This window comes from Leopardus geoffroyi, chromosome A3, assembly GCF_018350155.1.
Source record: "Leopardus geoffroyi isolate Oge1 chromosome A3, O.geoffroyi_Oge1_pat1.0, whole genome shotgun sequence".
NCBI lineage: Eukaryota > Metazoa > Chordata > Mammalia > Carnivora > Felidae > Leopardus > Leopardus geoffroyi.
Genome location: NC_059336.1, coordinates 110543788 through 110666786, shown reverse-complemented (window position 1 = coordinate 110666786; position 122999 = coordinate 110543788). Strand labels below are relative to the sequence as shown.

At 45.0% G+C, this 122999-nt stretch overlaps 1 protein-coding gene across 3 annotated transcripts; it reads left to right on the top strand.

The window, feature by feature from the left end:
- Window positions 1–16210: 16210 nt before the first annotated feature.
- On the top strand, window positions 16211–122485 carry VIT (vitrin). 3 transcript variants are annotated; one of them, XM_045447158.1, is made up of 15 exons: window positions 16211–16489; window positions 39341–39410; window positions 46594–46659; window positions 60162–60318; window positions 66779–66912; window positions 72219–72296; window positions 79215–79406; window positions 84185–84241; window positions 91523–91567; window positions 93045–93107; window positions 97604–97751; window positions 110790–110893; window positions 114248–114474; window positions 116958–117471; window positions 121166–122485. In XM_045447158.1, exons 2-15 carry the CDS (start codon window positions 39359–39361, stop codon window positions 121342–121344), a joined length of 2016 nt encoding a protein of 671 aa, XP_045303114.1. In that variant the 5' UTR covers window positions 16211–16489; window positions 39341–39358; the 3' UTR covers window positions 121345–122485. The 3 variants fall into 3 exon arrangements, with proteins under 3 accessions (XP_045303114.1, XP_045303112.1, XP_045303113.1); XM_045447156.1 differs by lacking the exon at window positions 16211–16489 and adding an exon at window positions 35809–35913; XM_045447157.1 differs by lacking the exons at window positions 16211–16489; window positions 91523–91567 and adding an exon at window positions 35809–35913.
- Window positions 122486–122999: the final 514 nt, after the last annotated feature.

Here is a 122999-nt window from a genome sequence, read left to right as displayed (position 1 = left end):
ACTCCATGCCTACCATGTGTCTGATGCGCTATCAGAAGTCTAGAGCTTGGGGTCAGAGACGTTCACATGCAGAAAAGAGGTTATTGGCATATGGGAGAAGAGAAAACCATGGGAACCAATGGTTCACCTAGGAGGGGTGTAAAATAGAGAAAAGGGCCCAGGACTGAGCCCTGGGGACACCAACAAATACAGGGAAAACAAAGAAGGAAATGCCAGCGAAGGAGTTGGAGAAGGAGTAGTCAGGTGGGACTGTGGTGAGGTGTAATAGTGAAGTGGAACAAAACCAGAAAGGACGCCACCATGCCATCAGGGTAGCTGCAAGAATAGGAATATTTCCCGAAGGAAGTCATGTCGAATACGCTGAAAGGTCAAGGAAGAGGTGGACCAGAAAGTGGTCATTGCAGTTGACCTTGTGGAGGTAACAGGTGGCCTTGGGAGGAGCAGTTTCAGAAGACTAGCAGGGACTACAGGGTGGGGGAGAGAATAAGAAAGTGGGCACGATAGGGGCACCTGGGTGGCTCAGTCGGTTAAGCGTCTGACTCTTGGTTTCAGCTCAGGTCATGATCTCACAGTTTTGTGAATTCAGGCCCCGCGCTGAAGTCAGGCCCTGCGCTGGCAACACGAAGCCTGCTTGGGATTCTCTCTCTCTTCCTCCCTCTCTACCCCTCCCTCACTCACGCTGTCTCTGTCTCTCAAAAGAAAACCTGTAAAAAAAAGAAAGTGGGCACTGTAAAGATGGACAACTTTCAAGAAGTTTGCATGTGAAGGGGAGCAAAGCTTTGAGGCAGTAGCTAGGTGGGAATATTGAGTCATGGGAGAAAGATTTCTTTTTTGGCTATTTTTCCAGATAGAAGTTTTAGAGCATGTTAGTATGCTGATGAGAATGTCTCAGAAAAAAGAGAAATTGATACAGTAAGACAGAGAGTACCATACAGAATAGTTTCACTGCCCTAAAAGTCTTCTGTGCTTCCCCTGTTCATCTTTCCTCCCTAACTCCTGACAACACTGATCTTTTTACCGTCTCCATAACTTCGCCTTCTCCAGAATGTCAGATTGTTGGAATTATAAAGCATGTTGACTTTCTCATTTCTTTTTAGCGCTGAATAACATTCCATTGTCTGGATGTACCAAAGTTTATTTATCCATTTACCTACTATAGGCCATCTTGGTTGCTTTCAAGTTTTGGCACTTATAAATAAATCTTCCATAAGTCTCTACGTGCAGACTTTTGTGTGGAGATAACTTTGCAGCTCAGCTGAGTGAATGCCAAGGAATACCACTGCTGAGTCATTTGTGAGAGTATTTTTGATTTTGTAAGAAACTATCAACCTGTTTACTAAGTGACCGTACCAATTTTCATTCCCACCGCGATGTGTAAGAGTTCCTGTTGCTCTACATTTTTACCAGCATTCGTTGTTGTCAGTGTTTTGGATTTTAGCCACGCTAACAGGTATGCAACAGTATCTCATTGTTGCTATAATGTGAGAACTCTTATGACATATGACGGGGAGCATCTTTTCATATGCTTATACGATACTCATATATCTTGTTTGGTGAAATGTCTGAAATGTCTTCTGCCCATTTGTTTTTTTAATCAGGTTGTCCACTTTCTTGTTAAGTTTTAAGTGTTCTCTCTATAGTTAGCATAGTAGTCCTTTATCAGGTATGTCTTCTGCAAACATACTCTCTCAGCCTGTGGCTAATCTCATTTTCCTGACACTGTCTCTCCAGAGTAGATGTTTTTAGTTTTAATGAAGTTCGGCTTATCAAGTCTTTCTTCCGTGAGTCATGCCTTGGGTTGTATTTCAAGGTCACTGCCTTACCCAAGGACATCCAGATTTTTTTCCCTGTGTTACCTCCTAGTTTTACAGTTTTGCATTTTACATTTAGATCTATGATTCCTTTTGAGTTGATTTTTGTGAAAGGTGTAAAGTCTGTGTTTAGATTTTTTTTTTTTTTTTTTTTTGCATGTGGATGTCCAATTGTAGCACCATTTGTTGAAAAGCCTTTTCTCCATTGTATTGCCCTTACTCTTTAGCCTAAGATCAAAGTTGGATCTTTATGTGGGTCTATTTCTGTTCCATTGATCTATTTGTCTATTCTTTTGCCAACAGCACACTGATTTGATTACTACAGTTTTATCCTAAATCTTGAAGTCAGGTAGTTGGTCCTCCAACCTTGTTCTTGAGAACACTGCTTCACTTAGACTTCTTATGCTCTGGCACACAAAGGCTATAATCTGCCTTTGAATGTTACATACCTGTGACTCTGTTTGCCAAGTCAATTAACTTTTTACAACTTCATCATCAACTGAGAATTCCGCAAGTACATTCTCATACTGTTGCTATGAATTAAAGAGAGCGAGAACTCTACACAACTGAAGTCTTTTTTAAATCCTCAAAAATACCAAACACAAACCAAGGAGTTAACTTCCGTAGCAGAACAACATGTGGTAGACTGCTGGTCGATTCAGTGAGTCCGTCGCTCACTTCACGAAATAGAAGAAATTCTAGTTTGGCTTCTTAGGTTTCGCACGTAGAAACAAATACCTACATTTAGTGATCACGCCTTCAGTTACTACAAGAATTTCACAATCAAAATCCATGGCTTATGGGTGAAAGGCCCTTTGCAGATTCAAATTCAAAAACCGATTCTACAAACTGGTTATTTACTGAGATCCTCGAGCTAATCGAGCTAATCGTGTCAGAGTAAAAGGAAGCGGTCAGCAATTATCTAGTGAATCTCTGATAAGTAAATTAAGCCATTCCCAGGCAATAAAATTTCTATTCTGTTTAATGGTAGCTTTGCTGTTGCTGCTGCTTCTTTTTCTTCTTCTTTCTGCACAACAGTCTGGTGTTTAGTAAACCCCATTTATTACACATGTGCTCAGACAAAAATATTAACGTTGTTTATTATTTGGTAAGCTACAAACAGGAACATTAAAATACGATATCTCTATCTCCAAGAATTTATTTATTTAACAAACATTTATCACTTTCTGCCTGTATTTCAGGCTCTGTACCAGGCCCCAAGATTAGAGAGAGGAGCAAAAGCTAACTCCTGGATTCAAGTTCATGATATTCACAAATAATTATAGCAAGGAACACATACCCTAATGTCTTCTAGAACCTATGGAAACACGAGCAGGAAATGATACAGAAATAGAGTAGGATGAGCAGGAGTGTGCTGGGCAGAGTCTGGGAGGAAGGACATTCCTGGCAGAAGGACTACACCTACAAACACAGGAAGGGGTCATCTCACACAAAACAAATGGAGTAGATAGTCCTGTCCAGGCTGCACCCAGGGAACAGGAGGAGAGGGTGGGAAACAAGCTGAGTAGGTCAGTGGAAGCATCCTAGAACTCACATGCCATGCCCAGGAGTTCAGGCCTCCTCAAGGAGTGGGGAGCCACCCAAAGATTTTAAACAGGACGTCATCAAATTTATGCTTACAGATTCCTCTGGAAACAATGCAGAGAATGGATGGGGGAGATGAATAAGACTGGAAGCAAAAGAACAAGTTAGGAATTTATGTAATTGTCCAGAGAAAAAATAATGGGCACAATGGAATATTCTTTAGCCCATAAAAAGAAACAAGAGTACCAGGATTTGCTACAACATGGGTGAGCCTCAAAAACATTATGGTAAATGACAGGAGCCGATCACAACAGGCCACATACTCCATAATTCCATTCATGAGAAATGTCCAGAACTGGCAAATACATAGAAGTAGAAAGTAGGTTCGGTGTCAGGAGGCGGAGGGATGGGGAGAAGGGTGAAGGGGTGCTCTTTGTGAGGTGGGATGATGAAAATGTTCTAGAATTGATTGTGGTAATAGATGCACAAGTCTGTAAATCTACTAAAAGCCATTGGATTTGTACACTTTGAAGGGTGAATTTATGACATGTGAATTGCACCTCAATAAAAAAAAAATGTGTATCTTTTTAGGAAAAAGAATGAGGCTGGAACGAGAGTGGTAACGATTTCCTGATTCTGTCCTGTGGAGCTGGGTGGATGGGGCCACCACAAATCAGGACAGGAGATTCAGAGGGATGACAAGCCCCTGTCTGGACATTTTGGCTTGAGGTTCCGGTGAAGTATCAAGATGGTGATGAACCATAGCTAGGGGAAGTCATGAGAGAGAGTCCAGAGATAAGGATTTGAAAGAATTCAGCCTACATTTTGTACTTAGATCTGTGGAAGTGGACACCACAACCTAAGATGGGCACATGGGCCGAGAGAGCAGAGGCTGGGGGTAGGCCTCTGAAGGGAAGTCGTGTTGAAGGAACGGACAGAAGAGGTGCCCTCCAAGGAGGGTGAGAAGAAGGTGTCAGAAAGAAAAAGGTAAATAGGTACCCTAACACCCACGGAGTCCAGTCATATCACTAACTCAAGTGTTTCCAAATACTGGGAGCATCTCTAAATACCCGACTTTGTTAAATGAGGGAATGTGGTGGTCAGGTGTGTCCGCCCCAGACTTGGGAAGACTGTGGTGGCCCTGGGGCTCAGAGCCTGAGCTGGACATGCCCCTCCCCCACTTCTGCCCGGTGCTTCCCCCTTCACCTGGTTGGGAACGTCATAACCTCTTCACCTCGCCATCTGCATTTTCCCTGTTCTGCTAATGAAGTGGTAATGTTCGACTTTCATCATAATGAGAATCCATTTAGTTCAAGTGCTTTGTAATTAATCTTTTATGCTAATTAATCCTTTCCTACACTGGTATCTCACAAAACATGGGAAAACAAAACATTTCTCTTACAAGTCCATCGAATTAAGCTTCTTCTATCTAAAAGGAGGGGGCGGAATACAGCCAGACAAATCAGGCCACAGAAAACTTCCCTTTGCTGAAAAACGGACTCTCCAGTCTGCATTAAATTTTGCATTCAGAAAATTGGAAAAGAAAGTTCCTCCGAACCCTACCTCCCCCCTCAGTTAGCAAGGGAACCCTTGTCAACTAGCTTACGGTCTAAGAAAATAAAAAGGGTTTTCAATACTCATTTTTATATCTAGTCGGGATTTCTTTATTTGAATTTTAAATGTGGAATTATCAGCAAATGCTGCCAAGGAAAGTGCTCCACAGTATCTCCTTTATTATTATCTTTCAGGCAGTAAATAGGCCTTACATGTAAGCCCTGCTTTATGATTTTAAACAATCTCTTTTACATATTTTTCTGTTCTGATCCTCACAGCAATGTAGGTAGAAACAGCACAGTCAGGGGAGAGGCTGCTCTCCCTGTTTCTTCATCTGTTTGGCCCTGGGTATGTCACTCTCTCTACCTGGGTTTTCTCATTTCAAAAATGATTGCTACTCACTGGGGTGGCTTGAAGATTAACCAAATTTGTATCTGCAAAGTGCTTAGAACTCTACCTGGTATTGGGGCACCTGGGTGGCTCAATCGGTTAAGCGTCCAACTTTAGCTCAGGTCATGATCTCACAGTCTGTTGAGTTTGAGCCCCGCATTGGGCTCTGTGCTGACAGCTCAGAGCCTGGAGCCTGCTTCAGATTCTGTGTCTCCCTCTCTCTCTGACCCTCCCCCATTCATGCTCTGTCTCTGTCTCAAAAATAAAAAAACATTAAAAAAAAAAAAAAAAGAACTCTACCTGGTATACAGTAAATGCTCACTAAATATTATTTTTTTCCAATATATGAAATTTATTGTCAGATTGGTTTTCATACAACACCCAGTGCTCATCCCAAAAGGTGCCCTCCTCAATACCCATCATCCACCCTCCCCACCCTCCCACCCCCCCATCAACCCTCAGTTTGTTCTGTTTTTAAGAGTCTCTTCTGCTTTGGCTCTCTCCCACTCTAACCTCTTTTTTTTTTCCTTCCCCTCCCCCATGGGTTTCTGTTAAGTTTCTCAGGATCCACATAAGAGTGAAAACATATGGTATCTGTCTTTCTCTGTATGGCTTATTTCACTTAGCATAACACTCTCCAGTTCCATCCACGTTGCTACAAAGGGCCATATTTCATTCTTTCTCATTGCCACGTAGTACTCCATTGTGTATATAAACCACAATTTCTTTATCCATTCATCAGTTGATGGACAAATATTATTAATATTGTAGTTACCATCATTATCAATGTTTCCCAAGACCAGAGGCACAGAAGGGCAAAGCTTCTCAAATAATACATAATAACTAGGATTAGAAGTTCTGATGCTTTGAGGCGCCTGGGTGGCTCAGTCGGTTGAGCGTCTGACTTCAGCTCAGGTCATGATCTCGTTGTCCATGAGTTCAAGCCCCTTGTTGGGCTCTGTGCTGACAGCTTGGAGCCTGGGGCCTGTTTAAGATTCTGTGTCTCCCTCTCTCTCTGCCCCTCCCCCATTCATTCTCCCTCTCTCTCTGTGTGTGTGTGTGTGTGTGTCAAAAATAAACATTTTAAAAAAATAAAAAAAAGAAGTTCTGAAACTTTCCACTGGGCCACTGAGCCAATACCAAACAAGGTTTGGGGCACAACCCAGGACCTTAGTGAACACTGGGGAGGATGCTGGGTGGTACCAAATCAAGAATGTGCTCTTTGCCAGGAGTGCTGGCAAAGCCCTGCCCATCTCCCTACCCGAGTGAGAGCCAAGTTCTTTGCAGGGAAAGCAGCTTCAGCAGCTCAGGGAAGCAGCATAAATTATGCTGTTTATTTGCCTTGCTCCTAGATATGACCAACACATCTCTAGTTTTCCCTTTAGGATACACTCATAGATGGGGAATTCTTGAGTCAAGGATTACAACCTTTTTTCCGCTTCATGGAACAGCTTGCCAAATCGCTTTCTGAAATTAGTACAACAAATTTGGTTGTACCAATTCTACTGCTTGCTCTGAGTAGCAACACCCATACGAACGTCGAATATTTAACACATCTGTGCCAAGTCGACAGGCTGAAAATGGTGTTTCGGTATCATTTTAATTTGTATTTATTGAATGTCCAGATAAGGTTAAATGGGTGTTTATTGTCCATTTACAGTGTGTGTGTGTGTGTGTGTGTGTGTGTGTGTGTGTGTGTCTTTATGTCATTGGCCTCTCTTTCCATTTGGTGGTTCTTTTGAGGTTTACTTAGTGATTTCAACTATTTTAAAATTTTTAACATTTATTTATTATTGAGAGACAAATAGAGACAGAGCATGAGCAGGGGAAGGGTAGAGAGAGGGGGAGACACAGAATGAGAAGCAGGCTCCAGGCTCTGAGCTGTCAGCACAGAGCCTGAGGTGGGGCTCAAACTCAGGAACTGTGAGACCATGACCTGAGCCAAAGTCGTACACTTAACCTACTGAGCCACCCAGGTGCCTCCAATTTTAAGTATTTTTATGTTTTATGAATATTAGCTATTTGTCGTATTTCTTACCAATATGTTCTCCCACCCATTTGGTCATTGGTCTTTTAATTCCTTCATAGCGTGCATGTGGATTTTTTAAAACCATATCATAGTTTTATTGGTAATGCTGTTAAACCTATCAATCTTTTCTTTTGTGATATCTTCCATGGCTTTCATGCCATTTCAGTCCCATCCTGTCACATCTCAGACTTGGCTCTTTCAAACAGAAGCTCTATTCCTTATACTGCTGATGGAAATGTCCGGGGCCACCTTCCCATAGCATGACTACCACCACTTGGGCCACCTCCATCCAGATGCAGATCACCTGTATGCGCTTTTCCAAGTGGTAACCTGCCATCTTTTTCTTCATTAAGACCCAAACATTACGACAAATACATTTTTAAAATATATTTATTTATTTGAGAGAGAGAGAGAGAGAGAGCACAAGCAGGGGAGAAGCTGTCAGCACAGAGCCTGATGCAGGGATCGAATGCACAAACCATGAGATCATGACCTGAGCTGAAGTTGGAGGCTTAACCAACTGAGCCACCTGAGCGCCCCATGACAAGCATATTGATCTATGTGACCTGGGCTTTGTGCAGGCATTCTTGGAGTCCCTTCCATAAAGAGACCCAGGTCCTTTTTCTCTACTGTTTTAAGGCACTCTGAGCCTGTCCTTTCTGCTTGTGGCAGGAGTTTGGTTCATCTCCAGGTGCTGCCCCTTGCATTGTGCCCCACCAAGGCCTGGCTTCCCCCTGCTTCACATCCACATCGATTCACAAGCTGGCACAATTGGGGGTCATTAGAAAACCTTAATGTTTGCTATGCACTTTTTCTCCAGAGCAGTTATAAATATTACTGAAAGGATCTGATTCCTGAATACTGTCTCTGATCTTGTCCAGAATAAGGCCATATCATCGTTATTATTAATAACAATTTGTGCAGCAATTCAGAGATTACGGGGTATTTTCTCAATCGACTTTACCCCCTTGATATAGTGATCATGCAAATTATCTTCCTCATTTTACAGAATGAAGAATCTGACTGCCCAAGTAACTCATTTGAGGATAAGGAGCCAAAAGATACAAATACGGATCTCCTGGCACAAATCTGATGTTATTTCTACTAAAACTTGTTATCCAATTTTAATCCAATTTTCCATTCATACGGTACCTTTTTTCCTCTTAAAAAATTTATCTCTTCATATTAAAATAATTCCAGATTTACAAAAATGTTGTAAAAATAGTACAAAGAATTTCTGTATACTCTCTACCCAGCTTCCCCAAATACTAATATTTCACATACTTACAATTATCCAAATCAAAAAATTAACATTAGTACAACATCATTAGCTAATCTTTGGACTTCGTTTAAATTCCACCAATTTTCCCATTAATATCCTTTTTCTGGTCCAAGAGCAAATCTGCACTCACACGTTGCTTTCACTGTCCCATCTTTTTCTCTTTTAATGACATTTCACAACTGTGACACTTTTGAGAAGTACTAGCCAGTTCGTTTGTAGACCGTTCCTCTATTTGGGTTTGTCTGATGCGTCCTCATGATTAATGTCAGTTACACATTTTTGGCAAGGATCCCACAGCAGTAACGTTGTGTTCTCAGGACATCCTGTTAGGAGCATGTAGTATCATTTGTCTAAACACTGATGATGTCGATTGGGATCACTGGGTTAAGTGGCATCTTCCAGGTTTCTCCACTGTAAAGATATTATTTCCCCCTACTTAATTAATAAATAGCTTCTGGGGAGATACTTTGAGGCTCTGCAAATATCCTGTTTCTCATCATCTTTTCACCGACTACTGTGCTATTTGCTGAATGGTTTTCTATTTCCATCGTTCTTCCTTTATTAGTTAGAATTCTTTTGTACAAAGAAGCTGTTCCTCTCCTGCATTTATTTTTTTTCAATTAATTATTTATGTTAGTACAAATCCCCAAATTGTGATTTTATTTAATGTGTTAATTCATTAATACCATTATTCGGTCTGTCGTCCAAATTGTCCCGGATCTGGCTATTGAGGGTTCCTCCAGTCAACTCCTGCATCCTTTGACATGTCGCCATCATTTTTCTCACTTACCGGCTCCCAAATGTTCCAGGCACATCTTGTACTTTCCCATCCTGAGCCCGAGAATCAAGTATTTTCTAAGGATATTTGATTCTGTTTATTGAAGAATTATATTTAGAAACCAAACATATGCTCATTGGTAATGAGGTTTTATTGCTTCTACGCATTCTCGGGAGGCAAAGATACTTGTGCACACACACCCACACTCTCTCTCTCTCTCTCACGTAAATTTCTATATTGGTAAATAGAGACAGTGCTACTCTTTCGTTGCTAGTTTTTCTTTCTTTCAATAGACTTCTCTGGTTGACTTGCATTAGCTAACATCTCTAGTACAGTGGAATAGTAGTAGAGATAGTAGGCATCCTTGCTGATCTTAGTGGGAATGCCTCTACAGTTTCCCCGTTAAATGAGAGAATGGATTCCAGGACTAAGGCAGATAGATTTTACCACGTTAAAGTCTCTACCAATTCTTCTTTTCTTCAAAACTTTTATCAGCAAGAAGAAACCTGAATCCAGAAAGAAGGCATGGGAAGAAAGACACAGAGGCAAACGTGGACACTGATAAAGTGTGCCAGTGTATCAACTATGAAAATCTCCACGCCTCTCTTCATTCACACCCTTGCCATAGCCTCTTTATGGGTAGAGTCTTGTATCCTGACCCCAGACTTTGGGCTGGCTCGTGAAACTTGTTCTGGCCAGTGGGATGGGCCAGACATGACAGTGTGCCAGTTCTGAGACCAGGCCTTAAGACTCCTCACACATTTCCTGTTGCCCTCTTATGACTCTGCCATTGCCGTGAGAAGCTCCTCCCCTGTATAGCTGCTGCCCTGCAGCATAGGCACCAAAATACATACCCGTAGAACGGAGGCCCCGCCAGCCAACCCCCAGACCTGCAGTGAGAAGAGAGCTACATAGCACACCGCGACCAGCTTAGATCAGCAGAGCCCCAGCTGGCCAGTGTTCAATGAACCAGTCCTTTATTTCAGACTCCATTTGCTTACGTGGCATAAAAGGGAGATATAAGGCCTATGATCTCCTGCCAAACATTTCGAGCCCTTGTTTTGAATAAGGTACTTTTGTATTTTGCAAATCTGCCAGGCCAGCAGCCTTTTTTAATGCTAGGATCTACATTACAGCCTCCTGTTCCAAATATCATCATGTAGGTCTTTGAATCTCTTTTCTGCTATTGCACACACAGTGATTTATCTGCATTTATTTTTCTGTCAATTTGGCCTAGAATATTGTGGGGGTTGTCCAATATTTGATACAGTGATTTCAGCTCGTTTCTTTCAGGGAAGCATTTGGGAGCAGTAATCTTTCTAACATCCTTAAACAAACAAACAAAAAAGGCTGAGGAAGATGAGTCCTATTGGTTCACTATCGCCTTTGCACCACTAAGTTTATCTTTTGTATCATAATCAATAACTCCTGTCCAATCTCTAATCAATTTTTCCCTCTGATATACTCCAAACAAACCTTCCTTCCAGTTTCAGAGGTGCTTTTATGTTCTGTGGCAAAATCTCTTTTGGCTACCCATAGTCTATAAGTTATTCACGCTCTCAGTTTGGTTCCTTCCATTTTTTAAAAGATATGTCTCTCTTGTAATAACCCCTTTGCTTCTGAAAGACAGCGGTAACATAAATTTAACACAAGTTAATTATGGTAGCAAATTGCCCATGTCGCACTGACAGTACACAGAACACGTGCACTTAAGCAGCAATGTTCAAAAGCGTCCAGGAAACAGAAATAACACCTGATCATTGCAGTAAGCTTCTACCAAAGGGGGGAAAAAGTCCCAAAACTACTGTAGAGGAGTTCAAGGCAAATCATATTTCTATGAAAAATTGATGGAGCATCAAACACGACATGGCCTTAGACGTTTCAGAGAGCTTGTGTTATAAAAGGTGTAACTCTTGCGTTTTATACCTGTTCACAGTAAAAGTATCAGGAGTGTCTGAAAAGGCTACCTCATTACTTACTCTTAAATTGCCACCCTGCATTTTTAAAAGTCACATAAAATAATGGACTTGTGGTATGAAGAGGGCATTGATTTCCCTGAGTTCTATCTCTGGAGTGGAAAAAAAAATGAGGTAGTATTTTTAAAGAGCCATCAAATTCAATGTTTACGACAATAATAAAAAACTTTTAATAGAAAATGTTCTAAAAGAGGTTTGAGTTTTTGTGCTGGGTACAGTAAAGACTGGTTGAAGTTTACGTAGTGACAAACAGTTATTTAGGAAAGAGCCGATGCTTTCAAGCAACCACAGGTGATTTATAAGCCAAACAGAATTTCAAGAAGTAATGCAGGAAAAAACTGAACGCCACAAATTTTGTTCTCAACTAGAAACAATCGAAAAGTTCAGTTTATGCCAAGTAGCAAGCTCAAGGCCACTTACCAGGAAGATGTGACCTTGTTTTTGTTGAAGTCAAAAGATTTCCCTGAGGCTCCCAGCTTGAGGGTTGAGCTGGTACTATTGCGGCCAGCCTTTAGGTGTGGAAGGTCCAGTCAATTCCCGGCACCCTCCTCACTGGTCCACACAAGACTCTGGGACCTTCTGCTATCATGTGTTTTATTCCACTTATCCCAATTCTCCACTCGCATTCCCTTTCCCTACAGGCAAGCATTCTAATGTGTTTGTAATCATGTAGTTAAGACTTACTGTATATCTGGGTGCCTGGATGGCTCACATGGTCAAGGGTCCAACTTTAGCTCAGGTCATGATCTCACAGTTCGTGAGTTCGAGCCCCGCATTGGCTTGCTGCTGTCAGCACAGAACCTGCTTGGGATCCTCTGCCTCCCTCCCTCCCTCCCTCTCTCTCTCTCTCTCTCTCTCTCTCTCTCTCTGCCCCTCCCCCAGAGAGTACGCTCACTCTCTCTCTCTGACCCCAAAATAAACAAACATTAAAAAAAAAAACTTTAAAAGGAAAGTCTTACTATATATCTATCATGTGTCAGTTCAAAGAACTAGGAATATGTCAGAGACCAGAACAGAGAAAGACCTCTGCCTTCCCAAAGCCTACATGCTAGTGGAGGACGCACAATGAAAAGACAAATAGTAAATATTAAAATGCAATAAGCACTATGAGGAAAACAGAGGGAGTGCTGGGGGGAGAGGCGAGTGCCATTTTAAATCAGGGTGTCCAAGCAGGGCCTCACTCACATCTTGATATTTGAGCAAAGAAGATGAGCATGTGATCCACACAGGGATCCAAGAGAAGCCATCAGCAACAGCAAGCACGAGGCTCAGAAGCACCAGGGGTCTGCTGAGTATATATTCATTGACTGATAAGTGTTCTTGCAAAATGAATATTGCAGTTTTATGTGCATCGTTTTAATCTTCATAATTGCATTTGTAGTCGTGGGGGCTCTCCAAAGCAGCAGAAGCAAAGGGAGAGAGAGAGAGATTTGCTGAGAAATTGGATCACATGGTGACTGAGAAATCTGGGGTCTGCAGTCAGCAAGCTAGACACATAGATTGACACAAACAATGAACCGTTCCACTGTTGTATTGTTTCTCATTCTGCTTCTTTCTTTCCCTCAAAGTAACGTTGTTGAGATGAATAGCAGCAGGTAGGCAGGCTTCTAAGATGATCTTTGCCCCTGGGGCATGATTATGTCACAGTTAAGCGGCAAAGCAACATTGCAGATGTAATTATAGTCACTAATCAGTCGACATTAAGATATTATCCCAGTGGGCCTAAACTAATCACAACAACCCTTTATAGACAGTTTTCTCTGGTTTGTTGTAGACGAGAAAGTCAGAATCCAAGCATGAAAAGGATGCAACATGTCATGGCTGGCTTAAAGATGGGGGGGGGGCATGTGGGGAGAAGTGGGGTGACCTCTAGAATTCAGAGCAGCCCGTAGTTGACAGCCAACAAGAAAATGGGCACCTGAGTGGCTCAGTCGGTTAAGTGTCTGACTCTTGATTTCCGCTCAGGTCATGAACTCACAGTTCGTGAGCTCAAGCCCTGCATCAGGCTCCGCACGGATAGGGATTCTCGCGCTCCCTGTCTCTCTGCCCCTCCCCTGCTCACACACACTCTCTCTCTCTCTCAAAATAAATAAACTGAAGGAAGGAAGGAAGGAAGGAAGGAAGGAAGGAAGGAAGGAAGGAAAGAAAGAAAGAAAGAAAGAAAGAAAGAAAGAAAGAAAGAAAGAAAGAAAGAAAGAAAGAAAAAAAGAAAGAAAAATAAATGAGGACTTCAATCCTACTACTACAAAGGACTGAATTCAGCCAACAACCTGAACAAACTTAAGGTAGATTCTTCCTCAGAGCGTCCAGATAAGAGCTCAGTCCAGCTGATACTTTGATTTCAGCCTTGTGAGACCCTGAGCAGAAAACCCAGTCATGCCCCACCTGGACTTCCAACCCACACAACTGGGAGACAGGAAACGGGCGTTGTTTTAAGACACTGACTGTGTGGTCATTTGTGACCCAGCAATAGAAAATGATCGCAGTAGTGCTGATGTACATTTTGCTCATTTTAAAAACACTAATATCATATTTGCCTCACATAGGTAAGGTTCCAAGAACTCTACGAATATTAATTTCCTTGTCATGATATTATTATATAGGTTTTATTATTTTTCCCAAAAGGGAATTTCTGTTTTATTATGAAACGTATATAACAAGACACTTGCTAGTCTAACCATTTTAAGTTCATTAATGCACTAGCATTAATTACATTCATAATGTACAACCATCAGTATCTACAGTAGTCTCCCTTACCTGTGGTTTCTCTTACCCATGGTCCACCTGGTCTAGAAACAGATGGTTCTTCCGACAAATTGCCAGAGGGTCAATAGTAGCCTAACGCTGTGTCACAATGTGCCTGTCTGTCACCTCACTCTGTTACATTATCTTGTGCCATCACAAGAATACAATACAATGAGATATTTTGAGAGAGTGATCACATTATATAACTTTTATTATAGTATATAGTTATAATTGTTCTATTTTATTATTAGTTATTGTTGCTAATCTCTTACTGTGCCTAATTTCTAAGTTGCACTTTATCGTAGGTAGGTATGCACGCAGAGGAAGAAACATAGTATAGATAAGGTTCAGAGGAAGAAACATAGTATAGATAAGGTTCGTACTATAGTCAGTGTTGGGCATCCAGTACAGGTCTTGGAATATGTCCTCCAAGGATATGGGGTGACCACAGTATTTTTCATCACCACAAATATAGTTGCTTTGAATTTGCATTTCTCTTTGAGCATCTCTTCACATGTTTCTCAGTACCTTTACATCTGATTCTGCCTTATTCACCAAGAGAAAACAAATTAGGGAAAGAGAAGAAGCTCCAGACTAACATTAGAAGCTAACACAGCACACTTGCCTCTGAATGAGATGGCCTTGAATTTGAATCCCAGTTCTTGCCTCTCTGTCTGGGTTACTTAATCTCTTTGAGCCTTAGTTCTCTTATCTGAGGAATGGGAATAATGCTACCGGCCTCTCTAGATTCTTTTAAGTTTTAAATGAGATGATCTATGATCTATGATCTATCTAATGGCTATCACCATTCCTAGTGAAAGTATTTGATAAACAGCAGTTATTCAGGTTGGAATGTCATTTATTTCTTTTTTTAAGTTTATTTATTTTGAGGGGGGTGGAGAGGGGTGGAGAAAAGGAGAGACAGAATCCCAAGCAGGCTCTGTGCTATCAGCATATAGCCTGATGCAGGGCTTGAACTCACAAACCATGCGCTCATGACCTGAGCCGAGATCAAGACTCAGATGCTTAACTGACTGAGCCACGCAGGTGCCCTGGGCAGCCATTTCATCTGAACCTCCCCTAACCCTGATGGTGGGACAAGCCATCCTTATGATGATGGCAGCCCCATTCTTACTACCAATGGTTTTGGCTCAGGGGTTGGTGGAAGAAGAAACAGGACTAAGAAATAACTTAAATGCAGAACCAAATGGAGGCGGGAAAAAGTTCAATAGCATTCCAACCGTAATCTTAAATAAGGGGCAACCTCAGAGCAACAGATAGGGTGGAAAGGCTGCTGGGGGGAGGACTGTCCTCCCAGGCTGCGTGAGTGCACATTCCCCAGCAGGAGGAGAAATGGTTCTGTGCTACCTCCTGCCCTGCTGGAGAGAAGATGCTCGTCATACTGACACACACTTGAATCTCAAGGAGTGCCAGATGGACTCACGGTGTGCTGTTGAAAATGCTGTGATATGCTAATGCCTGTGCATGTTTTGGATCTGAATTCCTTTCATGTAACTGATGACACCAATAATAACTAAAATCGGCAGATTTCACTGATGATGTGAGCTCGCCACCATCAGTTTTTCGAAACATGAGTCAGGTTTGGCTTCCCACTATTATTATCTTGTGTTCCGTTACTAGCAGCATAGACTACAGTCATTTCATTAAGCTTGCCAAAATGCAGAAAGGACCACAGTGAGCTAAAAAATAAAAATTAAAAAAAATAAATAAATACATAGCATTACCATGTAGGAAAAGTGCTTTTGACTCCAGGAGTGAGAGAGTCCTGTAGAATCAGGTTGGTCGTGTTGGCACAGTAGTCTTTCCTTATGCAGTTTAACCAGCTGTTTCGTAGCATTTGAAAAAGAAAGAGAAAATCTAATTGCCCCGTGTACAACCTTTTTAAAGGATACTTTTTGTTTCCCATTTTATCTAGCCTCCTCTCTTCTACTTTTTAGAATTTCTAATTATAGAATTTGCTTACTGAAAATGTGTGCTTTAGGCTAGAGAAGAATATTTAGAAATCCTTACCCCAAAGAAAAGCAAGTGGGAGTGGAAATTTGAAAGAGGACCGCCTAATTCAGCACTAAAACCAGTGTGAGAAGCAGTGTGTGAGGGTGTGTGTGTGTGTGTGTGCGTGAGCATGTACGTGTGTGGATGTGTGTGTGTGGCTAAAATGTGCTTTTCAAAGTGCTGAGAGGTTGATGGGAATGTTTGATTAGCTCCTCTGAGAAAAGAGGAAAGTTGCTTGGACCTCTCCTTGTTTCTTCTTTAGAATAATTTGGATGGGATTTGTGATGCAGAAAAGCTTAAAGAAAAAAGGATATCCATTCTGTGTGGTGGAAAATTTTTGAAAAAAAATTGCTTTCTTCAAACAAGGTATGTCTGATGAATTACTAAGCTATGTAGATAGTTTTCTTTCCATACCTTATTATAAAAATGTTAAAATGTATTTCTCATTAAGAAACTATAATACACACCCTGACCAAGTAATCAGTCTGGACAAATTTCAGTCTCAGGAGAATTGGGAGGGAGTGGGGGTAGTTGACATCCTTGTAAACGACTGATATTATGTATATCAACTATAAATAAATTGTGCTGAGATAAGATTAGAACAAGATTTTCACTGTATTTTTAAACCGATTTAATTATGGTTAAAAAAAAAGTTGAAAAGTAGGACATTTGTGTAGAACTTTGAAGTAGCCTTAAGTCTCTTTATTATCCTGCCTTTTTTAAACCTTGCTTCCTATACGGAATGTAACAGAATTGTAACAAGTTGCTTCCAACCATGTATGAAAAGCAGTATGAGAAATGGACACATTGATGCTAAATGAAGAGAAGTTTTTTAGTGCAGATCTATACTTCTCTCTGCTCACACAAATCTCGGTGAATGTGGCTAGATGTACAATTGTGTATCCTGTTTCCACTGGAAGCGTTTTCTTAGGCTGAATGCTTCTTTAACTGATAAGCCCAAGAAAGGGCTGGCATTGTTAAGTCTACTATTGTAGCCCAACTTCGCAGAGGGAGACAGAGTATGAAATCTCTTTTAAGCATGATTTGTGTCAAACTAGTATAAACATGAAATAAATGCCTCAAGCACAGGTTAAACAGAGAGGATAAGATCGAATAACTAGACTCAATGGTTTGCTCTGAAAAACCCAGGCATCTCTGCCATCCCCAAATTGAGAGTAGAATTCCAGATTTTCTTTGGGTGTATTGTAAAAATAAAACCAGGCATTCTTGGCCATGGTGGTTATTCAAAAAATCTGAGCGCTAAGAAAATAGCATTTTGCCATTACGTTGTGTTGCAATAAATTTGGAAGCTTTGGTGGTTAAAGTTCTGAGGTTGTTTTTCCCTCCGTCTTTTGAAAGATGAAAACGCCCTGCAGCAAAGCAAGATCAAATGCTATTTGTTTGTGTGTTTCCTCTGTTTTGTGTGTTAGTTGCAAGTGGTAGCTAAGCTTCCTCCTCCTCCTCCTCCTCCAGTAGGAAAGCTGGAAGTGCCTTTTATTTATTGAATTAAAATACCCTCTTTTGTAAAAGGGCTTTAGACAAAGAATTGCAAGACTAAAGGGCTGCATTTTTAATTGCAATGTGCTGGTTTCCCAGACTAAGCTTCATTTAAATATATCTTATACCTCACCACTGAAAGGAAACACCTAAGGAACACTGGAAACGCTTACTATCTATCTTCATAGCATTTACTGAATGAATATCGTTTAGAAGATCTAGTTATCTTTTTTGCCAGGTTACTGATTATATGAGGAATAGTTTCTTTCAGACAAAAATACACTGGGTTTAACATGGTTTATGAATAGCATCAGGAAAACAAAAATGCTTGTGCTCTCTCCTCTGTAATTCCTGTAGGACGTATCGCACGCAGAAAAGCAGAGGCGTGCAGCACAACGGTCTAAGCCAGGAGTCCTAAATTACAGTAACAGTTCTGCCACTACCTGGCTGTGTTACCTTGGGAGAGGTGTGCAACATTTCTTGACTTTTGTTTACCCATCTGAAAAACAGAAGTAGCAATGCCTGCGCACACACCCTCCCAGGGTGGTCACAAGGTCCACTGCTGATTCTCAGCTCCAAATGGGTTTTGAAATGTGCAAAGTCCCATGGAAATGTAATCTTTTTCCCCCCATATTCAAAAACAGATTACACTGGAGGGAGTCACTGGCCTCGAAAGAAATGTTACACAGCTTCCAGAATGTTACTTGTGCCCATATGCGTAACCTCTCCTTGCTTATTTGGAAGCATGAACCAGGTAGCAGCAGCTACAGCAGCAGCAGTGGGTGCAGGACAGAGCACACAGGTCCGTCAGTAGAAGGGCCTTCTAGCTGTGTAACCTTGGGGAGGTTACTCGACATCTCTGTGTCTCCATGTCCTCACGTATGAAATGAAAAGTTGGACAAGATAGTTAGTCTCTAAGTTTCCCTCCTAATGCTACGGTTCTGTGCACTGGGACCTCCCCCGTGTCAAGACATGGCCAGGCCTCTGTATATTACAAAGTGAAAAGAGGTATGGAACCTATGACATATTTAAAATATTTATGTTTACCTAAGACTTTAACACACACAAAAATGAAATGTACCGTAATTGCATATTACAGAAATGTAACACAACTGTGTATACATGTGTATGTGTATATACTATTATATATTACATAATTATATGTATGTAAACGTGTGTGTGTGTGTGTGTATATATATATATATATATATATAACATATAACAGTTTTATTATGAGGACAGTGTGGTCCAAATTGTATGCCAGACCTACTTCAGTTTTCTAGTGCATTTCTATGACTGTGTGACCTCATATGGAGATAATGTCAAATACCTAAATTTAAGGCCTTGCATGCAAGGCCAAGTTCAAGTGGCCCTCTTGTGCTGCATGGATCCTGTGGGAGTTTGTCTGGCAGGAGGATCTGCCTCTTTTTAAACGTGTTAACCTTGGCAAGTTACTTCAACTTTTTGGGCCTCGGTTTTCTCATCTGTAAAAGGCATCTATCATTAGTGTCTATTAGGATTGTGACAAAAAGCTTCCATTGGTGCTTGATATACCATCATCACCCAAATGTCAGCAAAAAATTTTTTTTAATTTCTTCTCACGTTCATTTATCTTCGAGAGACAGAGAGAGACACAGCGCAAGCCGGGGAGGGGCAGAGAGAGAGGGAGACACAGAATGCAAAGCAGGCTCCAGGCTCTGAGCTGTCAGCACAGAGCCCGACGTGGGGCTCAAACCCACGAACTGTGAGATCAAGGCCTGAGCTGCAGCCAGACACTTACCTGAGCCACCCAGATGCCCCCAAATTCTCTTTATTGCATGTGACTAGAACGAAGAAATCAGATCAACTGTGAGACACATTGATGGTGATACTCTTCAAACTTTTAGCCATTAACTCTTGTGGATGTCCTAAGTAATTAGACTTAGGAAATTATGTGATATGAGTATAATTATGAGAAATGTGTTGCCATTTCTTCATCCAGAGGATATGAGCTAATTAATCAGTCAGCAAATGATAAGCAAGAGAGGCAACTTCTGTGATGTCTGTAATTTGAGAAACCCCAAAGGCCCTCTCTCGTTGCCTAAGAATGTGTCCCTTTGGTTTGCAGAAGGGCATGGAATTCTTGGCCCTCTGAACATACATGGTGTGAGCTAGAGAGCTGCAAAGGGGGCCTGCGACATGTGACATATACGAAACGTCCTTGTACACATGGCAGTGAGCAGCTTACGTAGTTAGTGCAGAGAAGAGGGAAAGGAAGGAGCGACAGACCGGGGCGAATTTAGGTGAGGCATCAGAAATGACCGTTTGATATAGTGCTGGCTGTTAATTTTAAAATGTTCATTTATTTTGAGAGAGAGAGAGTGGAGACAGGGAGAGAGAATTCGAAGCAGGCTCCACACCGTAAGCACAGAGCCCGTCGACAGGGGTTCGATCCCACACACCATGAGATCATGACCTGATCTGAAATCAAGGGTCGGACGCTTAACCAACTGAGCCACCCGGCTGCTGCTGGTTGTTAATTTTTAATTAAGTGGCAGGAGAGCATGCCAACAGCCAGGGCCCGCACAGTAGCTTGTCAGCTCAGATCCAGCCCTAACTCCTATTACTTGCCTGCACCCCTGAGCTCACCTGCAGCTAAGCCACTCCAGTTGTGCACCTGTGCCCTGCTGGCCCAACTCCCATGACTGGCTCCACTCCTGTGCACAGCCCATGGTGAGACCCCGAGGCCACAAGAGAGCATAATGACAATCAGGGGCCAGGCACCTGCTAATGCACCAGCAGTTGGGCCTGCCCCCACTCCTGCCCCAGCCACTACAGGCGTGCCCGCAACCGGCCCCTGCCACCACACAGGCACCTGCAGCTGACCACGGCAGCCCCTGCATGCACGACGCCAGCTCCAGCCATCACCACTGCCTGCCCTCCCTGGTCTCTAGCCTCTGGACCCTGAGGCATCACTAAGGACCCAAAGAGCCCTTGCAGATACACCAAAGTTCTCACCAAGGACTACACGGTTGTCAATGTTATGGACCCCAGCAGCCTGAGCTGTCGAGACATTATACATCCTTGGACCCAGAGCCACCACAAGCCACTACACTTGGTTCCCTGTACCACTAGACCCAGGGTTGCAGTCTGCCCCATCATGCCTCGACCCACAGGTGAAGTCACCTTACCAAAGTCACCTTTCCTTACTGAAGTCAGGCCATGAAGTCCAAAAGAGGTAACTGGACACTGGACAAGGGTATAAGGATCATGAAGCAACAGGGAAACAACATCACCAAAGAAGCGCAGTGAATCTCCAAAAACTGACCCTCAAGAAATGGAGACACATGAACTACCTGACAAAGAATTCAAAATAATTGTTCTAAAGCTACAATGCAGCTAGATAATAACACCAGGAAAACAACACAAAAACAAAATAGGCTCAACAAAGACCTAGACGACATAAAACAGAACCAAAAAGAAATTCCACAATGAAGAATAAAATTTTAATTAACACACACACGCACACACACACACACACACACACACACACTTAAGTCAGTCTGTGATCATCTAGGTGAGTTCCTGTTTGCAGAACAGGAGAGGAAGGACCAAAATCCAGCAAGATTCCCAGAGCCCCACGTTCACAATGGAGCAAAGACTATTTCAGTTTTGTTTATTGCATTTTTCTACGGTTACCTCATCCGCTAAACAAACAGTCATGGATACTAGATTTAGAATTTGTTTTTAATCAGCTAGAAAACTTTCCGCTTCAACAGACTGCAAAGCTTGAAGAGATCCTTAGAGACTGCCCATGTGAAATGCTCGGGGCTGCCTGGGAAGTGTACAAAGCAGGTACCAGGTGATGCTCTGAGTTGAGACCTACAAACGCGGCACATCATGTGGCAACCTGCAAAAGGCAAACCCCCCATGCAGATGTTGTGACTCGGCTGAAATCCGCTGCCACATTCCAGTGCTAATATCCTGAGGGAGAAAGGTGAACTGAGATAGTGGATGCCAAAATCCTTTCCTCAAATCTACAAGCCATGGTCTTGGAACAAAAGAAACACTAGTTTGGTGTAGATCCAGTTTGGAGAATATTTTGGTGTTTGCGTTTTATTTTGGTGATACAGTTAAAAAAAAAAATGTTTAGGCTCACTTCTACTTCCCATTTCTCGACTAGAGGCTTTCTTCAATTCTTTTTAAAAAGCTAGGTATCATTCCTCAGCCATCTGATTGGTTCCATTGCCCTACAGTCATGTAGAAAATTTTCATGAGAATGGGGTGATGATCCTTATAAATCTGAGAGAGTAGGAAGGAACACAAGTGTAGAATCACTCCCTTTCTGGAGCCCTAGAAGAACAGAACTCAATGGGGGTCACAAACCCGTGTGGTTCCTTCACTAACAAGTCAAAAAAAATCAAGCCATGATTAATCTGAGCAGCATCTTGTTGAGAGAGATTCAGCTGGCTGCTTTTCCTCTCGTAAGTCCTCAACTAGAGTCTAAATGGACCCCATTTGAATGCAAACTGGTGCAGCCACTTTGGAAAACAGTATGGAGATTCCTCAAAACAAACTAAAAATAGAACTACCCTATGACCCAGCAATTGAACTACTAGGCATTTATCCATGGGATACAGGTGTGCTGTTTTGAAGGGACACATGCACCCCCATGTTTATAGCAGCACTATCAACAATAACCAAAGTACGGAAAGAGCCCAAATATCCATCGACGGATGAATGGATAAAGAAGATGTGGTATATATATACAATGGAGTATTACTCGGCAATCAAAAAGAGTGAAATCTTGCCATTCACAGCTACGTGGATGGAACTAGAGGGTATGATGCTAAGTGAAATTAGTCAGAGAAAGACAAAAATCACATGACTTCACTCATATGAGGACTTTAAGAGACAAAACAGATGAACATAAGGGAAGGGAAGCAAAAATAATATAAAAACAGGGAGGGGGACAAAACCTAAGAGACTCTTAAATATGGAGAACAGAGGGTTGCTGGAGCAGTTGTGGGAGAGGGGATGGGCTAAATGGGTAAGGGGAATTAAGGAATCTACTCCTGAATCATTGTTGCACTATATGCTAACTTAGATGTAAAATAAATAAATAAATAAATAAATGGGCCCCATTTGCAAGAGGATGGAGATAAAACAATGAGAATAATGACGATAATCACGATTGACCACCACTGAACAAAAATAATATTTGCCGACACCTACACAGCTATTCTTATGTGCCCAGACACTGTTCTAAGCCCTCCTCCTATATTCACTCATTTAATCCTAACAACAACCATATGTGGTAGGTTGTTACTATTCCTATTCTGCAGATGAGAAAACTGAGGCACTGAGAAGTAAATTGTCCGAGGTCACACGGCTAGTAAGTGATAGACCTCAACCTCAAACCCACGCGGTCTATTTCCAAAGCTCACATTCTTAATCCGCCAGGCAGCAAGTACACAGGGCCCTGGTTTCCCTGTCACTGCACCAAATTAATCTTTGCCATCCCTGAAAACATCATTTTCAAGCCAACTAAATTTCAGAGAAATTGCAGAGAAAATTCCTTCCTGCAAGTGTAGACACAGGGGTAATAATGATGGAGGGGAGCAGATGTAAGGATCTCACCGGAGAAGCTCTGTCAGGAAGGGAGGTTTTTATTTCTGTCATTCTTAGATGAGCTCCTGATTTAAGAACACTTGTCAGGTGTGCTGGGAAGACCTGATTCTCAGGGGGAAGGCCAAGGAGCAGACCTCATTATCAAGCCCTGTGAGTAGCCAGTCCCCAAAAGGAGTCCTTTATCTTCGCTCGAGGGCTAAGTTAGCTGTGAGTCAGAGAAAGAAACCTATTTCCTAATGACTCAGGCCACTTCAGAAAAATCACTTTCCCTGATAAGGGTCTCTACACGGACAAGACTCTAGTAAAAATTTCTCACATTCTTTCCTTCAGTGAGAGAAAGGCTAAAGTTTTGTGTGGACATGTGGTAAAAATTCATAAAAACCACCCTTCGGGCTATAGTGAGAAGGGACTCATTCTGCATTCTTTCTTCTCAGATTTAAAGAGAGAGAGAGAGAGAGAGAGAGAGAGACTATTCCTTCAGGGGAACCCAATGTATCGTTTCCAAGAGATCAGGTCACTGGCATTTCAATGCTAAGTGAATTCCCTCCTCCGGGTTCCTTTGCGTCCCAGACAGAGAAAACAGGCTTTGGAAGTAAAGGTGTGAGTCAGCTTGCCCAGACTAGCTTTGCTTGTATAATAGAGTGAATGAATCTACAGTCCGAAAGGTAAAAGGAATTTGGGGAAGCAGAGATAACACTGAACAACAGAAACAACAAATATGTATTGGGCCACAATCATGTGCTATCCATAATTCTATGCATTTGGGAAGAAGAGTGAAGGAAATAGTCTCTGTTCTCCTAGAGCTTGCTCTGGGGAGCACACAATAAACAGATCCACATGAGAGGTCTGGTGGTATTATGGGCTGTGGAAAACCTAAGAATGTATAATAAGGGGACTGGACAGAGCAGTGAGATGTGGATGACGATTTGCATTGCATGGTTAGATAAAATGTCTGATAAAGGGACATTTAAACAGAGAGAGAGGTGAAGAAAACCAGGGAGCAATCTATGTGGACACTTGGAGGAAGAACATTCCAGGCAGAGAAAAGAGCAAATGCAAAGGCCCTGAGGTAGCACCATGCCTGCAAGGACCACACGGTCTGGAGCCGAAGAGTGAGGGGGAAAAGTAATGTCGTGGCATTTGGACAAGCAGAATGGAGGGCACTATCCTAATGCTTCTCAAGCTCCCCTAGGTGCACCCCCCCACCCCACCCCTCCGCTGATTCACATACTCTGCCGCAGTTCTTGCCTCTGCCCTGGATGAAATCAGAGTAGGTCCCTTAATATCTCAGGCCACATGCAGAATTTTTAAAAAGATCTTACCCACGCTACACCTCCAGACAATCAGTTTAGTCATTAATATGGATGTAATATAATGCTTAAGTTTAAAGTTTCACCCCCACCACAGGCCTAACTGCTGCAACGGAGAAGGAGGCCTGACCAGATTCTCTCTTTCTCTGCCTTGTACCTCTACCCACCTTCCACTTAGCTGCCAATGACAGTACCTTCAGATCCAGAGTTGAAGTGGGTACAGAGAGGAAAGGTAAGAGGACAGAAGGGCCTTACAGCGGATTCTGTTGTAAGTTGGCATCCGGGTTCCTTGGGTTTGGCAGGCATGTGCAGGTGTTTCTTGTTTGCATGGGGCACTTCTGTGGGTTCTTGGGAGATGCTACCAGTTTGTTGGGAACGCCTCAGCCGTGGTTCCCCAGATGCCACTGCATACGGATCTGCTCTGGCCAGGGGCAGGCGGGGGAGGGGGGCTGTGTTACAGCTCCTTGCTCTGCCTCTGAAAAACCGGCAGTCTATCTCCTATGATTTCCACTGTGGCCTCCTCAGCCCTCCGCGCACCTGGCTTGGGCAGGACCTGAAGTGACCCCAGGCTGACTCTTGCACAGGGTCTGCTTTGCCACAAGCTATTCTCTCTCCAGTAGATGTAGATGTCTCGATCATGAGCCAGACACCCGTCCACTGCACCCCCAAGACCAGTCGGTCATTTTAAATGGGGCTACAGGACATCCAAGATGGACTTCCAAAGGAGGTGACCAAGAGCCGGGATGTGTGGCCGACTGCCTCCCTCCAGACTACTACCAGAGTTATAGGAGCTGAGTGGGAAGCTGGAGACCAGAGAGCAGGAACGGCTATAGGAAAAGTTATTGGCATTTCCTCCCCTCCTCCCCCTCTCCAGATGCAGGAGGGGAGCAGGGCGTGTCCCCACCCCCATCACTTCAGACAGCAGGAAGAGGACCGTCAGGGAGACCACTTTGGAACATGCAATGAGTTCTCATGTAGTCTCCAGTCTCCGCTGAAGCTAAGACAAAGGGTCATCCGATTTTAACATCTCATTACACAGTCAATTACAATACACTCAAATGTTTATTTAGATGGGTGTGTTATGCCTGGTTAAACTTAAAAATATGCCTGGTGCATCACTTTACCCTAAATAGCGTTTGTGAGAGAGAGAAAGCTCTGTGTGAGTTCAGGCCCAGATAGGACTCAAAAAAAAAAAAAAAAAAAAAAATCCCTTGACCTCACAACCAAGACAATTATATTACACAACGTATGCATTTTACAGTGTGCATCTTAACTACTGTCAACAGAATATTTCAAAAAACCTGGGACATACGTGTCAAGGTGAAGAGGAACGTGAAACCCTCCTGCAGGGGTAGAATGAGGCAGTAAGCGGGGATAAAGTGAGGCCTGGGGCGGAATTCTGGTGCTGCCACACATTCATTCCAACCTTGGACAGCTCCCTAAATTCTCTAAACCTCAATTTCCTACTCTAAAGAGTGGGCATAGTAGGACTTACCTCGTAGGACCGCCACGATAATTAAAGAAGATAGTATGTGTGCGGTGTGGAGATTCGGTAGGGATTCAACAAATGAAGTTGTTATGACCCCAGTGGGCTCTCAGGTTCGAAAACGTCCCATGAAGAACAACAAAGAAATGAATCCCATCTCAGGTAACAGGGCACTAGACAGCTGGGCCAAAATTGTCGGGATGGACACGAAGGACGGTTGGAAGGCTCCATCAGAGCTGAGAATGGTCTGGAGAGGGCCCCTGGAGCGGGACGCCACATGGCTTTGGAGACCTGGGTCTCCTGCTTCAGAATGCCTCCTTCTGCTGGTTCCGACGATGTCTGGGACTTAAGCCTCCATCACCTCAAATGCCCAGCCGCAGTGACTGCCCTCCTCCACGACCTGCCCTCCCCCCACCTCGAGGAGCCTCTGGTTGCTGGGATTCAAGAATGCGCTTTAACCCACAGCCCCGTGCTTGCCTCTCTGCAGCATGGCAAGACCCAGGACCCTGTTCATCTGAGAGGAACCCATGCGTTACCAGGAGGCCAACGGGAAGATGCTATGGATCTTACAGAATCACCCTCATCTTCCTTCCTACCCCAGCTGGGAGGCTAGGCAAGACCTGAAAACGTTTTTCTGTGCCTCAGAATTGAAGGCAGACCAAAAAGCACAGAGTGTTCAGGCCAGTCGAGGCTCCGGGGATCACAGCTGGACGGATCCAAGCACACAGCTCCACATTCACAGTGGACAGCCCTTGGCAACCACAAACCTCAGAGCCCAAAGGAGAAAACCCACTGGGAGGAGGCAGCGCTAATCCACAGTGTCAAACACATTAAGTAAAGAAGCTTCTGATGAGAGAAGCTCATCTTCCAAAGCTCCATGAGAATCTTTTAACCGCACACAGTTGCCAGAGTAACTGAAAGGAGCGGTCATGGTCCACCTCGCCTTTTACTGAGGTCCTCAGCCCTTCCCCCAGATTTACTGCCCTTCCATTACGGAAGATAAATAACTCTTGGAAGGAGTTCTTTAGAGCTCATTTGGGGGCATGCCTGCAAACTAGTATTTTTTTCCTACTGGCAATAGAAGATCTAAACTACCACTTTAGAAACGTAATTACTGTTTGCAACCTTACTAGAAATCACTATTGGTCGAAGCCTTTGTGGATGTGGTAAGCATTACCATATGTCAGGTTCTTAACGAGGTACAAAATGATGGTCCGAAACACGCACACCAAAAAAGGCTTTCCCTTTTTGCTTTTCTGACACACAGAAACATGCCACATGGATCAATGAGCCTAATGGCAGAGGCCTATCTCCATCATCGAACACAGGAATGACCTCTCTAGTCCCCCACTGCCCACCAGTAAATCCCTCTGCTTCGGGATTTGACCTGACTGTACGTGGTGATCAAAAGCGGTCCTGGGAAAAGTGAGCCTAAGTTGTCTACACCTTGGTTATAAAAAATATTTACCTATAATATTTATGGAAAATTCCTAGACTGGAACATCAGTAAACATAACCCTCTTATAAACACACTGGGGGAAAAAAAATCTCAGAAATCACAGTTACTCTACCCTGGCACTACTGGTATGTCAGGCTGGATAATTCACAGTTGTGAGGCTGTCCCATGTGCTATAGGGCATTCAGCAGCATCCCTCGCCCCCACCCTTCTACCCACTAGAAGCAGAGGCCCCACCCCAAGCTGTGACAACCAAAAATGTCTTCAAACACTACCATACCTTTTTGGGGAGGGGGCAAAATCCTCTTGGTTGTGAACCATGGTCTTTTTTTTTTTTTTAATATTTATTTATTTTTGAAGGAGAGAGAGAGACAGAACATGACCAGGGGAGGGATAGAGAGAGAGAGAGGGGGAGACACAGATCCGAAGCAGGCTCCAGGCTCCAAGCTGTCAGCACAGAGCCCGACGTGGGGCTCGAGCTCATGAGCCTTGAGATCATGACCTGAGCCAACGCTTAACTGACTGAGCTACCCAGTTGCCCCATGAACCATGGTCTTAAACATATCAGAAACTCCACGGTGACATTCTCACAGCATCAGCTCAAGGTCACCCACTCCCAGAGCACCCCAGGTGTGCAGGCTGTGTTCTTCCTCCTCAGGTGCTGCCACAGCTTGTGAGATTCTTTGTCACACTTGTTCCCAGAGCCTCCCTCCAGACCGGGATATAGCCTCTCAAACCCCTGCTTGAGGCTACCACAAGACTGGCACCAGGGCCCTTTTCATCTTAAGTGTTTTCATTTTTTACTACTAATCATGTCAGGGAAAGAGATAACTAAAATGAGATGAAAAGGGTTTGGGGGCGCCTAGGTGGCTCAGCTGGCTAAGCATCCAACTCCAGATTTCGGCTCAGGTCATGATTTCACAGTTTGGGAGATGGAGCCCCGCATCCGGCTCTGTGCTGACAGCGTAGAGCCTGCCTAGGGTCTCTCTCTCTCTCTCTCTCTCTCTCTCTCTCTCTCTCTGTGCCCCTCCCCACCTCTCTCTCTCCCTCTCTCAAAGTAAATAAACAAACTAAAGAAGGGGAGGTTCGAATCAAAGCTTCAAGAAATAGAAACCGACTCCAACTGGCTGGAGTAAAAGGGCCCAGAAACATCTATGTCACGAGCAGGAGACCCAGTCCAGCTGGACCTCCATCACACTGGAAATGGGACCTGGAAAGTGGCCAGAAACCAAGGTGTCTTCTCCCCCTGCTTCTCTCGGGGCCATAGGCTTTCTCTTCTCCTCTCTTTGGCCTTCATCTCTACATCTTATTCAGGGTCCCAACTCCAAATCCCAAGGGGGATCTTGATTGGCATAGGTTATCTTTTCCTGCCAGACGAGCTGCGTCACTTAATTTTAGCATGTATTATTTCTGTGTCTGACTGTAACATCTGAGACATTCATTTCAGGGGTCTTTTGAGATTAAAGCCCTAGATGTAACCAGGCATTTAAATGTGCAAAGAACTATACAAATGAGTGGAGTTTTTATTTTATAATAATATATAATAAATCATGGGATTTATTTACAGTTAGCAGTTACGTGAGAGGTTTGATACAGTCAAAAGAGCATGGGACTAAAATAGAGACCTGGCCTTAGACAAGTCACTTCACTGCTCTGAATTATAGGGATAATAATGGCCATTCTACATCAAGAGGTTCTTAGGTGATTCAGATGAGAGATTTGTTGAGAAAGCTTCTTACAGACTCTGTCATTGTTACAGTCTTCTGTAGTTACAAAGACAGGTACTTTGAGTTAGGAAAGAATCGGGAATCATTTCTCAGCTACAAGCCGAACTGAAAAGGAAACACAATATCTCACTTGTCAGGTGGTCCAGAGGTGGGCCCCACCTCCAGGCACAAGACAGAGTTCCAGCTCCATTTCTCTATGATTCACTTGGCTGTCCTCCTCCTTTTTTGTGTTGACTTTTTCCTCACACTGACTTGTCTCGTGGTCACAAGATGGCTGCCAGCAGACCAACAAGGGAGGCAACCTCTCTCCCTGAAAAACACAGACTTAAGTCTTTCCATTCTGTGTGTCTGACACAACTCAGGACACAGCCCGTCCTTGAACTAGGCTCTATCGCTTGGAGGGGGGCCCGTGTTGATAGGCTCAAGGCTGGGGTTCTGAAGCAATCGCCAGCAAGGGGGAGAAAGTATATATAACAATCCTTGGCTTAGACTTGGAATCAGGATCCACCCCAGGAGCAGGGATAGAGCAGCTTCCTCTAAGTCATCTGTGTGCATTTATTCTTTTTATCAAATTGGGGTTGTGTTAGGAAAGAGGAAGTGGAGAAGAGGTCCCTCTGCTTAGGCAACCATCAGCGTCCTGTCCGCAAAGCCTGCCTCAGAGCACATCTTCAAGTAGCCTGGTATATTCTTAGCAGCCAACATGGAGAAAAGGGAAACTCTCCCCTGCCTCCCTTGCCTATTTGGCTTGTACTTTTCTGTTGGTATTTCTTTAAGATAGAAGAAGGAATTGGAAAGAGAAGGAAAATAAGGAAAGGGAGAAAAACTACCATGCTTTCTGGCTCGCTCCTGTGTTCTCTCCCTCCCTCCCTCCCTCCCTCTCCCTCTCCTTCACAGAATCCTGGGGGATTGTAATAGTGACTGCTGGTGTCATGGCAACAGGAAATGCAGTGTTTCAGGCCCAGCCCAGAGGAATAGGATCTATGTAAAGGTTTATATGCAGATCGAGGCCACCTCCACATTGAAAAGACCCCTCCTAGGACCAGTCTTCCTTCTTCCAACCTCACTAGATCGACCCACATCCACTGACAAACAGCTGAGGCTCTACATCAGGCAGAGATGGGGAAAGCAAAAGGCTGCACATGTAGCCTCTCCCCATTCAGAGATGCCTGCCCTCGGGGGAGTTTTGGCATTTTGGAAATACAGCACAAGCCTCTCATAACTATTAAGCGTTTCCAGATGGACACTGGCTCTTTCTGCCTTGTGGACAAAGAGTACTGTTAGGTGCTCCCCCTTGTAGCATCATAGATCAGACAAGCACCAGCACTGCATAAATCTTACACGCCCACTAGGGCAGATTTTCTGCAAGTGAGGGGCTCCAGTAAGCCTCTAGGGGGCTTATTAAAAATGATGAATGCAAAAATAATTTTTAAGTCTTCCATGTCTCCCTATTGCCTAAAGGATCAATTGCACATTCTTTAGGCATGACATTCAAGGCCAACATGGCCCCTTCTTTCCTAACAGTCTGATCTCTCGCCCAGCCTCTCAGAGCAGCTCCCAGTTCCTGAAGCTACTCAGTCCCCTGTGTCCTGTCCTCCCCTCGTCACTCATTGTGTTCCGACCTGCCAGTTAAACAAGTTCAAGCCCCTTCCAATCCCCATGCCCCAGGCCTATGTGACCATCCACACTTTTTGCCATCACCGTATCCTTGACAGCAGAGATTCTCACTTCTGGCTGCACAGGGGAGTCACCGGGGGAGCTTTAAAACAATATTGATACCAACTCAGAGCAATTACATCAGAACAGATGAAGGAAGCATACTTATTACAAAACAGTGATTTGCAAATGCAGGGCTCTGGGCTCAGAATGCCTGCTGTGAATTCCAGCTCTTCTTCCGAAGCCTTGTGACCTTGGGCAGAGGACCTCTACAATTAAGGCAGGAAGGAGCCCCCACCTCATGGGGTTGTTGCAAAGATTAAATGAGCCATTGTTGACACTTAGTAGGTGCTCAGTCTGTGTTAGTTATGGTGAGGGCACATCAGTCTCCTTCTAGAAGACCCTAGGCAACTTGATGATGGGACCTGCATCTCGCTCCTCTCCGCCTAGCATGGAGCACACAATTTTTTTGGATGATTAAATGGATGCACGAATGAAGATGAATTTTGACTTGAGGAGGTCACAAAGATTTACAAGAAAGAGGTGGCCCATGAGCTGAACCTTGAGAGATGGAGAGGCTTGTGTAAGGCAGATGAGGAGCTAATCCAGACAGAGGAATCGCAAGCTCACGGGACGAGACGCTGAGGTGTCGCGTGTAGAGAAAAACCCTCCTCTGACTCCCAGGTGTGCTGGGGTCCGAGGAGAGGGTTACAGACAAGAACTGCAGTGTGATGGCTTGAAATCCCTCACTGAGGAAGCCAGGCTTTTATTCCACAGAGGATGAGTGGACTGTGAAGGAGGATTCTGAGAGGGTGAATGTACACTCGGACCCATGCTTCAGGAAGCTGATCCTCCCCAGCTGGGGGGAAGGATGACCCGGAGCAGAAAGCAGAGAGCAAGGAATGGGTTGGGAGATGACTGCAGCTTCTCGTTAAATATCAATGTTATCCATGCTCAATCTTCCAAACAGCCTGTTTCACTAATTTCTGACTTATTTACATAGGGGCACAGAGTAAGGATTTCAACAGAACAAAACTGTCACACTCACTTCTGTCTCTCATCACCACTTACCGGGTTTTCTTTCTCTGAGGTAATCAATGTTATTGAAATAAAAAATATATATAGGAACGTTCTATGGACAATTGTATGCCAACAAATTGGATAACTTAGCTGATGTGGACAAATTCTAGACACGCAAAGCCTACCAAGACTATGAAGAAATAGTAAATCTGAATAGACCTGTAACTAGTATAGAGATTTAATCAGTAATCAAAAATCGCCTGACAACAAAAAGCCCTGGGTCTGATGGCTTCTCTGGTGAATTCCACCAAACATTTAAAGAAGAACCAATATCAAACCTTCTCAAACTTTTCCCAAAAACTAAAGATAAGGGAATGCTTCTTAAATCATCCTGTAAGGCCAGCGTTACCCAGAGCCCAAATTAGACAAAGGCACCACAGGAAAAGAAAACTACAGTGTCGCCTAACAATACAATATCCCGTATAAATGTGGATGCAAAACTCTTCCACAGAATATTAGGAAATTGAATTCAGAAGCAGATTAAAAGTAATTATACAACATGACTAAGTGGGATTTACTCCTGGAATGGAAAAATGGTTGAACATGCAAAAATCGACTAATGTAATATACCATGTTAATAGAATAAAGGGAGGAAAAAACAAACATCATCTCAAGTGATGCAGAAAAATCATTTGGCAAAATTTAGCACCCTTTCATGATAAAAAATACTCAGCAAACTAGGAATAGAAGGAAACTACCTGAACATAATAAAAACCATATATGAAATCCTACAGCAAACCTCCTGCTCAATGGTGAAAGACTGAAAGTTTCTCCTTAGGGTCAGGAACAAGACAAGGATGCCCATCTGTTTTTACCACTTCTATTCAGCATAGCACTGGAAGTTATAGCCAGAGGAATTAGGCAAGGGAGGTAAATAAAATTCATCTAAAATGGAAGGAAGAAGTAAAATTATCTGTTTGCAGATGGTATGCTCTTATACGTAGAAAATCCTAAAGATTACACAACCAAATTGTTAGAATGAATAAATGAATTCAGCCAAATAGGATACAAAGTCAACAGGCAAAAATCACTTGCATCTTTATACATGAACAATGTACAGTCTAAAGAAGAAATTAAGAAAATAATTCCATTTACAATAGCATCAAAAAGAATAAAATACTTAGGAATTAATTTAATCAAGGAGGCTAAAGACTTATACAATGAAAACTACAGAATATTGCTGAAAGAAACTGAAGGAGGCATAAATAAGTAGAAATGTATTCCATATTGATAAACTGGAAGACTTAGTATTGTTTTTCATTTTATTATATATATATTATATATAATATATATATACACACACACATATATATATATACATATATATATAAGGGGGGGGTAGAGAGAGGGACAGAGAAAGAGAGAGAATCCCAAGGAGACTGCACACTTAGCACAGAGGCTGATACAGAGCTGGATCCCATGACCCTGGGTCATTACCTGAGCCGAAATCAAGAGTCAGATGCTCAACCGACTGAGCCACCCAGGTGCCTCTGGAAGACTTAATACTTTTACGATGTCAATACCAGGGCACCTGGGTGGCTCAGTCAGTTAAAAGTCAGACACTTGATTTCGGCTCAGGTCACGATCTCATGGTGGAGCCTGCTTAAGATTCTCTCTTTCCCTCTCTTTGCCCCTCCCCCACTTGCATGCATTCGCATGCTCACTCTCTCTCTCTCAAAAATAAGTAAAATAAAGTCTATTTTTAAAAAGATCTCAATACTACCTAAAGCAATCTATAGATTCAATACAATACCTATCAAAATTCCAATGACGTTCTTTGCAGAAATTGAAAAACGCATCCAAAAATTTATGTGAAATCTCAAGGGACACCAAATAGCCAAAACAGTCTTGAAAAAGAAGAGGAGAGCTGGAGGACACACAGTTCCTGATCTAAAAGTAAAAAAACAAATTACTACAAAACTATAGTAATCAAAATAGTGTGGAATTGGCAGAGAAACATACATCGACAGAAACATACATGGAACAGAATAGAGTGCCCAGAAATGAACCCTTACATATATGGTCAAATCATTTTTGACCACGGTGCCAAGACCATTCAGTAGGGAAAAGACAGACTCTTAAACAAATGGTGCTGGGAGAAGAGCATATCCACATGCAAAAGAACAAAGCTTTACCCTCACCTAACACCATAAACAAAATTTAACTCGAATGGACCCAAGATCTAAATGTGAGACCTAAAACTATAAAACTCTTAGGGGAAAACATACGACAAAAGCTGCATGACATTGGATTTGGCAATGATTTCTTGGATATGACACCTAAAGGCACAGACAACAGAAGAAAAATAGACAAATTAGTCTTCATGAATATTTAAAAATCTTGTGCATCAAAGGCACTGTCAACAAAGTACAAAAAAAATGGGATAAAATATTTGCAAATCATAGCTGATAAGAGATTAATATCCAGAAAGTATACATGACTCCAAGAATTCAACAAGAAAACCACCTGCTAAAAAACCAGGCAAAGGACTTGAATAGACATTTCTTCACAGAAGATCTCCAAGTGGCCAACAAGCACACAAACAGTTGGTCAACATCCCTAACCGTTAGGGAAACGCAAATCAAAGCTGCGACGAGATGCCACTTCACACCCATTAGAATGAGTACCATCGAAAGAAACTGAAAATAACAAGGTTGGTGACAACATGCAGATGCTAGACCCCTTGAGCGCTGTTAATGGCCACGTAAAATGGTGCAGCCATTCCAAAAACAGTATGGTGGTTCCTCAAAACACAAGAACATAAAACTACCATATGATCCAGTGATTTCCCTTTGAGGTATAAACAAAAGAACTGAAAGCAGGGTCTCTAAGAGATACTTGTACATCCACGATCACGGCAGCATTTTTCACGATAACCAAAGTGTAGAAGCAACCCAAGAGTTCATGAACAGGTGAAAGGATAAGTAAAATGTGGTTTATACATACAATGCAGTATCACCCAGCACCAAAAAGAAAGAAATTCTGAGACAGGCTACAACGTGGATGAACCCTGAAAACATCATACTATTTGAAATGGGCCGGTCACAAAAAGACAAATACCGTATGATTCACTTAAATGAAGTACTTAGTCAAAATCCTTGAGGCAGAATGCTGGTTGCCAGGGACTTGGGAGTAGGGGGAGATGGGGAGTTTTTCTTTAATGGGCGTAGAATTTCAGTTTTACAAGACAAAAAGAGTTCTGGAAATCGATGGCGGTGATGATTGTACGTTATGAATGTGTCAACATTAACCTCTTACAAAACGGTTAAGATAGTAAATTTTACATTTGTGCATTTTAGCACAATTTTTAAATTGGAGGAAAAAACCCTGGAGAACTGTATAAATATAAGGTGATGTTATTATTTATTACCAACTCGCTCTTTTCTAAATCCAGGCAACGAGAGGTCTAATTAAGTTGGCTGGCTACTCCACTTACGTTAGTGTGTATTTTTATTTCACAATCAGGCTTCATTTGCCTCACCAGAACTTCACGTTTAGGACTCCATATTCCATCTCATGGCGCAATCCATAAATTCATGAATCAGTAACATGTTCTTTTGGAAACTCCAGTTGTCTGGGTTTTGTTCAAACCCTGGTGAGCACATGAGGATTCAGGGCTCCAACGTTACTGTGCACCACACAGTTTCGTGGCACTGGACAGTCTACAAGTACTGCTTAACAGCGGTGGCAGCCATCCTCATTTCTGGCCTCTGGAATGGCTAAGAGAGGGTTAGAGATTTTTCAACACACATTTCAAAAAGGCACATTTATACTTTCAGTATATGAGTGAATGGGCCAAACAAGGAGAGAAATTGAAGTGGTAAGAAAGAGGCCTCAAAACATTGATTCCAAGAGACCAGAGTGATTCTAGTCCATGATGAATGAGTCAGCATTTGGGTGATAACTCCTACAGGATTAGAGTGTTTCCTGGAATCCTGTTTGTTTTTATCCACCCGTCCCAGCACGTAAAGGTCAGGTCCATCATGTCTCCTCAAGTTGTAAGACACAGATCTGAGAGCATTTCTCTCTGCAATCCATCTTCAGTTTGTTGACGATCAATAATGCTTATTGAGATATAAATCACATGCCATAAGATAACCCTTGAAAGTGTACAATTCACTAGTTTTTAGTGTATTCACAAGATTGTCGGTTTTCTTTTTTTTATTTCCCAGGGAAAGGAGAAAGCCCCAGCTACTCACTCATTAATCCAACATGTATTTATTGGGCACATAAAAAAAATATCGAGTAAAAAATCCTTGCCCTCATGGAGCTTGCATTCTAGTGGAGAACACAAATAGTAAACAAGTAAAATAAATAAAGTATGTCAGTGGCAATAGTAACATGAAAAAAAAAATAGTGGGAAAAGGATAGGGTGTACCAGTTGGTGGTGGGTGGCAGAGGTTATGTTGGGTGGTAAGGGGATGTCTCAAGAGAAGGTAACATTTAAGCAAAGACTTGAAAGAAATGAGGCAGTAAATCATGTTCTGATCTTGGGGGAGGGGCATCCAGGTAGAGGAAACAGACCATGAGATGAGAAGTGTGTGCTAGAAACAGCCAGGAGGCCATTGTACTCAGAGCTTAACAAGTAAGGGAGAAAATGGGGAGAAATGAGGTCAGGGGGGCCAATGGTGCAAAATCACATAGGGTTGTAAGCCACTTGTCAAGACTTGGGCTTTGATTCGGAGTAACATGGGGAGCCACTTCAGAGTTCTGATCGCTGTGAGGATTGTGGAGTCAGAGGAAGAAGGAACTAGCCCAGTAAGGAGGCTGATTGCGATAACCAGGTGACAGGAGGCATGGCCTGGAGCAGATGGCAGTAGTAAAGATGATAAGACATGGTCAGATTCTGGATACATTATGAATATAGAGCCAACAGCCTTGGCTGATAGGTAAGATGTGGAGAAAGCGAATCAGAAATCAAGGGTGACCTGATAAAATCTGCAAAGCTGAACAGTAACAGCCAACTGGTGGGGCTGGGTTAGGTCGGTACAGTAGGGTAGCTTGATATACTGCATTTATTCCATAAAAAGTTAACGGTTTCGTCCTGAAAACATGTTAAGTGGCTCCGGAGCTTCAAAATATTAAAAGACGAAAAAAATTTTTTAATTGCTATCACTCTATTTCCAAAACATAACCCAGCTATTTAAGCATCAAATTGCCAAACTGACTGTATGTATGATTTTATTTCTATTTTGAAGCTAAGAGCCGTTATTTGCCTATTATGTAAACAGTAGTCAACAACTTTTATTGGGAAATTTAACACATTGCAATTGTTGCTGGAAATTAGCAAAATAATCCGTTCTGTTTGAGGTTACTCTTGCTGCCTAATTTAATTGTCTGTAATAAAATCTTTCATATACTAAAGAGTTTTATTTAAGTTAATTGCATCAGGTACTTGTATTACTACCTCAATCATAATTTGATAATTGCTTTTTGTTAATAAAATCTGCATAGTACTGAATCTAAATATTGGGTATAAGCTTGCACTGGACCTAGCTAGTACTAGATGGTGTTTCCAATTCTCTACTTTGGTGGCTTCGTCATCAGCCATGGAATTTTTACACAGAAATCAACAAGCGCTACAAGTCAGGGGCTTTCCCTGTCTCCCTGCCCCAGAGAATAACACCACTGGGGATAGCAGAGTGCAGGGTATGAATGCCAGATTTAGGCCACACAGCAATGGCACTGGGCAGAGAGCCATGCACCCCAGAAGACAGGGGTGCTTTATCACTGACATTGCTTAGAATTGCTAGCTTATAAAGGTAATAAAAAGCAGAGCAACCTTAAGCCTTTAAATTCTTTCAATGTTCTTCCTCACTGCCTGTGCCCAGGGCAGATCCTTCCTACCTACTCCACCTCCATTCCGGTCCTACTGACCACCCTGGTCACCAGGGATGTGACATTTAACCTTTCTAAGCCTTACTTTCCTGAAGGCATCATAAAATCTGCCACACTGGCTTATCGTGAAGATTTGAGGCAACAGAGTATGTGCTCCATGTAATGAGTAATGGTAGTATGAACAAACCTTTTAGAGTTTCCTCATAGCCTCAAGAGCAGGAGGAAACCCCATACAGATCGATAGCATCTTCATATCCACTATGCTAACCTCTGAGCTCCTGTCAGTGCTGTTCCTCCCCCAAGAGACCTTGGGGTCACTTCTCCCTATTTCTGCATGTCCAAACTGTTTGTCTTTCAAAGTTGATCAAATGCTACCACCTCTAGGAGGCTTTCGCTTATCCCCATGGCTGTCATTATCTCTCCTTTCTCTAAAATTCCCTGGCCTCCTGGGGAATCTCTGACAGTATCCCAGACCTACTGGATTAGAATCTGCGTTTTAACAAAATCTCAGGTAATTCCTATGCATGTAAGATTTAGCAAGTCTTGCTCTAAACCACGGGTCCTCAAATTTGTCAGCACATTGAAATTACCTGGGGGAGTTCTTAAAAACACAATGCTAGATCCCACCTTAAGAGATCTTGATTCAATTAGTCTGAGGTGCAGCCCGGACATCAGGGCCTTTTAAAACTCGCAGACGATACTAATATGCAGCAAAGTTTGAGAACCACTGGTCTACACACGCCTCTTCTATTCCCTTATGGAGCCTGGCACACTTACTAATGTTATGGTTATTTGTATCTACACATGTCTTCCCACTTCTTTTAAAATATAAGTCTTTTGGGGCGCCTGGGTGGCGCAGTCAGTTAAAGCGTCCGACTTCAGCCAGGTCACGATCTCGCGGTCCGTGAGTTCGAGCCCCGCGTCAGGCTCTGGGCTGATGGCTCAGAGCCTGGAGCCTGTTTCTGATTCTGTGTCTCCCTCTCTCTCTGCCCCTCCCCCGTTCATGCTCTGTCTCTCTCTGTCCCAAAAATAAATAAACGTTGAAAAAAAAAAAATTAAAAAAAATAAAAAAATAAAAAAAATAAAAAAAAAAATATATAAGTCTTTTAAGAAACCTTTATTAGTTCCATTTCCATCACTTCCTCCCTAATAATACCTAGCCATATAATGGGAATTTAATCAATATTTATTGAATGAGGAATGCATTGTTTACTTGTAATCCAAAAATGTTCTCTGAATATCATAAGTGTAGCTTTTGTCCTAATTTAAAGGCTGGTTGAGCATCTTCCCGAAATTATGGAGTTACTTTGTCTTCGGTTCTAAGTAAAGACCAAACCTGTGAAGAATAGGGACTAGTGGCCAGCATGGGTTCTGGGTACCAGTGAGGCTGGCCACTGCCATCTCTGTGGGCTCCTTAGAGCAAGCTGCCACTTAGAATCCTGAGACTCCAGGGAGCGATGCAAAACGAGGCAGCCCTCCCCGCCCCGCCCCCCACTCCATGCGTCCAATTTCAGAACTCTTGGCTGAAATGTGACGGTGTTATTGTTTCTTCCTCTCCAGGGTGCCATTTTGATTTTTATGGGGATTGTTGTCCTCACTATGAAGGCATCTGTTATTGAAATGTTCCTTGGTAAGTACTTTTATATGTGTATCTGGATACACTTTTAACATTTTCCTAAAGTCCAAAGAATCTTGCCAAGAAAAGGTTTAAACCAAGACAGTGCATGTGAACAGCACAGTGTATCTTTTTATGATACATAGTTTGGAGGGACGTTTCAGTGAGAATGTTAACTGTGGATCGAATTCAGGATTAAGTGTGTATATATTTTTGTATAAGGCAAATGTATGTATTACATGTTTGTACATATTACACACATTTATATGCACATATCTGTGCATTCTTCAGCAACTAGCCAACATTGCAGATAGAGCACATTTACAGATTCTGAATTTGGGAACATTCTTGTTTCTTATTCCTCAAAAAAAAAAAAAAATAATTATTATCACTGACATGACCTTACTTGTAACCACCGGTGACCCATACTTTTAGAGATGAAACCCTTACCCATTATCAGCAGGGAACACAATTTTGGGTAGGCTCTGGAGGAGCAGCAGCTCGCCCAGAAGAGAGAAGAGGGTTGACGGGTTTAGCTTTAAGCCCAAGGGTAATCTTCTAGTAATTTCAACCCCACTGCACCCCAACCATGTTGGATAGAGTGACCCCACGGATGGCTGTGATACTAATGCCAGGGAAGTGTGCAAAGCCCTTTCAGGCAGTCTATCTGTTCACCAGGGCTGCCACAACACAATGCCACAAACCGGGGGTGGGGGTAGGGGGTGCTTCAAATGGCAAGATTTTATTCGCTCACTGTCCTGAAAGCTAGAAGTCCAAACTCAGAGTGTCAGCAGGCTTGGTTTCTTCAGAGAGCTGTGGTGGAGAGTCTGTTCCATGCCTCTCTCTCAGCTTCTGGTTGTTTGCGGGCCATCTTTGGCACTTCTTAACGTCACACCCCTCTATGTGTGCATCTGTGTGTGCGCCCAAATTTCCCCCTTCTTATAACACTTATAATCCAACATATTGGATTAGAGGCCCAACCTAGTCCAGTAGAACCGCATCAGAACTTAAATCATTACATCTGCAAGCAGCCTATTTCAAAATGAGGTCATATTCGGTATTGGGGGCTGGGACTTCAACATATGAATCTAGGATGGACAAAATTAAACCCATAACATAGTCTGAATGTTCAAGGTCTGTGCAGAGGGCGTCTACACAGCAGAGTTGGCAAATGGAAGAGAAAGAGGTAACACAGCTGAGAAGGCAAGAGGGCTTTCACCTGGTGGAAGGAGACTAGACTGGGAGTCGGAGGGTTCACATGGGTTCTGGTCCAGACTCCCCCACCAACCTGCTGAAGGATATTCACCTGGGAAACTCAGGCTCCTTCACTTGGACCTTGTCCTTTGAGAGGCTGCCCCCTCCCACAATCACTCGCCTGTTAGCAGGTTTCTTATTTAGGGCAGGTAGAGAGTCAGAAATAAGAAGGCTTTAGTGACTGTAAAACAAACAAAACAAGCAAACCCTGAGGCCATTTCATACTCAGCACGTCCCCTGCATCACAGAACCAAGAAGGAAGACTTGACTGTCCTTCCTGGTCCCAGCCTGACTCAGCCTGCCTTTCTGCAAAACTCTCTCCCCTCAGGGCTACTCATTCAGAAAGTGAGAAATCAAAGTAGACAAAGGAGACTCCTGTCACAAAATCCCCTCTCTGTGTCCTCACACGTCTGCCTCCCTGGCATCTCTCTTGTTCATCTGCTGGTCTCCATCCCAGGACCATTTCCCTGTCATGCTCCTTGGTACCCATGACAGCCTCCCTGCCCCAAATCCTGACCCCTCTAACTCCTTCTCTACCATACCCCAATCTCTCTAAAGCCCATGTCTGATCACCACTCTTGAGTTAAACTCCTCAGTATTTCCCTTTTGTCTTTGAGATGGGGTCCATATCAATTAAAGTGCCTTGCTTGTTGGGGAGGCCTTCCTGATATGGCCCTTGCTGTCTTCTGTGCTCCTTACTCCCCACGGAGTCCACTCTGGCTTCCAGGGACCTGAAAAGTACTGACTTTCTCATTCCCCTGAGACTCACATCATTTCTCCCCTCCAGGCCTTTGACCATGCTGTTCCCCTTCCTGGAATGTTCTTCCTCTTGCCTCCATACCTCCCCAAGCCCTACTGGTCCTCAAAAACCTTCCCTCAGCCCCTCATTTGATCAGGCCATCTTTCTAAGTGTCCCATTGCACCCTGTATTGATTTCCATCATAGCTGCATGGCATTTTGCCTTGCCACTAGCCCAGGTCCCCCAAAGCTGTGAACTCATTGAAGGCAAGAGCTGGTGCATTGCCAGTGCTTGACACATCCCACCGGCACTCAAGAATAATCGTGAAATAAATTGTCCTCCTTAGGGATGCTGGATTTCTAAGGTATCAGGGTCCAACTCTGTACCCAATTCTGATGTGTGGGTTTTTTAACCACACGAAGTGATTCCCCAACACCAGCTGAATGTCCTGTAATTTAACTCAATTCTGACTCTACCTACCTGAAGACGGTGTCAAATTCTACAACTGCACCTATGGGGAGCAAGTGGTATACATGGGCTAAGACAGTAGCCAGCAAACTTGCGTTCTGGTTCCAACTTCTGCCCCCAAATAACTGCCGCTTTAGCCAAGGTGTTAACCTTGAACTTTGTTTCTTTTTTATAAAATAAAAGGATAACCTGCAAAGCTCCTCCCAGCTTTAATATTCGTGATCTGAAGCATAACTGTATGATTTATATGATTGTAGAGAGTAAGTTGTCCTGTCTTTGCTATGAAGCTCTGATTTATTTAATGCCAGATGTTTCATTGAGAACATAATCCCAAATTAAAGCACGGGGGAAATTTGAACTGCTTTAAAATGACCTGCCTCGTAAATCAGTTTTCAGGAAGGCACTGTGGACACTTAAAGAGAACCAGAGCTGGACAGTGTTTAAAGAGGTAAAAACAGATTGTAATCAGGAACTATTGCAGTAGAGGAGATCGCACTGTAGAACTGGGCTCAAATCCAAATACAACAAGGAACATGGAGCTTTCTATCCAAGCAGCAAGTCGCATGGGTCAGTGGATGGAAATTACTGAGTGAAGACATCAAGGGTGGGGGGTTCTTGCTAAAGGCAGACCAGGACGATCAGGTATCAAGGGCGGAGGATTCTCTCTAAACAGGATTCTTGCTAAAACCGAGTGATGCAGAATCAACAAGGAGAGACAATGAAGCCCACGGTCAAAGGCCAGCTGGGAAGAGGGTCTGGAGGAGTTGAATTAAAGTTTGGTCAAGGAGAGAGTTTTTGTCAACACCACCTGAGTTAGTGTCTTCAGGGGTCCTGAAGGGATCTATCAAAAAGTTTATGGGCTAAAACGAGGCACTGCCATAAAAGTTCCGGGCACATAATAAGTTTTCGGTAAGTACTTCCTGATTTGGTCATTGATTAGATGTTCTGGCCCTTCACGTCTTTTCTTGAAAGTAAGTGAATTCTGATTATAATTCATTATTGATAGGGAGAACTGGGACACAAGTGCCTATTAATCATACCAATGATTTTGGAATGGACTTTGCATTATCATAAGCCTATATGATTTCAACATGACCCAATTATAAAACATTTTGTCTTTTTCTAATTGTAAAAGAAACATATTCTATATAAAATATGGAATACATATATGGAATACACTATAAAATGGGGAAAATATAGAAAATAGAAATGATAATTCCATCATTAACATTTTGCTATGTTATTTCTCTCTGCATATATTCTAACTTTGTCAGAATCATTCTTAAGTTTAGAACTGAGCACTTGCCGTTTAATATTCTTTAACACATCATTTGTAATAAATGCTCAGGATACCCCCAATGTTGGGATATTTCCAACATTTCATTATTTCCAGATTGCCATTATATATAATGCTGTAATGGACATTTGTTTACCTCACTTTTTATCTTTATCTCTAATTATAACTTGGGATATATTCCTAGGGGCATATTTTCTAGGACAAAGAATAGAAATATTTTTAAGGCTACTGACATATATTGCCAAATGGCTTTCCAGAATGACTGTACCTGCTTAGACTTCACCAGCAGTGTACCTAAATGCCATCATCTCAAACCCATGCCAAGATTAAGTATAATCTTGTCTTCAATATTTACTGACATGATGAGAGAAACTATCATGTTTGGCTTTACCTTGCATTTCTTGTCATTAATGAGACCGAACATCGTTTTAAGCCAACTCATTTGTATTTATCTATAAGCTATCTGGATGATAATTTATTTAAATTGAATTTTAAAACAATCACACCTCAGCCCTCTCAACTGTACTCATGGCTACTCTAAAGAGGAAGAGAGTGAGAAGTGGGGGGAAATCTTTTCTTTGAAAAAGTAATATCAACAGTTCGTTGGTTTGGTAACTTCAAGCACTACTATCAAAAGGTGAGAACCGTATTCCCTTTATTCAACGTTACTCAAAATTAGAATATTGAATTTTCAACAATTGAGAAGTATTGCAACAAATTTCATAAACCATGATTGCCTTGGAACTTTGGCCTCTAGATTTAACATCCTCAGGCCTTCTAGACACTAATGGCCTCCATAGCCTGGTGACTAGCTACTCCTACAGAAGGGATTGGCTTTCAGACCTGTGGTCCACTTTGTCCTCGGAAGTGAGTATTGGCCATCCATCCCTTATTAGTCATCCATCCCTGCGCTCTGCCTGACTTCCTAAGAAAGGCAACACAAGACTGATTTTTCTCTTTCCCAAATTCAACAGTCAATTCACCATTTCCAGTGCAGGGAGGGAGGCCTTATATATGAGGAATGAAGACTTGCTCCAGGGCACAAGCACATTTGCAGCCTTATTGACCAGCCCTCCCCTTAAGGAGTGGTTTCTGGAGAGTTTTAATTAACAAGCATCTAAGCCAAGGAGAGGGCCTCTGCGTTCCATTGAAAATAATGACTTTATTAACCACTGTGGTAAAACTGAGCCCAGTTATGCATGTTTTCAGCCTGGAGGGTCATGGGGGAGCAGATGCGAGTGATAGGGTGGTCTTACCGAAGTATTTATAGTCCTAATGATACAGAGACTTGTAAACCACTTGCCACAGGCACACAGACCTGGGAGGACAGTATTTGGTTTTCCACAAATATTGATACCCAAATGTATTACTTACTATTTCATTTACTCCTTCTACTTGCTTAATTTTCTTCTATATACTTATTTAGTACTTGCTTTTTTTTTTTTTTTTTTTTAATATTCTAGGGCTCGTTGTTTTCGTGGATAAAATGAAGATGTGTCTTTGCACAGAGTTAAATGACACAGAGACTACTATAAAAATTAGACCTCCAGGACACTCACACCCACCCAAACCCCAGGAGTAAATAACACGTAAAAAATGTCTGCCTTCATTCCACCTGGCTCGACTTCTGGGTCTCATTCAGTTCTCTTTCATGTGTCTGTTCTTGCAGGATATGGTATGTCAACTGTCCAGGCCTCCGCTTAACATTAAAGGTCGAAACTGGGGATAATTCAAGGGCTGTACCATTGGTGCAGACTAGCTAATCACAAGATAAATACAAAGTTTTCTTAACGAATGCTGGTGACATTTTCCTTTAAAGGTAGTTGCCAATTCAAGAATTCCTAAGTCCATGTATGCTTACATTGAGCATCTGAGTTGTGTTACGCACACACACACACACACACACACACACACACACACGGCAGGAAGTAGAATGCCTATTTTGATTACTCTATCTCTCCATGTTTACCTCTGGAGTCCCAACCCCATCCACAAAGCGAGCTTCTCAAAAACGTGGCTAAAATAGAGACACGTGAAACAGTACCAGCTTTGGGTGGGTAGAGTAGAAGGGAGGCCTAGAGAGGAAGGAAGGAGAATGGAGAATTGACCAGCCTTTTCAAGGGAAAACATTGCTTTTCTATCTGCAGGTAGAATTTGTATTGGTAGAGACATGAGCGTTTTCAGACATTGCTAGTAAAAAAAATGCTATGAGAAATATTCACAATACATATTGAAATTTTAAGTGGGCATGTCTCTCAGACAAGAAATCCTGTTTGGAAATTTATTTAAAGGAAATAACAAGGGATCCGTGTGGAGATGAAGCAATTTATATTAAATCAGATGTTAGCTAAATTCTGATACATCCATACAGTGCAATACCTTGCCCACACTTAAAATTATTGTGAGAGGCACACTTAATGACATGAAAAAGTGTTTGTATATATCCTCAAGTAGAAATAAGTTATAAAACATTGTAAACGGTGTGAGCATGATCAAGGGTTTGTTTGAGCACCTGCATGAATAAGTACACATATAGAAAAAAACCCAAAAATATTATACTCTTGTGTTCATCTATATTTATATTTTCCTTACTGTTCTTTGTGTTTTTTACATCCTTCAGTGAGGAACGTGTACTATTTTGGAAATAAGAAAAACTGGCCAAAGTTATTTTTTAAAAACACAAGGCTCAAACTGGTAACGTGACTTCGAATTAAAAAGGAGAGAGTTCCCCCTCCTTCCTCTGGTGTTACACCTCCTGAAGACAGCCGTCTCCAAAAGCTTTTCTATTCCTGTTTCTGAGGGGAAAGGTCACCTACCTGCAGTTGGCCTTGATGGGGCACAGAACCAGGTGCTGCACCAACAGGGGACACCCAGGTCACACCTAAGACCCTGCGACCAGTCCCCCTCTTCTCCCCAGCCCCCCCTCCTCCTAGTTTACCTTTCCCTGCCAGCCCTCCCTTTCTCACTCGCATGCACATGCGCAGACATGCACACAAGCACACAGGCATGCGTATGCGCATGGAGTTCTCCGACTAGCGGGGAATTAGCCATTTGGAAACTGAGTGTGGACCGGAGGAAAGAGCGCCAGAAGAGCTCGGTGCACATCCTTCCTCCATCATTTATTTCTGCGCCAAGCAAAGAGTAGGCTTTTCCAGGCCCACATTTCCTCCTTTGGAAATTGGAGAGAGGGGAGTTGATGTGGTGAAATGTGAAGAAAAGCAAAGGGCAGGTATCCAAGAGATGTTTTTGAAAGGCCTTGTTTCCGCGGAGGACAAAAACACAAACTAATCGTCTTATTTCCCCCACCTTCATTTAAGGGAAAATTAGTTACACCAATGAGAATATTTTAACATGGGATCGAAGCAAAGATAAGGGTCAAAGGAAAGTGTTTAGGTAAAATGATATTGATTAGGTTTTCTTCAATTTTTTTTTTCATGTAGTTTTGCTGGCGACTGGAATACACTCAAATAAAGACATGACAAAGAAGATTAAAAGGCCCAAGTTCAGTAAGTAAAACTGCAGTTCCTTACTAGCATAAGACTTGTATCTCCGGTGTATTGGGCTGTTATACTTGTTTCAGATAATTTGGAAGGTTTGGGGTTTCTTGGTCTTCCTTCAATTACTTTGCATTCAGACTAATTAGTAGTAATTATTATTTACCACCTACTTCATTCCCCAAAAGCATCTGAAATAGGAGCGCTGATTTTAGGGTAAAAGATATGTGGTCCCATCATATTGGAAAATTTCAAAATGTACATACAAAGGCCGGGCAACACTAAGTCTCTAAGGCTAAGCTGGAGTAGGTAGTTTCTTGCCATTGAAATGGTGTCTCAATTCTCCATACCAGAAAATTGAGTCTGGCTAATGCAAACATGTTCACCTTCCAGCATGCTCTGGGATAAGAAGGTAAATCTCACAGAAAAGCGCATAAGGTTTCACACCTAATCAGTGGAAAGAGGAAAAATAAATTTCATTTTTGGATAATAGATCAGTTAAAATTAGATGACAGAAAACCCAGAATAACAATTGCTTAAATAGGAGCAAAGCTTCTTTCTCCTGTAAACATAGTCAGTTTGGGCTTTTATGGAAGGTTTACAGTCTCCAGGGACCTGGACCCCTTCTGTCTTGTCATTCTGCTTTCCTCAACATGGCTCTCAACTCATTGCCCAGAATGGGTGCCCCAGCTCCATCCATCACATCCACATTCCTGTCAGCAGGAAGAGATGAAGAAGGACACATACCCACCCCTTTAAAGATAAGTCCAGCAAGTTAAATACACCACTTCTACTTAAATGTCATTGGCCAGCTTTAAGGAAGAATGGGAAATGTCTTCATTTCAAGCACCCACATGCCTAGCTAGAAGTAAGGGGTTGTATTACAGGAAAGAAGGAAGAATGGATATTGGGAAATCACTAGCAGGACAGGACATAGATGGAAAATCTCACACTCCAATACTGTAAACACGCTCAGATATCTGGATCTAAAGTTGTGCATTTGATGGAGGCCTAAGTGAAGGTATATTTATAAAGGACCATGAAAGAAATGCTGTAGATATAGTCAATGTTCTGTGCTTCCCACAACTGAAACTTCTTCATAGGCATTAAATTTAGATGCTGGCAATCAGCAACATTAATAATTTGAAATAAAAGAAAGATATTTGCTTCACACACCATTCTTTTTCCCTTCTGCTCCTTTAAACCCTCCATGTGGGATTTCCTGTTGAAATGAGACCAAAAGAGCAGCCATCCACAGCCTCCAAGCCTAAAATCCTAAAAAGGAATCAGTTGTTTATTTATTCCTGTCGGTACCAAGAGCCAAGAGAATCAGCCCAGGGGCAGATGTGTGTTCAAAACAATGATTGGGTTAATATGGAGACAAACGCACACCCAAGTATGAATTCCTTTGGGCTGTTTCCAGTATCTTCATTAACTCATCTACAAAAATCATGAAAGGCTCCATGATTACCATGACAACAGTTGTCAGTGACTATGAAAGCCTGTGCTAAATGACCCAAAGGCAAACCTCTTTGAGAGATCTCAAATGGATTAGATTTCTGATATGCTAAATTCTAACCTTATACTCGAAATCTCCCTGGTGATGCAGCACATTTGAATCAATACATGCAAGAGGCCTTTTCTCTAGTTGGAAACCCTGGCACAATGATGAAATAAGGGGGGTAGGGAGATGGGGATACAGTGAAGGTAATAGGATATTCCCAAACCATTGCAATGTCTGATTCTTTACCTCAGGAGTATTTCCAAATGACAGTCTCTATGGCTTGAGGCCAAAGTCATTTTCATGTTTTCTTTTCGCTGTTGTCAGTCTGCCACTGGGGTAGGTGACTGATGGCAAAGAGGCACTCCATTCATTTGATCAGTATTTACTGAGTGCCCACCAAGTACCGGTTTCTATGTTAGACACCCAGATACAACAGCGATTGAGACTCAGTCTTTGCCCTCACAGAGCTCAAAATCTAGGGAGAAAGAAAGGCAAGTCACCAGGCAGCTAAACGTACTCCAAGAATGTGGAGAAGAGCTGTATATCTGGGAGGGCTTCCTGGAGGAAGCACTACACCTACACTGATACGTGAAGACCGACTAGGTATAGACCAGGCAAAGGTGAGAAGAGAGGGATGCAAGCAGAGAGAAAACAGCACGCTTAAGGCCTGAAGAGTGGAAAGAGCTAAAAAGTAGTTTGATGTGACTGAAATATAGAGTAGGAAGTGAAGGTGTTGAGATAGGAGGTGAAGGACTAAACAGGCGTGGGATCGTGGAGAGCTTTGTTACCGTGCCCGGGAATCTGGACTTCCTTGTGAGGGCTATGGGAATATCTCAGCGCACATTATTTTGGTTGCAATCAGCATAACTCCAAAAGGGATTTTGGCAGGACGTGGGTGGGGGGTTGGTAGCTGGAACTCGCTGGAACCGCACCCCAGATGAAAAGGCCCCAAGAATGAGTACCTCTGCTTCTCTATGCATGTCTGCCTCACTGTCTCCCTCTCCCTCTCTCTCCCTGGTCCTCCCTCTCCCCCTCCCTTTACCCACTCTGTGCACAAGGTGTCTGTCAATACTGACTCCACATTCCTGGGAGAGAGAACCTAATTACATCATCCCAGGCGGCAGGGTGGTTCTCAGAGAAGAATAAAGTAGTTAGGGTTGTGCTGGGGAAATAAGACCATCCTGCCAAGAAAAAAAAATTTTTTTGAAAAAACAGAAAACTCTTTCTGCCGACAAATGGAGAGAGAGGAGAGAGCGTGCAGTTTGTTGGTGAGGGTACGGATTTACATGCATGTACAGGTACAGTGAAAGCATCTACTGAGTCTGCCCAGCACTTCACACGAAGGTCTACAGTGAAGTAGGAGGCACGACAATTACATCTTCTCTCATCTCCTTGAGAGATGAATGCATGGACTCCGTGGTTGTCTCCCCGATACCTGGACAGCCCCGAGCTCCTTCTAGAAGTAAGTATTTACGGACCCACAGGTCAGAAGGCTGAAGGCCTTGCATCATAAGATCAAAAGGTGGGCCTTTTTGGAGCCCGTATTCCCAGGAGACGCTCAAAAAGGAGGAGGTGGGGAGGAGGTGGTCTCCGTCCTCTTCCCCAAGGAAAATGTTGTTTCATTTCCAGCTCAGCTGACACCCCAAAATGTATCTTGTAGGGAGCTACTGAAGGATTTTAGGCAGAAAAGGGAAATCATAAAAGCAAGACTTTAAACCAAACACTTTGGCCTCGGTGTGAGAACGAACTGGGTCAGTGATGCTCACAGTGTGCTCCTGGACCAGCCGCACCAGCAGCACCAGCAGCAGCTGGGACCTTCTGCCCCACCCCGCCCAGGCTGCTGACATCAGACATGCGAGCGCCGGGTCCCAGCCATCCATGTTTGAGCAAGCCCTCCTGTGATCCCAATGCCTGGTGAAATTTGAGAACCCATGAAGTAGACAGACATCCCAGATCAGGGGTACTTTCAGATATGATTGTAAAACCATGGGTACTCATCAGTGCCCTCTGGCCCCTCTTCGGGCCAGCCCTCCGCTGGCACCAGTGCCCATTCAAGGCTAACAAGAAGAAAGTAATCTGAGAGTTTTGGTGAGTGGACACTGACCCCTACGACCCATGCAGCGCTGCTCTTGACTCAGTGCCCACGACTTGGTGCCACAGGCTGGCAGAGCCAGATTGGAAATGCAGGTCTGTGTGGGGTTCAACCCCAGATGCTTTCTTAGTGCCTTCTGCCAAGCCAGCCAGGGCTTAGGAACGAAGTATCTGTTGCCTGGAGACAGACGAGGGGTGTGGGATGACTACGGGCTGACCAAATAGGAAATAAAGTAGAAGAGATGTGGAGAGAACAGGAAAAGGAGGAACCAGCATGGGTGTCTTCCTTTGGTCTGGCCAGAAGCCATGTGCCATACAAGTGCATCTGTTCTGTCTACATGTAGACTTTGCTTTCTGTCCTTCGTCTTCTTTATCATTTCTTTTTCTTCTCATCTCCTTTTCCTTTTTCCATTTCTTTGGTCTTCCTATGGCTCCCCAGAGGCCCTCATGGATATCACCTATCTCTGTTGGGGGCCCTTCAGACCAAGAAGGTATTACATGTTGAAAATAATCTGGCATGGGAGTCTTACAAAAGGGAAAGCAAAGGTTAAAAAAAAAAAAAGAAATGGGAGAAGCTCTTACAAACTTACTCCTCGCTCTTATGCATGACCATTCATTTCAAGCTAATATTTTGCTTTCGTGTACACAATTGTATTGGGCACAATGTAATTCCAGCACGCTTGGCTTATCACATCACTTCATTTTCTAATCAAATCAAGTCTGACTCCAAACTGCCAATTTCCAGGGGCTGAGAAATTAAAATTTCATCATTACAGGGGCTTCCTCCCTCCCCACTCCAGTCCCTGGAAGGCTTATGCAATCTACAGTATTCAGGGAGCTCCCCTGCCCTGCTCAGTGTCCAAGCCCATGTTATCTGTAGAAGTTGGGCACTCCATTGTTTTCTGAAATGTGGGATCTTGGCAGCAGTCCCAGGACTAAGGATTCACTGTGAGGGGCACCACACCAGGTAATGCTCCCAGATGATTTTCCTCCGAGGCAGCTATTAGGGAACAGAGACATTTCCCCCACCGAGACCTACCTGCCCACTCCCACCTTCCCAGTCTTGGAAGATCATTTCCTCTCCATCACTCTTTGGGCTGACCAAGCTCTCAGTGCTCTCAAACAAGGGGGATTTGGAGAAACGAATTCCCAATGCATGAGGGAGAGCTGTCTTTGGTCAACTCTGCCCTCTCTCTTGCAACCTTGAATTCCAGAGGTGGGAGAAGACAAAGGCCTGACTACCTTCTTAGAATAGTAAGGGGGGGGGGGGGGGGGCGGGAGGAATACAATCAGAATAAACCTAAGTTAATGTCTCAATAAATCAACCCACTATATAGTCCATGATAAAGCTTACCACACTATATTAGAGTTTCACCAAGTTTATTTTTAGAGGTGATTTCTCAAGGTTCTCATTTTCCTGATATGTTTTGGAGCCATGGGTCTGACCTTACTTAGAGGCACCTCAGTGGTAGACATAGTCAGTACAAACCTATTCAAGCAGTTGCTAACAAATGACCAAAATGTGGGGGCATTTTTCTCGATTGTTGTAGGCTACAAATAATTATTGAAGGGTTCGGGTATATTCATAAGACTCTTCTCCTAAGGCAGTCACTGTACTTTATGAATTTTAATTGTTAACTTCGTCTATGTGTAGATTCCACATTCAAAAAGAGCCTAGTCTTCAACTCATGAGCATTTCAGGCCACACTGTAACAAACACATCATATGTTTCCCCTTAAATTATGTCCACCAGCATCTCTGGAACAATCCCTGCCAGGCAGTGTCTGTAAAGGAGGGAAAAAATCTTTTAAGTTATAAAGTCTCCTCCATAGCTTTTCTACATGTAAGGAAGCCCCAGAAGAGCCTCAGAAGCAATGGCTTCCATTAAAAGTGGGTTCAGGCGAGATGGCATCACACAGGTGAGAGCCATGATCAGCTCCATGCAACATGTTACCAGCCATCCATCCTGCAGAGTCCCTGACTTCAGTGAGCACCCAATCTTGTAGAAGATAAAATTAAATTATGCAAAGGTGAGACCTCCTGGACCTAATTCCCACTGCCACACACACACTAAACGAGTTTATATGGCTCCTATGTGCCCTACACTTCCTCTGCTCTGTACTTATCCCACATTCTTAGAAGAGCTTTTTTATAGAGTCTGTCTTGCCATCTAGATCAAAAGCAACATGAAGACTCATTGAGTGCTCATTGAGTATTTGTTGAATGGATGGACAAATCAACAACAAAAACAACATCCAAAACCCACTATAAAATAAAGCAAAATGTGGCAAATGATTACATAAGAATAACAAGGGATGTATGAATAAGATTCATACTGGGGCGCCTGGGTGGCTCAGTCGGTTAAGCGTCCGACTTCGGCTCAGGTCATGATCTCGCGGTCCGTGAGTTCAGGCCCTGCGTCGGGCTCCATGCTGACAGCTCGGAGCCTGGAGCCTGTTTCAGAGTCTGGGTCTCCCTCTCTCTCTCTGACCCTTCCCCGTTCATGCTCTGTCTCTGTCTCAAAAATAAATAAACGTTAAAAAAAATTTAAAAAAAGATTCATACTGCTTTGATGAAGAAGCATTCGAGGTAGGACATGAACTGAAAGTAGGGCAGAGGTATGTGGGAGGGTTTTCTAGGTAGACTAAGCCCAGACATCCTGGGGAAAAAGTGGAAGATGATGTCAGGAAACAGTGAGTGATGCGGTCGGTTTAAGTGTGGGGGAGTCATGGGAGATGCAGCTGGGAAATGGGTTAGGACTAGACAAGGCCAGGTGGAGAAGCTTTGTTCTTTGCCATTCATTAGATGATGGGGACCCTCAGAGTTTCCTGAGCTGTCTACACAATGAAGACAACAATCAGTAGGATAAGTAACAGTGAGATATTCTCCAGGGCAGTAAAGCTACATTCTGAAATATTTCCATTACATTGAGTCTGTTAAAATAGTCTTAACTTGCAGTGAAATGTACAACCTTTAATCCACGTGGTTCTTTCCAATAAGTTAACCTTAATACCTTGTAAGGCATGGAAAGATTTTTGCAATCAACCTTGAAAGGTTGATGATTCCCAGAGGTACTGCCTTGGGCATGAAGAGGTAATTGTTCTGGGACTTGGTTATTTAGTGCGTTGGACACTGATGAAGAGACAGCTCTGGGTGGTTGTCAGATTTGGGCAGAACACACACACAGCTTCCCGAGTAGGCTCACGTGTTGTTAGCTGTAGCAACTTGTGAGTAACCTTCAGTGTTTGCTTGCTTCTTAGACACCTGGTACCAACACCAGTGTGTTCTCCACACAGAATGGTGTGTGTGCCCTTTCTCAGACCACGAAACAGGAAGAGGATTCACTTTCTAGCCCTCCTTCTGAGGTGGGAGTGAGAAGGGAGGTGCACTCTCTGTGTTGCAGATTTTTAGTTGAGCAAACTCTACCATGGCACTTGTCAGAAATAACAGGAAAACAATGGGATAAATGCACAGATGAGTGTGCGCGCGCGCACACACACACACACACACACACACACAAATTTTCAAGAAATATTCACCCACTGGTGGTTGTCAGTGACCTCTGAGTTCAGGAAAACCCTTAGGATTAGATTAGGGAAGAGTAATTTAATTCTTTCTCTCAGTTATGGAAGAAGTAAACAGGTGGAAGCGGCAAAACTTTGGCTTTAGAGCCAGAGACCTGAGTGCGGGTCCTACCTCTGCCACTCACTTAGTACTTGGGCTTGGGCAAGTCAACTCACTTCTCTGAAATGTAGAAATAATATACCTCTCAAGGTATATTTTGTAGGGTTCAAGTGAAAGAAAAAATGTGTATTAGAGTCCTTTGAAAACTAAAAATAGGTTATTTTTAGAGACACAAACTTTTGCAGCTGCCCAAAAGCTGTGTTGCCACAGGTAGATTAACCTCTGTTCTCCAGTCACTCCTTCTTCGCTGTCCTTCCATAGCATATAGAAGCCTGGTTAGAAGGACCAACCTTTATAGAGTTTTTAAGAAGTGCTTAAAGCTTGAGCTTGGAGTTACCTGTTGAGGCACATGCTCTCTACTGGGTTTGCCTTTGTAAACAATTTCCATCACATGTCTTATGTTTCCCTCCAGTGTCGCTTGATATAGTCTTCTTAAGGAATCTTTTATGACCAAAGGAAAATATTTTTAACCCCAAGCCTTCACATCTTGGCAAAAGCTTGTCTCAGGGAAAATGTGGCATAGTGTTACACGTGTTAGAGTTCAAATCCAGCCCCACCACTAACTAATGCTGTCATTCCATCATCTAGAGTGATGTCGTCCCAGTGTTAGCTTGGCCACCATGGGTCCTCAGATGCCAGATTAAACCTGTATAAATACCAATTCTATAATCTTTTAAAAAGTCTGGAGCGTTCCCCATGATTTCTGGAGAATCTGCAATGAACTTCCTGATTTCTCTACCTAGTCACTCCTGTGTTGCAATGGCCTTCCTGTTCCACCCTGCCCTGTGATTCAGCTACCTTACTAACTTGTACAAGAAACTTCCCTGCATCTGATGTTTTATCATATTTTGGAGCTTTTACTATGGACTTTCCAGGATCAACAGAAGGGATCATCTTGTAGAGCATAAAATTTTCTGCTAACACCTCATTTCACCCTCGCTCTCTCTCCCTTACCATCTCATGCCCCTACCTCCTTCTCAAGCCCCTTTTACACATAGATGCTTCTCCTTGCCTCTCTGAAGAGTTCAGCCCACACACAGGTCCTTGGAAGCTCAGCCTCTATCCCGAGTAGGCTTACCAATAAATTTCTTCTGAAAAAAAAAAAAAGCTATTGTACAGTCCTGGAAAGAGGGCTAGCAAAAACAATTTCTGACATCTTGGTTATGGCAGGATTATTAATTCATCTAGTCCCCATGTGATTTGACCCCTGCTGACCTCCCAGTCTGTATCAGAGATCTCTCTCTCCCTCCTCCACTGTTCTCTACACACACTGGCCTCCTTTATATTCTTCAAACCATCAAGCCCATTCCCACATCAGGGTTTTTGCACTGGCTCTTCTTTCTGTCTGAAGGGTCCTTCTTCTAGGCTTTTGTTGCCTAGCACCTTCTCATCACCAAGTAACAGTGGTAGGAGATTAAGTAGACAGGAGTACGGGGACCAAGTCCTTTGGGCCTTGTAGACCATCTCAAGGAGCTTGGACGTTATCCTAAGGGCAATAAGAAGCCAATGAGGGTTTTAATCAGGAAACTGATGAAATGTGATTACATTTTTTTAAAGAATCACCCAGACTGTCTAATGGGGAAAGCTTGGGGCAAAGGGTGGGCAACATGGAAGGAAGAAGACAAGATAGGTGGCTATTATGTTAATAGTCCAGACAGGAAATGTTGGTGACTTGGACCAAGATGGAGGTAGAGAGAAATAGCAGATTTGGAAATAAAACTAGTAAGATTTGCTAATGGACCAGTTCATTCATTCATCCATTCATTCATTCAGCAGACATTTTTGATCAGCAGTAAACAAAGCAGACAACAATCCCTACCTTTGTGGAATATATATTCCGGGAGGTAGATGAAGATCTGACTGAAACTGGGGCCTTGACAAGTAGTAACATTTACACAGATATAAGAAAGAGGGTTCCAGGTGTGGGAAATGATACAAGCCAAGTTTGCAAGATGACATGCATTTGAAAAGTGCCAGGAGCAATATTGGCGAGCCCAGAAGTCCTGTGGAGGGGATTGGGAAAGGCCTTAAGGATTCTGAAATTTTTCCACGGGCAGCAAAATAGTATTGATGGTTTTTGCCCAAAGATTCAAGGTGGTCAAGGACCGTTTAAGAAAAATGGGCAAGAATGCTTTGCAAAAGAAGTCACTACCAAGGAAGGATTCACATGATCTGGTCACTGGGCATGAGGATCAAGGAGACAGTTCATCTTCAAATTTTATTTAAAGGTCATTTTTATTTCATTAATGTTTTTGCATAATTATCTTAAAAATTGGACTTTGCTTGAGTTCAATAGCACACTCTAACAAATTTCATATGCAGTTTCAAATTCCTAACAAATCAAATTTCACATCAAAACTGTTTATACATAAGTGCTTTTATGTTATAATAATTCCTCCTCATAAGCTGCCAGGCGGCAACCTTACAAAGGGCTTCTCTTAACTGATTAGGAAACCTATCTGTTTTCCAGAAGCAATGTAGCTCACCTGGGATCAGTGAAAAGATGAATAGAAAACAAGTATTCCGTTTGATTTGGTCTGCTATGTGATTGGCGTATTGTATGTGACATTACCCAGTCTGATAGCCCATCACCTGATCCGTTGTTGGATCAGGCAGAAGACCTACCTCTAGTATTCCTGTGTTGTATGAAATAGCGACTCAGACAGTACCAGTTTTGCCCAGGGACCTGCTGAGATTCATACAGCAAACACAGGACCTCAGTGAGCAGCAACTAACGTTCATCTCTCAGTTCTAATCATCTGGGTTGAAAGCGGTTCCCTATTGCCTATGACTGGTGCCAAGGACCTCCAGGAAGAAATCTTGGCGGATTCTGCAATGCTCTCATGTGAGCTCTGTCATGAAAGTGATAGTGACCATGAGAAAGCAAGGTAACCTAAAGGCATCCTACTAGGGAGAAGAAGAGTACATGGCCAGGGAACAGGTCTCTGTGCAAAGGTTCTACCCAAGCAGTTCTGGAAAACCCTAGCATCTCTGTGACTTCAGCCCCGGGCTCCCTCACCACCATGGCACCTGTCTACTCTGGAAGGACCGGGAGAGGCTCTCGTCTTGCTTTCTTCAAACGTTGCTGGCAGTAAACCTTTTGATGACTTCTAGGTTATCCCCTGAGGTTGACAGTGGGGAAGCAGCGCACGCTGCCAACCCCCCTCACCAGGCATTTGCCAAAGGTCTTCCTCCTCCCCTCAGACCTGAGGATGATACTTCCTGAGCTGCCTTAATTTTGTCTTGTCCTCTTAAGGAAGTCTTAGTTCTGCACGGTTGAGATAAAACCCAGAGAAGGGTGAAGGGAGATACGAAAATGAACCTGAACAACAAAAGAGAAAGAAAAAGGAAAGGAAAACCTAAGCTGTAAGATCAGAGTGGTTCAAAAGTATTCAGAGGAAACGCAAAGAGAAATCACTTCCTTTGGGCTATAAGTGGATGGATGAAAGATTCTTCGAGGTTACAAGAAAACAGGCTACTTCACAAATAACTGGGGGAATACTTTAAAGAACCAAACTGTGGTTTCTATACTCAAAGAAAAGTGGCCCCCAAAATGCAAATGGCCGCTTCTTCCTGAGGCGGGATTCAGACATTACACTTCCCAGTGATTTGGGCAATTACTTTTAATTAGCTCACTCTCTCCAGCTTAATTTTCTGTACAAATTTAACAAATATTTGACCTTTAGCCACACTTTGCCATTGCACTCTGTTTTTCCAAAGTACATGAGCATATGTGCTTGATTTCATTTTTCCCTGCTATGGGTTGAGTTAATTCACTGATTTTGCTAATCCAATTGGGTGCAGTTAAAACAGAGCTTATTTAGGGCACTTCCAGGCCTTTGTAAAAAATGAAACAAACACCCCTTGAGGGAAAGGGGAACTTGATTAGCAGGAAGCAAAATATTCCCATGTGACATCCCCCCCCCCACTTGTCTTTTTAAAACAACTATTTCATGGAAAATCCTTTGCGTGTGTTGTGTATACCTTAAAGTCTTTCAATAGTGTTGGTCACTGTGTAATACTCAGGCAATAAGCTTCCAGATACACCCCCATTTATTCCACTCCAGAAGATTTGGGTTGGCCTCCAGGAGAGCCAAAGTCACATCCACATTAAATCCCAGTTCGCAGAGCTGGTCACCTCCTGGTTCAAATCCCTAAGAACCAAGAAGGCATGCTTCCGTTTTGTGTCCATGTAAAGGAGCAGATGCATTTGGGGGTGGGGAAGTGGTGTGCGGAAGGGAGGAGAGCCGAACACGTCCACTTACGCCCAGGGATCAATTAACTAATTTAAGGAGACACTACACTGGCGTCTTCAGCCCCCAAATTGCTTACAAAAGAAAAAAAAAAGATATTCTGAGACTCAAAATAGTAAATGCAGACTTGAGTATCGGGATTTAAGAGAATGAAAGATAAAAGGAAAATAGCTTTGGAGAGGAGACAACCTGTGGTAGGGAGAAGAAAACCACAGGCTGTTCTGAGCACAGCACTCGGCTTCTTAACCTAGACCACAAATTGTTTTAGCCTGTGATCAGACTCAGCACCCCCCCCCCCACCCCCCGGGGGAGGAGGGCTTCCGATATCGTCTGGGAGGAGTTTAGGAAAAGAGCAGAAGTTCTAACATCAGTTTTCTCTGCAGTCTCAGAGAAATGCAACTCTGCTCCATTCAAGTACATAAGGGTTAAAAGAGAGAGTGGGGGGTGGGTGGGGGGAGTTTTGGGTACAGCTGGAAGCCATTAACAACTCTGAGACCATCTCAGTAACCCAGGGAGAGGGTGGGTGGCCTGGCAGAGATCCTGGCTCCATGCGTGTCCTCACCGACTCTTAGCCCTGGGCGGGGCTTGATTCTACCTCCCACCCAATGGAGAAATCTCGTCTTCAACTCTTCAGTCCCTGCTTGCATACTTCAGCTCACGCACCGCTTCACAAGGCAGCCCATTCCTTCAAGGACAACCTCGATCACTGGAAGGTTCTTCTTTGCAAAATTTGCCTCTATGGAAAGTTGCTCCTTCAGTTCTAGCTTGTTCCTCTGGTGTCCTAGCACACACCAGCCCTACGTGTGAAGACGGCAATCACTTTTCACCTCCGAATTCTCGCCTCCTTGTGGCCAGACAACCCGTTCTGCCAGCCAGCCCTCCCACCTGATGGTTTACAGACACCTCCTGAGCCTCTGCCTATTTTTTGAACTGTGCTCATGTTTCAGAATCCCTTCTGGAGAACAGGGCCCTGAATGGAATACATTTCCCAGCTGCAAGGGCACCAGTATAGTATCGTCCAGGAGACCTGGTCCTTCAGAGTTTCTGAGGGAAATTTCTCCAAGGAAGATACAGCTACATCCCCTTTTAGTTGCTGCCCCTGGAGAACCTACCTCACCTCGTTCCCAGACAAGCTTTCGGCTCTAGAACACTTGCCTGATGGATGGTGCTAGTCTGGCAATGGCTGTCACAAAGCCAAAGAAGGACAAAGGAGACAGAAAAGACTGAGCTTCCCCTGGCTGCTCTGTGGAGGGGATGGGGGGGGGGGGAGGGTCCTAGTTTTCCATCATGTGTTGAGGCAGATGAGTAAATATCACTATCATTTTGAGCCCGGACCTAGGACCCCTGTCTAGGACCACGACCTAAGATCTCTTCCATTATCTGTCTTCCCTGCCCAGAAACCTTTCACTGTGTCCCACCTCCTGCACAGAACACAAGCCCTCAAGCCTCCTGACCCGGCCCAGCCCCCACCCCGGAATCCCCACCTTCCCACCCAGCTCCAGTACAGAGCCTCTGATGCATCAGGCCACCTGGCCCCAGCCCGTGCTCCCTCATCTACCTCCCTGAAATACCTTCCCTGTGGCCCGAAAGGTCGTCTGAGAGTTCCCTCTTTTCCCGAACTAGCTCCAGAGCATCTGAAAAGCCAGTGTTCCCCAGTCATGGACCCACAGTGACATTGCTGACCACCCCCCGGAGGTGGGTCTTTTCCCAGAGTTCTCCTCTTCAATTGTCTGAATAAGCACGAGAATCCACCTCTGTTTTTGCTCTCAGCAGGTTAAATGCGGTGGATGGTCACTGTTGTTCTTTTGGCCTGAGGAATGTCCTAATTATATCTTTGCTTTCATTATATGGAGAGGACCCAGGGTCGGCCCAGGCCCTGGCTTTTAGAGATTAAGTAAATGAACATGTATGACCTGACAGAGCCACCCAGTGTATAAGCTGATACCCCTAGGTGTAATTTTGGCCTCATTTTGCTTTCCCAGCTGTGCCTCAGATCAACTGTGATGTCAAAGCCGGAAAGATCATCAATCCTGAGTTCGTTGTGAAATGTCCAGCAGGGTGCCAAGACCCCAAATACCACGTTTATGGCACGGACATCTACGCGTCTTACTCAAGTGTGTGCGGTGCTGCGATTCACAGGTGGGTACCTCCACGGGGCTTAACGACCCGCAACCAGGCTGCGGGCAGGGCTCCCCCCCACCCCCCACCCCCTACCCCTCCCACCCCCTGCCATGCAGGGCTGCCTGCTTTAGCAAATGAGACTCTACAAATGTAACTGAGCATCCTGTATTTCGTGTGGCAACCCTATCCCCTGGGATTAGGCAGAGGCCAAGCATGGCCCCGAGTCTCCTTTCACAGCCCTCTGGGGAAAGAACTGACTTCATGGGACGGGGAGAATTCTACTCTCTCATGTTTGTGACAAGGGAGCCACAGTTCTCGGTGACGTGAAGCATGTTTTTTCTACCTGTATGTGCTGAACAAGGCAATAATCGGGATGGGACTAAGCAAGGCACAGAAGTGTAGAGAAGAAGTGTCACAGCCGTGGCGATGGCCTGGAGACAAGTAGAACAGGACACGTGAGAAGGAGGGTGGCAGGTGGCACTGCTTGGTCAGCTGTCCTCCAGGAAGGAGGACAGGAAGCATGACATGTTTTGAACTAAGTCACTGCCTAAATGAGGAGAGGCAAAAGTGACCTTCACAGAATCCTCATCCTTCTTTCTTTTTTTAAGTTTGTTTATTTTGAGTGAGAGCGCGCGCGCAAGCAGGGGAAGAGCAGAGAGAGTGGGAAAGAGACTCCCCAGCAGGCTCCGTGCTGTCAGCGCAGAGCCCCGCGTGGGGCTGGAACTCACCAACTGTGAGATCATGACCTGAGCCGAAACCGAGAGTCAGCCACGTGACCGAGTGAGCCACCCAGACGCCCCGAAACGCTCGTAACCTCTTTTGCTCAGGCTGCGAGCGAGTCCTAACACAGGGGAATGCGTGTCCACGCAGCGCCTTTGACAAAAAGGCCAATGGGTCTGGGTCAAGCGCCTCACCTGTGTCACCTTATTTAATCCTCACAGTTCCCAACGCCGTGGCTGCTACTGCCGTCCACATCTTGAGAGAGAGAGAGAGAGAGGCAGACTAGATTTTCTAAAGCCGCACTGTTAGAAAGTACCCGCGTGGGGACTGGCACCTAAGTCCAGCTCTTAACTACCACTCTGAGACTGCTTTGAGATGTGGCCCCTGAGTCAGTGCTCGGCCACCGAATGCTGGATGAAGTTTCTGAATCAGTCAGGCTTCTGTATCTTTTTCCTTCCTGCACACCGGTCAGGTGATAGTGCCGTCGTATCTCTGCCAGACAGAGGGACAAAGATGTAAAATTCACTCCCTTTGAAGGTGTGTCGTCAGCAGCTTTTCAGAAATTTGGGGAAGCAGCAAAAGCAAAGTCTATGTGTAAAATAAGACAAGAATTACTGAAAGAGTCTGTTGGCTGGCCTCTTTTCCCCGCCACTGCGGGGGGATGATGAGCTGATTTTCCGATGGGAAAAGGACTACAAACACGCTATTACGGAGAACTAGTGAAACATTCAAGAGAAACAATACCAGGGGCGCGTGGGGGGCTCAGTGGGTTGAGTGTCTGACTCTTGATTTCAGCTCAGGTCATGATCTCGCAATTCGTGAGATCAAGCCCCGCGTGGGGCTCCTTCTGCTGACAGCACGGAGCCTGCTTGGGATTCTCTCTCTCCCTCTCTCTCTCTGTCCCTCCCCCACTCATGCTGCTCTCTCTCTCTCTCTCTCTCAAAATGGGTAAATAAACTTAAAAAAAAAAAGGGACAGAAACTACACCAAACACTATTTCTTAACGCCAGACTATGAAAAAAAATATTTTGCTTTCACTCTGAAATAAATCTCCTGCAAAAAGGAAAGAGGCACACAAATCTACACACACATGCATATGCACGAATGCACACGTGCGTGCTCCCACACGTGTGCTTGCACGTATGTGCATGCACACCCACATCCCCACACACGTGCACGCCCAGTCAGCTCCAGCACCATTGGCCCTCTCCAGGCTGTGTCTGTGTGGACACAGGGTCCGCTGCAGAGGTTGAGCCTGTCTTCGGGTTGCCTGTATTTTCCCATCTGTGATCCAGATGGTTGGCACTCTGCTCCCTCTGGCATCTGCTGGATCTCTCTTGCCTTTCCATGCTTCCCATGCAGGACAGAGTCACACGAGTTCATTCAACCTCACAAAAGTGTCATCGTAATCACAGTAATCCCTTGCGCTATGATTCCCTCCTTCCAGCATCATCTCGACCCTGAGGCTGCGGCTAACATCCCCATTTGCTGCAAGAGGAGCTGAGAAATAGGGAAGCTAATTAAGTTGCTAGTTAGTTGCAAATTCAGGATTAGACCTCATGTCCCCTGACTTCCAGTCCAGAGCCCAAGTGACATATGTACATAAGAAAAGGGGCAGGGGTCCCGGCACTGCTTAATATACAAGTGAGGTTGTGAGGTAGATGTAGACTTTGGACCAGAAAGAGTTGAGAATGGCTTTATGATGGATGGAGACCCACTGGGGAGAAAATAAGAAGGGTTTTGACAAGGACCAGGACTCAGCAATCCCAATGTTGGGGGTTGGAGAGTAGGAAAGAACGTGGGGAGAGAATACAGAGGAGGGTAGAGGGGCGAAGGAGAAGAGCTTGAATGTTTCAGAACACAAGATTTGCTACTTGAACAACCGAGTGCCATTGTAGTTTTCTGGACCAGTGTCTGATCTAGTGCGAAACTACTCAGAAACTATTCAGAAACTGTCCCTGGGGAGGATGAATGGAGACCTTAAGGGAGAACAGATAGGAGTTTTTTGATACTCTCAGTTTTGTTTTTCACAAACAGAATGAGTCTGTCTTCATAAGGCAGGATTTAAGACCTAGAACATGAGTAGAAAGTACACACGGGTCCTCCCATATTATCCCTTCAGAGTCAGTCCCCACGGTCAGAACTGGAAAGCTGGAGAGAGCATGCTTTGGTTTAGAAATTCAGATTTAGCGTTAGAATTTAATATTAATACAATATATCATAATCAGATGTCTTATTATGAATGGTTCCCTTGATTCTGTCAACCCAAAGGGATAATGAACACACTGGAGGCATCATATTTCGGCTCAATCTTGTCCCGAACTAACCTCTATACATAGAGTAGGACCAAGTGCCAGGGAGGGGGAAGATTTCTGCCCAATGGGGTGATGAGGAGGCCATCCCCATGCAGAGTACTCTTCATGCTGATTTTTTTAAATGTTTATTTTTGAGAGAGAGAGAGAGAGAGAGAGAGACAAGAGCATGAGTGGGGAGGGGGCAAAGAGAGAAGGAGACACAGAATGTGAGGCAGGCTCCAGGCTCTGAGCACAGAGCTGGACATGAAGATTGAACTTGTGAACCATGAGATCATGACCCGAACTGACGTCAGACGCTTAACTGACTGAGCCACCCAGGCGCCCCTCTTCAGGCTGATTTCTGACCAGAGGCCCACCCTGAGAATGGCAGCTGTTCAAAACGGCCCTTTTCTCTGAACCACGCAGCTGACCCTCAGCGTAGCCCAATCCCTGGATACCAGGGATAGGGAGGAGGAGAAGGCCATGCCCAGTACCATGCAGGGCATCTAAGGAATGCAAAGAAGTAAAACTGTTTTGCTCTTTTGGAGAATATTTATGAGGTGCCTATCTCTGAGTGAGGATAGAAATGAGGGCACATGTACATAAATTCTCCAAAATACCATGGCTCCCATCTGCTTCATAAGCAAAACCACAGCCTCTTTCAGGCTGTCTCTCTTCTCTAGTGTGTCCTACAGTGGGCAAGTCTCTAGTGCATTCCATCTCCATGGACTACTAGCACCTGTAGTTCACAGACCATTGACCTCTCCAGAGTCCACTCTTCTCTAGAATATCTGGGAAGATCCACATCCTCCAGTTAAGTCCACCGCCAGGGTCAGGCATCGGTCTGGTCTGCAACAGGGAAATCTCAGGAGCACACCCTAGCTGGGTATCACATCTTCCCCAAAGTCTAGGTTTTCAGCCTTACCTCACCCTCACAAGGGATATCAGCAGGCCTGTCCAGCTTGAGACCACCCCTGCCCCCACCCTTCCCATCTCCTTGAACAGCCTGAGGGAAGCTCAACACAGACCCCCCTTCGCTTGCTTCCCTTCCTTCTAGGTGGCAACTACTGTTCTCCTTTTTTTTAAATTTTTTGTTTTTTACATTTATTTATTTTTGAGAAACCGAGACAAAGTGTGAGCGAGGGAGGGGCAGAGAGAGAAGGAGACGCAGAATCTGAAGCAGGCCCCAGTCTCTGAGCTGTCAGCACAGAGCCTGATGCAGGGCTCGAACCCACAAACTGTGAGATCATGACCTGAGCCGAAGTCGGACGCTCAATCGACTGAGGCGCCCAGGTGCCCCTGTTCTTCGGACTCTTAAACAGGAGCAAATGCATGCACACACACATTTCCTGAATACACTGGAGTATGAAACCGAGGGCAGAATAATTTCTTGGGAAGAAAATAAAAACATAAGTGTTGTGATTTCGAATTCCCTCATTAATTATAAGTAAAAGGAGCATGGGATAATTTTTTTTAATAACTAGAATTTTCAGCTGCACCAGAGCTGTGCTTGTAAATGTTTAACAACCAGCTCCTCAAACGCAGGGGTAATTCTGATTTTACCAGCTTCTGTGGCATAAATACTCCCACTGTGGCTGAGTCAAGCCACGGTGGGAAGCGAACCAACTCCCACGATCCTGAAAAGTTAACAACTGGCTTTCCTAAGCCAGCGTGAGTGGCACACCACTGACAGGCCTTCCAGCACAGAAGCCTAAAACGCTGCCTTTTCCATGCGAACATTTGTAATCTGGTTGGGAGACAAAAGCAACTCAGGAAATTTTTAGAAGATGGCCCAAGACCAAATACGATCAGAGTCTCGGTTGTGAGACAAGATTCTAAGGCATCGTTAGGAAGGGATGCCGCAAAGTCTTTCCAGAATCTCTGGAGAGAAGAAAGGGTTGGGCACTGAGCAACACAGGCCTTGTCAGGCGGAAGTGGGAGCTGGTTTTCCAGAGCAAAAGAGCAGGAGGAGCAGACACGGGAGTGGGAACCAGGTGCTCTGTCCGGGGAGCCGAGACCAGCCTAGCCACAGCAGGAATTGGTGCGGTAACAGATCCTGAGCCCCTGAGAGAAAGGAGGGCAGGGTCGCAAAGATTTGGAAAGGTGAGGAGTTTGGTGCCTGTGCTTTTGGACTCTCAGAGGCAACTGTGACCAAACGGGACCGACCCGGGATTCCAGGTCAGCGAGACCTGGGTTCAAATCCCTGCCTTGCCAATTTACTAGTTACAGAATCTGGCCTGAGTCAGTCCGCTGGTCCAAGCCCAATTCTGTGAAATGGGAACAACAGCACTGCCTCTACGCCACAAGTCAGGGGTTTGCTGGGTGGACCCGGTGAGATACCATACATGGGAATGATTTTAAATCAATTAAGCGCTCCACATGTCAAGTACTATTATCACTATCTTTCCTTCTGGGTCATTGAGCAGGTGAGTCTTGAAACTTGTTGGCTCATGAAGGTGGGAGGGCGGGAAATGGCAACTCTCACTCCTGGAGGGAAGGGAGGGTGTTGATGAGAACAAATCTAAGTGCTTTTTTTTTTTTTTAATTTTTTTTTTTTTTCAACGTTTATTTATTTTTGGGACAGAGAGAGACAGAGCATGAACGGGGGAGGGGCAGAGAGAGAGGGAGACACAGAATCAGAAACAGGCTCCAGGCTCTGAGCCATCAGCCCAGAGCCCGACGCGGGGCTCGAACTCACAGACCGCGAGATCGTGACCTGGCTGAAGTCGGACGCTTAACCGACTGCGCCACCCAGGCGCCCTCTAAGTGCTTTTTTAGTTCCCTCTGTGCCATAAATCACAGATACCCACAGGAGCCATTTTTGGCTCTGGGGCAAGGAAATGACAATGTGAAGTGATTCTGAGGAAGCAGAATGGGACCCCTGCTTCACATACAAGCCAAGAGGTATATATGTCAGTCACTGTTACATCAGGATCTAAAACCTTCAAAATCCTAGAAATTAAAGAAACAATTTCTAGTCCTTCAGGACTCTTTTTAATGAGTTCAGTATAGCCACGCACCTTCCTTTCCTTGCTCAAAATAAAAGGAATAATTTGCTTGGTAAAAGTTCATGGCCACCCTCCGAAACAACTGGAGTCATTCTGTGATGTCACAAAACCAAACTGGAAATTGTCAGAAGTTTTACTCAACGGATCTAGTTAGAATGAGCAAACCAAGGAAGAGAAATTTGAGGCATGGTGGCAAACAGAAATTGCTGCCCAATGGAACAAGCAGGTTCTGTAATAAGAAAGAGAAGCATATCTGACCTGGGAGGTCAGATGCTGGGCCATGGGATGAAGGCACCCTTCTTGGGGGATGGACTGAAGTCAGGATAAACCTTTTCTTAATCTCGCTCTTTCTTTCATATCTTCAAATAAAGATGGAGGCTACTTTGATATCAGTCTGTTGACTGTGTCAAAGAATATTTTTCTGTTCTTCAATTTTTTTTTTTTTTCTCTTCATAGTGGTGTGCTTGATAATTCAGGAGGGAAAATACTTGTTCGGAAAGTTGCTGGGCAATCTGGCTATAAGGGGAGTTATTCCAATGGTGTCCAGTCATTGTCCCTGCCACGCTGGAGAGAGTCCTTCATCGTCTCAGGTACGCCCACACACTGGAGAAACACAGCCCTACCCAGGCACTTGGCTTAAGTGACCTCATGGGATGAAATGTATTCTTTTCAATGTCCTATTGGTTTTAGTTTATGGCCCAACTCATTTCATGAAAGTCTGAAGCATTAGCTCTTCTGATAATTAGGATCATGAAACAATAAATTATAATTACAGTGATAAATCACTACAAAGTCTGGAAATATTAAAAGGCTCCAATTGCTCATTTTAAACACACTGCAGCTATCCGTAAATCCAATCAAACTTTTAATGAAATGAATTACATTTAATAACTTCGGTTTTGAACTACTCCTTTAGTTAGGCCAAATATGTCTCATATCTAGAACCTCATTCCTTGATATTTCTGGTAAATGGAAAGGGATATAGGCTCTTATAGAACTGAGCTGCAATTTTGAGATTTCTTTTTATTTAATTGATTGTTTCACTCGTTGGTCCTTGCTATCTAGCTCCTTAGGATTTTTGTAGATAACATTTTCACTCTTTTCCTCCCTCTTCCAATGAGGTAATGTCAGTGAGCTAATGACAAGTGTGATTTCACGGGAAAAAAGGTGACCTAGTGTCTGTATTATCATGACCCTCCCTTTCCTATTATTGTGAATTCCACAACCTTTTGTTTTGAAACTTTTTTAATTGAAAGAATAGTACAATGAATATCCACATTCCCTTCACCTAGCAACATTTGCTTTATTAACCTACTTATCACTTATCTACATTTTGCTCTAAACCATGTGAAAATAAGCTGCAGGCATCATGACACTTTATCTCTCAATAGTTCTGCACACATCTGGTAAAAACAAGATTTCCTAATAACCACAATACCAATACCACACCTAAAACATTAACATTGGTGCAATTATGTTATCTAACAAATAGTTCTTCCTCAATAGTATCCAGTTATCTTAGTCTTCATAGGAATTTCTTCCTCCTCCTACTTTTCTCTCCTTCCCTCCTCTCTCCCTCCCTGTCTGTCTCGTCCCTCCCTCCCTTCCTTCCTTCCTTCCTTCCAGATCCACAGTCTAATAAATAATAAAAATCATCCATTGCCTTTAGTTGTCATGTCTATTAACTCTCCAATAATCTAAAACTATCTACCACCACACTACCTTTTTTTTTGTCATGAATGACAATGACATTTTTGAAGTCCCAGCCAGTTGTCCAGTACTGTGTCTCCCAGTCTGGACCACAAACATGTCCAGCCATGTCCTCATGATTGGATTCAGGTTACATATTTTGCCAAGGTTACTACATAGGTAGTATCATAGCATATGCATTGTGCTTTATCACAGTGGTCATATCAGAAGACACAATAATGTCAGTTTATCCAGTTGTCGGTGATGCTAAACTGGACTGCTTGGATACTTTACAGTATCTCTCCATGGTAGAGATACTTTGTAACAAATAAGCAATCTGTAGGGAGATACTTCAAATCAGCATGAATAGCTCATTCCCCAACAAATTCATCCAATGGTTTAACATCCATTGATGATCCTTGCACTAGCAAGAATTACACTAGAATTTGCAAAATTATAATTGTTCTAATTCTGTCATTCCTTCCACATTTGTTAGCAAGTTTTCTTACATAAAGAAGAGGGCTTTTTTCCCTCTCTGCACACCTGTTTTTTCAAGTACCACTAGGGAGTCATGGATTGTTTTTGAAAATATGTTATAATCCATTATCACCATTATTCTTTTCTTAATTTTTTTTTTAATTTTTTTTTTCAACGTTTATTTATTTTTGGGACAGAGAGAGACAGATCATGAACGGGGGAGGGGCAGAGAGAGAGGGAGACACAGAATTGGAAACAGGCTCCAGGCTCCGAGCCATCAGCCCAGAGCCTGACGCGGGGCTCGAACTCACGGACCGCGAGATCGTGACCTGGCTGAAGTCGGACGCTTAACCGACTGCGCCACCCAGGCGCCCCACTCTGTTCTTAATTTAACATACAGTTTTGTCGTGGCTTCAGGAGTAGAACCCAGTGTTTCATCTCTTACATATGACACCCAGTGCTCATCTCAAAAAGTGCCCTCCTTCATGCCTGTCGCCCATTTAATCTATTCCCCTACCCACCACCCTTCAAGCAACCCTCAGTTTGTTCTCTGTATTTAAGAGTCTCTTATGGTTTGCCTCCTTCTGTGTTTTTATCTAATTTTTCCTTCCTTTTCACTATGTTTATCTGTCGTGTTTCTCACATTCCACATATGAGTGAAATCATCTGATATCTTTCTCTGGATTATTTCACTTAGCATAATACCCTCTAGTTCCATCCACATTGCTGCAAATGGCAAGATTTCCTCCTTTTTCGTCACTGAGTAGTATTCCATTGTATGTATATGTGTATGTATGTGTGTGTCCATTCATCAATTGATGGAAATTTGCGCTCTTTCCATAACTTGGCTATCATTATTCTTTTTGATGCTCAAGTTTTCCAAATTCAGCCAGTGGGAGCCCTTCGGGCTTTTTTGGCACGTCCTCATTGGTGTTTGAGCACAACATAGTGTTCTATCCTTGTGTTATACTTGGCCTTATGCTGGGCCTTGCATATCCCATTTTCTTCAAAGAGGTTTCACATGATTTTAAACTATATTCTAGCAAAGCTTCTGGCATGCCAACAAGATTAGGAATCTTGAAACTCTCCTGAGGAGCCACCTGTGGAAGACCACCCAAAGCAAGGAAAAGAAAAATGTTTCATAATATAGTAGGTCTTCCCATCTGGATGGTGTTCTGGTACCTTGATGCATCCCATGCCCCAACTCCTACTATCCTCCATTGATCAGAGTTGGTTTTTTTCGAGTTTTAATAGAACTACAAACAGACCTTTTAGGATTCTTCACAACTTGAGCAATCCCTGTTTCCTCTTGCCTGCAGAATTCTGCAGCCTAGGGTTCAAACTAAACTGGCTTCTATGTCAGGTAGTGGAAAGTCATCAACCACAGTGCCGTGAGAATTCAGAACAGGGGCCATATGAAAATGCTAATAGCTAGACTACAAATTTGTCAAGTATATAGAGAAATGTAATCCCCACATAGGTGTTTACCAAGTAGCTCCTGGCTAAATAAGAGTGTTTCCATCTTAAATGCATAGCCTGCAATTCAAGAATCCCCAACAGAGGTTTAAAGGAAAAATTAACTCCAAGAGAGTAGAGATGTTTTGGGTTTTTTAAATGAAAATCAGTCTACTGAGATTATTCCCTATAAACTCAACTTCCATGTCCCCTCATTTCACCTAGTGACATTTAACCAAAACACTTTTTGCCAATTATAATAAACATTGGTGCTTCTGCAATGAGTAGGAATCTCTTTCGAATGGGTGACTTGGGGGGGCAACACTGGCCAGCAGCCAAGCCACGCTCCCCACTATCTGGGAGCTCAAGGCCACCAACTTCAGCTGGATGGTGTCAGAATCCTCCTCTGAAGGCTCCGGTGCCTCCATGACCTTTTTATTTTTAATTTTCACGCATCACTGTGCTCCTTTAGTTAATTCACTTTGGTGGGCTGGGATGGAAGCAGATGATAGGATATGCCTTTTTGGTCAGCACAATCTTTTGGCAGTCCGTGGATAGGAATGGTCAGAGAGGGACTTCCTAATACTGCCCATTTGTTCTTCGATCCACATTTCAGAAAACTGAGCTCATGCTCCTTTTCCTTCTAAATAGAAGCAGGAAAAGCCATAGGATTTTAAATGTGAGAACAGTAAACAGATGAAGACCATGTCTGTGCAGTCCCCTCTGTTGATCAAGTGAGGCCAATGGCCATAGGGCCCTCCCTGGGCCCGAAATAACCTCAATCACAATTTGGAAGAGGCCCAGTCAAGGGCAGGGGACCTGGAAAACTCTGTTCCCAGGTGACTTTAATGGGATAAAATAACTCAGTCAGCCCAAACATTTTGCCTCATCCCCACTTTGAGTGATATTTATAGACCATACCAGCAGAGAACCTTTGCATCTCTCTGGTAATACATAGTTCCAAAACATTTTAACTTCTTTTTTTCATTAGACCCCTACAACCTAATATATAGTAAGTTGGTCCATATCATTGTCCATATTTTCTGAATGAGAAAAATGAGAGCCTCAGAGGTTGAGGCAGAGAATACATGGCAAATACAAACAGAAACGTAGATGTTCTCATTCCCAGTTCCAGGTCCTTTCTGAGACCCCATCATTCTGGCTGCTTCACGGCTCTACAACCTTTTGTGTCAGCAGGGCTTTTGGCAAGAATCGTGCACTAGATTCTACCGCTCGGGCTCTCCGTTCAATACTCCTCCCCATCTCGTCGCCAAGCCCATCCTATAAAACTATTTCCTTAGATTGAGATTTAAAATTCTTTCACTGTCAGATGCAAATATTAGATACCAGGTAGGACCCCTCTTAAGGGTATTTGGAATTGTAACAGAGATCTAAGCATGAAGATATTCCTCCTTCGAATAAATACTAACTGATCATCTCCTACATACCAGCCACCGCTTGAGGCGGTGTCTCAACAGTTACCAAGTGAGACAAATCCCCAGTCTCCAGGGAGATTCCACCTTCCGAGTGACACTGTCCACCTCATTGCGGAGCAAAACTCTTGTGTGGAATTCTAGGCATCATTTCCTGGCGGAGGAAGGCTTTAGACGCCATAGCCTTTTCCGGGCAATTTCCAGTCCTATCAGGCTTGGTACTTGCTTACCCAGCTCCAATCACCTGATCGTTTTTCTTTTTTATGCCTCCTTTGTTTTCCCTGATACATATTAACATTCCTTCTCCTCACCTGGCCTCTAAACTTTCTTTCCCTAGGTGGGCAACAAATGCTTATTTTGAAAACTACTTCTAGGTTTCTTTAGTGCCATGGAATTCAAATGGATCCCACAGGGTCCGTGAAAGGGGGAAAGAGCCATTCATGCACAGCCAGCTTGTGACCAGAGCTCTGGAGCATCCAGAAGGAGAGCACGGGGAGTGCTTTTACATTCATCTACTGACCTAATTAAACATTCAGCACCACACATATGAAAACCTTAGCTCACATGTCACATCTTCACGGGCAGAACGAGGGTTGCTAATGTTAACTCTGAGTCACAGAGATATTATTGCTTCCTTTCTAATATTAATAAAACACAGGCTATACAGGAAAACAAAACCTCACTTGACTTTCTTGTTGTAATCAGCAGTTCAGCTTGGTGGGGGAGACCACGGATTTATTGAACTCAAGAGAGATCAATAGGAAAGAGGGAATCAGCATACCAGAATAGAACCATCTAAAACTTCTAGCTCTACAAATAAATTATTTGTTTCTTTTTTGCAGAAGGTAAACCCCAAAAGGGTGTAACCTACCCATCGGCGCTCACATATTCATCATCTAAAAGCCCTGCTGCGAAAACAGGCAAGTGTTCATATGTGATTTCATCTAAATATTCTGAGTTTGTAAACACGTGTTTTAGGAGGTAGTGTAGAAATTAACATCTGGTCAAGCTCCACTGATGCCAGCACTATTTTCACCAATGCCAGAAACGTGGCCCCAGAAATCAAGGGGATCAGATGGCTGGGGCTGAGGAGTAAGGCTTCAGTTTTTGGTTGTGGTTTTCGAGTTCCAAGATGATCTCTATGTTTTGTAATTTTCATTCACAATGGTTGTTGCCTTGAATTGTATTGTTACTTTAGAAGATGACAGGACATTCTGTCTAGAAATGTTCCCTGGCAGATGAAAGGGGAAAAGCTGTCTCTTACTAGGTATGAAATGAAGGGAAGCAAAAAGGATGGTGTTAACAGAAAACAACTAATAGAAATAACCCAAGCCAAAGATACAGTGTTTATGAGGTTGTGCGTCATGTGAACCACAAAGGGAGCACAGATAGACTTCAGGTCAGGAAAATACCTTTTTCTAGGTTTTTGTGTCAAGGGAGAACTAGGCTATGCGTTATTGTGTCTTTGGGGGCACTTTGATTTCCCACACAAAGAGAAGGGATAAACATCCCTTTCCCACATAAACACAAAAGGGACACTTGGGGTCTTGCCCAGCTTCTAGAGGAGCCACCCTTTGAAGTTATAGTCTCTGGGCACCTGGGTGGCTCAGTCAGTTGAGTGTCTGACTCGTGGTTTCAGCTCAGGTCGTGATCTCACGCTTTGTGGGTTCGAGCCCGACATCAGGCTCTGCACTGACAGCGTGGAGCCTGCTTGAGATTCTCTGTCTCCCTCTCTGTGCCCCTCCCCCACTGGCTCCCTCTCTTTCTCTCTCAAAATAAATTTTAAAAATAATAAAAAGCATTGGGGCGCCTGGGTGGCTCAGTTGATTAAACATCGGACTTTGGATCAGATCATGATCTCATGGTTTGTGAGTTCAAGCCCCATGTTGGGCTCTCTGCTGTCAGTGCAGAGCCTGCTTTGAGATCCTCTGTCCACCCTCCCCATCCCCCGTTCTTCCCCTACTCGTGGACGCTCTTAGGCTTTCTCTCAAAAATAAATAAGTATTAAAAAAAATTCCAGTGAGAACCATAAAAGGGGGGGGGTCCCCTTTTTTCCTATCCCGATGACAAAATTCCTATAGAAATGGGGGGAAGCAGATGAGATGAAGATATGGGGGCCAGCAATCACTTTCTCTGGTCTTGGCATGTGGAGATAACAGGCTTCCTAATCCCTCCAAGACGGTGAGTTAACAGGTAAATCAGGTCAGGATGACCCCCTCACAGCAAAGCAGCCTTCTTCCATGGGAAAAGAGCTCACTCAACAAATAGGAAACATCTTAAAAAAAAAAAAAAAAAACAAAACAACTACAAAGCACCTTGATTTTCCAGGGGCAGCTCCTTCTGATTTAAATGCTGTTTCCCCAGGCAGGCAGCAACTGTCAGGCAGGCAGCTGGTATTGGGCTCGAGTCTCAAGCTACTCTGAACTAAGTAAAAACAGGTAAGTGTTGGTTCGGAGAAGCTCACCAAACCCGAGAAGGCGCATCGCTGGCACTACAGCGAGAGAAAGGGAAGGAAATGCTTCTCAGAGGGTTCTGAGCGAAAGTGGCAGGAGAGCCCCCTCCTGCTTCCCCTTGGCCATGTGCCCCGGCCCCTCCCACCCCCCAGAGGAAAATCAAGCTGATGTTTCCATTACACTTGACTTCGCAGAGCCTCCTGCCCTCACAGCCTGTACCCACCAAGGCCACCCCGGCCCCCCCCCCCCCCCCCCCGTCTTGGGAATAAGACAGGCTCCGCCACCACTCTAGAGAGACCTTGGGCCACCCTCTGGTGGGAACCGCATTCAGGAATCTCGAGGCTCTTGATGACTTGCCTTCCACCGTGTTCCCCTTTGGAGGAAAGACATACGGAATTTGGAATCAAACCAATAGGGGTCCGAATCCTGGCTCTGCCACCTGTTGTCTGTGAGACCTCTTCTTGGCTTGGCTTCCAGGACTGTGACTGGTATCAAATGTGAATGCCGCTGTCAAAGAGGCCTTCACAGCGTCTGGCACGTAGTAGATACTTAGCGAATAGATTTCCTGCCCTCGTGTATAATCCTGACTCAGTGGCGGGAAGAGCAAACCCTAGCTCGTCACCCTGACCTGCAGACACTGCTGTTAACTGGGCTTCAGTGTCCGCACTGTCCTCCACTGGGGGAAGGGGAGGGGTGACACAACACGACGATAAGTGTCAGCTACTGCCACTTGCCGAGTGCCCACCATGTGCCGGGCACTGTGCGGGCCCCTCACAGACGTGGTGCCTAGTTAGGACCCGGCCTCGTCAGGTCGGTCTGACCACCCCCGTTTTACAGCAAAGGAACGGTAGTGGCCGAGCTGCTGAGGCCTGAAGTCAGGAGTCCAGCCTGATGCTGGCTGACGGTTCTCAAATCAGATTTCCAGGGTCCGTCCCAGATGCGGCGCATCAGAATCTATGTGATTAGGGCCCTGGAGTCTGCATTTTAACACCGTCGCTATGATTCAATGATGAGTGAGGTGTAGGGAGCTCTGAGGACCTCCTGCTGCTGTTGAGCAGGTTGTTCAGAACTGTTCATGACCTGGGGCGCCTGGGTGGGATCCATTCGTTGAGCGTCCAACTCTGGATTTTGGCTCAGGTCATGATCTCACAGTTTGTGGGTTTGGGCCCCACATCGGGCTCTGCGTCGACGGTGTGGAGCCTGCTTGGGATTCTCTCTCTCTCTCTCTCTCTCTCTCTCTCTCTCTCTCTGTCTTGCTGCCCTTCCCCCTCTCATGCTCACTTGCTCTCTCTTTCAAAATAAATAACTAAACTTAAAAAATTTAGAAAAAAGAAAGAACACTACATGACTTTGTCCATAGAGTAATATGTTAAGAGCCTAAAGGAAATTTTCACGTTTTCCCATGAAATCTTTGAAAAGATTTCCGTGAGGCTTCTGTGTATCTGACATTGTATGAAGAAACCATTTTAATGGTTTCGTTTCTAACTGCTCAAAAGGAACCTGGTGCAATGAAGAATTCACTTTGGGTCACATCAGGCGTTATGTTCCGTAAGGAATTGGGAGCAATTGGGGAAGGGTTCTTTCTCTGTCTTCATCTTAAAGAATTTTTTTTTTCAACGTTTATTTATTTTTGGGACAGAGAGAGACAGAGCATGAACGGGGGAGGTGCAGAGAGAGGGAGACACAGAATCGGAAACAGGCTCCAGGCTCCGAGCCATCAGCCCAGAGCCTGACGCGGGGCTCGAACTCACGGACCGCGAGATCGTGACCTGGCTGAAGTCGGACTCTTAACCGACTGCGCCACCCAGGCGCCCCAACTGTCTTCATCTTAAAGACAGTTCTGTTCCAGGCAGGAGAGCAGGTGGAAATAACAGCCCATGGAAGACCAGAGACATGGATCTCTTGGTTGAATTTATGACTCGCTTGAAAGTATCTGTGTCCTAAGCAGCTAACACAACTGGCTGTCATCAGGATATTTAATCTGCTCTCCAGCAATCAATGTTAGCAAAGGAAGACTGGGGGTACTTGGAAACCTCACATTAGCCAACGGTGTGAGAAAAAGACATTTCATGTTTTCAGTATCTCATGAGTGTAAGGTGACAAAAGTCATTACTGCTAGAAGTTTTATTTTTAATTGTGGCTTAATTAACAATTTCCAAGTAAAATGTACTGTAGGTTTTATATCTTTCTTTCCAAATTAATACTTTTATCCTATTTCATAAAATATATATGTTATTCTATTAAATGGCTCTTCCCTGTATGAAGCGGGTCCTACCTGGGCCCACATCCCCCTAACAAGACGCTAATGCTTCGGAGCATTTACCAGAGAGTAAGACAGAAGACTACTCCGGAGAAATCAGAAACTTCCCTAGGACTTGCCATGAAGGCTCAGTTCCTTTGAAGTCACGGAAATGTCATAAACCACGCAGGTTTGGTTTTGCCCAAGGACTGCGTGAAGACTGGCTGACCCCCCCAAAGCTGCCGCCAGCTCTTTAGCAATCGTCTGCCACCATCTCCGGGCAGATTTGAAGGTGACCAACTGTTAGCGACAACAGGGAAAAGGAGAGCCCGGATGGCCTACGAGAGCAGACTGAACAGCCAAACTCCAACCTGTGTCTGGGACACTGTGTGCTGATATGCTGTCCCGAGTCAGTGCTCACAGGTGACAGCGGCAGGGTGGGAAACGAGCAGATGCCAGTGCTGGGTGATGGGTCTAAATGCCCCGGCACACATGTGCCTGCATGACCGGTCCAGGGTCATGGTGCTGACACTGTTTTCCCAGCATGCTGTACAATGTCAAAGAGGAAGTTGGATGGTTCACAGGAACAGCACGGCACCTAATCTCAGATGCTGTCCCTTCAGCCTGCTGCTGTTCTATGTACCGAAGATACATACCCCTAAGCAGAGTTAAAAGCTAGAGCTGGGGGCAGGGAGCACCTGGGTGCCTCAGTTGGTTAAGCATTTAACTCTTAATTTCAGCTCAGGTCATCATCTCACAGTTTATGAGATTGAGCCCCATGTCGGGCTCCATGCTGAGAGCATGGAGTCTGCTTGGGATTCTCTCTCTCCCTCTGTCTCTGCCCCTCCCCTGCTCCTGCTCTGTCACTTATCTCTCTCTCAAAATAAATAAACTTAATAATTAAAAAAAAAAAAAGCTACGGCTACGATGCTGTGGTAAGCTGAAAAATGCCCCTGCACCACCAAAGATACCCACGTCCTCGTCCCTGGTATCTGTGAATTCTTCCATATACGGCAAAACGAGAAAGGGGAGGGGTGCTTGGCCAGTGGGACTAGGTTAAGATCTTTGGATGGGGAGACGATCGTGAATTATCTGGGGCAGGGGGAGACAGAGGGAGATTTGATACACATGGAGGAGAGGGTCATGTGAAGACAGAGCAGAGAGAAACTCAGGATGTTGGCCTTGAGGACTGGAGGGGTGTGGCCACAAGCCAAGTAATGCCAGCAGCCACCAGACAATGGAAGAGGCAGGAAGCAGGTTCCGCTCACACCTTGACTGCTGACACCTTGAGGTCAGCCCCAGTGACACTGAGTTCCAACTTTTGGCCTTCAGAGCTGTGAGAGAATAGATTTTTGTTGTTTTAAGCCAGTGTGTGCGTTTGTGACAATTTATGACAGCAGCACTAGGACACTAATACAGAGGAGCAGGCAGAGGAGCTAATGTCCCTGCTGGGGGGCTCAGGTGACACATGTAACTGGTCCCTCCCAGGACTGGGGTGCTGTTCAGTTTGGGGACCATTTTGTGTCCCCTACTGACACAGACCATGGCTGTCAATACAATATCCAATGCCCAGAGGATAGCCACTGGTCCCCGTGCCCTAAACCTTCAGAGAAACTGTCAGGGCCCCCAGAGAACTAAACTAAGACTTGTTTAAAATTGTGGAGGGGTGCCTGGGTGGCTCAGTCGGTTAAGCAGCCGACTTCGGCTCAGGTCATGATCTCACGGTCCGTGAGTTCGAGTCCCGCGTCGGGCTCTGTGCTGACAGCTCAGAGCCTGGAGCCTGTTTCAAATTCTGTGTCTCCCTCTCTCTGACCCTCCCCCGTTGATGCTCTGTCTCTCTCTGTCTCAAAAATAAATAAACATTAAAAAAATTAAAAAAAAAACAAATGGAATTATAAAATTGTGGAGGGGTGCCTGGGTGGCTCAGCCGGTTAAGTGTCTGATTTCAGCTCAGGTCATGATCTCACGGTTCAAGCCCCACATCGGGCACAGAGCCTGCTTGGGATTCTCTCTCTCCCTCCTTCTCTGCCTCTTCCCCACTCACACTGTCTCTGTCTTCCTCAAACTAAATAAATAAAACTTAAAAAATTTTTTTTAATTTTTTTTAATGTTTATTTGAGAGAGAGAGAGAGAGAGAGAGAGAGAGAGAGAGAGAGAGAGAATGAGCGGGGGAGGGGAAGAGAGAGAGGGAGACACAGAATCCAAAGCAGGCTCCAGGCTCTGTGCTGTCAGCACAGAGCCCGACCCAGGGCTTGAACCCACAAACCGTGAGATCATGACCTGAGCTGAAGTTGGATGCTCAACTGACTGAGCCACCCAAGTGCCCCAACTAAAAAAATTTCTTTAAATCATGGAAACAATGTAAATCACTACACATGAATGAAGAGCGCAATTTAGTAGAATCTAGGTGATCCTTACTATGTAATTATTTCCATTACCCCATTTTACAGATGAGAAAACTGGGGCCCAGAGGAGTGAGTTGACTAGTCATGAACCAGTCTAGGCTAGAACATCTAGAATGCATTCTCTGAGAGTAAGTCACAGTGAAAGCCCCAAAGTTCCTTCCATCCCTTGGTCAATGCTGACACAGCAAAAAAAAAAAAAGAAAAGAAAAAGGTTCCTAAACCATTGCTTCTGGTGTCTGGCAAATTAATTTGGCAGTAAATCATGTTCTGCCTTCTCAGTGTTGCTGTAGGATTTAACTGTTTAAATATTTTATTGTTATGGGGAGCCTGGGTGGCTCAGTTAAGCATCCAACTTCGGCTCAGGTCATGATCTCACATTGTGAGTTCGAGCCCCGCATCGGGCTCCGTGCTGTCATTTCAGAACCTGGAGCCTGCTTCGGATTCTGTGTCTCCTTCTCTCTCTGCCACTCCCCCGGTCGCGCTCTGTCTCTCTCTCTCTCTCTCAAAAAATGAATAAACGTAAAAAAAATTAAATATTTTATTGTTACTTAGTCTTTGGTTTGTTTATTGGCTCATTGTTCCCTCCAGATTGTACATTCCTTTTGGGCAGGTGGATTTTCTCCTCCGCAGCAGCTAGCAGAGATCTTTGCCCAAAGCTAGTGTTCAATAAGCATTCGTTTCTGTCCTGAAGGGCCCACCAGCCAATTGGTAGGACTCCGTATAATTTCGTCTTTTTTACAGATGAGGCCACGAAAGCCTACCAGAAGCCACCAGTTCCAGGAACAACCGCACAGCCAGTCACCCTGACGCAGGTAACGGGAGCCACTGTGACTGGAGCCGCCCACGCCAGCCTGCCAAAGCCGTCCCCATCTGCCGGCTCCACCAGCAGCAGCCTCAGACCCCAGCCCGTGGGCCTCAGGAGCGGGGAGCTGGGTCAGTAGGTAGACTGTGTGTTGTCATGCTCTAGGAAAGTAGGAGACGGGGCTTCCGGGGTAACAGCTCTGTCCGAATGCTTGTGCGGAGTCCCGCGTCTTGAGCTGGCTGAGGAGTAGTGCCGAGACCTGGGCCGGAAGTACGTGGTTGTGTCCTTCCAGACTCCAGGGGTAAATCTGAGCCTGATACTACGTTAGGACCAAGCTAAGAGCTAAGCCAACCACGTGGAAGGGGCTTAAGACAGATTCGGAAGTGTGACTGCTGTTACCATACTTAGGAAGGTAGGACGTTACGTGAAGCTTTCCCATTGCAAAAGCGAGTCGAAGGGATAGTAGGTTTCAAGATAAATGCTGTTGCGTTTTGTTTTAAGGGACAAACGTATGCTCCTGGAAGTCTTCAAATATTAGAAGCAAACAAAACCAAAAAAACAAAACAAAACTATAGGAAAAGCCAGACAGCTAAAGTTTTTATTCCCTTTCTGATTGCTTTTTATGTATCCATTTCTTAAATAGTGTTTTAGATTTAACCAATCTTGGTATTACATGGTATTACCTCAAGAGCTCATCTGATAACTCAGTCTCTAGTTTCTATGCAGGTTTTTATGCAAGCCATCCTAGGCTAATAAGACCGTCTCATTTCTAAAGGTCTTCTGGAAAGAGTCCGGAACATTCCACAGCAGGAGTGACGGCAGGTTTTTCTAAATATTTCCCACCCAGGGCCATTTTCTCCTTCTAGGAGGACGTGCCCAGGACTTGTTCCTTCAGCCTCACCTCCAGCCACACAGCAGGGCCCTTGCCTGCTCCATATCAGAGTCCAGCCATCCATTCGTCCTTTTATCTAACAAATAACATCAGCACTTGCAACATGCTGGACACTTCGAAGCACCTTACAATTAGCCTATGAGATCCTCATAACCGAGCTACGTAATTAGATCTACGACTTCTAATTTCACTAATTCCTTGCATTGATGAGGAAACCAGAGAGAAGGGCAGTGAAGAAACCGGCCCAGGTCACACGGCTGGGAAACAGCAGAGCCACGATGGCACCCCAGCAGCCGGGTTCCCCCCTGACTGTCCTGCAGGAGGCATCCCTGCCATAAACGAACACCCCAGGCACGAATGAAGCCATCCCAGAAACAAGGACCTGACCTGCCCTTGCCACGGATGGGGCAGCAAGGCCAGAGGATGTTAGGCACCCCCAATGCCCACTGTGTGAAGAATAACAACAATGGAGCACGCAGTCCATGCTTCCCTGTGCTGGGCACCCTGTGTGCACTGTTTTACTCAATGTTCCTAACTACTCTATGAAACAAGGGTTATTTTCATTCCATGGGATGAACGACCCCTGGAAGGATCGATGATGGAAAGTACCCAAGTAAAAATGCCATAAAAATAATTGCCGGGATACACAGGACATGACCCCCATCCCCGCCCCCGCCATCCTGTTCCTGTGGAACCCCGGCTAACACGAGCACAGGCACATGATGCCTGACAGCAAGAGAAATAGGAAGCAAGGATCCTGGGTGAGAGAGGCCCTCAAGCCACAAGCTTTCCTTCTTCATAACTTTAGGCTCTTGACTTTAGGGGCCCTTGATTCTTTCAGAGACTTTTGAGTGGTTGAGTAAGTTGTTTGCTCCTGGTGTCTCCTTGGAGGAGGTCAGTTTTTACATAACACGTATAATTAAACATGTGGCATATTTATCTGGCTACACTGGGAGCTTGGAAATCCTGTGACAGGCTGGGCCTGTGCTGGTGGAAACCTCAAGGAACTTGATGTAGTGGCTCCTGACCTGGCAAAGCCTCATTATTCCTGGCTGGGGGACAGGGGCCGTTGGACAGCAGCCTCCCAGCCCGGCCGCCTCTCTCTTCAACCTCGGCCAGCGCCCACGCCGCCCCACAGCCTGCCAGGCAAACACTCAGAACGAGCGCTCCATGCCGCCTCCACGGTAACTGCCAAGAAATGGGCCAGACTGGAAGGGGAGGAAGGGAGAGGGGTCATGAAGAAACCGTGTTGCCCGCTCAAAGGATTTGCTGTAGGAATGAAGAGAAGTGAAAATGGATGTTTGAAGGCCTCTGTCTTTTTCTTTTTTTAAGAAGAGTTTATTGAAATACTTTCCACATATCATACAATTCACCCATTGAAATCGTACAATTCAGTTGTTCTTAGTATATTTGCAGAGTTAGGCAACCATCCCCATGATCGATTCTAGAACATTTGCATCCTCCCCAAAAGAAACCTGTACCCATTAACTGATCCCTCCGTCCCCCAGCCCCAGGTAACCGTAAGTCTCCTTTCACGAATGCCTATATTCATGTATGGCTATAGATAACTTGCTGTGATCTTTTAGCCCAACTATATTAAATCATAATCAGTACACAGATAATTCCTTTTTTTTCTTCAAATCAACTGAGAATGTTCTGCCAGCTATAACAGAGCAACTCTCTTATTGCTGATAGACAAGTGAGTTGTTACTGCCTTTATTAAGGGTTTTCTCCTCTTTTGTATTGACGAGAGTCAAAAGATTGTAGAAGTGTGTTGTAGATGGGGTGTCCAGGTAAAACCTAATTTATTTGTTTATTCAACAAATATTTATTGAGAGCCTACTATGTGTCAGGCACTGCCCTGAGATCTCAGGCTACACCTGTGAACACACCCCACCAAGATCCCTGCAACGGGTCCCTTCAGCTTAGGACACCTAGAAGTGTGTACCAGAACAGGAGCAATCTGCCTCTGGGATCAATGAGTACCTTTGCTCTACAATAAGATAAAAGGCTGCCTCTCAGAACATAGGAACTTGGAGGGAGTCTTGCGGAAGGTGGAAACTTTGTAGCAGGAAAAGTCAGGGGCTCTCCCAGCCCAAGAAGAGGAGCTGATACAGATGGAAGAAAAAGGATGGGTCTGGACACCCCTTAACTGACCCGTGAATAGGCAAACCTGACAAGACAGCGAGGAACAAATCAAGGCTGGGGGTAAGGGAGCCAAGAGCCAGAGCAACAGAGACTTCTCAGAGGGACAGGAGCGAGGCTGTCCGTCATGAGAAAAGCCAGACTACACGGGCACCCACAGAGCCACATCCCACGACCAGAGAGGGCAGCCAGTAGAACCAGATCCGTAGATATGCTGGGAAAGGAGTTCTGGAAAAGATGGAAAATCCCTCCAGGCCTGCTCTGCAGGGTCAGCTGAATCTACCGCAGGCTTATGAGGGTGGGGTGGCTCTGCTGGGCATGATTTTCCTAGTCGGGTTCCTTTCAAGTGCCACAGGTGACTCAGGAGACCTAACAGATTACATGTGCCCACGAGGAAGGGTAAACCAAGGAAGGGAGCAGAGCGCCGCCTGGTGGCAAGACATGCGGGCGGCTGTGGTCATTCACCTTCTCGCCGTTTATCTCCTCTCAGAAAGCTTATCTGTCTTTAAGTTTATCTGGAAAACTTAGGTCTTCAAGTCCAGTCTTACAAATAGTAAGAAAAGATGAACATTCCCATGGAAAAATAGGTGAAGGTCATGACCAGGCAAGCCACAGTGGAAGAACTGTAAATGACCAATAAATAGAGCAGAAGATGTTCAACCTCCCCAGGAATCAAATCAGTGCAAATTAAGCTAAACCACATCCATCTTCACCAATTCACATGAGAAACTGAGGATACGTGGTTTGGGCAAAAGTGTAGAGAAACGACCCAGAATTTGCACTTACTGGAATGTATCCTGAGGTAACGTCATCTGAGGGGGGACAAGGAGCCTGGACACAGATGTTGTTCCTAACAGAAAAAGAAGTACAAGCGATTTAATTGTCCACCATCAGAATGGTTAAAGCAATTAGCACACAGCTATTACCATTTTGATGAATATGTGCACCTCCTGGCAGGAGACTGGCCTGTGGTGGGTTGTTAACTCAAGGAAGGAGTCGACAAAACAGCACGGGTGCTGATCTCACTTTTGTGTCCCAGCAACCGGAGGATAGAGGGATTGCACGTGGGTTCTTGCTATACACGGCATATATTTTCACAGTGAGCACATGTTATCGTTACAATGAGACAGAAAACAAAGCTACTTAGAGTTTGTATTCAGACGGATGGAACAGAGTCAAAGGGAGGGAAACGTTGACTTGTGGACAGTTTGGGTTTTAAGAGAAATTGATATTGTTCCATGACCTTTTTTTTCTCTCCCCCTCCCTGAAACTTGGTTCCTTCTCTCAGCTCATTTTCCATGGTTCCCTCTTTATAAAATCCCCCTCCTTCCTTTTAAAGCCTTGCTTCAGAGCAATTGCCCAATAAATAATGAACACCGAAGTTGCATTTGATTTTCTCATAAAGTAATTAAGGATAACCCTTCGTGTGCCTTTAAAATGACTGAAAGCTAATGCTATTTGTGTCAATACCCTGTTAACGCCATTTAAGCAAATTGTTAAATGTTAAGTGACATTGCTATTGAAGGATTACTTTAACCTCCTCAGGAGTGGCACCGTTGAGAATTACTGTAAGAATAACGAAGTATAAAAAAAAAAATATGGCACTTTAGTAAAAGATACTTACTTTGACAATTGTGAAATACAAGGGTGATGATTATGTGGAATTTTCAGTCAGTATTTTGAGTTAAATCCCTGCTCCCCCCCCCTTTTTTTTTTTCCATTTCAATGCCTCCTCGGGGTAGGTTCAGACCGCCCAAGGACAAAGCTTTACCTTAGCTCTGACCTTGGTAATGTCTTGTTAGGCTGGATCATGGAAAGAATGAGAACAGTTCGATGAAAATTCATGCTCTGACCGGTCAAATGTTATTACAGATCTCTGGGCCACCAGCACCTACGCAAGCGGCCAAAACAGCCCCCTCGCGGATCCAGGTAAGAACCTGAACTCACCTTTCCAGCTACTGATGGAAGTGAAGCATGTTTACATGAGCTTTGTCATTCCAGATCCTTGCCATTTGATTTAGATTTGGACAGAGGGCATTAAACCAGTGATGCCAACAGGAGATACTGCTCAGGGGCCCAGCTTGTGAGGAAACTTGGAAGGAATGCAAAGCTTTCACCCATGACTGTTCCCTCGAGGCACTTTTGTGCAGGTTATGATGGAAATTCCTAAGGATTCAGTAACTAGGCTCTTGTAAACCTGAAAAGGGATACTCTCTGGGGTTTATGCTTGAGGAACTAGGGTAAAAGAAAGAGAAAAATTTGTGGCTTTGTCTAGGGAAGGGCAGAGCCGATCTTGCTGGGGTAATTCTATGATATGGAGAATAGAAGCCCATTCTCTCTCCTCCAGGAATTCTGTGACTTATGACACTCCCAGCAACCTTTTATTCACGTCTGTGTGGATCCCTTAAAGTTTGGCCCAAGCCCTGGGATGGCAGAGGGATGAGGCAAGTAATTCTCTTCTCTGTGATGCCCTGGAGGCCTGCAGAGATTAGAAAGGAAAATCCAGCAGGGCCGGGTGCTTTCTACAAACTGTGCTCAGGGCCTGGGCCACAAGCTGATCCACTTGATACAGGGACACAAAGCCTTTTGCAGCCACAGGGCACTGCCATGTGGGGCCTGGGTCTCCCAAGGAAAAGAGTCCAGGTTTTACTCTTGCTGGGGGATACCAGTCTGTCCTCCGCATGTTAAAAGATTCCTAGAGGGGCGCCTGGGTGGTGCAGTCGGTTGGGCGTCCGACTTCAGCCAGGTCACGAACTCGCGGTCGGTGAGTTCGAGCCCCGCGTCAGGCTCTGGGCTGATGGCTCGGAGCCTGGGGCCTGTTTCCGATTCTGTGTCTCCCTCTCTCTCTGCCCCTCCCCCGTTCATGCTCTGCCTCTCTCTGTCCCAAAAAAATAAATAAACGTTGAAAAAAAAAATTAAAAAATAAATAAATAAATAAATAAATAAATAAATAAATAAATAAAATAAAAGATTCCTAGAGACTGTAGGTTCTGTTTTGCTTTGATACTGGATCAGAGCAGGGGCTCTATGTGGTCCCCCATCTAGTTGCTGCCCAACTGTACCTTTGCCAAAGCACACGCTGTTGTCCTGGACAAAGGGTTTTAAGAGTCAGATCTCTGGGCAAGGCAAGGATTCCAAGGCCATCCTAGCCTTCAGTAGGCCCCCGGGACCCTTCAGGCAGCCAGGCACAGGGCACTCCCACACCCTGTCCCCTTGGCTAGGATCTCTGCCTCCTCCACCACCCCCAGAAGGAGAGCCAAGCTCAGCCAGCTTGGCTGACCTCCAAGGAAGATCTGAACCGGGGGCACTTATACCAGGGGGCAAATTAAGGGAGGAGAGCAGACTGCTGGTTGCACCTGAATCAGCTGATGCCGTGTGATCCCATCAGGTATCCAAAGTCAGGATTCTCCCAGAGCTGCTTTCCAGAAGCCTGCTGGAGCACAGGTCAGCCCGGGTAAGCTGCCCGCTGCTCACCAGCCGTGCTCCAGCACCCTTGCAAATACCTTACTCCCCACGCACTGGCTGCTGGCCCCTGCAGCTCATCCTGCCACATGGTCAGAGTTTGTGGGCATGCCAAGGCGTTTTACCTTCTAGAAAACGTCTCTTTGCTTTGTCTGTTCTTGGCGTGTCAAAGAGAAAAATCTCCAGCCGTGCAGACACCCAGTAGCACTCGTGGGTTAGGTCTGCTTGAGAGGCCCCCACCTGGGCGGCCTATGCCCCCACCTTGCACACCCCAGGACCCGCCTCTGGGATTGATTGAGCTCACGTACACCACAAATCAGACACGGCTCAGGGGGTGGTTGGTAATGAGGCACATTACCTGATCTCCAAGCTCCTGCTTTTGACTCCCAAGAACCCAAGGTTGCTTTCAGTGATTGACCCCATTCTCTTTTTCTAATGCTACCTCTCTAGTTCTCTAGCTCTGAGCCCTCATTCCTTTCCCTTTCTCTTTCATGCTCCCAGCCATTATGCTCAATCTTCCTAAACTTTCCAGATGCGCCCAGCTGCCTTTGTATCCTCAAATCCTACCCATTTCTGTGGCTCCTTCCCTCCCCGTCATCCCTGGAACTTTGCTCTGAGCCTTCCACCCACCCCCAGAGAGCCCTGGCCTCGGAGTGTCTCCTAGCCCACGGGCACCCAGGCCTCACCGGTCCCGCAGCCTCGTTAGGGCTCCTGCCTGTGGGCAGAAGCCACTCGCACACCGTGAGCAAAGGGAGGTCAGAACGTTTGGGGCTCTTAGATACCCTCTGGCAGGCTCTCACCTCAGAGGTAATCAGGCCTATCAGGCAAGTTGCCCAGTCCTTCAGCTAGAAAATCACTGAGACATGGAATTGGGATGAACTGCATAAACTGCCTCCAGTCTGACTCCCCACCGAATATGCCAGAGAAAGGCTTTTGCCCACGTCAGATACCTTGGAGTGAGCGGTCAGGAGGGGTCCCAGCCCCCTCACTGTTAGACGTAACTATCTAGAACTTAGGCACATTGATCCTAATTTGGTTAAACTAGTGTGTCTCAGAGTGAAGCCTGAGGACCGTGCTCATGGGGATCCTGGGATGTCCTCCCTGCTCCCACCGCACAACTGAGTGAGGCCAGACTTTCTTGTCCTTCAACCGAAACATGTCCCAACAGACTGAGGAACAGATATCAGATTCCCACAGTCTTCTGTTATGCCAGACATTGAAGAAATTTGTCACCCTTGTCACTGAATTATTTTGGAAAATAGCTATTTCTCGTGTTAAAAAAAAAAAAAAACGCATATTAAATGGTGAAATAGTTAACATTCTGTTTCAAATGACCGAGCATTTTGATTTTTAGTAGGATAACACACAAACAAGAACCCCTTGGGGTCTTCGGTCATTTTTTTAAACATTTATTTATTTATTTATTTATTTATTTATTTATTGAGAGACAGAGAGAGAGACAGAGCACGAAAGGTGGAGGGGCAGAGAGAAAGGGAGACACAGGCTCCAGGCTCCGAGCTGTCAGCAGTGAGCCCAACGCAGGGCTTGAACTCAGGAATCATGAGATCATGAGCTGAGCCAAAGCTGGATGCTTAACCAACTGAGCCACCCAGGCGCCCCTTCACTCATTTTTTTTTTCAACGTTTATTTATTTTTGGGACAGAGAGAGACAGAGCATGAACAGCGGAGGGGCAGAGAGAGAGGGAGACACAGAATCGGAAACAGGCTCCAGGCTCTGAGCCATCAGCCCAGAGCCCGAGGCGGGGCTCGAACTCACGGACCGCGAGATCGTGACCTGGCTGAAGTCGGACGCTTAACCGACTGTGCCACCCAGGCGCCCCGCTTCACTCATTTTTAAGAGTATGAATTTGAGAGCCTTTCAAATATACAAAAGGAGCCTTCACATCCACCTTACGTCTCATCTTTTCTAGGATAAATTTCTCCGGTTCCTCCCACAGGTCTTTCTGTGACCTGGCAGATTGTGACCACAGTCCTCGAAAGACTCACACAGAGCACTCAGACCAGAACACGATGCCACCCACGAGGGGTGTGTGCCAGGGCACTGCCTCTCCCTGCCTAAATATTCTGCTTCCATCATGGCAATAACTCAGTAACTCAAGTCACCAGGGTGTTTTTCTCTTACACTTCTACAGAAGCAGGTCACATCCGTCCTGTCTTTGTGCCATTGAGTCTTTGAACCCAACTTAGAATATCACACTTATCGCTGTGAAATTCCTCAGTTTTGTCTCTTGCCATCTTCCTGTATCTTAATTCTGTCATTTAGTGTATTAACTATCTTTCCGACTTTTCTGTCATCCGCATAATTGATTAATGTGCCACCTGCCTCTTTTCTCATCACTGATACAAATCTATACCACATGGGACCAAATCTCAGAGCCCCACTAAATACCTGTGTTTAAGGCAACCCACTAACAGACGCGGACAGCTATACATGGACCTCATGAGATTGTCGTTGGCCTCAGTAGTTCATCCTCTCCACAGGACGCCAGACTTAAAACCCACCTCCCACCATGCCTTCTGCCCAACGTCCCCAATTTAAGCCACCACCCCCACTGCAGAGGAACTGTTCTTTAATTAAAAGAAATTCTATTTCCTGAGCATGCTAGATGTCAGACACTGTGCTTTGCATTAGGACTACAAAGACAACTAAGATATTTTCAGGTTCTGGAATTCTGCCTCCACAGGTAGAAGGCCCCACACCCTGGTCCTTCAGAGTCATCCGTAAGGCCACTCCCGCCTCTGGCCTCCACTGCCAGGCCCTGCCCCTCCTTCCAGCACCCTCTGAGTGGGGACAGGAGCCACCTTGCTAGCATGGCCACGCCAGCTGTATTTCCAGGGGAAGGAGGGTGCTTCTGATGATTTCAGTTAGAACTCGGTGACTTTGCCTCAGAATTATTCTGCTTCTGCTGTCTGGCTTCAGGCTACCATGTTCGATCCAATAGGCTTCACCTGCCTGGAAACCCAACCATGGAATTAATGTTGCCTGCACGCGAAAAGGCTGCCAGGTCCCAAACCAATACCCCACACCAAGCTGGGAGGGCAACCCGTCCGTAAACCCAGCATTATGGATGCGTCGGTGACAGATCAAGTGCCTAGAATCTTGGACTGTCCTCAGCCTGCTCTGATAGCCCTTGTGCTCTCTCTGGCCCAGCCAGCGGCTCTGCGAGTGCCTGCCGATCACTACAGCAAGAGGGAGCTGTCCACGGGGACTGTGCAGCTCCAGGCAGGGAGCCGGGCCAAGGGAAGGAGGGTCCGGGGGTGCCCCAGCTCCGGAGGCCTGCTGCCTCTCAGACCGCCACCTCCTAACACTCACACTCCAGGGGACTCTCTGGGGAGAACCCGGTGGGGGGGGGCGAAGGGCCAACTGTGCTTCTGCCCCCATAAAACTTTACAGCCCTAAGGGCCGTGTCTTACAGCTCCCGCTTGGGTCCTGTGCTGGTCACCTCCAGATGTGCAGGGAACGGAAGCTGTCACCAGTGCAGAGGTCATCACCAGGGTCTCAGAGCAGGGATATGGGGGTCCCCCACATTTAGCGTGAGTCACGGGGAGTGTGCCAGGTAGTGTGTCCTTCAGTGGCCTAAGATGACCCTGAGATGCCAGCGTGACAGTGACTTCTCACGTGTGATGAACAGGGGGTGATTAAGTGTAGGCTCTGGAGCCTGAGCTCGAAATTCAGCTCGACCTCTCCCTGTGCCTCAGCTTCCTCACCTGTAACGTGAGGTCGCAGCCGTAACCCAACTCACGGGGCCGTTGTGACTTAAACTTGCAAAGTGCTTGACCAGTGCCTGACGCCAAGCGCGCTCTCAGTAAACGTTAACGGATCTACATTTTTTCCACGGAAATCCTTCAGGGCCAGTTCTTCCCTTAGACACTGACTGTATCTATGAGATGACCAAGCGAGTATCGTCCCAAAAAATAAGTCCTTGTTTTTTAAGACTGGCTTACACTTTGCGATGTGATTTTGTACACATTAACCTCTGTGGGAAGCAGGTCAAGGCAGGTGTTCATGACCTCAGCTTTACACAGGAGAAAACTTGAGGTCAGAGAAGGTAGGCAAGTCCCCCAACCCCCCGGCCAAGGTTGGGTAGACAGAGGATGGGTCTTCCAGTGCCTTTTATCCTCACATCACCTGGTTACTCTTCAACACCAGAATGTCAGTGTTCTCACAGACTTCCTTCCCATCACCACCAAGTCCAAAAAACACCAAGTCTCAGCTGTCCAAATATTTTTCAGCCTCCGGCTTTTGGATAAGTGATTTGGTTCATGCTTGTCCCAAACAAATATAAGTGGCACCAACAGAAAGACAGGCTCCCAGGACAGGAGGAAGGGCTTGGTTCCCTGCTGTCAGGGAACTGTTTCTCTCTTGCTAAAGTATGCCCAGAATTCTAATTCGTTGTAGCACTCAAGGGTGCTGAAAGCCTTGGGCAAAAACTGAGATGCTACCAGACTCGTTCTTCAAGGAAAGGGTGAAGTGCGTGTGTTTACCAGTAGGTGGCGATAGAAAAATGAGGCGAGCCGACCGTTTAAACTTCTAAGTCATAAATATTTGAACAGGGAGATCATCTCACCCAACCTGCTAATGTGATTCGCAGAGAAATTAAGGTTCACAGAGGGTAGGAGACTTGTTTAAGGTGTACGCCTGGTTAATGGCTGAGCCAGATTAAACTCAGTTCTCACCACTAAATCAGAATGTGCACGAACGCAGACGGCCTTTCAAAATAGCCGGGCACCTTCATCCTATGAAGGAAAACATCACTTCTTTTGGGTGTGTTACTCATTTCGGCCTGCCGCAAAGCTGATGGGCTGATTACGCTTTCTGAGCTGGGGAGGTGGGGACAGAAGGAAGGGACAGAGGAAGAGAAACAGCTATTTTGGTGTCCTTATGAGGCTTCATAACACGTTTGTGCTGCCTCTGAGCCCCTCCTGGCCATGATTCTCCAAAAGACGTCAGGGACTATAGGGTAAGAATCCCCCTCCCTTCCCGACTACCCTTTCCACCTTATCAACCCCAGTTTATAGTGGGGCATTAAACATTTTACTGCACATAGAAATGCCTGGTGACTCTGCTTTATTCTGCATGAGGCACACAATGAGCAGCCAAGCCCCAGGAAATGAGTGGACTGCCCACTCCCTGACAGGGCCAGATTTGTTCTGTGTGGTTCTAAGGAAGAGAACATAAACTAGATGGGTGAGTCAAATGTACCTGAAATGATATTGGGTATATGCTGGGCGCTTAATAAGTGTGGATGGAAGGATGGATTAAGATTTCCGATCAATACAATGAAAGATTTTCTAACAGTCTCAACGGTCCGAGAAGAAATGTACTGTCTTGGTTGGGTATGTAATGAGTTCCCTGTCTCTGGCGGTATCCAAGCACCAGCCATCCACTCACTTGGTAGTGATGTTGTGGAAGCATGCTGGGGAGGTTGGTCTGGATTGGATGAGCTTTAGGTCCCCTTGAATCCCGGGATTTTTATAGTCCATGATTCTTGGTGCACAGTAAAAGAAAGGAAAGGGCAAAGATGTTTTTGTCTTTGGTTTTCAGAGCTTCCCAGGAGAAAAAACGCTGTAGGTTTTAGGTGGTCTCCTCCTAACGTCTGGTCCCGTGTTCTTTTATTGAACTCTCTGCCACAAGTGGAAAATGTTATCATCCGGGCAGTTCACTTGAAAGTTTCTGCTGGTTTCACCTAAATAACAAGTTTGCTTCTTTTTAATTTTGAAAATCAGGGGAAATGGACTTGTGGAAACCTGGATCGGTCCTTTTAGATGCAGGTAATTATACAGCCCAACCTCCTGGCCACGACTAGATGGAGACATAGGATTACAGAATCACGAGAGTCTGATAATCCAGCTGGTGGCACAGAGGCCACTGTTGTCCACCGGATAACGAAAGGGAAGTGAGAGTCATGAAGACCCGAACGTACAAGGGAGTGAGTTCCTCACCCCAAAATTAGGTTTAGAGGCTCACTCCATCTCAAAGCACACTCTGACTTCCTTCTATTGCCCTGTCCTTCTCTGCAAAGTGGTATTCAGCTTGGCCCTTGACATGAATGAGTGTTGCTCGCTGTTTACTGTTTACTGAATTAAGGGTCTGAAACTCCAACAGCAAACACAGACTTCTGGCTCTCGGTCTGAGGGTGGATTTTACTGGTAGGGAACGACGGGGTGGAGGAGAGGCCTCTGGCCTCACGTTTCTTCCCCCCTCCCTCCAACCTGGAGCCTTGGACAGTTTCCCTGAGAGGCTCCTGGCTGAGAAATGCCATTAGACACCCAAAGCGAATTTTCAAAATGATGTGAGGAAGTGGGATGAGCAGACTGACCTTTCATGGAAAGATGAAATCATGTGCTTGGCAAATTGGAAAAACTAACAAGCCTGGAGAAAGCTCACCACAGCCAAGAGCAGAGCCCCCCGCACTTCCCTCCTCTGACGGAGCCTCTGGGAGGGCACCCCACACTCCAGGCATGCTGAAAATAGGAAGACCAACTTCCCAGGCCATCTTATTGATGGTCTTTATTCCCTTAAATGATACATGTGTGAACTTGGCTTCCGTGTAAATGGCTCTAAAGCACATTCCCAAGGCTGAAATTCAACACACACACACACACACACACACACACACACACACACGCATGCACTAAAAGGACAAAACCCTTTTGTAGCTTCCCCTCTAATCTCAGGCTGTGGAGGGGAGGGGTTGCGTTCTAGACCCTCTCACTTGTTGGAGTTGCTGGTATCTTATCTCCTGCCCTGCAGCTTACATCTGCCCCCCGCCCCCGTTAGACTGGCCATGTGTCTCACCCATCTTTGTGCATTGACTCAGTCACCAAATGTTGACCGAGGACCTGTGGTGATAGGCACCGTGAAGGTTTATACGATGGGCAAGACACATGCCCTGACCTTGAGATTTTCAGAGTTTTACAGAGGGATAATTCACACTGGCAAAGTGCTTACTGCTTGCAGGTAAGGAAACTAAGGCTCAGACAGACTCAGTTAACAGGCAGTAGGTAACAGAACTCAAGTCTTCTGACTTCAGACCCCTGAGCACCCATAAGCCACCATGTCTTTTGTAGATTGTCAGTAATTCAGTCTTATCTCTCAAGGTGGGGGTGGTGTGGAGAAGAACACAGCCTGTAGCCAAGCCCCTCGCCCTGCAGCTGGGTGTGAATATCCATTATGTCCCCATCCCTGGGGTAAGGCCAGATGCTTCCTGTTCTTGTAAGTCACCAAAAGTTTTACTGCTCTTTCCAGGATTTGTTCCAAAAGAAGAATTAAGCACACAGGCTTTGGAGCCGCTATCCCAGGGAGATCCAAGTAAGTTAACTGACAACTAGAAACCCATAGTGGCCGTGACATCCAATCTGCTTCCCTCTCTCCCCGCTTACTCCCACCCAAACCCACCTCTTCCCACCCTGGATCTATTGATCTCCTCTCTTCTGTCACTTTGTTCTAAGGGAAAAGGGAAGCTTATGGAGGATTTAAACTGTGTACACGAAGGGGAGAGGATCGGATTTTTTAAACATCACTATGGCAACAGGGTGGGATGGAAAAGGGAGACAAAGGAGGGGGGTAGAGGAGGAGACTGGCTTGCCAGCAGGGCCAGGGGCTTACTGGGCATGAGGGCAGACAGAGCTCCGAGCTGGAACTGGAAATGGAGAGAAACAGGAAACAGAGAGGAAGAATCTAGAGGCTTGGAGGGGGAGGTATGAGAGAGGAAGGAGCTGGGATAATGGTACTGCCATGAGGTCCACAGGGGTAGGGCAGGGAGATGGTTTCTGTCTCCCATCTTCTGAAAGACATTCGGTCCAGTAGGTGCCTGACTCCCCAGATCTGACTTGAGAAGGAGGAGCCCCCTGGTAATTCAGAGTTGGAAGATGATGAACTAGGGTTTAAAACCAAGGTCATGAGAACAGGAAAGGTGACCTAGGGAAACCAGAGGGCTTAATCGTGAAGAACTTCTGGGGTGCCTGGGAGCCTTAGTCAGTTAAGCATACAACTCTCGAGTTCGGCTCCAGTCATGATCTCATGGTTTGCAAGATTGAGCCCTGTGTTGGGCTCTGTGCTGACACAGTGGAGCCTGCTTGGAATTCTCTCTTTCTCTTTCTCTCTCTCTGCCCCTCCCCCACTCTCTCTCAAAATAAATAAATACATTTTTAAAAAGTGAAAAAGCTTGAAGAACTTCAGCACTAAATAGGTGGAGAAGCCACCTGAGGATACCAGAGGAGGGATCCGGGCAGGGTTGGGGGGGAAAGAGGAAAACCGAGAGGCAGGTGAGTGCTACAGGCCCAAGGGAGCACCCGCAGATTCCCCTAGAAAGTCACTGCAAGTCAGCTACCAGGGGGCTGTGAGCCCCAACCCAGCTGTGTGTGAGAATCACCTGAAGACTCAAGATGTCCAGTTCCTGCTCATACCTACTGAATCCCACTCACCCTAGATCTTGCTACTCAGTGTATGCTCTGGCCACATCAGCATCACCTGGAGGCCTGTTAGGAGGGCAGAATCCCACGCTCTACCCCAGACCTACTGAGTCAAGAGATTTCTTTGCACATCAAACCTTAAGAAGCACAGCCCAGAGAGATTCCCAGGCATTCTTATTTGTTGAAGCTGTATAAGCGACTCTGATATATATCCAGGGTTAAGAACCACTGGCCTAATGTATGAGACAACACAAAGCATTAATCTGTAAAAATTGTATCATGTTGGAGAAAACCAAAGCAATTAAGAAAATTGGTAGATTGATTCCCGTAGACACTATATCTTACCTTTTCTTCCTCGTCTTCCAACCTCTGCCCTCTGTGACCGTAATAAATTGTTCATGCTGAACATTTAGTAACTCAGTTCTATCCTGTAGTAGTGATGCCATCTTCGTATCGGCATGTTTTCCTCTCAATACGAGAAAGCCCCTGTGTCTCAGTGAGCACATGCGCAGAGCTGAAAGCCAGATCATTAAAGCATTCTGGGCAATGGGGAGCACAGGTGATTCCAATGTCAGCCATCAGGTAGTAGTAAAGAGACCTAAGCAAATAGAGAGCATCTCAACTTCTTTAAAGCCTAGCTATGAAGTGAACACTTGAATCCTGAACGAGGTTCAAATTGTAAGAAATGAGAAAAAATTGTCCATGAAGAAGAGGCTCATTGCTTTATTTAAGTAAGCTCCACACCCAACATGGGACTTGAACTCCTGACCCTGAGATCAAGAGTCAAAGTTCTACAAATGGAGCCAGCCACGCCCCCGTGGGCTTTATTTATTTAAAAAGAAAACCACCTTTGGAGCGCCTGGGTGGCTCAGTCGGGTAAGCATCCAATTTCGGCTCAGGTCATGACCTCCCGGTTCCTGAGTTCAAGCCCTGCATCAGGCTCCTTGCTGTCTGCGAGGAGCCTACTTAGGATCCTCTGTGTCCCTCCCAGGCTCAAAAATAAACATTCTTTTAAAAAAAGAAAGGAAGTCACTTCGGGGCCTTATTCTAATTAACAGTTATTAAAAAAAAAGAGTTTTCATTTTAAAAGGCATATTGAACTAATCTACTGACATCTAGAAGAAAAAGCCCTGTTCAGGATTGCTTCTCAAACTTTAATGTGCACACAGGTCACCTGGAGTTCTTGCTGAAATGGGGATCTGATTCTGTAGATCTGGGTGGAGCCTGGGAGTCCTCATTTCTAGCAAACCACAGGTGCCTGCCTGGTGAGCGGCAAGCCCTGAAGAACACCACTGCCACCTGCTGGCAACAATTCTCATTGCAAGCTCGGACATAGGAAAGAATGGGCTGGCCCTGTGTGGGGTACATCAGTAGCCCTAGAACTGTTCTGCTTCTCTTCTGCTTTTTCCCAGGCTGCTGTGACATCTTTAAGCTTCACTTCTTGATTTTCTTTGATTCCTGTAATCTTCATCTCAAGGATCATGCTTGGGTATAGGCAGTTTGGGGGCAGCAAAGGACAGGGGAAGCCAGCAGAAAAAGAAGAGTTGGCCGGCACTAAATGTCCAGGCAGACAGGAAGTAAAAGTTTGCAAGATCCACTAATGAGCCAAGGCACTGATTCCAGATGGAGCAGAGTCAGCCAGGCCCAGAGAGGTCGCTGTCATCGCCTTCTTCTCCCCTTGCTTTCATTGCCATGCACCAGTGCAAGATAATGAAGCACGTTCTCAGATACAACTTTTTTCCCTTAATCTGCCAATTCCGTAGTATCACTCTTTAATAAATATTTCTCATCAAATCTGCTTAAAACTGTGTCAATTCATGTCCATTTCTTGTTCTCATTGTATACATATATATATATGTATATATATACACATACATATATGTGTGTGTATGTGTGTGTGTGTATATATATATATATATATACACACTTTGATTGATCGATAGGTAGATAGATATCCCTCCCTGCCCACCGACCTCCTTCTGGGGAAGGGAAGACCCCAGTCGCATGGAAGCAATACAACATGCATTGGAGAGAAGAGAAGGCTGAGAGTGGCCTCATGGGCTATCCTATGGCAGCTTAAAGAGATCCAGGCTTGTTCAGGCAGCTGCGACCACCAAGCACAAAGGGCATCACTGGTCCTTGTGTCCTCGTGGATGCTCCAGCCCAGAAATTCCCAATTTTACTGTCCCCCTCTCTTTTTCTCCACGTGGAACTGTGCTTTGAAATATTTTTGTCTCCCAAATTGCAGTTGTTAAACAATTCATTCCCCATTTTTTTAAATGTTTCTTTATTTTTGAGAGAGAAAGAGGGCACAAGCAGGGGAGGGGCAGAGAGAGAGACACACACACACAGAATCCGAAGCAGGCTCCAGGCTCTGAGATGTCAGTGCAAAGCTTGACGTGGGGCTTGAACCCACAAACCATGAGATCGTGACCTGAGCTGAAGTCAGACGTTTAACCAGCTAAGCCAGCCAGGCACCCCTCCCTGTGTTGTTTTTTTTTTTTTTTATTGATCAAAGGGATACATACCTCCCAATAAGAACTTCTGATCAGCTTTGAATAATCAGTTTTATCATACTAAGGTGATGCAATTTCAGTCGAGAGCAAAGAAGACACTATTAGCCTATGTGGCTTTCCACCAATTTCTACAGCATTTGAAAGGCCGAGAATAGCTCTTCGCCCCCACCTCCAACATAACCTCCATATATTCATGGAAGTCCAGGGATCCTAGCCAGAAAAATGTCCCAGTCTTTATCACAGCTAAAAGAAAGGGAAAAATTCAAAGACTGTTACAAACAAGTACTGATAGGTGTAGATAATTCTATGGTTAATTCTATGGTTGCCTTACCCAGGGACATGAGGAGAAGATTGGTATTAATTTCTCATTCTACCATTCCTGCCCTCCCCTCCGCACTGGCCTTGCTGATTTTTTCTTGCCTTTATAAAGACCCAACACATAATTCTACAAAATTAAGATGAGAGTTAGAGAGCACAAGCTCCTGAGACTCAGTCTTCGTGAATTCTACATCTAGGGGTCTGAACCTATGTGGTCTGAGCCTAGGAAACCATCCTCAGGATTTCCCCAAACTTGAATGGGAGGTCATTGCTTCTGAAGTCTATCAGTGTGGCTGGGGCAGAGAATTCTAAAACATTTATAGAAATAAGTACTAGTCCAAGTGTCCCGGACCTTGGGGCCCAGTGAAAATCTGTCAGGAATATAAATAAGTGAATATACCCTGCATCTTGCCACTTCTTTTTATTTTCTTTTCATTGGATTCTCGGGGGGGGGGGGGGGGGCGGGGAGGGCTCTGGTGGGGAAAGAGGGAGGGGGAGAATGCCCAGGTTAATGCAATGAGAGATCATCAGAATAACAGACCCCTTTTCCATTCCTCAGACTGCAAAATTGACTTGTCATTTGTAATTGACGGGAGCTCAAGCATTGGTAAACGTCGGTTCCGAATCCAAAAGCAGTTCCTGGCTGATGTTGCCCAAGCTCTTGACATTGGCCCTGCCGGTCCACTGATGGGCATCGTTCAGTATGGGTAAGTGCTGTGAAACCAAGTGGCGTCGCAGACTTAATCTTGTGCCACAAATAATGCCAACGCATCCTAGAGCATAAATTCATGTCTTCCCTAGTACAAATGTAAGTGAAAGAAACTGAAGCAATTCAGGTGCCATTTAAGAAATCTGATTCTTCCAGAAGGGAAGGACAGGTTAATGAACATTTGGAAGTAAATGGCATTTGCACTTCCGATTGGTAGAGAGGATATTTATCTGGCTCTGCCCACAACAAGCACGTGGCCTCAGGCTAGGCCTCCGCCTCTCTCTCGTCCTCAGTTTTGTCATCTGTAGATGAGGAAGGTGGACCGTACCATGTGCTCACTCCTGCACACCGACAGGTAAGATGCCCAGAAGATACGGTGCTCTAGGTTGACCTTTCTCTTTTCTCCATATGACCTTAAGCCTCTGCACTGGTACCGGAAGAGCTCACCAGGCAATGGGGAAGAATGGGCGGGGAGGGGAGTGGTCTCTGTCAGTCAGCTGAGCACCAGGTGCCTGTCCCCATTCCGTTCTATTATTTTAGCTGGGGTAGAAATCGAGCATTCATACTGACATCCAATCTCAACCTCTTCTCTTCTTTGGGATAATAAGCCCATCTCATTTCATTATAATACGAGAAACCTACTTCTCCCTGAAGCAGAGATACAGATATTGACAGGTAATAAGCAAACGATCAGAAGAGCGAACAAGCACAAATCTCAAATAATAGATGGACTTTTGACCAGAAACCATTAAGGGCAGGATAGTTATCTCCCTTTCCACAAAGGACTCTCAGACACAAGATGACCCCTTCTTCCCCGCAGACCCACGGCTTAACCTTAGCGGCGGAAACTAACACAGACCTCTGTGCCTGTAGCTCAGAAGCTTCAGTCACGACTTAATTTCTCTGCACCTAAAAAGTAAAAACATGTGTACCTGACAACAACCAGAGGGTCTCCAGATCCTTTGGAATTCCCCAAGGATCTCCAGGAGCTGTATTTTAATCAAGGCTGTTATCTCAAAGACCCTAGAATATTTATTTTTCAATTGTCAAAAGAAATCATCACAAATCCTTTGTTTTCATAAATTTATAGCATTTGTACTTTTAACATTGAATTCCAATGACACGTTTAGTACTATCTTGTATTCCTCTGAAGAAAAATTAGTAGATGAGCTACCTGGCCCTTGTATGTAGTCAGAGTCAAATATATGAAAATAACCAATTGCGTCAAATGTCAACTCTCAAAGGATCTATCTTGAGGACTTTAACTTGAAATAGAAAAATGAGATTTTTTGGTCATTGTTTTGTTTTCGAAATGTCAACCTATTTTCATTCCTACGTTACTTTTTAAAGATAGCAAATGGAGAGCAGGCTTCTCTAGGGAGGAAGTGTAAGCATTTTAGTGCCAGATGTCCCCGGTCAATTTTATTGGGGGGTTCAAAGCTTGGCGCGTCATCTTGCATTAAAAATAGCTGCTTTAAAAGCTGTGTATACCAAGGGTTATAGTATAATATGAAAATAAGGTAATAAATATGTCAGGGGAAAGAAAAATGGGCGGAAGAATAGTGTTGTGTGCCAGTGGGAAGGCGGATGAACGAGCAAATGTAGCAGGGAAGGAAAACCCAATTCAATAAAGGCTCCTTCCCCCCAGAAAACTATTTCCCCCCACGTTTTCTTAATGTGATCACCATTTGCAGAAGAAGAGTTACCTCCATGCTTTCCAATTTCGCTTTCTAAAAATGCCTTTGCTATTCATCTTTTTCTGTATCCTGGGTCCTTATTAATTTGGAGCACTTAAGAGAAATTGCATGTTTTCCTTCACTTTATGTACTCATAGAAGCGAATCAATCATCTGCACCTTCCTTCAGCCATAGGGTGGGCTAGAAAACACAACAAACTGGTGACAGGATGTCTTGATTTCTGGCCTGAGCTCTGCTGTGTGACCTTAAGCAGGTGCTTTAACCTCTCCATGTGAGTGCTGCCATCTGTGAAGTCCTGGGGGCAGACGGGATGATTTATTAGGGCGCCACCAGCCCTGATGTCCTGTGATTCAGTGACTGGCTCTGTACTCGGAAGACACCCAATAAATGAAGGTTGGGCTAACAGACTAAACGAGCCGCCTCTCCCTTCCTTCCAGCCTTGGTTCCAGTTAGGTGGCGTGGTCAGTAATGACATGATGTGTTGCACGGAGGTGATGCATCCTTTAGTGGAATGTGGGGAACACAATAAATTGGAGGGCGGTATAAGAAGTGTGTGTGAGGTGGAAGGGAAATCCGTGTGCCCAGCTGAAATTGCTTCTGACTTCAGCCCCCTGGCGTCCTTCCTGAGGGGGCTCCCTTCAATCCTTTCTTTACCAAATGGTCTTAGTGCATCTAGAGGGAGGGAGTGGGGCAGGAAAGGGGAGGAAGCAGAAGTAGAGGCAGATGTGGGGCCTGTGTTTCTGGGAGATGAAAAGCAGGAAGGGCCAGTGCTTGGCTGATTTGGTATCTGATCCCTCTCCTGGAGTCTTGGGTCCTCAGTGGATTCCAGTGCCCACCTTAGGATCACTGGGATCGCCTTGCTTTCTCAGGATCACAGAGCCTTGGGGCCATAGAAAGTCCTGCATGTTATAGAGAGGAAATGAGGCTCTACAGGAAGTGCCCAGCCTACCAACAATGAGCACTCCGAGGAGAGGTGTGGGCTGGGAAGAAGCTGGCCAGGCAGGAGTCCCTGAAATCTGGAAACTCTGCTCATACGTGCCAGGCTCAGAAGATTCCTTCCCCGCATTTCCTTAGGAGGTCTGCGTCAGAATTTAGACTTTCACGTCTAGATTTAGACTTTTAAATTTAGAATTTAAGAGACTCATACTATTAACAGGAAACAAAAGGCAAATATGAGATAAAAATACCAGAAGTATTAAAAATGATCTGATTTACAGGATGCAGTGCTCATTCCGAATCCTGATTCCCAAGCATCCTACACAAAAATCTTTTGGGTGCAAGAAACAGAAAATCAGTCCAGGTAGCCCAAGGGAAGGGGGGTTGATGTCACGGGACTGACAAGTGGTTGGTCCTTCCCTCTTTGCCTCTCTGCGTCTCTCAGTCCCCTCGATTCCCCATTCAGCCGAGCAGCGGGCTCGCAGTCTCTGCTCCTCCGCACCTTCACCTTGCACTTCCTGGGCTTCTGCTCCTGATCCAGACCAGGGGAGGCCTCAACCACTGTGGTACCAGCATGCTCCCACGTCCCCCCTCCCTGCACATGAAGAAGCCTCTAACCCCCAACCGCACCAGCCTACCGGCAACCACAGAGTTCATTCCCCAATCATCACACGCCTGCTGTAAGAGAGGCGGTGCTGCCCTCAGAGAGGTTGAGTGACTTGCCCAAGAGCACACAGCTAAATGCATGACCACTGGGGAGAGGGCAGGTATTAAATCTTGGGTTAATCCCTACAATGTCAACCAAAATTGACTTCAAAGCAAAGATTTTGCTCATCTGCTGAGAAAGCTTCTGATGATTGAAGCTTTCCACCAAGCTCAAGACTGAAACGCTGTGCTTGAGCAAAAAGCCTAGGACCAAGCCCTTGTTTTGCAGCTGAGCTCTGATTTAGAAGTGCACAGCCAACAGGCTCGTGACTGCACTTAATACCAACAGGCACACAGAAGGGCTAAGCGCAAGGACAGCCGGAGCAAGTGGCTAGTAGGTGAACTCGAGCCAGCAGAGCGAATGAAACCAACACACTGGTGTTTTCACTGCAGCCTGGATCCGCGTGTGCCTCGTGCCCCCTGACCTTCAACATGATTTTGTTTTAGCCCCCAGTTTCGGTACAAATGGAACAGAATTGCACCTGTGCTTCTGAACTCTGTAATCAACCCTAGGATATCAACATTCGAAAACAGTTACAGAACAAAGCCACATGTTGGGTTTTCTTCATTTCAAAATGAAATAAGACTTTTCTCTGCTCATTGCTCTGTAACAGTCGTCCAGTGTGGTAGAAAGTGGGCTGTACTTTCTTACCCTTCTTACCTATCAGCCCTGGACTGAAGACCCTCAGTCGTGCACTCAGCGGCTCCCCTCCCTCCTTCCCTGCCCCTGCCCTCCGCAAAGAAAGGATGCCCAGAGACTCCCGTGGATCAGCTGAGCCCCCTTGCACAGGACAGTCAGAGCAGAGGGAAGAACCAGTGTCAGGCCTGGTGTGGCAGGCAGAACAGTGGCCCCCAAACTTGTCCACATCCAAATCCCTGGAACCTATAATTATGTTACCTCACAGGGCAAAAGGGACTTTGCAGATGTGATTAAAGTTAAGGACCCTGAGCTGGGGAGATTATCTTGGATTATCCAGTGCCCCAATCTAATCACACGAGGCCTTAAAGCGGAGAATCTTCCCCAGCTGTTATCAGTCAGAGGAACATATGCCTATGGAAAGATGGTCAGAGGTGTGAGTGTTGACTTTGAAGATGGAGGAAAGGGGCCACGAGTAAGGAATGCAAGTGGCCTCTAGAAGATAGAAAAGACAAAGAGATGGACCCACCCCACCCTGCCCCCAAGCCTCCGGAAGGGAACGCAGCCCTGCCAGGGAGACCCGTGTCAGACTTCTGACCTCCAGAACCGTAAGCTACTGAGCATTTAAGCCCCTAGGTTTATGGCCATTTGTTACAGCGGAAAGAGAAAACGAATATGCCTGGCAAGGAGGACCATTCTGTCACATTCTCTTGAGTCTGCAGCAAAGGAGGAGTGGGCAGGGCTGGAGCATGAGTCATGGCTCCAGGGGGCTCAGAGCAAGAAGCTGCGGCCCAGGCCCCGACTGCACACTAGTGTCACCTAGGGGGCTTCACAGATGCCGCTGCCCAGGTCCCATTCCAGACTCAGTAAGTCAGAATCTGGTAAAAACCCAGAAGCTGATATTTTAGTCTGTAATTTCAGTCTGTTGTTGAGAAAGTCAGGCACAGCTCGGCTTCCCGGGAGCAAAGTGGCCACGCCGTCCAGAACTCAGATCTCTCCCATGCCCACCCCATTCTCCTCGTGCCCTAGTCTATACTGCCTTTACAGAAACCAACGGGGCCCCCGAGCAGCCTCTCCAAGGGCCTAATGGAACTTGTAAAGACTGCCTCTGTCTTCCTCACAGGACCCTTCTCACAGGATCACAGGTGAGCCTGTGTGCCACACTCCTCAGGGACACAGTCTCAAAGCTGAATGAGCTATGAATAAAATCTACACAAAGAACCCTATGCTTTTTCTATTCCTCACCATTCAGTTCTCCCAGAGGTACAAATAAAACACAGAGTGCACTTGACTTCTACCACTTCCCTTTCAGCGGTCCCCCTTCAGCCCCCACCGCACGTTGGCTGGGTTTATCCCAGGGCCCCCCCTGAGATCATTCTCCCTACATCCCTAGATCCCTAGATCATTCTGCTAGAGAAGCAGATGGCCACCCCCATGCAATTAGAACCACTTGGGGAGCTTTTGAAAATCCCAATTCCCCGACCAAACCTCAGATCGATTAAATCAGAATTTCTGAGTGTGGGACCCAGGCATCATTAATTTTTAGAGCTCCCCAGGTGATTATATTGTGCAACCAGAGAGCTCAGGCACAGATAGTCCCACAGGCTTGTGCTGTCATCTGGTGAATCCTCTCCCAGCTCTGTGCCTACAGAGCTGCCTCCGCCCCGTCCTCCTCCTCCTTTTCTCTGCCTTTCTCATGCTTCCTCTAGACTCCTCAGCTGTTCTCCTCCCTTCCCCTTATCACTGGCAGCCCACTGCTGATTTTCTTGATGGCGCGGCATCCTCTAAGACATTGCTTCTCAACATGGGATCCAAAGTATCATCTGGGAGAAAGGCAGAACCTCAGACCTCACTCTAGACCTATAGAATCAGACAAGATCCCCAGGAGATCGGGTGCACGTCTGAGCCCAGGGGGTGCCAACAAGTGTGTCTGTTGCCAAGACATTCCACGTTGTAGTGCTTCCGAGCCCTGTGATGTGGTCACAGACGAGCCAGCCTGAGAGTCCGTTGGTTCCAGAGTGACTCTCAGATGAGCAGATTGCATGTCTGCTTTTCCCCCATAAGGAAGAGGTACTCAGGTCAATTCTCCACTTTTTGGTGGGTCATTCATGACGAAAAAACACTCATCTAAAGACAAAATTTGATTCTGAGACCCTGCTTCCCATCTCTGATCCTCGGAAGTGTAAGGCCAGTGTCCTTTCAGAAGGGGCTAGTTGTACAAAGTCCCTCACCGGGTGGACCATAGCTCTCGGTCCTTTGAGAGGATGGGGGCAAAATCATTTCTGTTCTGAGCCAGGTAATGCACTAAAGGAACAAGTTTGCCACCCAATCTGTAGCCACCAGCATGTCCTTGGGTGGCCAGGGTCACCCTGGAACATCCTCCTGATTTCACATGGTACATCTCAGTGACTAAGCCCATGAATCATCACATTTTAGCATTAGTAACCTTAAGGTGATGCCTTGTTGGAGGAACCCGTGTTGAAAGGTTCTTGCTATATGATCAGTTAATATGTCTCTACTGGCATAAAAATTCATTTGAGGGGCTCACGCAGTGTGACTGAAAGTATTATGGGGGTAAAGCAGTAGCCTCTGGGACTAGAACTGCATAGACCTTAGGACTGAAAGGGCTTCATTAGTCCTCAGACCCCAGGCCTTCCCCAACTTTCCTAAGGATAGGATTCGCCTGGATCCCTAGTTTAAAACAAACAAACAAATAAAAATTCCCACTTCCAGCCCAGATCTACTGAATTGAGTTTCTGCCAGCAGGAGATCTGGTACCTATGTAGTTTAACAAGTGCCTCAGGTGAGTTGCACCAGCAGGAAAGCCTGGAAACACTGATATCCATCCCAATTCCCTACCCCCTGGTCCCAAGCCTTCCTAGGAATTGATCACCTGGGGCCATTTCTGACAGGTATTCTTTTTTCTTAAACATTCACAGACTCATCATTTCCTGTCACATAAATTATTCCTTTCCATGCACAAATTCTGGCTCCCTATAATTTCTCGTCATTAGCTTCTTTTCCAAACAGAACAATTTGTTATTTTCTCCTTGAGCTATAAACCTTTTTTTATTTTCTTCTCTTATTTTCAAAGGAAAGCTTTGAAATCGCTGAGGGAAAAAAATTGTTTTCCTTTAATGAGATCTTGTAATAAAATTACTTAGATGGAAATGTAGTGGCATACCTCTTTGAACTTTTTAACTAGTCTGTCTCTGAAAAGTAACCTGGCTCGGGCGTCAGGCCACCAGCCCGTATATCCTGAAAAAGGATACATACACCCATGTGTTCTAGTACCAAGAGCTGCTACAGTTTGCAGATTTAAGACTTATCGCTCATCCCTCTGATTTAATTACATTTCAATTTAATAAAGATTTATTGAGTGTTTACCATGCACTAAGCTCTATGCCATTTGTAGGAGATGCTAATGTAAAATTCTTCTAAGTAGTTTGATTACATTTGCCTATAAGTCTCTTGATGGATGGCTCAGTTGCTTTGCCCCTAATCATAATTTTAGCATTTGGAGAGTTTCAGAGGTCCTCCGATCCAAACTTTCAATCTGCTGAAAATAAATCAATAAATGTGGTAGAGATTGTGTTCTTCAGGACTTCACCATCTAGTAAGGGAGGCAATATTTTTAAAAGAAATAACATTAAATAAAATTAAAAGCATCCATTCACTGGGTATGTGAATAGCTCATCTGTCTGCCTCTGTAGATGGATTCATCCACCTCTATGGTATAATAAAGGAAGAGAAGGATCAGTGTGGAGCCCAGAAGCAGAGTGTTCAACTCCACCGGGGATGATCTGAGAGAGGAAAGGACATTTGAGCTTTCTTCCTTTCATTTATTTATTCCACAATCACCTATTATCACTTGTATGCTAAGCACTAGGGATAGGAAATACCGGGACATAGCGCCTGTTCTCAAATAGGTAACAGTCGATCCTCCTGACTTGTGGCTTCCATATTTGACAGCAAACTCTCATGGTACTTTTACAGTCATCTGTAGACTAGCACAGCATAGGGGTGGGATTTGAGTTGCTTGACACACATCCCCAGCCCAGGTCAAACAAGGCAATGTTGTGCCTTGTTTCAGCCACCATGCTATAAACAAGTCTCCTTGTCACAATCTATCTAGTGCCACAGTCTTCATATTTTTGTACTTGTCATTGGTTATGTTCACTATTTGAAATGCCCCCCAAATGTGGTGCTGAAAATGCTATCTAGGGTTCAAAGCACAAGAAGGCTGTGATGCACTTACCGAGACGCTACAACTGTTTGGTAAGTTTCCTTCAGGCATGTGTGACAGTGCGTTGGTCATGAGCTCAAAGTTAATGAACCAATAATTCAGTACTTTTCAGAAAAAGAAAGAGGAATGTCACTGATATGTGTGTGCTTCTGCTCTGGAAAGTTCTAAAGTAATATCTATAATGTCTGATGAAGCTATGAAAAAGATGGAAAAGTAGCTGAACTTACGAATTCATGAAGTGAAGACTGATTTGCAAAAAAAAAAAAAAAAAAAAAAAAATGGTGGACAGCGTTGTGAGGCTAAAAGCCAAAGAGATTTATGGTAACATTACTCAGGGTCAGGAAACTGTTAAACCCTTCTCAGCTGGTGTTTTATTAGACAGAAATATTGCATGTAATTAATTATTTGTAAGAAACATATATTAAATTAGGTGTCTTCCAACAGAAACGTACATAAAACAAGTTTATATATCGATCTGCTGATGAAAATGTTGTGACCAGAGGCCCACAGGAACCTAAGCCAGTATTTCCCCTAGGAGCAAGTGCTCAGTATTTGCTAATGTGATGCTCGCAGCAACTTTATAGAACGTAACTACTGCAAATAAGGAGACTTGGCTGTATATGTAGAATGGGAAAGAGACAGGTAATCGATTGCTCTGCGAAGTGATGAATATCAAGACAGCTTCCTGAGCAACATTCCAGGGAATGCTGTGGACGTGACGAAGTGACTAGGTTCTACATTTAAATACATTTTTTTCTGGAAAAACTTTCAAAAGAAAATTTTATGTTTTTGCTTTTTAAGTTATGTGTGTATGAGCAATACTTTATGATTAGCTATGATTTCTACACAATCATCTCACATATGCAGGAAATCCTGCAGAGGGAGAAAATCTAGCCCACAAAGCAGTTTCAAATGTAATTAAAATTTGGTGAGTTTAAAATTGTACAACTATGGAAGTGTAAGTTGTGTTATGTTTGGTAGACAATTTACATACTTACCATTGGCAATATCCATTTTGCAATTTTTAATTTTATAGCCCATAATATTTTGTTTTGGTTCAACTCGTATTTTATTTTTTAGGCCTTGACAAAGTTCCTAGTCCTTGGTAACCAAGGGAAGATCAAGACTGGGGACTCTGAAGCTTATGCAGCTCAAGGGTCCTGTGAAGAAAAAGAACACAAAATTACAAATACAAAATTAGGCCCCTTGGAAGAAGTATTATTAGCTCCCAGGTTAATTTGCCTCTGATCAGCATGTATAGCCTATAGAATAAAAGGTCCTCTGCAGAGAGGTACCTGGGTGGCTCAGTCAGTTAAACATCAAGTTCTTGATCTCAGCTCAGGTCTTGATCTTGGAGTCATGAGTTCAAGCCCCACATTGGTTTCCACACTGGGTGTGAAGCCTGCTTAAAAAAAAAAAAAAAAAAAAAGGTCCTCTTCAGAGGCCACCCTGGGTACAGGAAGACCAGGTAGGAAATTCTAGCAGTAGTTCAAGAAAGGAAAGATCAAAGTACAAACATGGGGATGGAAAGGAAGGAAGAGATACAAGAGATATTTATGAGGTTGGTCTGATAGGAAATGTCATTTGATGAAGGAGGTGTCAGAACATGTCCAGCATGTTTTCTGCTGAGATGACAATGAGTCAGAAGAGGGAGCACATAAGGGGATATGAGTGGTTGGATGGAGCAGATTTAGAAGATAAATGACTTCAGTTTTGGAAATATCAAACCTGAGGTGGCTGTGGACCGCCCCCAGGCACCACACAGTGCATTCTGGACAGAGATGGATGGAAGTCATTTTATGTCTATCTGGGGCTCAAGACAGAGCACCCACCAGTATGCACCAGACAGCTGTTGGCATGTGAATGGTCTCTGAACCCCTGGTGACTGAAGTTGATGAACTCTCCCAGGGAAGTGCATAAAATGAGGAGGGAGACATGAGGGAGATACACTCTGGGCAACACCATCATTTAGAGGTAGAGATGCACAGAAAAAGAGGAAATGTTTGTTTCTTCATACTGTTCATTGAGAACCTGCAGGGATTACATACTGTGTATGGTGTTGAGTTAGAGGAGAGCAGAGTCAGGTATGGAGGTTGTCAGCACTGGGCAGGGTGACAGGGAGCTAGAGGTAGAGGGTGAGCACAATTTGGGTTTTCCAGATGAGGGAGTTAATGAGCAAAGTCACAAAGCTCAAAAACCAGGAAACAGTGAGCAGCTCTTTCCAACTAGGATATAGGTTATCCTGGGACAAAGACAGAGAGCATGATATGAACATTGTACGTTGGCATTAAATTATGGATGGGCTTTTGAAAGCCAAAATATGAAGTTTAACCATGGGAGCCTCTGATGATTTTTGAGCAGAGGAATTTTACTCTCAGAGCTGAACATGAGGAAGAGGTTTTTAGAAGATGTGCATACAATTGGCTTTGCACAGACCAAATAGAGACTCTTATAATAGAAGCAGCAAGAAGCAGGGTGCCTGAACTCAGAGGGTCACTGCAGACATATGGAGGAGGGATGAAAGCAAGTGATGGTGTATAGAGGAACTTGAAGGGTTTTACTGATTGGACTCACGGGCCCTATGATGAGCAAATAGCGATGGGAGTCCAGGTTTTGAGTCTTGATGGCCAGGGGGCAAGTTCAGCATTCACTGATTGATCTGCAAAGAATATAAGCCCCAAAACCCTTGAGCCAGGAGGGAGAGAGAAATCTAACCATGGAAACCACAGAGCTCCTTCTCTGTGTGATGCCTCCTCCCCGTCCCACACAGGGCTTGTGTTACTGCAGCCCATTCGTGAGGACCCACACCATACTTAGGTTGAGAGTAAAGTCGGGCTCAGCTAAAACGCCCACATTTCCCCATTCTGCAGTTTGCTTTGTTGTTGTTTGTTCTTGTTGAATCCTAAACTAGAACTTGGTTTTCATCTGGTGGCATTTCTCTGGTTGGGTTTGGCCCCCAACACTCACGTCACTGAGCTGCTTTTAAACCTCCCTCATCTTCCCTGAATGGAGCCTGTCCTGCCTCTCACTGAGACAAGCATGCCTTCTGGGCACTTTGCTTTGGTTTGGTCTGAGAACCAGCCCATGTCCCTCACGTTTACTAATAAAATGGAGGACAGAGGGTCACACTGCCAGTCTCCAAGAGTTCTCCTCCGACATAGATCACTTTGAGATACCTAGAAAAGTGGGAATCATGGGCGGAGTAGGGGAGGGAAGCAGGGAGAGAGACAGAAGATGTCTCCTCTCAGTCCTAGGGAACTGGCTTCCTGGTGACCACACTGCCAGGTCTCCTAGAGGACTTGCTAAGAATCCACTGTAAGTCCCCTTGGAATTCCCACCTAAACCGCCTAAAGCTGCTTCTCCTGGGACCTACTCCAGGTGCTTGTGGAAAGGCTGCTTTTTAAAGTCTTCTCCTGGAACGTCTGGGTGGCTCGGTTAGTTAGGTCTCTGACTCTGGGGGTTCAGCTCAGGTCATGATCTCACAGTTTCGTGAGTTCGAGCCCTGCGTAGGGCTCCATGCAATTAGTGCTTGGGATTCTCTGCCCCCCTCTCTTTCTGCCCCTTCCCCACTTGCACTGGCCCTCTCTCTCAAAATAAATAAATAAACAGAAAAAAGTCTTCTCCCTCCCCTTGAAGGCTTAGTAAACTGCAGGCATGACCTGTTGCATGATTTGCTGGGCCCTGTTTTAAAAACTAAGGATTTCAAGATGGCAGCATCAGAGCACTGAACCGAGCACTGGCTTTTCTGGAGTGGGGGGCCCATGTGACCTTAGAGGTCACACTCACATGAAGCTGTGCCAATGGCTCTGTGTCAGGGCATCGTGAGATGTGCTCATACTGTGCTTCCCCACTTCATCGCGGCTGTGGGTGCAAACACCCACCCGATAGACCCCCCCTCCCCAACCTGGTCATAAAAGGTATCCACACCCTCTGCTCAGCTGCTCCCATGCCTGTACACCCAGCTTACCCACAGAGACTCGTCTCTAGAGAAGGATTCTCCTCCTCTTTCTCCATTTAATTCACTCCACCTCCTCTCCAGCTGACCTTTTGGTTAATAGATTAACCTTTTGGGTAAGATTTGAATATTCTCACCCAGTCACAGGAATCACAAAATGAAAAAATAAAGGGATGTCCTCTCCTGGACAACACTGTTAAGGCGCAATTCCAGTGGAGGGGTGACCCAGGCAGTGGCTGCCAGCTGGGATTATCTCCCTGGAGAGGAGGGTCTGAGGCAACCTGGGGACACCTACACATTTGCAGAATCCCACTTGACTATCATCCTGGTTTTTTTTAGAAATCCGAATGTCACAATCTTTGCTTTTACCTAGATGAGGAAGTTGAAGCCGAGAGAAGTTAAACAAGTTTCCAAGGTCACACAGCTAGGAAATAGCACACTCAAAACTAGAACCCTGAGTCCTAAAACAGACCACTTTCCTCTACACACACTGAAGAGGACCCCAGTCCCCCCATCTCATTGTTCCTTCTGTCCACAGTGGGGCATTTTATGAAACCCTGCTCAAGGCTTTGAAGCGGCTTCCATTCTATTCATATATAAAAGAATAGACTCTGATTTCTGCTTTCCTCCAAAGGATGTTAGAGTTGGATTTTAGAGTTGATTTCTGATTTGTTTTCAACTGAATACTTAGATCAATCACATTACAGTAATGTAATCATGGAGTACAACTTTAAAACTTCAGAAGACACTCTATATCCTTGATGGGATTAGAGTGGTGTCTTAATAAAACCATATGCCTTTTTCAGCACATAACATGTTCTCTTTCCAGCTAATTTTTATTTCTTGTTCTCACTCTCCAGAGACAACCCTTCTGCCCAGTTTAACCTCAGAACTCACATGAATTCCCGGGATCTGAGAACTGCCATAGAGAAAATCACCCAGAGAGGAGGGCTTTCCAATGCAGGTACGTGACCGAATTCAGATCATTCTAGCTTGCTTCCACGGTTCTCCCTCTGTGTGATTGTCTTCTAACATCCTATGTAGGAGGAGGAAAAATAATAATAATAATCCATCAAGAAATGACACACATATACAAATGAATTGTATCTTTTCTAAGGTATCATCATGGATTCAGGGGTAAGAATCATCACCACACATATGCTGAAGAGTTCCAGCATGCCTGGTTCCTCAGGTTGGCAGCTTTCTTCAGGACAAGCAGGACTGCTATTGTAACTGTTTCCTAATTGACTGACAAGCCATAAACTATTTAACATTAAATGTTATAACCAGTTCCGCTCAGAAAGCTCCACAGTGCCCCTTGGGAATCTTCTTCCAATGAGCTCCCCTGTTCTAGTGTTGACTCTGGAAACAGAGACAGGTTCCTTGTTTCAAGCTGAGTCTCCTGAGATGTCTGCACCTTGGTGATTAGGGGTGGGGTGAGGGGTTTACCAGAAGTCCAAGTCTAGCCCTCAATGTGTCCAGAAACCATTTTGCCAGTTCACCAGGAGCTATCCAGGCATTGGGGAACCCTTTCACACTAACCAAACTCAAAGGTTGCCAGTAAGCCTATGCCAGTGTTTCAATTCATAAATGGTAGTGTGTCTTTGGGGGCACTGGGAGGGTTGTCTACTTCTCAGGGAACCTCTTTGTATCATTGAAACCCAAAGAAATGGAGAAGTGAGCCACAGTTGCTTGGCATGGAGCACACAGAGAATAGAACTGACTCTGAAGGAACATCTTTGAAGTTACTATAAGTCTGATTATTTTGTTCTCTGCTTCATTGTACATCTCTGTGGACCGGTATGTTAGTATCTGACAAATGAAAATCATTTGGGACCCCAAATCAGTATTACCACATTGCAAACATAATAGACTTAATTTCTTTTTTAAAAAAAGTTTATTTATTTATTTTGAGAAAGAGACAGCATGTGAGCAGGGGAGGAGTAGAGAGAGAGGGAGAGAGAGAGAATCCCAAGCAGCATCTGCCCTGCCAGAGCAGAGCCCGACATGGGGCTCGAACCCATGAGCTATGAGATCATGACCTGAGCCGAAGTCAACAGTCAGATGCTTAACTGACTGAGCCACCCAGGTGCCCCGATAGAGTTTATTTCTGATTTGTTTTCAATTGAATACTTATATCAGTCATACTGCAGTAATGTATCATGAAGCAAAACTTTAAAACTTCCGAAGACACCCTATGTTCTTGATGGGATTAGAGTGGTGTCTTAATAAAATCATATACCTTTTTCAGCAGATAACATGTTCTATCCCTGCCCTGTACTGATCAGAGTTTGGGTTCAGAGAACAGGACCCATTTCAACTGGTTCAAGCAGAAAGGGGTTTATTCCTAGGTATTAAATGGTTTTGAAGATAATCAAAAGGACTGAAGAAATGAACTCTAGGTTGAACTTTGAGAGATGTTTTCTAAAGTCTTCCTGCAAAACTTGGACCTCCAAGGAGCTGCTGCCTCTTCCAAGATCAGGAAATCACATTCTCAATTCTGCCAACATAGCCTCTTCAGGAACCTGATTTAGCCAGGAAGCCACCACAGTCAGGAAGTTCCTGCTACGGTGGTCAGCCCCCCAACCAGGCCTTGCCTGCTCCATTCACATGCACAGAAAGAATGTTCTGCACCCTGCCACCTCAATGGCAACAAAGCTAGACACCAGACATAAGTTCCTCTGGCACCACCCAAGAAGTCAAGTACCGTACAGATGCTCATAAGCAGAAAGAGCAGAGTCCAAAATACAGTCTCTGCCTCTCTTCAATTTCTAAATTTCATGTATGCACATCGATTCATGAAACTAGAACAAATCCAGGGCTGTAGTTGCAAGGGAGTCTCAACAACATAGTTTTCAGATTTCCAGCCTCTGCTTCCAAGATGTTCTAGAAGGTGGATGCAATGTGGGTTGAGCAGTAATGGACCATGGCCTCCAAATTTAAGATTGGGTGAGGCCAGGGGTATGCTCTGTTTACAGGCATCTAACATTAAGCCAGAGGGGACTGCCAGGTGCCTTGGGCCTTGAGGGACATGTCCCTTGGCTGTGAAGGCAGTTCTCAGCAGCCAGGTTTTCCCTTAGCAACTGTGCTCCCTGCAGCCAGATCACATGGGTTTTCCAAGACTTTTCTCCAGCAACTGAATGTGTGATCATTTGATCCTTCCTTTGACAGGTTAAGATTAACCCGTGGAGCCAGGATATTGGCCAAAACCAAAAAGCATTGAGTGAAATGACGTTAATCCTAAAGTCTTAAGATGGTTCTTAACTTTTATTTAGATTGAAGACCCCTTTGAGCATCTCCTGAAAGCTACTCCTCTACCCAAATACTTTTATACACAAAATGTTGTGTATAATTTCAGGGAATTTGTGGATACACATGCCCATTGCCCCCAGGGGTCCACAGAGCCCGGGTTAAGAGCACCACCTTACTGTATGCAGCTATGCTAACTCTAGGGTGACCTGGTCATCCCAATCTTCCCAGGAACATATGGGGCTTTCAGCGCTTAAACTGGGAAAGTCCCAGCAAACTGGGACAATTGTCACCCTGCTTGACCGAAAAATCCCTGAGGTCCTATGTGGTGTGAAACATGTGCTTTGGAAAGGCAGGCTGGAAGGCTCCATTACATCTTACAACTGTGGCTTTCAGCTGAAATGGAAATCCAGGCCCAGAGGCCTGGAGCGACCTACCTGGGCCCACACAGCCAGTAGGCAGCACAGCCAGGGCTAGAACACAGTCCCTCAGTTCTTAGCAGGTGCAGTGCTTCCCTCGCCAGCCAGACCTGTGCCCCTAACTGGACAAAAGACACCACTCAACCTCGAATGTAGCCTTCCACACCCAGCAGCCCCTAGAGCACCAGGCTGGCTGACCCCCCCAGTGACAGGAGGTGGAGAAAAGGCTCCTGTCGCTCCAGGTCAACCCCTCCCACCCCATGCTCCCAGAAAGAGCATAGCGTGGTTCCAGCATACAGGCAAGGAGGGGACCCTTTTATTCCCATGAAAGTCTTTCTCATCTGTTTGCTGGTCCCTAACACTTTTTTTTTTTTTTAAATAAAAGACAATTAGAAGTTAAAGGTTTAAAGTGACATGGGGGAGGGAAATGGTTAGTGGTCGTGGTTTTACAACATTGTGAATGTACTTAATACCACTGAATTGTACACCTCAAAATAGTTAATGTGGTTTAAAAAAAAAAGGCTGGTGGGGGTGGGGGGAACCAACAAACAAAAGAAGAGAATGAATGGGTTTTTCTGGCTCTCTTTACACCACTGGGATCTTGCCTGCATTTCTAAGCACTCCAAGCATGAGGTTTCTTTTTCTTCCAGGCCGGGCCATCTCCTTTGTGACCAAGAACTTCTTTTCCAAAGCTAATGGGAACAGAGGCAGTGCTCCCAATGTGGCCGTGGTGATTGTGGATGGCTGGCCCACCGACAAGGTGGAGGAGGCTTCGAGGTTTGCAAGGGAGTCAGGAATCAATATTTTCTTCATCACCATCGAAGGCGCCACTGAAAATGAGAAGCAGTACGTGGTGGAGCCCAACTTCTCTCATAAGGTACGTAACTGCCCAAGGGACCCACCCACCGTCAGGATCTGCTGCACTTTGCAGAGCTGTAACTGCCATCAAGGCTGTTCTCCTACTTTTGAAGAAGGATTGAGCTCTCTTCTAGGTAGGGGAGCCTCTAGTGAGGGGCTAGTAAGTCTGGAACCCAGACTTACCCTCTCAGAGCAAGACCCCACACCCACCTGGTGAACTGAGGCCAACAACAGCCCCTCAGGAGAAGCAGTGTCCCCAAGTCTCCAATAGAGGCTTCCCCAGGCTCTTTCCATGGCCACAGAGGACCTCCACCAGGCCACCTGGTGAGGCCTCATGTGAGCACACACACAGCCACATGTCCACTTGCTCACACACATGTGCATGCACACATACACACACACTGCAGATTAACCAACCCGATAAACAAAAAAAGAAAGGCATTGAATCAGGTCAGGCAGATCAGGTTTCCAAACTCTGCTCATGGTTTCTGTGGAGATGGCTGGCAGCAGACAGGAGCAGGATAGACGGGGAGCCAGGCCTCTGCGCCCACTCCCCTGGAGAAGCTCACCTTTTGTATGTTTTACACAGTGGGACTCCACATAAACCTGCCTCCAAGGAAAAGGCCCCAGCTTGAAACGGAAAAGAAAGGAGGGAGGAATACGTTGTACTGGTTTGTCTTTGACGCCCTTCTAGCTTTGATGGTCTGTGTCTCCAGATCTCACAGGGCTCAACCTCCTGCACCAATCTGCTGACCACTTCATCGTCCTTGAAATTCTCATCTCCCTTGACTTCCAGGACACAGCGTGGCTCTTATCTCCTTTGCTCTCTCTACCCTTTCCTGTCTTGTACCCAACTTGCCCGGACTCAGTGCTTGGCCCTCTCCTCCCCTCTCACTGGGCTTTCTCCCCACAGAGTCCTCCCAGGCCACAGCCACCACCTTCACTCACAAGTCACAAGCAACAATACCCTCATCTGTCCCCAACCCCGGTCTCTCCTGAGCTCTGTTTCCATCTGTTTCCAGCCAATTAACTTCCCTCCACCTGATGTCATGAAGAGCTTTGAATCTTACATGTAAAAAGCTTGAGTGCCATCTTTCCCACCAAATTTATTCCTCCTCTGGACTTCACATGAATGGCCCCACAGCTGTCCCAGAGGCCTTGATAACTCCCAATGCCACCTCCCTGGGTCACGCTAGCACTCTGCATCTGGTCTGTCTCCCCCCTTAGGGCTCCTCAGTCTAGTTTAGATTCCACAATGAAGCCCAACTCCTGTTTATGGAGAGTTCTTCCAGTCCGGAGGGGTCCTTGCTCCAAACCCTTCATTGTCCCCCATACTCTTGAGGCCTTCTAGAGTGTGGTCCCGACCCATCTCCTGCCCACGCCAAGCACCACTGCCCTCTCCCTCCATGACCTCAGCCAGTGCCTGGTGGGTCTCCCTCCTTTCCCTCCACTGGCTAGAACTCAGCTCAACCTGGACACTCATCTCAAATACCACCTAGTTCATGGAAAGTTTTATAAACTCCTTTTAGGTTTTTGCAAACCAATTAAAAACATTTCCTAGGATATTTCAAAGCCATTTCTTGTTTTGAAATAAATTGGTAATCTTACTGCTTCATCTGTAGTCACCAGGTCTGTGACTCTCTCTGTGACCCCCGGACAGACAGCGGCAAGGAGGAAACACTTCACTTTAGGAACACAAGCCTGGTCCCTTCCAGGAGCACACCAGTCAGGTTGCTCAATGTTTATTTGTAGCTACCTTAAATTTTTTCTGGAACACGCTTGGGCACAAGTCAATAAATACTCATTTGTCTGGAGGCAGGGTCATCTGGAGGACAGAATTTGGGTTTTGCAGGCAGAGTGACTTGTGTTCCCGTCTTAGGGACTCAGGGATGTCCCTTCACAGCTGGCCCCCAGTTTGTTCCTTCACGAAGAGGGGTATATCCTCCTTTCAGGGTGAGGGCAGGGGGTTATGAGAGAATCTCTCCAAGAACTTCTAGCATGACTCCTTACATATGTATGGGACCCCTTGTTGCTGGGTGCAAGGCTGCTCTGGAAACATTTCTTCAGCTATTTCTCATGTATCTTGTTTTCCCCATCAGAACAAAAACTTTCTTTAATCCTCTCATATGTTGGTGCCCACCAGTGCCAATCTTATGGCCGGCTTCCAGTACAAATGAACTGAGGGGCCCAGGGAGGCACAGGTACAAAGCTGAAATGAGTGATTCACCTCTCTCTAAGGATTTGCTTAAGTGATAGCTCTCCCCTAAAGCGGAGAGCCAGCTGAGGGAGTAAGACTGAGTCCAGAGATAACTTGAGGGATCTTTGCCCCAATGAGCACCTGACTGGGGGAACCGTCGTGCAGAAAGAGCATTAGGAAGAAGAGTGCAGAAAACAAGAGTCTGTTTGCTTCTTTCTTCGCCTGTCTTGCTGGTCGGGGTAGTGACAACAGCCTGGAGAATGTGACACCTGACGTGGCGAGTGTCCCTTCCCTCTGTCTTCCAGGCTGTGTGCAGAACAAATGGCTTCTACTCGCTCAATGTGCAGAGCTGGTTCAGCCTCCACAAGACAGTGCAAGCCCTGGTGAAGCGGGTCTGTGACACCGACAGACTGGCCTGTAGCAAGACCTGCTTGAACTCGGCCGACATTGGCTTCGTCATCGACGGCTCCAGCAGCGTGGGGACAGGCAACTTCCGCACGGTTCTCCAGTTTGTGGCCAACCTCAGCAAAGAGTTTGAGATTTCGGACATAGACACGCGAATCGGGGCTGTGCAGTACACCTACGAGCAGCGGCTGGAATTTGGATTTGACGATTACAACACCAAGTCTGACATCCTCAATGCCATCAAGAGGGTGGGATACTGGAGTGGTGGGACCAGCACGGGGGCCGCCATCAACTATGCCCTGGAACAGCTCTTCAAGAAGTCCAAACCCAACAAGAGGAAGTTAATGATCCTCATCACTGATGGGAGATCCTATGATGACGTCCGAATACCGGCCATGGTTGCCCATCACAAGGGTAAGCTGGTCTTGCTGACCAGTCCAGTGAGGGACAAGGAGGGGGCTGTCTTTTTATTTTGTTTTATTTTATTTTATTTATTTATTTTAAATACGTTTTATTTATTTAAATATTTTATTTATTTATTTGTATTTTTATATATTTATAGGCATTTATAAATGTTATTTATTTATATTTACGTATATTTATAAATATTTTATTTATTTATTTATTTATTTATTTATTTATTTATATTTGAGAGAGAGAGAGAGAGCGCAAGCAGGGGAGGAGCAGAGGGAGAGGGGAACAGAGGATCCAAAGTAGGCTCTCTGCCGTCAGCACAGCACAGCTGTGGCTGTTTGCATGGCTCAAACTCATGAACCATGAGATCATAACCTGAGCAGAAATCCAGAGTCAGTAGCTTAACCAACTGAGCCACCAGGCACCCCGGGGCTGTCTTTTTATGCACTGGTTTTGTCCACCATTTAATAAAATGCCCCAAACCATGGGGAATGTATTTGAGGTGCTGGTAAGCACTACAGGCCTCTATGAGCAGCAAAGAAGGAACAAGGTGGGGAGTACCACGATGGTTTACAAAGTGTCATGGCAAACCCAAGGCCTGCAGATGACTGGGAACATTAACCCTCTCCTTTGCGCCCAACACTCTGAGGCATTACACACGAAGTTGTAATGTATTAAAAAGGAATTTGACTCATTATTTTAGTCTCTATTGAAGGCCACCAAATTGTGTTAGAAATTTGAAGAAAACTAGTGTTTTAAAAGAAAAGTACTATTTTTTGTAAGTAGCTGCTAGCCAGATGTTGGGGGTTTTGAGGAAACCTCAAAGAAATTTTCATCCAAAATACTTAAAGAGATATTTCTGAATAAAAATTTGTAAGAGGGCAACAGAAAGTTTAAAACTATGAAAAATGAGGGGCACCTGGGTGGTTCAGCCGGTTAAACGTTTGCCTCTTGATTTCAGCTCAAGTCATACTCTGATGGTTTGTGAGTTTGAGCCCCACATTGGGCTGTGCGCTGACAGTGCGGAGCCTGCTTGGGATTCTCTCTTCCCCGCCCTCTCAGCCCCTCCCCTGTTCACTTTCTCTCTCTTTCTCTCTCGCTCTCGCTCTTTCTCAAAAAATAAACTAAAAAAATTAAAACTATGAAAATTGAGCTGTTTAGAAAATCAGTCCCATTAAATGCCTTTTTCACAGAATCAAGTTTAATCACCATTTTGAAAAGTACCACAAAATATCACAAAAATACAAACAACTGGCAAAAACCCAAGTGCTAGTAATAATAGTAAGGATAACCAAAGTAAACTGAGTTGTCCGTGAACACCAAAGACTGGACAGATCCATACTAGGGTAGAAGACTCACTCAGGGCCAGGGTTGTCCCCTTCTTCTGAGCCTGCATTTGATTTCCGTTAGTTTGCAGGATTTTCAGTATTCTTTAAAGCTGCTTTAATCCTTCCCTAAACAAGGAGGGGGAAAAATAAACAAGCCTTCATGAACCAGCAGTTCTGCCTTCTGGGAACCAAAGTAACCAGACACCAGGTTCAGGCAGAGTCTTCCCAGTGATTTGCCCTTGTAGAGCCTACGGGGGGTATTCAACAGCAAAATGGTAGATGGCCTGCATGTTGGCCAGCAGTCACAGCCTCCCTCGGGCTCATGTCAGCGGAGTGAAGATAAACAGCTGAGACGCAGCCTTCTCAAAGTTCCAAAGTGAGTGGGCAGAGCCAGATGGGCCAGCTTTTGTCTGAAAGCCCAGGGCTCTCCTGCTATCTCCAAACATCTGTCTCCAGTTCATGTTTAGCTCCACTCTTACTCATTTTCCTAAATGGACATCCTTTGGGCCTCACCCAGAGGATATCCTCGGCCTCCTCATTAGAAGAAGCGAAGACTGAGAGAGACATTCTGGGAAACTTTACAATAGAAGCAAATTATGTGGAGGCAATGAGCATTGTGTCCCCAGGAGTGTCCAAGCCAAGGCTGGCTGACCATTGGTCAGAATTGCCAGTAGAAGGTTCTCTACAAGGGTGGACTCAAGGATCTGAAAAGCTAAATTTCTAATACTGTTTGTGTTGCCTTTATTGGGGGGCAGCCTTTCAATCTTTGTGCAAAACGAGGGCTTAGCCGATCTAAGCCATGTTGTGCAGCACATCTGTTCCCACTGCCACTTGGCAGCATTCTTAAGCCTAATGCTAGTGTTTGTAGACAACAACATAGACAATATCCAGAGAAAAGACACTGGAGAGGTAAGAAAAGGGACTGGCAGCTTAAATGCAGCTTTTCGAGCCACAGTTGAAAAGCAGCTTAGGCCACAGCCATGTGAGGTGTGGATGACTCTCCAATCAGCACAACAGGGCGCTTGGAAGATGGTGACATGGGCTGCCAGGGGTGGCTGGGTAGGAGAGCCACACCCAGGCTCTCCCCTCTGCTTCATGGCCAAGTAGCTGACTCCACTCTGCCAGCCTGCAGGTGGCATGGGAACAGGCTTTTGCAGAGTAACCTCAAGCTCCTGCTGACCAGCTGCCCCCAACCCCAATCAGGAACCATCCAGCAGCGAGTCTTCCAGGTTTCCCACTGAGGACAGATGCCTAGTCTCTGAGTCTGTCCTCTCCTCCCTAGGGACTCTTTTTCCCTACTGCAGTCCAGAACCTTTAACCCCCCGGCACCCTTCCCCATTTGCATCTAGGCACACCGAGATCCCTCCCTAAAAAATAAAACCAAACTCTTTGACACCATGTTCTGCTCCACTTCCCACCTACCTCCTTCTCTTTGCAGCCAAACTTTTGAAAAGGATCAGTTCTGTGTGCTGTGTCCACATCTTCTGTTCTTTTCACTCTCACCTCACAGCAATTCATCTGGGGTTTTTGGCATCTACTTACTTCCCTGAAACTGCTCTCACCACTCTACCTATGTCTTGTTTTCTAAATCCAATGTGCATTTTTGTTTGTTTGTTTGTTTTAATCCCACATGACCTCCCTGCAGCATCCAACACTGTTGGGCACTTCCTTGTCTTGAAAGCCTTTCTTCATACCAGTGATGGAGCAGACGCTGGGTCACCGTCTCTCCGGGTCCTTGTGCAAGGGCTCCTGCGCTGGGAATGACATTGCATTGTATGGCTTGTAAAGTCACCTTCAAGCCTAAAGTAATTTAGTTCCACGGTTTTCGTTAAGATCTCAAACTGACTTTTGATGCATTTAAGACTGAGGGGAGCCTGGCTGGCTCAGTCAGTGGAGCAAGTTGACGACTCTTGACCACAGGGTTGTGAGTTCAAGCCCCACGTTGGGTATGGAGATGATTTAAAAACAAAAACAATCTTTGAAAAATCAATCAATCAATCAATCAGATTTTATTTGGCTCTACACACAGGTAGAGCAGGCATGTACTGTGTGATGTCATCTACACGGCACCAAGTTTTACTTGTCCCAAAATACCCTCTACTGCCCTTGCACATGAACATCTTACTTACTTATTCCATGTTGTCTGGGTTTTTTCCTCCCAAAGATTCTAAACTCCTATGAGATGGCAGCTCTATCAATTTTGTTACTGTTGGCACATAGCAGGTGGTTATGCTTTGAGGAACACTTCTGATTTTGAATTTGTTTGCATTCAAACACAATAGCCAACAGAGCAACAGTAAGGCAAGGATTCATCAGCAGTACCTTTTCTTGGGCACTTTTGCTTCATCTAAACTTTGTCCCCACAGGAGTGATCACCTACGCAATAGGTGTCGCATGGGCTGCGCAGGACGAGCTGGAAGTCATTGCCACTCACCCCGCCAAGGACCATTCCTTCTTTGTCGACGAGTTTGACAACCTGTACAAATTTGTCCCCAAGGTCATCCAGAACATTTGTACAGAGTTCAACTCACAGCCTCGAAACTGAATTCAGAGCAGGTGAAGCACTGACAGATGCTGCTTTCCCGACTGGCTCTGGGACAACCCCAATGCATTATGGGGCAGTAAGGCGTGTAGGGCTTGGACAATGGATGTGCTGTGATTGTTTTCTGCCTGTGTGGTTTTTCATACTTTGAAACTTGGAGTGAGAAAGATGATCAGAAACTTATAGAATGAGGCAAAATGATACATCATTTTGAGGGTGCTGGGGATTTACATTTGGTGATTATTTTCAAAATAAATGTTCAGAATCGAGTGCAGAACTTAAGACAGGCTTCACTAGAGCTTTTGTGAGATTTTTTCCATTTTTATTTCTAATTACGATTCTGTAACCCTCAACAAATTTCATTTTTATCATAACAATAGAGGAGTAGCTTCATTAAATGTTTTAAAGGATTACATGCAATCATTCTGACCATATCATGGCTAATGTTCACAGTGTTTATGGCAGGACCACCCTCCGCTCTTCTCGTTTCTCAGAGCACCTGCTATGCACCCACCCCTGGCCCATGGTAACAATACAACCATGGGGGTGCAGAGAAAGTGTGGCAGCAGCATAGCCACTCCTGATTTACCTCCCTCCTCTCTATTATCTGAATCACTGTGTACCTGCATCCTATAGCGTTAGGAGTTGAGGAACGGCCCTGGAGGACCACTGGCCTAACAGCAGTGCGTGAGGCTGCTCTTGGCCTGAGCTGCACCTTAGACTCTCTTAGAGACTAAAATGCTGGTTCCCAGGCTCCATTCCAATAGCTATGGAATCTGGGTCTCGGGGGGTGGAGCCTGAACACCAGTATTGTTTGAAGAGCTCTCTGGCGATACTGCTATGCTGCCATTGATTGAGAACCATGAGCTGCCTCTGAGGGGTCAGTGTTATAGGTGTTTCCTGGGAGAGCCCCTGTTTGTGCCTGTTGCCTTGTGTCCTATTCAGTTTTAGCATTTGCGCCGCATTTGTCGTTAACCAGATATGATCATTAATAGTTGCATTCAGATAAGCCAGGATGGGGTTTGGTTGAGCTCCACTTTCTACTTCCAGCTCCTGCCAAGGACTCATCTGTTAGGATATGAAATCTGTGTGTAATGGGGGAGTGTTCCAAAGAATCCTTAATAAAGATGACTTACCTGACAAATTGTGTTTCGTGAAAATGTGTATTGAAGGCTGCTACCATGAATGGCGGCAAAAAGATTATACCTGTGTCAACACTTGGGACAAAATATTTAACATAAACAGTTTGAAGATGTCTATTTAGCAGAATTTGTATCAAGCTTACCAAATTTCTCGGGACCTGGAGAGACAGTATATTGTCAACTAAAAACATTGAAGTCTACAGGGAGGAATCAAGTCATTAATTGTCAGCAATTTCAAATTCTTTAACCCTAAATTTTACTTCAAAAGCGATTACAAACAGATTTGTTCAAAAACCTCCAAATACAAAAACATTTTCAAAAAGGAAATTCTTCATAAAGATACCAGTGACACACACAATTAGTGAGAACTTCAGCTAAGAAACTAAAGAAGTTAAACAAGTACAAGGAAGTCTTGTTCTGCCTATGTTTTTGAATATGCAGATAATCAATACAAAAGAGTTTTGTTTAATGTCTCTTCAATGTACATACATAAAAATATGTACACATACAAGTGTT

Coding starts and splice junctions, on each gene's coding strand:
- VIT (XM_045447156.1), top strand. CDS start 35,824: ATGAGTCAGCATTTGGGTGATAACTCCTACAGGATTAGAGTGTTTCCT. Junction 39,411..46,593: donor TGTTATTGAAATGTTCCTTG/GTAAGTACTTTT, acceptor TTTTTCATGTAG/TTTTGCTGGCGACTGGAATA. Junction 91,568..93,044: donor ATCGGTCCTTTTAGATGCAG/GTAATTATACAG, acceptor TGCTCTTTCCAG/GATTTGTTCCAAAAGAAGAA.